The 144179-nt window shown below is 44.2% G+C and overlaps 1 protein-coding gene and 1 non-coding gene across 2 annotated transcripts; both read right to left on the reverse strand.

Annotated features, from left to right (window-relative positions):
• Positions 1-15748: 15748 nt before the first annotated feature.
• PRKAR2A (protein kinase cAMP-dependent type II regulatory subunit alpha) lies at positions 15749-107522 on the reverse strand. Its single transcript, XM_056524813.1, has 11 exons — positions 106922-107522; positions 64208-64243; positions 62161-62213; positions 61983-62066; positions 61092-61198; positions 60553-60706; positions 46791-46892; positions 46635-46709; positions 46473-46538; positions 25715-25853; positions 15749-19466 (listed from the first exon to the last, which is right to left on the reverse strand). Exons 1-11 carry the CDS (start codon positions 107196-107198, stop codon positions 19333-19335), a joined length of 1227 nt encoding a protein of 408 aa, XP_056380788.1. The 5' UTR covers positions 107199-107522; the 3' UTR covers positions 15749-19332.
• Positions 77249-77448, reverse strand: LOC130278182 (U2 spliceosomal RNA). The gene has a single exon (XR_008845843.1). It is a non-coding gene; the product is annotated as a U2 spliceosomal RNA (small nuclear RNA).
• Positions 107523-144179: the final 36657 nt, after the last annotated feature.

The raw sequence follows: 144179 nt of genomic DNA on the forward strand, positions 1-144179 counted from the left end.
CAAATACAAGTAAAATTTTTTTCCTTTTTACCCCTTGCAAAAATTCAAAAATTGGGTCTACAAGAACATGCGAGTGTAAAAAATGAAGATTGTTGAATTTTCTCCTTCACTTTGCTGCTATTCCTGTGAAACACCTAAAGGGTTAAAACGCTGACTGAATGTCATTTTGAATACTTTGGGGGGTGCAGTTTTTATAATGGGGGTAATTTATGGGGTATTTCTAATATGAAGACCCTTCAAATCCACTTCAAACCTGAACTGGTCCCTGAAAAAAAGGAAAATTGCTGCTGAACTTTGAAGCCCTCTGGTGTCTTCCAAAAGTAAAAACACGTCAATTTTATGATGCAAACATAAAGTAGACATATTGTATATGTGAATAAAAAATTTTTTATTTGGAATATCCATTTTCCTTACAATCCTTCAAATTTTTCATCAAATTTTGGGATTTTTCACCAAGAAAGGATGCAAGTTACCACAAAATTTTACCACTATGTTAAAGTAGAATATGTCATGAAAAAGCAATCTCGGAATCAGAATGATAACTAAAAGCATTCCAGAGTTATTAATGTTTAAAGTGACAGTGGTCAGAATTGGAAAAAATGTCCGAGTCCTTAAGGTGAAAAAGGGCTCAGTCCTTAACCCCTTCAGGCCGGAGCCCATTTTGGCCTTAAGGACCGGAGCGTTTTTTGCACATCTGACCACTGTCACTTTAAACATTAATAACTCTGGAATGCTTTTAGTTATCATTCTGATTCCGAGACTGTTTTTTCGTGACATATTCTACTTTAACATAGTGGAAAATTTTTGTCGATACTTGCATCCTTTCTTGGTGAAAAATCCATAAATTTGATGAAAAATTTGAAAATTTTGCATTTTTCTAACTTTGAAGCTTTCTGCTTGTAAGGAAAATGGATATTACGAATTAATTTTTTTTGGTTCACATATACAATATGTCTACTTTATGTTTGCATCATAAAATTGACATGTTTTTACTTTTGGAAGACACCAGAGGGCTTCAACGGTCAGCAGCAATTTTCCGATTTTTCACAAAATTTTCAAACTCAGTATTTTTCAGGGACCAGTTCAGGTTTGAAGTGGATTTGAAGGGTCTTCATATTAGAAATACCCCATAAATGACCCCATTATAAAAACTACACCCCCAAAGTATTCAAAATGACATTCAGTCAGCGTTTTAACCCTTTAGGTGTTTCACACGAATAGCAGCAAAGTGAAGGAGAAAATTCACAATCTTCATTTTTTACACTCGCATGTTCTTGTAGACCCAATTTTTGCATTTTTACAAGGGGTAAAAGGACAACATTTTTACTTGTATTTGTAGCCCAATTTTTCTCGAGTAAGCACATACCTCATATGTCTATGTAAAGTGTTCGGCGGGCGCAGTAGAGGGCTCAGAATAGAAGGAGCGACAAGGGGATTTTGGAGAGTACGTTTTTCTGAAATGGTTTTTGGGGGGCATGTTGCATTTAGGAAGCCCTTATGGTGCCAGAACAGCAAAAAAAAAAAACACATGGCATACCATTTTGGAAACTAGACCCCTCGGGGAATGTAACATGGGATAAAGTGAACCTTAATACCCCACAGGTGTTTCACGACTTTTGCAAATGTAAAAAAAAAAAAAAATTTTTTACCTAAAATGCTTGTTTTCCCAAAAAAATTTTATTTTTAAAAAGGGTAATAGCAGAAAATACCCCTAAAAATTTGAAGCCCAATCTCTCCCGATTCAGAAAACACCCCATATGGGGGGTGAAAAGTGCTCTGCTGGCGCACTACAGGTCTCGGAAGAGAAGGAGTCACATTTGGCTTTTTGAAAGCAAATTTTGCTCTGGGGGCATGCCGCATTTAGGAAGCCCCTATGGTGCCAGGACAGCAAAAAAAAAAAACCACATGGCATACCATTTTGGAAACTAGACCCCTCGGGGAACGTAACAAGGGGTTAAGTGAACCTTTATACCCCACAGGTGTTTCACGACTTTTGCATATGTTAAAAAAAAAATTTTTTTTACCTAAAATGCTTGTTTTCCCAAAAAATTTACATTTTTAAAAAGGGTAAAAGCTGAAAATACCCCCCATAATTTGTAACACAATTTCTCCCGAGTACGGCGATACCCCATATGTGACCCTAAACTGTTGCTTTGAAATACGACAGGGCTCCAAAGTGAGAGCGCCATGCGCATTTGAGGCCTAAATTGGGGACTTGCATAGGGGTGGACATAGGGGTATTCTACGCCAGTGATTCCCAAACAGGGTGCCTCCAGCTGTTGCAAAACTCCCAGCATGCCTGGACAGTCAACGGATGTCCGACAATACTGGGAGTTGTTGTTTTGCAACAGCTGGAGGCTCCGTTTTGGAAACAGTGGCGTACCAGACGCTTTCATTTTTATTGGGGAGGGGAGGGGGGCTGTGTAGGGGTATGTGTATATGTAGTGTTTTTACTTTTTATTTTATTTTGTGTTAGTGTAGTGTAGTGTTTTTAGGGTACAGTCACACGGGCGGGGGGTTCACAGTAGTTTCTCGCTGGCAGTTTGAGCTGCAGCAGAAAGTTTGCGGCAGCTCAAACGTGCAGCCAGATACTTACTCTAATCCTCCGCCCATGTGAGTGTACCCTGTACGTTCACATTGGGGCGGGGGGGACATCCAGCTGTTGCATAACTACAACTCCCAGCATGCCCGTTGGCTGTCGGTGACTGCTGAGAGTTGTAGTTTTGCAACAAATGTAGGCACACTGGTTATGTATCACTGAGTTTGTGACCTAACTCAGTGTTTCACAACCAGTGTGCCTCCAGCTGTTGCAAAACTACAACTCCCAGCATGTACGGTGCATGGTGTACGGTGACTGCTGAGAGTTGTAGTTTGCAACAGCTGGAGGCACACCGGTCGTGAAACACTGAGTTAGGTAAAAAAAAAAAACTCTAAGTTTCACAACCAGTGTGCCTTCAGCTGTTGCAAAACTACAACTCTCAGCAGTCACCGACAGCCAACGGGCATGCTGGGAGTTGTAGTTATGCAACCAGCAGATGCACCACTACAACTCCCAGCATGCACTTTAGCTGTTTGTGCAAGCTGGGAGTTGTAGTTATACAACAGCTGAAGGTACACTTTTCCATAGAAAAAATGTGCCTCCAGCTGTTGCAAAACCATAAGTCCCAGCATGCCCATAAGGGAATGCTGGGAGTTGTGGTGGTCTGCCTCCTGCTGTTGCATAACTACAGCTCCCAGCATGCCCTTTTTGCATGCTGGGAGCTGTTGCTAAGCAACAGCAGGAGGCTGTCACTCACCTCCAACGATCCAGCCGCATGAGGTCAGTCCCGCCGCCGCCGCTGCTCCTGGGGCACCGATCCCAACATTGACGCCGGGGATCGGGGTCCCCAGCACCCGGGGTGCACGTCCCGCACCCGCTCACGTCCTCCGGAAGAGGGGCGGAGAGGGTGCGGGAGTGAGACCCGCAGCAGGCGCCCTGATTGATCGGCCGGTAATCCGGCCGACAAATCAGGGCGATCGTGAGGTGGCACCAGTGCCACCTCACCCCTGCAGGCTCTGGCTGTTCGGGGCCGTCAGAGACGGCCCCAAACAGCCAGTAATTCCGGGTCACCGGGTCACTGGAGACCCGATTGACCCGGAATCGCCACAGATCGCTGGACTGAATTGTCCAGCGATCTGCGGCGATCGCCGACATGGGGGGGCATAATGACCCCCCTGGGCGATATGCCAGGATGCCTGCTGAACGATTTCAGCAGGCATCCGGCTCCGGTCCCCAACCGGCTAGCGGTGGGGACCGGAATTCCCACGGGCGTATGGATACGCCCTCGGTCCTTAAGGACTCGGAATGCAGGGCGTATCCATACGCCCTATGTCCTGAAGAGGTTAAGGGGTTAAAGTGACAGTGGTCAGATGTGCAAAAAAAATGCTCTGGTCCTTAGGGTCAAAATGGGCTCTGTCCCCAAGGGGTTAAGCGCTTCACTTCATTTTTTTGTTGTCTCTTGCAGTGAGATGAAGGTCACACCGGGCTGGGAAGTAAATACATAAAGTAAATACATAACCACATAACCAAACTCATTTTACAGATTGGTGTGGTCCTGAAGAGACCCATCATTGATCTTAAACATACTTTTTTGGTGCTGCACTGTAACCCTGTATGCCACAGTTTCAAACAATAGCTGAGGCTTGGTCTTACTGGTGATTCAGTTTCTATGAATCCTTCATGCTAGCACTAGTTGTCTCTACTGACCTGTTACTGGCAGGAATAAACAAGCAAGCTAGAGGATTAACAGCAATCTGAATTATAACCAACCTACTAGAAAGAAGGGGGATTAAGTTGGTGCTGCCATGGAGTATTCATAGGAGCCATGTTAGGCTGGGTTCACACGGCAGCATGTCCATGGGGAATTCCGCATGAATCTTCCTACAGATTTCGCAAGGAAATGCACTGCCGTCATGTGTTCATAACAGCACCACAGGAGTAATGCCAGATCTGAAAATGTAGGGGGGGGGGGGGGGGGGGGGACTATATAAACTTAAAGGGGTTATCCAGGGAATTTTTTTTTTTTTTTTTTTTTTAATCAACTGGTGGCAGAAAGTTAAACAGATTTGTAGATTTGTAAAAAAAGTCATCAATAAGGCCCGTAGGCCAAATTGATCAAACACCAAGGAGCACATTGCTCACACAGAAAAAAACAAATGACCAACCAAGTAGATGCTGTTTTGCTTTTCAGAATACCCCTTTAAATCATCACATTAGGAAGGCTATCAATAACAACTGGTACATGATCCAAAGGGATGAGGATTTGAAAATGATATCAGAATCTAAACCGCTGATAACTTATAGAAAAAATTCCACCATTTCAGATTTCCTAAAAAAAACATTAAAAAAAACGCACAGACTAAACAGAAGTGATCATGGCACTCTGATAATAGACCAATAGGTAATTATAGATGCGGTTCGTGTTCGTTCTGCACCTATAATTCACAGGCGAAGGAGATAAGATTGGGAGGCTTTCTTGTTAATGTTAAACAATTTATAACTTGTGGTTTATTGTTTAAAGTGTACTTGCGGATATTTTTATATCGGCAAAACCATTAGACCTCTTTTTCGTAGAATAAGAGAACATTGGCGATCACTAAAAACCAAAAAAGGCTCCATGCGTTTTATAGATCATATGCATGACACACACGATGGTGATCCAGGAGCGTTACAGTTTGCTGCCCTGGAACGTGTGGAACATGCAGATGATATGAATAAGACATTATTGATGAAGGAGGCACGTTGGATCTTACGTACAGAAGCTACACGTATTTTAGGTCTTAATGACCATAACGAAAGGAATGTACTACTATAAATACTGATACGGTTACTACGGATCCACATACTAAAGGGATTGCTTTTAACCTAATTATATCCTCATGTTTCTTTGTATGCAATTGTTCGTTACACTTTATGATGGTTTGTGCCCCTAATGTATCTTCCCCACTCACCTGTATGTAGTTCGGACGCTGTTATGGTTGTCATGACCACAGCAAGCCGATTTTAAAAGCACACCCCCGGACGTGCACACCTAGGTCTGAAGAAGCACATGCCCGCTTGTGTACTGCAATGTACTTTTTACGTCGAGCGCTACTTCACCGGGATAGTGTCACTATATAGCTGTGGTGTGAACGCTGTCATAGCGCTGCATTAGCCAGGTTCTGCACAGAAGGTTGCAGGGTTCACTCCTTCTCTTTTGGATTGAGATTTGTAAATTACTTCTAATAAAAAATCTTAATCCTTTCAGTACTTATGAGCTGCTAAAGTTGAGTTGTTCTTTTCTAAGTGCTCTCTGATGACACCTGTCTCGGGAACTGCCCAGAGTAGAAGCAAATCCCCATAGCAAACCTCTTCTACTCTGTGCAGTTCCCGAGACAGGCAGAGATGTCAGCATAGAGCACTGTTGCCAGACAGAAAAGAATAATTCAACTTCAGCAGCTGATAATTATTGGAAGGATTGAGATTTAATAGACGTCATTTACAAATCTGTTTAACTTTCTGGAGCCAGTTGATATATAAAAAGTTTTTCCTGGAATACCCCTTTAAGCACCTTCTGGCTGAAGGATAAATTCTGGTTAGACTAATGATGACGGTAATGTTTAGAAAACATACTGGTACTCAGCAATAATTGCAAGCTCTCTCTGCCCACGTAGTGGAAATTGTCCTAGTGAAATCATCCAAGTTTTAAAAGAGCAGATTCCCTTCAACTTTGTATATTTTAAATATTGCAGAGGGTATTTTAGATACTTTTCTTGCTTTATTCCACTGAAAACAGATTGTCAACAATAAAACAAGAATGAGATTATTCCAACACTGCTCTTTTGGCATCTAAAGTGTGGGATGATTCTGCCCTCTTCATTTTTAAGTTTATCACAAAAGGAGGTCTTGTAACCTGTGAAAACTGGTGACCACGTTGGATAGTAAGGATGGATCGTTCTTTAGGATGATCTGATCTTTCAGTATAGTGAGCTAAGGTTCTCTTATTGTTAAATAGGCACGGTCAGATAGAAAACTGTCAGATACAAAAAGTTTTTGTAAGATAGTTCATAAGAAAATGTTATTTCACTTGTTATAGAAATCATGGCTTATAAAATCATGGCTTTGTCCAAGCTGAAGCACAGGCATAGACAAAGTCCAGTAAATGATAGGACAGGAGACAGCACAGAGGAGTGCTAGTCTACCCTCACTTACTGGACCTCGTCTATGCCTGTGCTTCAGTTCGGACAAAGCCATGATTTTATAAGCCATGATTTCTATAAAAAGAAAATAAAAAAAATATTACAAAGTATATTAGAAAAGTTAATGTTTTGCCAAGCTGTAGAACATATAAAAAGCTTTTGAATCTGACAGTGCCCATTTAAGTACTGACTTTTAAGTCACTTACTCCACAGGTAGACGATACGGCTATTAAAAAGGCTTCAAGTGTGTGTTTGCACGTACTATAGTTGCAGGGGATTTCATGCTGGTAACTCTAATAGATTCATAAAGATTTCATGCTGCAGATTTTATCAGCTGGTTGTTAGCCAACTTACAGACAGGTTGAAATCTGAACCGTCAAAGTGCTGGGTTTCAGATCTATCTTAAATTTATCTTGGAGTAAGCACAGGTGAGAATAAGGCGGAATGCCCAACCAGAAAAATTCCAGGCGGATATTCTGTAGACCGCGGGCTCTGGCAGAACATGCCAGAACTAGGACTGCTCGGAAATGAGCCATCTCTACAGACTGTAATGCATTTCCAAGGAGAATCTGCAATACTGGAATCATGCGGACATTCCGCCGTGTGAACATGGACCTAGAGGGTAGATCTTTCTCTTCTCCCCGGACAATACTATTAAACCATTAAGGATGCAGCATTTTTTTCATTTGGCTGTTTAATTTTTGTCTCTTTTTAATAGCCATATATATATTTTTTAATTTAGCTATTTAACAATTTAGCAGTGCACTTTACAGTACAAAGGACACTATTCTATAGGTCAATTCCATTACAACAACCTAATTTATAAAGGTTTTATTACATTTTTAACCCCTTAAGGACCAGGCCATTTTTCACTGTAGGACCAGAGCGTTTTATTAACATCTGACCACTGTCACTTTAAACATTAATAACTCTGGGATGCTTTTACCTTTCATTCTGATTCCGAGACAGTTTTTTCGTGGCATATTCTACTTTATGTAAGTGGTAAAATTTTGTCGATACTTCCATCATTTCTTGGTGGAAAATTCCAAAATTTGATGAAAAAATTGAAAATTTAGCATTTTTCTAAATTTGAAGCTCTCTGCTTGTAAGGAAATAGACATTCCAAATAAATTATATACTGATTCACATATACAATGGAGGGGGGGGGGGGATTCATCAATCTATATAGAGTCATTTTAGGTGTATTTTCCTGCGCAAAATCTTGCGCAAAGATATTTCCTGCGTTCTTTCTGTGCGTTCTTTTTTGGTGGAACTTTTTCTAAAGGTGTACCGTAGAGCCGTTTTTTCTGGTAGACATGAATTTATTAACTGCGTCTTTTTTCTTTGCGCAAAAAAAGGACGCAAGTGTCATTTTCTTGCGCAAATATACACCAGCTCCGAGCACACGTACAAATCTGCCTTATATTTTTTTTTCAAGAGCTGAGATGGGCTGGATTCTATTACTGCACATGATTCACAGAGACCCGTGCGCAAGTTTAGTAAATTTTGCACAGGTAAATGACAAATACACGCAGCAGAAAGGGGTAAAGAAAGCTCTACCATACACTGATGTTGATGAATCCCCCCCAATATGTCTACTTTATGTTTGCATCATAAAGTTGACATGTTTTTACTTTTGGAAGACATCAGAGGGCTTCAAAGTTCAGCAGCAATTTTCCAATTTTTCACAAAATTTTCTAAATCTGAATTTTTCATGGACCAGTTCAGGTTTGAAGTGGATTTGAAGGGTCTTCTTATTAGAAATACCCCACAAATGACCCCATTATAAAAACTGCACCCTCAAAGTATTCAAAATGACATTCAGTAAGTGTGTTAACCCTTTAGGTTTTTCACAGGAATGAAGGAGAAAATTCAAAATCTTCATTTTATACTCTATCATGTTCTTGTAGACCCAGTTTTTGAATTTTTACAAGAAGTAAAAGGAGACAAATCCTCTCAAAATGTGTAACCCAATTTCTCTCGAGTAAGGAAATACCTCATATGTGTATGTCAAGTGTTCGGCGGGCGCAGTAGAGGGCTCAGAAGGGAAGGAGTGACAGTGGGATTTTGGAGAGTGAGTTTTTCTGAAATGGTTTTTGGGGGGCATGTCACATTTAGGAAGCCCCTATGGTGCCAGAACAGCAGAAAATCCCCCACATGGCATACCATTTTGGAAACTTCATCACTCAAGGGGTAACAGCATGTAACAAGGGGTCCAGTGAGCCTTAATACCTCACAGGTGTTTGTCGACTTTTCGTTAAAGTTGGATGTGTAAATAAAATAAAAAAAATTGTGCAGTTTTTCCCCCAAATTTACCATTTTCATAAAGGGTAATGGGAGAAAATGCCCCCCAAAATTTGTAACCCCATCTCTTCTGAGTATGGAAATACCCCATGTTAGGACGTAAAATGCTCTGCGGGCGAACTACGATGCTCAGAAGATGAGTCACATTTGGCTTTTGGAAAGCAAATTTTGCTGAAATTATTTTTTGGGGGCATGTCACATTTAGGAAGCCCCTATGGTGCCAGGACAGCAAAAATACCCACAAGGCATACTATTTTGGAAGCTAAACCCCTCAAGGAACATAACAAGGGGTACAGTGAGCCTTAACACCTCACAGTTATTTCATGACTTTTTTTTTTAAAACTGGATGTGTAAATGAAAAAAAAATTTTCACTAAAATGCTGATTTTTCCAAAAATTTTACATTTTTACGAGGGGTAATAGGAGAAAATTACCCCCAAAATTTGTAACCCCATTTCTTCTGAGTATGGAAATACCCCATGTATGGACATCAAGTGCTCTGTGGTCGAACTTCAATGCTCAGAAGAGGAGGAGCGCCATTGAGCTTTTGAATAGTGAATTTGTTTGGAATGGAAGTCAGGGGCCATGTGCATTTACAAAGCCCCTCGTGGTGCCAGAACAGTGGACCTCCCCACATGTGACCCCATTTTGGAAACGACACCCCTCACAGAATTTAATAAGGGGTGCAGTGAGCATTTACACCCCACTGGCATTTGACAGATCTTTGGAACAGTGGGCTGAGCAAATGAAAAATAAAATTTTTCATTTTCACAGACCACTGTTCCAAAAATCTGTCAGACACCTGTGGGGCGTAAATGCTCACTGTACCCCTTATTACATTACGTGCGGGGTGTAGTTTATAAAATGGGGTCACATGTTGGGGGGGGTCCATTGTTCTGGCACTATGGGGCTTTGTAAACACATGTGGCCTTCAATTCCGGAAACATTTTCTCTTCAAAATCCCATTGGCGCTCCTTCTCTTCTGAGCACTGTAGTTTGCCCGCAGAGCACTTTACATCCACATATGGGGTATGTTCTTACTCAGAAGACATGGGGTTACAAATTTTGGGGGGCCTTTTTTCCTATTTTCCCTTGTGAAAAAGAAAAATTTAGGGTAACACCAGCATTTTAGTGGAATTTTTTTTTTTTTTCATTTTCCCATCCAACTTAAACAAAAAATTGTCAAACACCTGTGGGGTGTTAAGGTTCACTATACCCCTTGTTACATTCCGTGAGGGGTGTTGTTTCCAAAATAGGGTAACATGTCGGTATTCATTTTTTTGCGTTTATGTCAGAACTGCTGTAAAATTAGCCACCCCTGTGCAAATCACCAATTTAGGCCTCAAATGTACATAGTGCGCTCTCACTCCTGAGCCTTGTTATGCATCCGCAGATCATTTTACACCCACATATGGGGTATTTCCGTACTCAGGAGAAATTGCGTTACAAATTTTGGGGGTCTTTTTTACCTTTTACCTCTTGTGAAAATAAAAAGTTGGGGTCTACACCAGCCTGTTAGTGTAAAAAAAAATATGTTTTACACTAGACCCCAACTTTTCCTTTTCATAAGGGGTAAAATGAGAAAAAGCCCCCAAAATTTGTAGTGTAATTTCTCCCGAGTACGGAAATACCCCATATGTGGCCCTAAACTCCTTCCTTGAAATACGGCAGGGCTCTGAAGTGAAAGAACTCCATGCGCATTTGAGGACTAAATTAGTGATTGCATATGGGGGGGTAGGGGGACACAGTGTAAGGGGTGTATATGTAGTGTTTACCCTTTATTTTGTGTTAGTGTAGTGGTGTTTTTAGGGTACATTCGCACTGGCGGAGGTTTACAGGGAGTTCCCTGCGGCGAAAAATTTGCCGCAGCTCATATTTGAAGCAGAAAACTTACTGTAAACCTGCCCGTGTGAATGTACCCTGTACATTCACATGGGGGGGTGGGGGGAACTACAACTCCCAGCATGTACGGACAGACTGCATGCTGGGAGTTGTACTTTTGCAACAGCTGGAGGCACACTGGTAGGAAAACCTTCAGTTAGGTTCTGTTATCTAACTCAATATTTTCCAACCAGTGTGCCTCCAGCTGTTGCAAAACTACAACTCCGAGCATGTGCTGATCGCCGAAGGGCATGCTGGGAGATGTAGTTATGCAACAGCTGGAGGGATCGCAACTACAATTCCCAGCATGCTGGGATTTGCAGTTTTGCAACATCTGGAGAGCTACAGAATAGAGACCACTGCAAACTGTGACCCTCCAGATGTTGCAAAACGACAAATCCCAGCATGCCCAGACAGCAAACAGTTGTGTGGGCATGCTAGGAGTTGTAGTTTTGCCAGATCAGGTTGGCTACAGTTCGAGACCACTATACAGTGGTCTCTATACTGTAGCCCTCCAGCTGTTGCAAAACTACAAATCCCAGCATGCCCAAACAGCTGTCTGGGCATGCTGGGAGTTGTAGTTTTGCAACATCTGGAGTGCTACAGTATAGAGACCACTGTATAGTGGTCTCGAACTGTAGCCCTCCAGATGTTTCTAGGCAACTTACCGACTTCCGTCGGATCCAGGGAGCCAGCTGCACGTCATCGCCGCCCGCCTATCTCCGTCACAGATCGTCGTCCGCAGGGTAAGTGGACGTCGGCGCCCGGTCACCCCGTTCCGGTCTCCGCCCGGCAGGGACCGAAATTCCCACGGACGTACACGTACGTCCTTGGTCCTTAACTACCAGGCTGCTTAGACATATGCGTACGTCCATGGTCCTTAAGAGGTTAAACAATCTTAACTTTTGTAAGAAAATAAGTATGCCAAAAATTGTCATATTCTAACCCTTATAACCTTTTCCCCATTTATGGGGCTGTATGAGGGGCTCCAGTTTTGAGCTGTGATCTGTAGTTTTTATTGGTACCATTTTTGTTAATATAGGATTAAGATAGCTTTTTATACTTTTTTTCTGGTATATAAAGTGACCAAAATTTGTAAATTCTGGCATTCTGTGTCTTTTTACATTTACTGTGTTTACCGTGTGATCATAAACATATTTTAATAATTGGGAAAATGGGGGAGTGATTTAAATTTTTACTAGGGGGAGGAGCTTATTTATATTTAAAAATAAATTAAACAATTTTATTATTCCCTTTTCATTTTTCAGGTCCCAAAAAGGAACTATTAATGGCAATTTTAGAATTGCTATTACTGTTCTGTGCCATGCCATAGCATAGCACTGATCAGTTATATTGGCGATCTACTTGCACTAACTGCCTAAGGCAAACTGTACAAGAGCTGCCACAGTGAGCAGCATAGAGGTAGATAATAGAACTTCGGGCCACCATCTTCACTCATTGGACTCCTGCAATCGCACTGCAGGGTGTCCAATAAGTACCTTCGGCAACAGTATTTTCCGGTTTTAGATGCCATAATCAGCATTGATCGAAAGGGTTACATGCCAGTAATCAGCGTGATTGCAGATGTCCAGAATTATTAGCGAGTCCTATCTGCTGATAGCAACTGTTACATACCAGTTTGTATGTGAGCTCAGCTCTGAGCCCTGTGTTGTCTAAAGGTTAAGAAGACTGAAGCCCCCTGTTTGGTATAGTGCATCTTTCCCAGCTGCTGATTCTTTCAACTTTTAGGAGGCACAGTGAAGAAAAGTTTCTCTGTATACAAATAGAACGTAGCAGCAGATCAAAACGTGTCCCCCCATCCAACACCCGGAGGTGGCCTAACTTTAGATGGGACCCTAACGCTCACTCTACTCCCCTCTGCTGGGCATATAGCCTCTGACTGTACAGGGATGCGCATATTTAATGAAGGGGCATGGTCTTACACAGATTTGCTACCCACAAGGCCACACCCCTTCATTAAATATACACATCCTCGAATAGTCATTGCACAGAACTTAGCCAATATGAAAAAGTCGAGCCCATCTGAAAGATGGGACAACAGCGCCCTATAACTTAGCAAAGGGGTGGGCCGATCATCATGCTATAAACAGGTATGTGATCAGCCCCCCAAGTTAACTAGGGGTTACCACCACTTATTTTATTCAGTGTGACCACAGGTCCTCTTTAAAAAGAGCCTGTTACTAGTTTCATGACCCTGGTAGGTATTGCTCTGAAAGGCCACGTCTTTTGAAAGTATTCCTACATTGACAGATCTCATCCTAATTGTGTATAGGGGAGATCTGTCATTCAGGGGCAGCGACTGCCCTTATGACTCTAGGCCCTGTTCCTGGCCAAAGATACTCTGAAACAGTGCAGCCAGAGTGAGTCAATTTGTTTTCATAGGGAAGCCTGTCAGTGTTTTAAAGGGGTACTCTGTTGGGAATATCTTATCCCCTATCCAAAGGATTGGGGATAACATGTTAGATCGCAGGGGTCCCGCTTGCAGCGTCTGTGTTTGTGATGTCACACCACGTCCCCTCCATTCATGTCCATCCTCCTCCCATAGAAGTGTACGGAGGGTGTGTGTGGCGGCTGGCATCGTCAGTCATTGGGCATGGAGCGGCGTTCACTCCGTGCACCAAATGACAGGGGTGCTAGCCTGGAGATTGCGGGGGTTCCCAGCGGCGGAACTCCTGCGATCTAACATATTATTCGATATCCTTTGGATAGGAGATAAGTTTCCAACGGCGTACCCCTTAAAGCTACCCATGGTTTGTCTGACATAAAACTAAGGGCATGTTCCCTTTAAAAATATATTTAACGTAAAAACTTGCTTTAAACAACAGGTCATATTCGGATGACACGTTCCTTTTAAGAGGCAGAGGGATAAAGCACAAAACTTTAAATTTTCATCTTGCTTTATTTTAATAATCAAACACTGCATACTCAAAATGTGTGAAAAGGCAGACAGCTGTACATGGAGCTGAGCAATCTCACCATATCCAATATAACCAAAAAAAAAAAAGTGTCATACAGAGCAGTGTATCCAGATTGCAGCTGTGAATAGAAAAAAAATTAGTGGGGACGAATAAGACTATGTACAAGACCTTTAGATAAGAATTTTCGCCATTTATTAATAAAACGTAAATTGCAGAAATCCCATTGAGAGGAGTGGGTCAGATGACGGCACAGAAAGTTCAATACTGATTGTTCTAGATAACGTCTCTCCTTTCGTCTGTAAATACTGTTGGAGTGAAAAAGACAAGGAAATCCCAGAACAGACAGAACCACTTTTTTTCTTCTTTTTAAGTCTGTCACCAGCACGACACAGGCAGCAAATTTGTAGGAGTGAAAAATGTCTGCCGTCTGTTAGAACTTACACCAAGACAGGTTCCATTTAAACTAGGAGAGGTGACTTAAAAGGGGTTATGCAATTGTCATTGAAATTTTAAACTGCCCCACCAAAACCTTGTCAACTAAACAGGCATCATGGGTTCTCACTGCTCCATGCTGTTATATTATGTCTACGATCACCTGATATCGCATTAACATGAAACAAAGTGGTGGGGGCAACTGGTAGAGGATTTTATACAGGAGTATACTGAAAAGTTTCAGACAACTGCTTTTATATTACCCACTTAACAGTAACAAAGAGCAAGTGAAATGGCAAAAAGTAGTCACATGCTCTTACAGTTCTCTAAATGCCAGAAAGTGCATTACAGTATCTCCTGCCTTTATCATAGACTGTATAAAGCAGGGGTCTCCAACCTGTATCTCTTCTACAATGGCCTGACAGGGTGCGTTCACACGGAGTAATTCAAGAGGAATGTACTCGAGTAATTCCTTTTTAATTCTCCGCTTCAAATTAATTCACATCTCCTCTGCCCATTGACTTTAATGTTATTTCCGCTGTCCTGTTCACACTGCGGACATTCTACTAGCAGAATTCAGACGCTGAATTCCGTTCTGCTTGAAGAATGAGCATGTTCATTCTTCAAGCGGAATCTGCTAGCAAAAATCTATTGAAGTCAATGGTAAAAAAAAAAAAAAAATTCCGTCCGACATAGAATTCCGCGCAAAAACTTTCTCCCCCATTTCCCATTGCGAATTTCCCGCGAATTTTGCGCGAAAATAAAAAAAATTCCGCCCGTAAATTACTCTTCATTTACTCCGTGTGAACGCACCCTTATGCTCAGTGTTGTCACTTTGTAACAGTTGGAGAGCACCGCTTTAAAGGGTTGTACAGGATTTCAAAAATAGTGCCAACCATTGTGTTGGTTGCGACTGCTATAGCAGCTTGGCTTCATAGAAGTGAATGTGGCTAAGCTGCAGTACCAGGCACAACCTATGGACATGTAGCACTGTGTTTAAAGGGGTACACCGGAGAAAACCTTTTTTCTTTTAAATCAACTGGTGGCAGAAAGTTTAACATATTTGTAAATTACTTCTATTAAAAAATCTTAATCCTTCCTGTACTTATTAGCTGCTGAATACTACAGAGGAAATTATTTTCTTTTTGGAATGCTCTCTGATGACATCACGAGCACAGTTCTCTCTGCTGGCGTTATTATAATAATAACACTTTATTTATTGTTGTCCTTAGTGGGATTTGAACCCAAGTCCCCAAGGCAGCAGTGCTAACCACGGAGCCACAATGCTGCCATTTGCATACATCTGCTATGCATGGTTGCTAAAATGGACAGATGTAAGCAGAGAGCACTGTGCTCGTGATGTCATCAGTGTTACAAAAAGAAAGGCATTTCCTCTGTAGCATTCAGCAGCTAATAAGTACTGGAAGGATTAAGATTTTTTAATAGAAGTAATTTACAAATATGTTAAACTTTCTGCCACCAGTTGATTTAAAAGAAAAAGATTTTCACTGGAGTACCCCTTTAAGAAAAGAAAAAAAAAAAAGCAAACATGTTTTTCTAGCCATGTAAAACTCCATTAGGGCAGCTGGAGAACAACCACCAACTCAGCTTAGATTAAGCACCAAAAAGGAGCCTGCCTGGTGACCGGACCATTCTAACAACTCATGAGCTGAATAATTGCGCATTAAACAAAAGCGCCACCTCCTTTTGTGCTCTAATGACAGGTAAATTTCAATGCAAGACAAAAACGACCAGTAGGGTGAACACGTGGGGCGCATTCACAGGTGAAAAAAATTTGCAAAGCACTTAACACCTTGAGGTAGCTTCTCTTAGGCAGAAAGTCAGTTGTGTGTTGGTATAAGCAAACGGGGGTAAAAATCGAATAGTGCATTTTTTTTCTTCTTAAAACGCACACTAGATTACGGAATGCGTGAGGCTTGGGCCATCCCAGGCATTCCTCAATATAGCCCTGTAGCATTAACTAAAACTATTACTATAAACCAGAAGGAAGGCCTCAAGGAGAAAGAAACATGAATGTGACAACAAAAGAACATCCTGTGGCAGAAAACAGCAAAACAATGCTGCAGGGCCCCATGGAGCTAAATAAAAAAAAAAATAAAAAAAAAAAGCTATTTTGGCAAAACTAGTTTACATACACATGTCGATAAATCAAAATCACAAGTTCATCTGGAAACAGAAAAAGAATAAACGGTGACATTCAGAGTTGTATTTTTTTTTTTTTTTGTAAGTTTTAACTGTGCAGAACAGTTTGTGTTTCAACAAGAGCAAACTTTATATATTAAATAGTTAAAAAGTGAAATCTGTGCTGTGACATAAAACAGGACTGTCGGCCAGGACACTTGTGACCCTTAAAAAGGAATTGGAGGAAAGAGGGGGGAAAAAAAGCTCCTTTTACCGACAGCATGACTACAAGCAAGAATAGGAACGGCCTAAACTTCCCCCACACACACTTTGCTGCTGAGTTCTCCCTATTGACCCCCTCTGGTGTTTTTGTAGCCATCATGTCCCCTTATTTAATAACACATCTGCAAAGAAGGGGAAAGAGGGAAAAGACAAAGTGATGCAGAATCATCATGGAGGAGTGCTGGCTAAATCCTTCAGGGTTTCTTGTAGGGACACTTTGCTTTTGAAGCATATTTTCAAAAGGGAATGTTTATAATTATTAAAGGAGAACTTCAGCAAAAGTTAACTTATCCCCTATCGCGGGGGTTCAACCATTGTGAGGAGCGCAAGTCGTCTAATGGTAGACTGCATGCGGTCCATTCACTTCTATGGGAGCGCCGATGATGCCCGAGTGCTGGACTTGTCTTTTTAGCACTCCCATAGAAAAGAATGGAGCGCGTGCCGCCTGCAGCACACGCTCCTCACAGAGCTGTGTGCCATCCCAGAGATCGTGGGGGGTCCCAGCGGTTGGACCCCCCATGATCAGCTACTTGTACCCTATTCTGTGGATAAGGGATACGTTTATTTTTGCCAAAGTTCTTCTTTAAGGGAGCTGTCCAGCCAATGGATTTGTGTTATGCCTAATGCACACCTGAGAAAGTGGAGCATGACACTGGGGTAGAAGCAGGAGAGAGGAGGACTGCATTATGCTCCATTCCTCAGACCCTGCTCTACACATAGCACTAGTTTAGCCTGGAGGGTTTCTAAAAACAGAGGTAAGCTGGCTACAGACAGTCACAGCTAGCGAGTTTCACATTTATAGGTATTGGATCAGTGAAAAGCTACACTGCGCGGGAGAGGCCCTCCTCATGAGGTTGCTGGTAAATCCTAGTCTAATGTGTCCACAGATAGATATTCTGTTTTGTTTTATCTATAGATGACAATAAGTGTTACATGGCATTATTCCTGTCTGAATTCACAGTTTTCACTATTAGACAGTGTGTTGTAGCCCAGGAGCCCCATGTAACGTATTGTCATGGGTTCTTACAAACAGTATGCAGGAGTCCTAAGCTCCAGGACTGCATTTTCAGTACTACATGCACTAGGTGGCTGGCTCTTAGTTGCTACCTAGGTTAAATCCTGAAGAAGCCTAACATATGAATGAAAAGGCTCATAAGAGTCTGCATAAGGCACTAGGGGGAAATTGTAAAATGCAGTCAGGCAGCTCAGAAACATGAGGAGGGAGTGATCCTGACAGAGGAGAGTAGGAAAACAGGGAAATGTCTCCCTACTTTTCCCTATTATTGAATCAGCTTTAGAAATATACATGAACCTACCACATGTAGACGGTCATGTAATTCACCCACAATGTCTAATTGTCAAATGAGTGGAACAAAAATCATCTCTAGGAGCCAGTAGAAACCTTTTCCACCTTGATTTTAGTTGTGAATAAAACAGTGACTATTCAGTACCTGTGTTATTCAAGTCTTACTGAAGATCTATAGCAGAACGTAAAAACACAATCCACAAGTAACCAGTGATAATCTCCTTAGGAAAACAAGAACAAGCAGACCCACACTGAGCAACAGGTGTTGAAAGGAGGAAATAAGCTTTTTTAGAAATACTGAACAGTGTGATGGCAATTATTTGTAAGAAAAAACTATAATATTTACCCCAAAGGGAACAAAAAGGAATGCTGTGGAGGCCTAGTAACAAATCCTGCCAGATAAAATGAGTACCGTATGAAAACCGGGAAGAAAACAAAGTGCGAGGAGGGGACTATTAATCTCATTTAAATAAATATTTTCAAGTTAAAAAAGTGTTCTAAAACATGTACAGCAACCTCTGAAAGATGAACAGAGACATCAGTACGCTCTACTGGAATGCAGGAACCCCACCAAGTAACACAAACTCAAATGGCCACCCAAAGTTCACGTCAGTTGTGGCTGTAGGACAATGTCCAAGCAGCTAGTTTACATATACACAGCCGACAAGATCACTATTCACATTTTATTTTAAAAAAAGCCAGTTCTCTTATGTGAACGTTTCTGGCCCTTTGGGAGTTTACTAAAATGCTGACTTAAAATTTCAAAAGAAAAAAAAAGCGCTCAGAGATGATTATTTCAGCATTTATCATAAAGAGCCATTAATACACAGGGCTGGTAGAGAGCCATAGCGAAGTTACCCATTAGAACTGGACATATTCGTATCAAGCTGGCTGGGAAGGGGGACTCATAAAACTTAGAAAACCACAAAGCCAAGCATAAATAAACCTAACAGCCATACAGGGACGCCGAGAAGCAGAGTGGGGGATTTACAGGGTGTTTGCTAGTCTGGGATTCTAATCTGCCAATCTGGAGGGCAGTATTTCTTATAATAAAAGGCACGTTTATAGATGGTCTAATAGTGGGATCTCAGCAGCAAAATGATTGCGCAATTTGGATTTTTAGCCCGGCCTCTGGTGCTGAATTCTTCCATTTGTAATTTTTTTTCCTAAAATTAAAAAAAAAAAAAGGAGAAAAAAAAAAAAAATTGCCCAAGACAACAGCAGCAGTGACTGCTCCATTGTGGCACTCTTCGTCCCTTGTGTGTTGTATAGCTGACAGGAGGCTCGCGTCTGTGTCTTGAACAGAGAAGGCACTAAGGTAACAAGGTGCCTACTTTCCTGGATCTCTAAGGTCCATACTAGAACCAAATAAAGCCACCAGCTGCTCCTCGTAATGTGTGATGTTTCTCTTCATAATGTCCATGCATGGGCCCAGCAATCGCTCAAAGGCTTGCACATCCATAACTGAAAACAGAATTAATCAAAATTAGCATATACAAAAAAAAATAATAATAGTAATTATATATATATATATATATATATATATATATATATATATATATATATATATATATATATATATATATATACTTATGTGTTTTCCGTTTGCTTTATGTGCATTATAGGGGCTGCCATATTGCCTGATCTGTTTTCAACAGCATTTAGTGAGATGCTTTATGGCAGGACCCATGGACAGGAGCTGTTCCATTCACATGAATTGCAGATGTTACTGAGCATTCTCTGAACTTTTCAGAGGTCATTCCACAGAGTGGGAGGGAGGCTGTTCTTTAAGCAACAACTAATGGCCCACGTTTATCATTGTAGGTGTAAGTGAAGCATTTTTTTACACCTTTTTTGTGTGTGTCGGTAATGTGTAGGAGCACCAAATTTATTTAATGGTCAAAGAGCATTTGATAAATTTTGTGCAGGTCACATTTTCTGAAATTTCTGTCTTCACATACACCAAAAGGCTACACCATGTCTGGGCTGCTGTAATTTTAGAGACTTCAGTGGCTTTAGCGCCTTTTTTGCTCATTTTCACAAAAAGGCGCAGTTGATAAAACCCTTCCATATCATGTTTATTGCCAAAATCAGAGGATTGCAACTCAAAATCAGCAGAAATGGGTAAACAAAAAGGCGCAAAAAACCCTGCTTGCTCCTTTTTTTCTACCCTTTTTAGACAAGACAATGATAAATGTGGCCCATTGTGTGTACCTCTGTTTTCTACATACTGGTGTAACCTTTCATTGTAATCCTGCCTGTGCTGAGAAGCATTACTTGTAGCGTTGAGCGAACTTACAGTAAATTGGCTTGACGCATACCTTACTGCTCGGCCGCTGATCACTTTAGTCTGCATAAAATATTTAAGCTTTCCAAGTGCTCCGGTTACCTGGAAAAGGTAAATACAGCCCTAGGAGACCTAACACTGTCATCCTTGAGCCCTTGGAAAACTGAATTTATGCAGACTAAAGTTATCAACACCCAAGCTACAAGGTTTGCTACAAGCCAATTTACTGTACGTTCGCTCAACTCTAATTACTGGGAAATTATCTGAACAGAACAGGAAGTCTCCGCTTAGTTTTAGACTTAGTTACCAGAATGGAAACTGCAAGATTTTAGAAAGATTTCTTTAAATCAGGTTTGTTTGTTAACCATATTTTTAAAGGGGTACTCCTGTGGAAATTTTTTTTTTTAAATCAACTGCTACTAGAAAGTTAAACTGATTTGTAAATTACTTCTATAAAAAAAATCTTAATCCTTCCAATACATTTTATGGGCTGTATACTATAGAGGAAATGGTTTTCTTTTTGGATTTCTATGATGTCACGACCACAGTGCTCTCTACTGACCTCTGCTGTCCATTTTAGGAACTGTCCAGAGCAGCATATGTTTGCTATTGGAATTTTCTCCTGCTCTGGACAGTTCCAAAAATGGACAGCAGAGGTCAGCAGAGAGCACTGTGGTTGTGACATCAGAGAAATACAAAAGGAAAAGCATTTCTTCTGTATTTTATAGCCCCTAAAAAGTACTGGAAGGATTAAGATTTTTTTTTTAAAGAAATAATTTACAAATCTGTAACTTTATGGCACCAGTTGATTTAAAAAGAAACGTTTTCCACTGAAGTACCCCTTTAAAGAGTATCTGTCACTAAATAAAACATTTACTATAGTGTTCCCTGTGTAATTAGCAGACACTTTCCCATTCACTTGATTTTAAAATGATCAACATAAATATGTTTAAAATGTAACAGAAAAATCGGCCACTAGGTGGCTCTGTTTTGTTCCCTGCTGCAATTAATACAGCGAGTTTGGTCTCCTCCCAGCCTGGCAGGAGATAAAACTGAGGAAGTGCTTCTGGATGCACAGAGCCTCACTGAAAGCTGCACAGAGCCTCATTGAAAGCTGCATAGACTGAATGCAAAAGCTGCACAGAGCTTGAGGTCTTCTATTCACCAAAGCACTGCAAAGATGTGAGGGTGCATCGTGTCCAAAGGGCCGTCCAGGTTGGAGGGGCTCTGGAGGGGGATTGGGCCTTGGCGCCCTTAGATGCCGCCAAGACATTTGACTTGGTAGAATGAGGTTATCTTCTGGAGGTCCTCCATAGATTTGGTTTTGGCCCTAACTTCCAGAAGTGGATTTCTATACTCTATAGGCATCCCCGGGCTCAGGTTCTTGTGAAAGGTATTTGTTCTCTCCAGTTTGCCCTAGGCACCAGACAGGGGTGCCCTTGTCCCCGCTCCTGTTCGCGTGGCAGTGGAGCCTCTTGCTCTGCGTTTTCAGCAGGACCCTGAATTCCTTGGCATGTCTATGGGCAGTAGAGAGGAACGTAAAAGATTGTACCCAGATGACATGGTGCTCTTTCTCTCCGACCCAACCAACATGCTGCCTTATGTTATTGACCTCATGGATAGATTTGGTTACTTTTCTGGTCTAGTTAACAATTGGACAAAGTTGTCAGTAATGCCGCTCTTACAACGTGATTGGCACTCTGTTGTGTGGTCTCCCGGTTGTTGCCAGGTTTAAGTATCTGGGGGTATATATCAATAGGGACCCATTGGTTGATCTGACCTTGCCCTTATCAGATATATCAAAACTAAATTTCGGATTTGGGCGACCTTGCCGCTCTCAGTTACTGGCCGTATTAATCTCATTAAACTTATTCTCCCCAAGTGTTTATATGCAGTGGAACATGCCTCGGTCCCGATCCCCAAGTCCTTTTTCAACACGATTCATTCCCTCCTATCCCCATTTATCTGGGGTCCTAATCAGCTTAAATTAAGTCTCGCTACCCTACAGCGCCCTAAATTGGAGGCTGGTCTATCACTACGATTTGTTTCTTATATTATTTGGTGGGTCAATGAAGGTATATTCGGTCATGAGTTAAAGATGAGACAATGCCATGTGTGGAACAATCCCTGGCTAGGTTTGTCCCACACTTGACGCCAAGACTTCTTCTGGAGAGCCCTACCCTGGGAGGCCGTACCCTCTTGCCCCTCCATAAATTGTCCATACGTGTCTGGCGTGCTGCCAAAATGGTTTATGGCTATACAGATATACCCTCAGATACTCCACTGTGGAACATCCAGAGCTTCACACATCTTGGCGGGAAACTTGATCTGATATTTTGGCAAAATGCAGGGGTATATACCTTAGAATTGGTTCATTTGACCAATTGAAATCCAGTCATGCATTACCCAGACACAGTTTCTTTAGATACCTACAACTGCGCCATGCCCTAAATGTTCAATTCCCAGTGGGAGGCCCACCTATATCTACATTCCCGCTTATTAAGTCACAGGGACCTAGTGGTATGGTGTCAATCCTTTACACGCATCTTATTCAGGCCAAGAACTCCCATTCACAATTGCCGGCTATATAATATGGGCAGCCATATATTCCCAACCTTACTGGGGATGACTGGGAGGAGATCCTATCTTCCCATATGCTAGTATCCCCGGCTGCCAATAATAAGCTTATTTAATTGAACATCATTCACTACAGTTATGTCACTTCTATGAGATTATTTAGAATGGGTCGCTCTGACTCAGATGCATGTCACCGTTGTGGTCCTGCTAGAGCTGATTTTTGGCATAATCTTTGGGCGTGCCCTCAAATTGCGGCCTTTTGGACTGAAGTCCTCCGACACTCTTGTACAACCCACTCTTCCAATTGACCCTCTAATATGCCTTTTTGGTGTATTGAATGAGGAAGTGTGGACACATCATGTTCGCACATTTCTGTGAGAAACTCTGTTCTTGGCCAGAAAGGTCGTTGCTCTCAAATGGATGGACCCACGACAACCCACCAATGGCGAGTGCTTGTTAATGCGGTGATTTCCTTTTCTCCTCATGTATACAAAAACAGGAAATGCCCAGGTAAATTCCATTCAGTGTGGGGTACTTGGTGATCCTCTCCTCTCACTCAATGCACTTATTCTATGGCCACTCCTCGTGTTCCCTAATAGAGATATTTATTGGTAATTTTTCATTTGGCTCCTTTTCTCTTCTCATTTTTCATCCCCCCACATGTCAGTGCCTGTCCGTCGTTAGTCTTGTGTGCTTCCTTTTCACTTTGTAACTATCATTCAGGGTGGTGTATGTTAAGATTTTAGAACCTGCTGATGCTTGATAATAGGTGACTTAATTACCCATTGCTGTTGTGTTTATGCTATTTATTTGGTTTGTAAGTTTGACATTGTGTAGGCCCCTGTGGTCAGAAGACTATGAACCAGTTGTCTTTATGCTGTAATATTACCTTTGCTAATACGTGCCTCGGCACCTTTTGCAATGCACTTGTTGTTATGTTCCTTGTGAGGCCACATGGCCAATAGTTGTAAACTTTTCAATAAAACGAATAAAAAATAAAAAAAACATGTGAGGGTGGAAGTGGTCTCCAGCAGGCTTCAGTGATGTCATGCCTGCTGCAAAACGCCCACTTTCTCCTGCATTATGTGAGCAAGAAGAACAGTTAAAAGAATTTTCAGAGATTTAAAAAGCTGTGTATTCTTAACAGCGGGAGTGGTGTTAGGAGTAGATAGGGACATAGCCTGATTTAGTTTAGAAAAGTTTATTTGGAGACAGGTACTCTTTAAACAATAGGTCATTTTCGGATTAAAGATTCCTGTTAAGGACAATCTACTGTTCCCTGATATCAGCCATACCAGCCTGGGGAAAGGCCAAAGTATTACTCTTCAATAAGAATAAAAATCTAAATATAATGAACAGAAATCTCATTGCCCTCCATGATGAAAAATTTTCACATATACCTAGTGCTTAGTGCAGGGCGGTATGACCAAAAATGCATATCACAGTATTTTAGTTATGATGGTTCCACTGTACTTAATGGTATTTCTCTCCCCCCCCCCTTCCTGGGGAACTAATCATGTGTGACTCTAGCTCTGCTCTGAGATTCTAGCCGCATGCGCTATAAATGGTTAAGATGCCGGGCGCATGTGCTATAAATGGTTAAGATGCCGGCCGCATTCGCTTTAACTGAATAAGATGCGGCCGCGGCGCTGGAAACGATTAAAGGAAAACTGTCAGATATTTTCTCCCACACTATCCTGGTGGATAGTGCGGGAGACGCTGATTAAAACTAGTCCTACCTTACCCGGATCCGCCCGGCCGTTCGCCCGCAATTGTAGTTTAATTCTTTGTGTATATCTTGCTGTAACTGGCACGGGCGGGGCTTCTGCAGGTTAACTGGCACTGACGTCAGTGCCGCTTATGAATATTCATCTCCCCTCCCTCCAGTTAGGAGCAGCGAAGAAAGGGAGAACTGGAGGGAGGCGGGATGAATATTCATAAGCGGCGCTGACGTCAGTGCCAGTTATCCTGCAGAAGCCCCGCTCGTGCCAGTTACAGCAAGACCTACACATAGAATAAAACTACAATTGCGGGAGAACGGCCGGGCGGATCCGGGCAAGGTAGGGCTCGTTTTAATCAGCGTATCCTGCACTATCAGTACCTGTGGATAGTGCGGAAGAAAATATCTGACAGTTTTCCTTTAAGTTGTGAACGGAAAGCTGTCAGCTCCCCCTGCAACCACTAAAAGCCAGGCTTTTAGCGCTTGCAGGGGGAGGTGACAGCTTGCCGCGGCTGCATCTTATTTATTTAAAGCGCTGCGGCCGCAACTTTTTCATTGATAGCGCAGGCGGCAAGGCGCAGGCATCATAACCATTTATAGCACTGCAGCTGGCATTTTAACCATTTATAGCGCATGCGGCCGGCATCTCATTAATTTAAAGCGCGGGCTGCTCACAGGATTATGATGATGATGATTATTTCCCCGATGTGGGGACAGCCACTGTGGCTGATAATTCATTCATTTGAAGGGGAGGGGCCCGACCGGTATTGCGGTATGGGAAAAATTCATATCGTGCAGAGAAAAACAATTCGGTATGAACCGGTATACCGCCCATCCCTACTAGTGCTATCCAGAGACATTTCTATCCATGTATGTGACCAAGCACATCACATTTATCAATGGCTTGAAAAACAAGTTATATGTGGGTATTAATGTGATCTGGATCCATAAACTCTATGGCAAGGAAGGAACACAAGCAGGAGGTGTCGTCATAGGAAACATCTGTCTGAAGACATTGGATTCCCCGTTCTTAATACACAAAGGACCTGCATATCATGTGGTTAGTCTGTGTAATTCTAGTAGTAGGATATACCATAATTCTGTGTGGATTTAGCATTTTGTAATTACCTAAACACTTGACGTCGTCTACAGCATACGCAGAGGCAGCTCGGGGCTTATTGGTAACAAGTGCAAGTTCACCAAAATACTGTCCTTTCTTACACCGAGTGATCTCCACCTCTTGGTTGCTTTCTTGGCCAGCCTTTGTCTACAAGAAAAGAATAAAATGTTATTTGTATTGGCACTGCAGTCTTAGCTGATTTTTTATTTATTTTTACCTTTACATTATTCACCTCACGGTTTCAATAGCTTTATATTTTAACCCCTTTCCGACCCATGATGTACTGGGTACATCATGGGTTCGAGTGTGGGAAATATGGTGCAGGCCTTGTCTATGTCATAACCAGCAGGTGCCTGCTGCTATCAACAGCTGACATCTGGCAGTAATGATGGACATTGGAGATTGCTCCAATGTCTATCATTTAAATGGTTTAATGCCGGGTGCTGCACAGAGATCGCGGGGGTCTCAGCTGCAGGACCCCCGCGATCAGACATCTTATCCTTTGGATAGGGGAAAAGATGTCTAGGGGCGGAGTACCCCTCCCTTTAAGGAAGTCAGGTTTTTTCATTTTTGCATTTTCGATTTTTCCACCACTCCTAAAAAATCATAACTCTGGCAAAATCAATTATTTGCGGGGCAATATTGAGAGAGAAAAAAAAAAGCCATTTTGCAACTTTTTGGGGGCTTCTGCGCAGTGCATTTTTCTGTATAAATGAGACAGATTTATCAAGACCTGTGCACAGTAAAAGTTGACCAGCTGCCCAAAGCAACCAATCAGCATGCATCTTTCACCCCTTAAGGACTCATGGTTTTTCCATTTTTTTGCACTATCGTGTTTTCCTTCTCACTTTCTAAAAATCATAACGCTTTCAGTTTTCCACCTACAGACCCATATAAGGGCATGTTTTATGCGCTACCAATTTTACTTTGTAACGACAGTCATTTCACCACAAAATCTACGGTGAAACCTAAAAAAGACACATATTTGTGAAAATGTTTTTTTTTTTAAACGCCATTTTGTAATTTTTAGCAGCTTCTGTTTCTACGCAGTGCACTTTTTGGTAAAAATGACCTTATCTTTATTCTGTAGGATAAATGATACCCAATTTATGTAGGTTTTATTTTACAAAAAAAATAAAAATAAATAATAACTACATGCAACAAAATTTGTATGTTTAAAGTTGTCATCTTCTGACTCCTATAACTTATTTTTCCGTATATGGGGCTATGAGGGATAATTTTTTGCAAAGTGGTCAGTAGTTTTTATCGGTACCATTTTTATTTTGATGGGACTTTTTGATTGCTTTTTACTCTATTTTTTTTAGTGTATACAAAATTACCAAAATTTATGTTATTTTTATGGTTTGGACATTTACGCACGCGCCGATACCACATACGTTTATTTTTATTATGTTTACATTTTTTTATATGGAATTTGGGAAAAGGGGGGGGGGGGGGGGCGATTTAAACTTAGTATGGAAGGGGTTAACCCACATTAGCTTTTTAACAGCTTTTTTTAGTCCCCATAGGGGACTATTAGATGCAATCCTTTGTTTGCATACACTGTTCAATACTATGCCATAGCATAGCATTAATCAGTGTTATCTGTGCTAGATTGCTCAAGCCTGCAGAGTCTGGCTGGAGCATCGAGGAAAAGATCAGACAGCGAGGAGGCAGGCAAGGGCCCTCCTGCTGTCCTCTCGGCTGATCGGGACACCGCTGAGCTGTGGATAATGTTTTGTTTTTTTCAAAATTTTAGATGCCGCTAGCAACTTTGATCACGGCATCTAATGTGTTAATGCCAGGTATCACCACGATCACTGATGTCCGGCATTAGACACTGGTCCTGGCCGTTGATCGCTGCCGGAAGCACCCCGCTATGATGTGGGGTCAGCTCGTTACCCCGCATCATAGCAGGGCGAACATGTACACCCTGAGTCCTTAACCCCTTAAGGACCCAGACCATTTTCACCTTAAAGGGGTACTCCGCCGCTGGCATCTTATCCCCTATCCTTTGTATAAGATGTTAGATCACCGCGGTCCCGCTGCTGGGGACCCCGGGGATCGCCGCTGCGGCACCCCGCCATCATTACTGCACAGAGCGAGTTCGCTCTGTGCGTAATGACGGGCGATACAGGGGCCGGAGCAGCGTGACGTCATGGCTCCGCCCCTCATGACATCACGGCCTGTCCCCTTAATGCAATTCTATGGCAGGGGGCGTGACGACCGCCACGCCCCCTCCCATAGACTTGTATTGACGGGGCGGGCCGTGACGTCACGGGGGCGGGGCCGTGACGTCACAAGGGGCGGCGCCGTGACATAACGATGCTCCGGCCCCTGTATTGCCCGTCATTACGTGCAGAGCGTTCTCGCTCTGCGCAGTAATGATAGCAGGGTGCTGCAGCAGCGATACCCGGGGTCCCCAGCAGCGGGACCCGGCGATCTGACATCTTATCCCCTATCCTTTGGATAGGGGATAAGATGTCTAGGGGCGGAGTACCCCTTTAAGGACCCGGCCATTTTTTGCACATCTGACCACTGTCACTTTTAGCATCAATAACTCTGGGATGCTTTTACTTTTCATTCTGATTCAGAGATTGTTTTTTCGTGACATATTCTACTTTATGTTGGTGGTAAATTTGTCGATACTTCCAATTTGATGAAAAAATTGCTTGTAAGGAAAAAAGACATTCCAAATAAATGATATATTGATTCACAAATACAATATGTCTACTTTATATTTTCATCATAAAGTTGACATGTTTTTACTTTTGGAAGACACCAGAGGGCTTTAAAGTTCAGCAGCAATTTTCAAATTTTTCACAAAATTTTCAAAATCGGAAATTTTTCAGGGACCAGTTCAGTTTTGAAGTGGATTTGAAGGGACTTCATATTAGAAATACCCCACAAATGACCCCATTATAAAAACTGCACCCCTCAAAGTATCCAAAATGACATTCAGTAAGTGTGTAAACCCTTTAGGTGTTTCACAGGAATAGCAGCAAAGTAAAGGGGAAAATTCTAAATCTTCATTTTTTACACTCGCATGTTCTTATAGACCTAGTTTTTGAATTTTTGCAAGGGGTAATAGAAGAAAAAGTCCACCAAAATTTATAACCCAATTTCTCTTGAGTAAGGAAATACCTCATATGTATATGTCAAGTGTTCGGTGGGCGCAGTAGAGGGCTCAGAAGGGAAGGAGCAACAATGGGATTTTGGAGAGTGAATTTTCTGAAATGTTTTTTTGGGGGTCATGTCTCATTTAGGAAGCCCTTATGGTGCCAGAACAGCAAAAAAAAAAAAAAAAAAAAAAACACATAGCATACTATTTTGGAAACTACACCCCTCAAGGCACGTATCAAGGGGTCCAGTGAGCCTTAACGCCCCACAGGTGTTTGACGACTTTTCGTTAAAATCGGATGTGTAAATGAAAAAAAAAAAGTTTTCACTAAAGTTCAGTTTTTTCCCCCAAATTTACAATTTTTACAAAGGATTTAGGAAAAAAAGCAAAAAAAATGCTCACTGCACCCTTTATTACATTACGTGAGGGGTGTAGTTTCCAAAATGGGGTCACATGTGGGGGGGGGGGGGGGGGGGGGTCCATTGTTCTGGCACTATGGGGGCTTTGTAAACACACATGACCTTTAATTCCGGACACATTTTCTCTTCAAAATCCCAATGGCGCTCCTTCTCTTCTGAGCATTGTAGTGCACCCGCAGAGCCCTTTACATCCACATATGCACATATGGGGTATTTTCTTACTCAGAAGAAAAGGGGTTACAAATTTTGGGGGGCTTTTTTCCTCTTTTTCCTTGTGAAAATGAAAAATTTAGGGCAACACCAGCATTTTTGTGAAAAAATTATTTTTTTCATTTTCCCATCCAACTTTAATGAAAATTCGTCAAACACCTATGGGGTATTAAGGCTCACTATACCCCTTGTTACGTTCCGCGAGGGGTGTAGTTTCCAAAATGGGGTCCCATGTGGGTATTTATTTTTTTTGCGTTTATGTCAGAACCGCTGTAAAATCAGCCACCCCTGTGCAAATCACCAATTTAGGCCTCAAATGTACATGGTGCACTCACTCCTGAGCCATGTTGTGCGCCCGCAGAGCATTTTACGCCCACATATGGGGTATTTCCGTACTCAGGAGAAATTGTGTTACAACTTTTGGGGGTCTTTTTTTTACTTTTGCCACTTGTGAAAATAAACAGTATGGGGCAACACCAGCATGTTAGTGTAAAATGTTTAATTTTTTTACACTAACAGGCTTGTGTAGCCCCAAATTTTCCTTTTCATAAGGGGTAAAAGGAGAAAAAGCCCCCCAAAATTTGTAGTGCAATTTCTCACGAGTACAGAAATACCCCATATGTGGCCCTAAACTGTTTCCTTGAAATACGACAGGGCTCCGAAGTGAGAGAGCATCATGCGCATTTGAGGACTACATTAGGGATTGCATAGGGGTGGACATAGGGCTATTCTACGCCAGTGATTCCCGAACAGCGTGCCTCCAGCTGTTGCTAAACTCCCAGCATGCCTGGACAGTCAGTGACTGTCCGGAAATGCTGGGAGTTGTTGTTTTGCAACAGCTGGAGGCTCCGTTTTGTAAACACTACCGTACAATACGTTTTTCATTTTTATTGGGGGGGGGGGGGGGGGGGGGGGGCGGGGTTTACAGTGTAAGGGGTGTATGTGTTGTGTTTTACCCTTTATTTTGTGTTAGTGTAGTGTTTTTAGTGTACATTCGCACTGGCAGGTTACGGTAAGTTTCCCGCTAGGAGTTTGCGCTGCATCGAAAAATTTGCCGAAGCTCAAACTTGAAGCAGAAAACTCACTGTAAACTCGCCTGTGTTAATGTACCCTGTACATTCACATGGGGGGACAACCTCCAGCTGTTTCAAAACTACAACTCCCAGCATGTACTGACAGACCATGCATGCTGGGAGTTGTACTTTTGCAAAAGCTGGAGGCACACTGGTTGGAAAACCTTCAGTTAGGTTCTATTACCTGACTCAGTATTTTCCAACCAGTGTGCCTCCAGCTGTTTGTAACCCCCGAAATTTGTAACGCAATTTCTCCTGACTACAGAAATACCCCATATGTGGGCGTAAAATGCTCTGCGAGCACACAACAAAGCTCAGGAATGAAAGCGCCATGTACATTTGAGGTGATTTGCACAGGGATGGCTGATCGTTACAGTGGCTGACAAAAAAAAAAAAACACCCACATGTGACCCCATTTTGGAAACTACACCCCTCACGGAACGTAAGAAGGGGTATAGCGAGCCTCAACACCCCACAGGTGTTTGAAGAATTTGTTAAAGTTGGACGTGAAAATGAAAAAAAATTATTTTTTTTTTCACTGAAATGCTGGTGTTATCCAAAAATTTTCATTTTCACAAGGGGTAATAGGAAAAAAGCCTCCCCACCCCCCAATTTGTAACACCATTTCTTCTGAGTAAGAACATACCCCACATGTTGATGTAACGTACTCTGCGGGCGCACTACAGGGCTCAGAAGAGAAGGTGCGCCATTGGGCTTTTGGCTGGAATTTGGCTGGAATTGAAGGCCATGTGCGTTTACAAAACCCCCATGGTGCCAGAACAGTGGAACCCCCCCCCCCACATGTGACCCCCTTTTAGAAACTACACCCCTCAGACACTTTAATAAGAGGTGCAGTGAGCCTTTACACCCCACAGGTGTCTGACAGATTTGTGGAACAGTGGTCCATGAAAATGAAAAATGTAATTTTTTATTTGCACAGTTCACTGTTCCAAAGATCTGTCCAACGCCAGTGAGGTGTAAATGCTCACTGCACCCATTGTTTCATTCTGTGAGGGGTGTAGTTTCCGAAATAGGGCCACATGTGGGGGGGTCCACTGTTCTGGCACCATGGGGGCCTTGTAAATGCATGCCCTGACTTGAATTCCAGCCAAATTCTCTCTCCCAACAGCCCAATGGCGCTGCTTCTCTTCTGAGCATTGTAGTGTGCCTGCAGAGCACTTTACATCCACAAATAGGATTTTTCCAAACTCAGAAGAAATGGGGATACAAATTTTGGGGGGCATTTTCTCCCATTACCTCATGTAAAAATGATACATTTGGGGGGAAAACCCAATTTTAGTGAATTTTTTTTTTCATGTACACATGCCCCCCAAAAACCATTTCAGAAAAATTTGCTTTTGAAAAGCCAAATGTGACTCCTTCCCTTCTGAGCATTGTAGTGCGCCCATATAATATATTTCCATATTCAGAAAATGGTGTTAAAAATAGGGTTACAATTTTTTGGGGGCATTTTCTCCTATTACCCCTTGTAAAAATGTAAAATTTGTGGGGAAACCAGCATTTTAGTGAAAAAAAAATAATCATTTACACTTCCGAATTTAATGAAAAGTAATCAAACACCAGGGGTGTGTTAAGGTTCACTGTACCCCTTGTTACATTCCTTGAGGGGTGTAGTTTCCAAAATAGTGTGCCATGTGTTTTTTTTTTTTTTTTTTGCTGTTCTGGCACCATAGGGGCTTTCTAAATGCGACATGCCCCCAAAAACCATTTCAGAAAAACTCACTTTCCAAAACCCCATTGTCGCTCCTTCTCTTCTGAGCCCTCTACTGCGTCCGCTCAACACTTTACATCCATATATGAGGCATTTCCTTACACAAGAGAAATTGGGTTACAAGTTTTGGGGGGGAGGGGGGGATTTCTCTCCTTTTACCCCTTGTAAAAATTCAAAAACTGGATCTACAAGAACATGAGGGTGTAAAAAATAAAGATTTTAAATTTTCTCCTTCACTTTGTTGCTATTCCTGTGAAACACCTAAAGGATTAACACACTTTCTGAATGTCATTTTGAATACTGTGAGGGGTGCAATTTTTAGAATGGGGTCATTTATGGGGTATTTCTAATATCAAGGCCCCTCAAATCCACTTCAAAACTGAACTGGTCCCTGAAAAATTCCAATTTTGAAAATTGTGAAAACTTGGAAAATTGCTGCTGAACTTTGAAGCCCTCTGGTGTCTTCCAAATGTAAAAGCATGTAAACTTTATGATGCAAATATAAAGTGAACATATTGTATATGTGAATAAATATATACTTTATTGTGTATGTATTTTTCTTACAAGCAGAGAGCTTCAAAGTTAGAAAAATGCAAAATTTTCTAATTTTTCATGAAATTTTGGAATTTTTCACCAAGAAATGATGAAGTATAGGCAAAAATTTACCACTATGTTAAAGGAGAATGTCACGAAAAAACAAACTCTGAATCAAATTCATAAGTAAAAGCATCCCAGAGTTATTAATGCTTAACCCCTTAACCCCTTCAGGACGGAGCCCATTTTGGCCTTAAGGACCGGAGCGTTTTTTGCACATCTGACCACTGTCACTTTAAACATTAATAACTCTGGAATGCTTTTAGTTATCATTCTGATTCCGAGATTGTTTTTTCGTGACATATTCTACTTTAACATAGTGGTAAATTTTTGTCGATACTTGCATCCTTTCTTGGTGAAAAATCCGTAAATTTGATGAAAAATTTGAAAATTTTGCATTTTTCTAACTTTGAAGCTCTCTACTATATTACGAATACATTTTTTTTGGTTCACATATACAATATGTCTACTTTATGTTTGCATCATAAAATTGACGTGTTTTTACTTTTGGAAGACCCCAGAGGGCTTCAACGGTCAGCAGCAATTTTCCGATTTTTCACAAAATTTTCAAACTCAGTATTTTCCAGGGACCAGTTCAGGTTTGAAGTGGATTTGAAGGGTCTTCATATTAGAAATACCCCATAAATGACCCCATTATAAAAACTACACCCCCCCCCAAAGTATTCAAAATGACATTCAGTCAGCGTTTTAACCCTTTAGGTGTTTCACACGAATAGCAGCAAAGTGAAGGAGAAAATTCACAATCTTCATTTTTTATACTCACATGTTCTTGTAGACCCAATTTTTGAATTTTTACAAGGGATAAAAGGACAAAATTTTTACTTGTATTTGTAGCCCAATTTCTCTCGAGTAAGCACATACCTCCTATGTCTATGTAAAGTGTTCGGCGGGCGCAGTAGAGGGCTCAGAAGGGAAGGAGCGACAAGGGGATTTTGGAGAGTACGTTTTTCTGAAATGGTTTTTGGGGGGCATGTTACCTTTAGGAAGCCCTTATGGTGCCAGAACAGCAAAAAAAAAACCACATGGCATACCATTTTGGAAACTAGACCCCTCGGGGAATGTAACATGGGATAAAGTGAACCTTAATACCCCACAGGTGTTTCACGACTTTTGCAAATGTAAAAAAAAAAAAAAAATTTTACCTAAAATGCTTGTTTTCCCCCAAAAAATTTATTTTTAAAAAGGGTAATAGCAGAAAATACCCCTAAAAATTTGAAGCCCAATTTCTCCCGATTCAGAAAACACCCCATATGGGGGTGAAAAGTGCTCTGCTGGCGCACTACAGGTCTCGGAAGAGAAGGAGTCACATTTGGCTTTTTGAAAGCAAATTTTGCTCTGGGGGCATGCCGCATTTAGGAAGCCCCTATGGTGCCAGGACCGCAAAAAAAAACCCACATGGCATACCATTTTGGAAACTAGACCCCTCGGGGAACGTAACAAGGGGTTAAGTGAACCTTTATACCCCACAGGTGTTTCACGACTTTTGCATATGTAAAAAAAAAAATTTTTTTTTTTACCTAAAATGCTTGGTTTCCCAAAAATTTTACATTTTTAAAAAGGGTAAAAGCAGAAAATACCCCCCAAAATTTGTAACACAATTTCTCGGCGATACCCCATATGTGACCCTAAACTGTTGCCTTGAAATACGACAGGGCTCCAAAGTGAGAGCGCCATGCGCATTTGAGGCCTAAGTTAGGGACTTGCATAGGGGTGGACATAGGGGTATTCTACGCCAGTGATTCCCAAACAGGGTGCCTCCAGCTGTTGCAAAACTCCCAGCATGCCTGGACAGTCAACGGCTGTCCGACAATACTGGGAGTTGTTTTGCAACAGCTGGAGGCTCCGTTCTGGAAACAGTGGCGTACCAGACGTTTTTCATTTTTATTGGGGAGGGGAGGGGGGCTGTGTAGGGGTATGTGTATACGTAGTGTTTTTTACTTTTTATTTTATTTTTTGTGGTAGTGTAGTGTAGTGTTTTTAGGGTACAGTCGCACGGGCGGGGGTTCACAGTAGTTTCTCGCTGGCAATTTGAGCTGCAGCAGAAAGTTTGCGGCAGCTCAAATTTGCAGCCAGATACTTACTGTAATCCTCCGCCCATGTGAGTGTACCCTGTACGTTCACATTGGGGGGGGGGACATCCAGCTGTTGCATAACTACAACTCCCAGCATGCCCGTTGGCTGTCGGTGACTGCTGAGAGTTGCAGTTTTGCAACAACTGTAGGCACACTGGTTATGTATCACTGAGTTTGTGACCTAACTCAGTGTTTCACAACCAGTGTGCCTTCAGCTGTTGCAAAACTACAACTCTCAGCAGTCACCGACAGCCAACGGGCATGCTGGGAGTTGTAGTTATGCAACCAGCAGATGCACCACTACAACTCCCAGCATGCACTTTAGCTGTTTGTGCAAGCTGGGAGTTGTAGTTAGACAACAGCTGAAGGTACACTTTTCCATAGAAAGAATGTGCCTCCAGCTGTTGCAAAACCATAAGTCCCAGCATGCCCATAAGGGAATGCTGGGAGTTGTGGTGGTCTGCCTCCTGCTGTTGCATAACTACAGCTCCCAGCATGCCCTTTTTGCATGCTGGGAGCTGTTGCTAAGCAACAGCAGGAGGCTGTCACTCACCTCCAACGATCCAGACGCTGCAGGTCAGTCCCGCCGCCGCAGCTGCTCCTGGGGCCCCGATCCCAACAGGGGCGCCGGGGATCGGGGTCCCCAGCACCCGGGGTGCACGTCCCGCACCCGCTCACGTCCTCCAGAAGAGGGGCGGAGCGGGTGCGGGAGTGACACCCGCAGCAGGCGCCCTGATTGGTCAGCCGGTAATCCGGCCGACGAATCACGGCGATCGTGAGGTGGCACCAGTGCCACCTCACCCCTGCAGGCTCTGGCTGTTCGGGGCCGTCAGAGACGGCCCCGAACAGCCAGTAATTCCGGGTCACCGGGTCACTGGAGACCCGATTGACCCGGAATCGCCGCAGATCGCTGGACTGAATTGTCCAGCGATCTGCGGCGATCGCCGACATGGGGGGGCATAATGACCCCCCTGGGCAATATGCCGGGATGCCTGCTGAACGATTTCAGCAGGCATCCGGCTCCGGTCCCCAACCGGCTAGCGGTGGGGGCCGGAATTCCCACGGGCGTATGGATACGCCCTCAGTCCTTAAGGACTCGGGGGATTCAGGGCGTATCCATACGCCCTATGTCCTGAAGAGGTTAAGGACCAATCCCATTTTCACCTTAAATGGGCAGACAGATACAAACACTTTCGATATGTTGTAAAGCATGCAAAACCAATAGGTTTTACCATTGCTTTCATTAGAAAATTTTCAGTATTTCATACTGAAAAAGCCCCCCCCCCCGTCTGCTTGGACACGTACTAGTCGTGCTGTGTCCATGCATTATCACCTATGTCATGGACACACTTCCTTGATTGACAGCTGTGAGTGCAGGGTTCACAGCTGGAGGAAAAATCCTCCTACTGTCAGCTTGTGTCCCGCTACTGTCAGTGAGGACAAGCTGGGAGTTGTAGTTTTGCTAATGCTAGGGGAGATGTGAGCAGACAGCATACTGAGGGAGGGGGCGGAGACCTGCACAGTGAGGCCATGCCCCCTCCCTTTGAGAGGAATTTAGACTAGTGAGCTAAACTAAAAGTGTAATAAAAAAATAAAGGTACTAGACACAAAAATTTGATGTACGTGGTCAGGATTAGGTACTGAGTGATATAAAGAAAATATTTTTTGTTGGATCTGACGGGTATGCTTTAAGCATTAATACCTCTGGGATGCTTTTACTTTTCATTCTGATTCAGAGATTGTTTTTCCGTGACATATTTTACTTTAACATAGTGGTGAATTTTCGGCGTTACTTGCATCCTTTCTTGGTGAAAAATTTGAAACTCTCTGCTTATAAGGAAATTAGACATCAAATAAATTACATATTGATTCACATATACAATGGCCCTTATTTACTAAAAGTGGAGTGTATGTTTCTTTGTGGGTTTTAATTCTCTACAATTTATTTTCCACGGTATTTACTAAGGTTTCCCTACATTTTCCACTTTCCCTACACTTTGCTTTTTTTATTTATTTTTTTTACACATGCCCTGATCTGTCTGGTTTTCCTCAGCTCAAATCCACAACATTTTATGTGGAAACCTTAGTAAATATGTTGGGTTTTTGCGAAAATGTCGGGAACACGCCCCTTTAGGGAGACACGCCCCCTTTTCCCGACAGCCACAACTCTTTTTCGGGTTTTCTTAGCAAAATTGAGAGTTAGTCAGGGTTTTTCAATTCTGGCGCAAAATCTGGCGCAGACAGAATTGCTGGAGCACAACCCAAGAAAACATATAGGGTTTGCAATAGTAAATGAGGGCTAATATGTCTACTTTAAGTTTGCATCATAAAGTTGACTTGTTTTTACTTTTGGAAGACATCAGAGGGCTTCAAAGTTCGGCAGCAATTTTCCACAAAATTTTCTAAATCAGAATTTTTCAGGGACCAGTTCAGTTTTGAAGTGGATTTGAGGGGTCTTCATATTAGAAATACCCCATAAATGATCCCATTATAAAAACTGCACTTCCCAAATTATTAAAAATGACATTCAGAAAGTGTGTTAACCCTTTAGGTGTTTCACAGGAATAGCAGCAAGGTGAAGGAGAAAATTCAAAATCTTCATATTCTATACTCGCATGTTCTTGTAGACCCAGTTTTTGAAATTTTACAGGGGGTAAAAGGAGAAAAAGCCCCCAAAATTTGTAACCCAATTTCCCTCGAGTAAGGAAATACCTCATATGTGGATGTCAAGTGCTCTGCAGGATTTTGGATAGAGAGTTTTTCTGAAATGGTTTTTAGGGGACATGTCACATTTAGGAAGCCCCTATGGTGCTAGAACAGCGAAAAAAAAAAAAAAAAAAACATGGAATACTATTTTGAAAACTACACCCCTCAAGGAACATAAGGGGGTACAGTGAGCCTTAACACCTCACAGGTGTTTCACGACTTTTCGTTAAATTCGGATGTGTAAAGTAATTTTATTTTTCACTAAAATGCTGGTTTTCCCCCAAATTTTACATTTTTACACAATTTTACATTTGTGTTTATGTTTTTTTTTTTCACGCATACAAGGCTGTATGAGGGTCATAATCTGTCTTTGTATTGGTACCATTTTGGAATTGATCTGACTTTAATAGATTTTAACTTTTTTTCTGGGATATTATAAATTGCAATTTTTATTTATTTTTTTTTAATTTTTTTTACATTTACGTCATTTTCCATACGGGATAAATAATGTTATATTTTAATATTTCATACAATTGCACACGCAGCGATACCAAATATATTTTTTGATTACGTTTACATGTTTTTATATAGGAAAAGGTGGTGATTTGAACTTTTAACCCCTTAAGGACATGCGGCGTAAATGTACGGCGCTGCATAGCATCACTTAGCGCACAGCGCCGTACATTTAGGGCGTGGCTGTGACACGAGGAGAGGAGCTGCGCTCGCTTCATTCCCAGCAGATCCTGGAGTCTGTCAGCAGCCGCGGATCTGCCGGTAATGGTAGACATCAGCGATCGTGCTGATGTCTGCCATTAATGCTTCAGGTGCCATGATCAATACAGATCACGGCATCTGCAGCAGTGTGGCACTTATAATGGCGGATCTGATCGCCCGCAGCACTGCTGCGGGGATCAGATCAGCCAAGATGGTGGACGGAGTTCCCCTCACCTGCCTCCATCCGTCTCCCGGGGTCTTCTGCACTGATCTGCCTTCCAGCAGACCAGAAGAACGCCGATAATACTGATCAGTGCTATGCATAGGGCATAAAACTGATCAGTATTACCAATGTAATGATTGCTATAAATAGTCCCCTATGGGGACTAAGAAAGTGTAAAGTAAATGTAAAAAAAAAAAAAAAAAGTTGAAAAAAATATGAACGTGAAAAAGCCCCTCCTCCAATAGTTTTAAATCACCCCTTTTCCCCATATTAATATAAAAAAGCGTAAAAAAAAACAAACATATTTGGTATCTTTGCGTGCATAAGTGTCCGAACTATAAAAATATAATGTTAATGATCCCCTACGGCGAACGGCAAACGTTAAAAAAAATTATAAAAAAAAGTTAAAAAATTTCTGCCTTTTGTCACATCGAACTGCAAATTTTTTTAAATACAAAGCAATCAAAAAGTCACATACGCAAACGTGGTACCAGTACAAACTGCAGATCATGGTGCAAAAAATTAGCCATCACACATCCCTCAATACGGAAAAATAAGAACATTAGAGGTGGTCAAAATAGGGCAATTTTAAACATACTGATTTTGTGGGGGAAAAAAGTGAGATTTTTTTTTTTTTTTAAAGCAGTACAGTAATAGAAATGTATGTAATAATCATGGGTATCATTTTAATCGTATTGACCCACAGAAGAAAAGAGGTCATTTTTCCCGTAAGGTGTACAGTACAGTGCGAAAACGAAACCCCCCAAATGTCCTTACACAAAAAGATTTTTATGCTTACCGTAAAATCTTTCCATTGGGGGACACAGACCATGGGTATATGCTGCTTTCTCTAGGAGGCTTGACACTATGGCAAAAGAAAAAAAAGTCAGCTCCTCCCAGCAAGGTATACCCGCCCACAGGCATCTGAGCTAATCAGTTTTAGTCCCAGAGCAATAGGAGACCGACCGGTCAAGAGAAAAACTACGAACTGTCCGAGAAACCAGAAGAAAAAGTAAATTAACACACCCTCGGACAGATTACTGAAAAAGAAACACCAGAAAAAGGGTGGGAGCTGTGTCCCCCAATGGATCGTTAGAGAAAGATTTTACGGTAACCATAAAAATCTCCTTCTCTATCGGCTCAATTGGGGGACACAGACCATGGGACATACCAAAGCCGTCCCTTGGGTGGGCAAGGAAATAAGTTAGGTGGACGGCTGGACCACCACTGCCTGCAACACCTTACGGCTCAGACTAGCATCAGCTGATGCAAAGGTATGAATCTGGTAGGATCTAGCAAAAGTGTGCAAAGACGACCATGTGGCCGCTTTACAGATCTGCGAGGCCGAAGCCTTGTTGCCCAGGATGCCCCGACAGGACGGGTGGAATGAACCAAAACCCTGAAGGGTGGGATCCTCCTCTTGCAGTAGTAAGCTTCTGAAATAGCAGATCGGATCCACCAAGAAATGGTGGCCTTAGAAGCAGGTTGTCCTTGACTACAACCGTTCGTAAGAACAAAAAAGGAGTCACACTGCTGAAAGGAAGAAGTAACAGAGATAGGTCAGATCAGCCCTCACCACATCAAGTTTGTGGAGCAAACGTTCCCTGGGATGAGAAGGAGCCGGACAAAAGGACGGCAGGACAATGTCCTCATTGAGGTGAAAGGCCGAAACCACCTTAGATAAGAAGGACGGACCTGGACGAAAAACCACTTTGTCCTGGTGTACAACCAGGAAGGGAGAACGGCAGGAGAGAGCTGCCAGCACTGATACTATCCTTATAGAGGTAATACCAATAAGGAACGCCACCTTCCAGGAAAGGAGGCAAAGAGGAATGTCCCTGAGAGGTTCAAAAGGAGCACCTTACTTTTGAATATAAAAAAAAAAAAGGAGCACCTTGCAGGGGACCTAAGACCAAATTTAGGTCCCAAGGGGGAGAAGGGGACCGATAAGGAGGGGCAGCATGTGCCACTCCCTGAAGAAAGGTCCGGACATGAGAATTGGATGCCAGAGAACGTCGAAAAAGAATGGAAAGGGCCGAAACTTAACCCTTAAGGGAGCTGAGAGCCAACCCTTGTTCCAGCCCCGACCGTAAAAAGGAAAGGAGCCGGAGAAAGGAAAACACGACTGGAGAAAAAGACTGCGCTTCACACCAACTAAAATAAGACAGCCAGGTACGGTGGTAAATCTACGCAGAGGAGGGCTTGCGAGCCTTGAGCATGGTGCAAATTACTTGGGAAGAGAAACTGCGGGCCCTTAGAACCGTGGTCTTAACTGCCACGCCGTCAAATGCAGCAACTAAATTGGGGTGGCACAGGGGATCTTGAGATAGGCGGTCCGGACGAGGTGGGAGGCGCAGTGGTATGTCGTCCAGGAGCCTGACCATGTCGGCATACCACGCCCTCCGGGGCCAGTCTGGAGCCACGAGAATGGCGGGAACGCCCTCTGCTTTGAGTTTCCTTAGGACCCTGGGAAGGAGAGGGAACAGATAGGGTAGGGCAAAGCCCGACCAAGGGATCACCAGGGCATCCACGGCTAGTGCCAAGGGGTCCTGGGACTTTGACACAAAGAGAGGAACTTTTTGGTTGTGGCGGGACAGGGAGAGGTCCACGTCTGGAGTGCCCCAGAGGTTGCAGCGCTGCAAACACCTCCGGATGCAGGGACCACTCGCCGGGGTTGGCTAAGAAAATCCGCTTCCCAGTTGTGCACTCCTGGAATGTAAATTGCTGAGATGGCCGGAACCCTGAGTTCCACCGAGAGGAGAATTTTGGATACCTTGGCCATCGCCGCTGAGCTGCGAGTGCCGCCCTGGCGATTGATGTACGCCATAGCAGTGGAGTTGTCCGACTGGACACGAACAGGGTGGTCCTGAAGAAGGAGCTCCCAATGAAGCAGGCAAAGATAGATTGCCCTCAGTTCCAATATGTTGATGGGGAGAAGGGCTTCTCGGAGGGACCAAAGACCCTGAACCGTCCGGTCCCTGAAAACACCTGCCCATACCGACATGCATGACCTGGTCTGGGGGAGAACCCAGACCAGCGTCTACCTCCTTAAGACACTAAGCTAAAACTGATTAGCTCAGATGTCTGTGGGCGGGTATACCCTGCTGGGAGGAGCCAACTTTTCTGTTGCCATAGTGTCAAGCCTCCTAGAGACAGCAGCATATACCCATGGTCTGTGTCCCCCAATGGATTTGATAGAGAAATAGGGAAATAAAATACATTTTTGGGGGTTTTCTATACATTTTAGGGTAAAATGAGTTATGTAATTGCTAAGTACAACTGGTCACGCAAAAAAACAAGCCCTCATATGGGTCTGGGAATGGAAATATAAAAGAGAGTTATGAATTTTAGAAAGCGAGCAGGAAAAACCAAAAACGCTAAAATAAAATTGGCTATGTCCTTAAGGTGAAAATGGGCTGTGTGTCTCTTAAAACTTTTATTAAAACATTATTTATTTTTACATTGATAGAGCCTGGCTGGACTAGGCTCTATCAATGACAGAGCAACAGACAGCAGGGAATCAGAGGTAAGCCCTCTGGCTACCTCTATAGTGGATCGCTCCATACACCCCTCTAAGCGCCGCCATGCTTGTTTGGAGCTTTCATGTCAGGCCCTGCTTGCCCGAAGTAGGGCAAAGGGCCTGAAAAATTAGGATAATTTGAAAGAAAGACTGTGCTGCAGACAACAACACAGCATGCACACAGGTAGTGAAAGAAATTGGCTGGCAGCCATTAAACCAGGGCTGTGGAGTCAAGGAGTCTGAGACGGCCAAAATTTGAGCACCACCCCCCCCCCCCCCCCATATCGGTGATCGCAGAAAATCGCATGTCAATTCAGACATGCGATTTTCTGCTATTCCGGGCTGATCGGGTCTCTGGTGACCCGATCACCCGGAAAATAGGGATGATCGGAGCTGTCAGTGACAGCCCCGATCATCCTGAGGGATAGGAGCGAGGTCGCAGTGCTGCGATCTCCTCCTATCCCCTGCCAACCCCCCCGTTCTACCCACCCCTGGATGTCGGGCAGAACGGGGGGGGAGAAGATGGAGGCCGGTACCTGACCAGAACAGTTTGGAGACCACTGTTACAGTGGTGCCCAAACGGTAGCCCTCCAGACGTTGCCAAACTACAACTCTCAGCATGCCTAGACTGTCCAGGCATGCTGGGAGTCGTAGTTCTGTAACATCTGTCCCTTCAGATTTTGCAATTTTCATGAAATTTTTGAAAATTGCTGCTCTACTTTGAAGCCCTCTAATTTTTTCTAAAAAGTAAAAATATGTCCATTTTATGATGCCAACTAGAGATGAGCGAACTTACAGTAAATTATCGTCACATACTTCTCGGCTGGGCAGTTGATGACTTATCCTGCATAAATTAGTTCAGCTTTCAGGTGCTCCGGTGGCCTGGAAAAGGTGGATACAGTCCTAGGAAAGTCTCCTAGGACTGTATCCACCTTTTTCAGCCCACCGGTGCACCTGAAAGCTGAACTAACTTATGCAGGATAAGTCATCAACTGCCGAGCCGAGAAGTTCGTGACGAGTCAAATTTACTGTAAGTTCGCTCTTCTCTAATGCCAACATAAAGTAGACATATTGTATTTGTGAATAAAAATAAAATGTATTTGGAATATCCATTTTCCTTACAAGAAGAGAGCTTCAAAGTTCGAAAAATGCAAAATTTTCTAAATTTTCATGCAATTTTGGGATTTTTCACCAAAAAAGGAGTACCGACGAAAATTTACCACCAAAATAAAGTAGAATATGTCACGAAAAAACTTTCTCAGAATCAGAATATTCGGTAAAAGCGTTTTAGAGTTATTAATGCGTAAAGTGACGTGGTCAGAATTGTGAAAAAGGGCTCAGTCCTTAACCTCTTAAGGACTCAGCGTTTTTCCGTTTTTGCATTTTCATTTTTTCCTCATCACCTTCTAAAAATCATAACGCTTTAAATTTTGCACCTAAAAATCCATATGATGGCTTATTTTTTGCGCCCCCAATTCTACTTTGCAGTGACAGTCATTTTACCAAAAAATCCACGGCGAAACGGAAACAAAAAAATAATTGTGCAACAAAATTGAAGAAAAAAAATTTCATTTTGTAAATTTTGGGGGCTTCCGTTTCTACGCAGTGCATTTTTTGGTCAAAATTACACCTTATCTTTATTCTGTAGGTCCATACGGTTAAAATGATACCCTATTTATATAGGTTGGATTTTGTCGCACTTCTGAAAAAAATCATAACTACATGCAGGAAAATGTATACGTTTAAAATTGTCATTTTCTGACCCCTGTATCTTTTATTTTTCCGCGTACGGGCCGATATGAGGGCTCTATTTTTGCGCCGTGTTCTGAAGTTTTTATTGGTACCATTTTTGTGTTGATCGGACTTTTTATATCCTAACAAAATTTATAAAAAGCGACCAAAAAGTGACCAAAAATACGCAATTTCGGACTTTGGAATTTTTTTGCGCGTACGCCATTGAACGTGCGGTTTAATTAATTATATAATTTTATAGTTCGGACATTTCCGCACGCCGCAATAGCACATATGTTTATATTTATTTACAGTTTTTTTTTATGGGTGATTCAAACTTTTATTAGGGAAGGGGTTAAATGACTTTTGTTAACTTTTTTTTTCATAGGGAGCTATAGTACTGCACACACTGATCTATGCTGATCCCTGCAAAGCCATAGATTTGCACGGATCAGTCAGAGGGGCTTGATTGCTCCAAGCCTGTAGCTCAGGCTTGGAGCAATCAATCGACGATCGGACGCCGCGGACGCCTGCGTCCCAGCTGATCGGAACATCGCAATTTTATCGCCATGTCCCGATCAACCCGACTGAAATGCCGGGAAGCATTTACTTTTGTTTTCAGACGCGTCGGTCAACTTTGATCGCTGCGTCTGAAGGGTTAACAGCGCGCGGCACAACGGCACAACGACGAAAATAAAACAAGCAGCAGCAAATACGCCGTGTGGGAATGTACCCTTATAAGTGAAGGGAATGGAGGGTCAATAGTTCAAGACTGAAGCTGTAAACCATTGGAAAAACTGCTGCCATTCAGCTAAGGCTATAAAAACTTGTAAACTCAATTGTTAGCTTAAAGGGGTACTCCGCCCCTAGACATCTTATCCACTATCCAAATAATAGGAGATAAGATGTCAGATCACCGGGGTCCCGCTGCTGGGGACCCCCAGGATCGCTGCTGCGGCACCGCACTATCATTACTGCACAGAGCGAGTTAGCTCTGTGCGTAATGACGGGCAATACATGGGCCGGAGCATAGTTACATCATGACCCCACCCCTCATGATGTCACGGCCCGCCCCCTCAATACAAGTCTGGGAGGGGTGTGGCGGTCGTCACGCCCCCTGCCATAGACTTGCATTAAGGGGGCGGGCCGTGATATCACGAGGGGCGGAGCCATGACCTCACGCTGCTCCGTCCCTTGTATTACCCGTCATTACGCACAGAGCGAACTCGCTCTGTGTAGTAATGAAAGCGCGTGCCGCAGCGGTGATCCCGGGGGTCCCCAGCAGCGGGACCCCGGTGATCTGACATCTTATCCCCTATTATTTGGATAGGGGATAAGATGTCTAGGGGCGGAGTACCCCTTTAAACGTTAAACATGGCTATGGGATTCTACTAGGGAAATCATGTTTTATAATAAATGCCCCTTCCTGGATCCTCCCACTGCCCTATCTTCAGCAGCAGATCAGCACACAAACTGTTCAATACAGTAGACTGTTGGCTTCCCAGCCAGTAGCCCTGTGGTAATGACATGTATGTTGCCTTTCTTTCCTTCAAGAAATGCATAAAATATATTTGCATATTAATACAGAGGAGTCGGGGAGTCTGAAGTACAAAAAACTGAAGTCGGAGCCGGAACATTTATCTACCGACTCCACAGCCCTCCATTAAACAGAGCTGCACTGACTTCTGGGAGATGAAGTCTGGGCTGTAAGCAAGGAAAAAGAATATTAAAGAGACTACAGGGGCCACAAGAGCTGACAAAATCACATGGATAACTACAGGGGACACAGAACAGGTATTGTGGTGGCTTTGGGGCATTTTTTTTTATTTTTTTTTTAACTTCCCCGGAGCACCCCTTTAAGCCTTCTAGTACTTTATCACCTGCTGCATGCCCAAGATAAACTTGTGTAGTTCTTTCATGTCTGACCACAGTGCTCTCTGCTCACACCTGTCAGGAACTGTCAAGAGCATAATCAAATTCACATAGCAAACCTCTCCTGCTCCAAACAATTCCAGATATAGACAGGGATGTGCAGTTGATTTGCATTGTGCTTTTTTTTTTTTTTGTTTCATTGAATTATAATTGAGCCACTATCCTGCTACCAGTTAGTTATGAAGGCAGCACTCCTATGCTGGCTGCCCAATCTGAGATATGGTGCAACTGAGTTCTAACCAGGTGAGGTATGCGGCTGTGCACTTCACTACCTGACCAGAAGCCTGATCTGATTGAAAGCAGGAGAGTCTTCATCTCCAAATTTTTTGGAAATATATAATTTTATCTGGATTTGGACTAAAAGTGAAAGATTATGAAAACAAATTCTGCTTGTGCTAGTTTTTTGGTGTATCATACTTATAACGGAGCCTGATTTCCGCTCTCACACAGAGAACCAGTGCAATCTAAACTTTTACCATGACTGGACAACTTGACAAAAGTTTTAACATGACAGTAAAGCTTAAAAATGAATGTGCTAAATTTTAATGCAGATTCATCATGTGGAATTTACATGAGATGTGTGAACATGCGCTTTATAAAATGTCTGCAAAGAGTTATTCTATTTTTTTTATTACTTCTAAGTAAATGTTCTAACAATGTAATTATGACAGAAGATATGAAACACAACCTCAGCTTACCTTGCTTTTCATCATTATTTTTACTTCGCCTGATCCAACAATATAGAAGCAGTCTGCTTTGTCGCCCTAAAAATATAAAGCAAATTTGTAAAAAAATAAAAAATAAAAAACACACACAGTCTGTCATCCATCCATAAACATATCAAGATGGGCAGGGCTCACCTGTGCAATAATGCGGTCTCCATCCTTATAAATCTTTTCACCTATTACATCAACAATTTTCATTCGCTCAGAAGGCTAAAAATAAATATAAATATTATTGTAGACCATGCCAAAAAGGATTCATGGTAATGTACACAGGAGACAGCCAGGCCTTACCTCTAATGACTTTAGAATAGGTACAGATTCTACAAAGATCTCAAACATCTTCCTTTTTTTGGCATTGTTTTTCAGAATTATTCTTCTGAAAGTGACTCGGTCCTGGTTACAAGAAAAATAAAGATGAAGAAAGATGCAGAATTTTTGCCTTAAAAGTAAAGTTAAATTACTATACCTAGCTCTCCACTAAAGTCTATGTGAACACTAACACATGGACATAAATAAACACAACCTTTTAAATCAATCTGTTACTTTCCCACTAGGTGTCACTATTTAATCACAGAAGGTAGTAATAATGTACATACATATATCAACAAAAATAGAGCAAGTGACAGTTTGAAGATATTACATTTTAAGTGTACATGTGTATTAAAATGTCATTAACATACTCCCCAGATGTGGAACAGACAGGACAGTTATCTGATCAATTTAATTGCGTTTGTATTTGTGATTCACCACTGTAAGGGGCTGACATACTGCATGACAGAGAAATTAACATTTTTCCACATTTTATTTTATTGCCTTCAAGTGAAGCTCTACTTCTGACAGACTGTTTACATGTAAACCAACTAACTAAAGGAAGGGATATTCCAAGACTTAATGTCCTGCAGCCCTGCTCAGTAGTCTAAGTGGGGAGCCCTTCCATGAAGACCATGCTCCCTAATAAAACACAACCCTACTTACCCTATTATACTACAAAAGTATACACAACCCAACATACTACAAAAGTAAACCTAACCCTGTTTATCTTGTATATCACAGAAGTTAACATAACCCTGTTTAGCCTTACGTGGTGTACTGACAGTAATTTTATGATTCTGGTTATTGTTCTTTGGGCGCATATGTTGTATATAATTACTAATTTGTTTATGTTATACTACTGGTACATTGTATATATTATTGGTTGGTGTCTCCACTATATTATTTTATTTGTAAAGCTAACAATTTTACCTAAGTCTGATGGTCACATAAGTCACTAGTCACTTGATCTACGGAATGTATTTAATGTGGCACCTAAAACAGGTGCTCAGAGACTATAATTATAGAAGCACTGTCATTATGAAAAACTTTTTATATTTAGAAGTACTACTGATAAGAGGACTTTTAAATATACATAAAAAAAATTTGAAAAAAAATGTACTAAAAAATAAAAAAAAGTGATAATAGCCACCACTATAGACAGACTACTCTGTGTTTTGCAACATACTGAAAACTGGCCATAAAGTGTGTTAGTATCCAGTATATGACATCACCATTACACCACTATAGCCTTCAGCTGTTCCTAAACTACAACTCCCATGATAGGAGTTGTAGCTTTGCAACAGCTGGGGGTACAATCTTTGTAAAACTCTGCCTGTAGTTTTGCAAGAGCTAGAGGCACACAGCTGGAGAATACACTTCTCTAAAACAAATGGATGTGGGGGGCATGCTGGGAGTTTTAGTTTTGCAACAGCTAAAGGCAACACTGCTATAAAAGTGTTTTACAAACATTGCAGCGCCAGCTGTTGCAAAACTACAACTCTCAGCATGCTTGAACAGCCAAAGCTTTCTCTGACAGCTGATCAGACATTCAGGAGTCTGTGAAAGCTGAATGACATACATAGTGACATCTATGTTGATAAGTATCCAGCTTTACTAGGAACAGATAGAAAATGTATGCATAAAAACTACTGTGCAGTGATTTGCATACTGCCAGGCTGCTCCCAGACTCCGAGCAGATGAGTCATCACAGTGAGGAAGAGAGACGGACTCACTCCACAAGGCAAGAAAACAAAGCAAGTGAGCAAGATCTAAATGCTATTTGTTAGGGATATATAGGTCCATCAGACCTGTCACACACATCTCCACATAATGTTGATTATGTTTTAAGCTGTTTAACCCCTTAAGGACTGAGCCCTTTTTCACCTTAAGGACGCAGCTTACCACTATCACTTTATGCATTAACAACTTTGGGATGCTTTTACAAATTATTCTGATTCAGAGATTTTTTCGTGACATTCTACTTTAACATAGTGGTAAATTTTCGTTGTTACTTGTATCCTTTCTTGGTGAAAAATCCCAAAATGTCATGAAAATTTAGAAAATTTAGTATTTTTCTAACTTTGAAACACTCTGCTTGTAAGGAAAATGGATATTCCAAATAAATTATATATTGATTCACAAATACAATGTCTACTTTATATTTGCATCATAAAGTTGACATGTTTTTACTTTTGAAAGACATCAGAGGGCTTCAAAGTATAGCAGCAATTTTCCAATTTTTCACAAAAGTTTCCAAATCTGAATTTTTCAGGAATCAATTCAGTTTTGAAGTGAATTTGAGGGGTCTTCATATTAGAAATACCCCATAAATGACCCCATTATAAAAACTGCACCCCCCAAAGTATTCAAAATTACATTCAGAAAGTGTGTTAACCCTTTAGGCGTTTCATAGGAATAGCAGCAAAATGAAGGAGAGAATTCAAAATCTTAATTTTTTTACACTCATGTTCTTGTAGACCCAGTTTTTGAAATTTTACAAGGGGTAAAAGGAGAATTGTAGCCCAATTTCTCTCGAGTAAGGAAATGCCTCATAGGTGGAGGTCATGTGCTCTGTGGGTGCACTACAAGGCTCAGAAGGGAAGGAGCGACAATCGGATTTTGGAGAGTAAGTATTTCTGAAATGTTTTTTGGGGGGCATGTCCCATTTAGGAAGCCCCTATGGTGCCAGAACAGCGAGAAGAAAAACACTTGGCATACTATTTTGGAAACTACACCCCTCAAGGAACGCAACAAGAGGTACAAGGAGCCTTAACACCCCACAGGTGTTTGACAAATTTCCGCTAAAGTTGGAAAGGAAAATTAAAAATGTTATTTTTCTCACTAAAATGCTGATGTTACCCCAAATTTTTCATTTTCACAAAGGGTAATTGAAGAAAAAGCCTCCCAAAATGTGTAACCCCATTTCCTCTGAGTATGGAAATACCCCATATGTGCATGTAAAATGCTCTGCGGGTGAACTACAATGCTCAGAAGAGAAGGAGCGCCATTGAGCGTTTGGTGAGAGAATTGGTTGGAATAGAAGTCGGGGGCCATGATAGTTTACAAAGCCCCCCGTGGTGCCAGCACAGTGGACCCCCCCCCCCACATGTGACCTCATTTTGGAAACTACACCCCTCACAGAATTTAATAAGGGGTGCAGTGAACATTTACACCCCACTGGCGTTTAACAGATCTTTGGAACAGTGGGCTGTGCAAATGAAATATTAAATTTTTCATTTTCACGCACCACTGTTCCAAAAATCTGTCAGACACCTGTGGGGTGTAAATGCTCACTGTACCCCTAATTACATTACGTGAGGGGTGTAGTTTCCAAAATGGTGTCACATGTGGCGGGGGGGGTCCACTGTTCTGGCACTATAGTGGCTTTGTAAACACACATGGCCTTCAATTTCGGACACATTCTTTCTCCAAAATCCCAATGGTGCTCCTTCTCTTCTGAGCATTGTAGTGCACCTGCAGGGCACTAAACATCCACATATGGGGTATGTTCTTACTCAGAAGAAATGGGGTTACAAATTTTGGGGGGCTTTTTCCTATTCTCCCTAGTGAAAATGAAAAATGTAGGGTAACACCAGCATTTTAGTGAAAACTTTTTTTTCTCATTTTCACATCCAAATTTAACGTAAATTTGTCAAACACCTGTGGGGTGTTAAGGCTCACTATACCCGTTGTTACATTCCGTGAGGGGTGTAGTTTCCTAAATGGGGTCACACGTGGGTATTTTTTTTACGTTTAGGTCAGAACCGCTGTAAAATCAGCCACCCCTGTGCAAATCAATTTAGGACTCAAATGTACATAGTGCACTCACTCCTGAGCCTTGTTGTGCGTCCACAGAGCATTTTATGCCCACATATGGGGTATTTCCGTATTCAGGAGAAATTGCGTTACAAATTTTGGGGGTCTTTTTTTTCCCTTTTACCAATTGTGAAAATTAAAATGGGGCAACACCAGCATGTTAGTGTAAAAATTTATTTTATTTTTTTCACACTAACATGCTGGTACAGACCCCAACTTTACCTTTTCATAAGGGGTAAAAGGAGAAAAATCCCCCCAAAATTTGTAACGCAATTTCTCTCGAGTACGGAGATACCCCATATGTGGCCCTAAACGATTTCCTTGAAATACGCTAGGGCTCCGAAGTGAGAGCGCCATGCGCATTTGAGGTCTAAATTGGGGATTTGAATCCGCCACAAAAATACCCCACGGCAGTGTTTCCCAAACAGGGTGTCTCCAGCTGTTGCAAAACTCCCAGCATGCCTGGACAGTTAGTGGCTGTCCGGCAATACTGGGAGTTGTTGTTTTTCAACAGCTGGAGGCTCTTTTGGAAACAGTACCGTACAAGACGTATTTTATTTTTATTTGGGGGTGGGGGGGGGACTTTGTATGGGTATGTGTATATGTAGTGTTTTACTTTTTATTTTGTGTAGTGTAGTGTTTTTAGGATACATTCACACGGTTGGGTTTACAGTGAGTTTGAGCTGTGGCGGAAAATTTGCCGCATCTCAAACTTGCAGCAGAAAACTTGCTGTAAACCCACCCGTGTGAATGTACCCTGTTCATTCACATTGGGGGGGGACGACAACCCCCAGCATGATGCACAGACTACCAGAGGGCATGCTGGGAGATGTAGTTGGAACTCCAGCTGTTGCAAAACTACAACTGAACAAGCCTCACCTCCTACTGTATCCTGCTGCCGGGACGGCGCACTGTATCCTGTCGCCACCAACGCACACGAGGGGACCCCCGCCGGACCAGTGCAAGGTAGGAGACCCCCGCCGGCGCCGATCTCCGCTCCAAACGCCGTCCCGATCAGCACCCAGCAGGTCCGTGATTGTTCGGTCGTTCCGAACGATAAATCACGTGATCGTGAGGCGGCACCCGTGCCACCTCACTCCTGATGGGTATGGGTGAATGGGGCTGTCTCAGACACCCGATCAGCCCGGAATAGCGACAAATCGCACATCTGAATTGATCTGCGATTTGCCGCGATCACCGACATGGGGCAATATGCCGGGATGGCTGCTGATAGATATCAGCAGTCATCCTGTTCCGATCACTGTGTCCGGAGACGCAGTGATCAAGGAAAGCGGAGTCGTAAATGTACGGCACTGTGCGCTAAGTACTTCTTAGCAGCGCCGTACATTTGCGGCGCATGTCCTTAAGGGGTTAAGGTGGACCCGGTTTGCTGAATTCTCTGTTCTTGCTATATTGATTGTTTAGCCTCTCTCTTACAGAAGTGAACATAACCCTAGACACCGCTCTAAGAACTCCTCTGAAACAAAGTAAGAAATCATTTTCAATCACATCTGTCCTATAGAAATTGTTCCCATTATAATTCTTCCCTTCGATAAAGGCTTTTACTATTGGAGGCAAGAGGAGATTCAGACTGCCGTTTTAAGCAATTGTAGAGAATGATAATACAGTCAGAGAACTACACAGTAGATTTAGTGTGGTTCAGCACAGGGTGGTAAAGAAACAAGACAATGGCTCAACTGTTTAGGCATAAAACACAAACCGTTCCACTTGTCAAAAAGCAGTGAGGGAAGGTCTAAATTTAAACAAATAAAGGAAGATGGTAGCTTGGGACACACGAACACGCATTAAGAATGATGTTGGGGAACTGTATCATTCCACGTAGACTAAATTTGTTGGTTACTTTTTTGCGACTTTTAAAAGTAGACAGTTTTCTTATGATTGTGTAGGTATGTCAAAAATAAAAGGTTGATAAATTCATGACCAGAAGGGGACAATTTTAAGCATGCAAATTTTCGTACAAAAAGTTATAAATCCTTTTTAAAAGAAGTAAAACAAAATAAAACCTATTAAATCTGGCTATCCTTGTAACCGTATGGACATACTGTAGATAATGGCTTTGATTTATTATTGTAAACCTGACCTGTTTGGTTGGGGTGTGAGCCAGAATTTGGCGCATTGCGGCAACACAAATTTTGGTGCAAATTCTGGCTCAGACACAAAATGTAAAAACCCAGGGTTGTGATGTCCAGGAAAATGTGGTGGATTTGAGCTCTGGAACACCCCACAGATCAGAGCAATTGTAAAAAAAGTAAAATGTAGGAAAAAGTGCAAAGCTTAGGAAAACATTAGAAAATACAGCGGTAATACTCTTGTAGGGAATTGTGTAGGTATGTAAAAAAAAAATTAAAAAAAATTTAAATAAAAAAACAAGTCCTTAAGAGATTAAAAGTTGTAAAAAAAAAACTAAACCTATACCAATTGAGTATCATGTTCACCGTATGGAGCTACAGAATTAAGATAATGTGTCATTTTTACCAAAAAACGTACTGCATAGAAACAAAACCCCCTAAAAATGGCAAAATTATATTTTATTTTTCAATTTTGTAGATTGTAATGACATCACTAATTGTACCTCAAATAACAATTGGTGGCATAAAAACAAACCCTCCTATGGGTCTGTAGGTGGAATGTTTGGCCCGAAACCAGAAATTTAGGTTGTGCTTGGCCGAAAAAAGGCAAAAACTGCCCCGCCCACTTATTTTTTCTTTTCTTTACCATTACCGCTATAGGACGTATGCATACGTCCCAGCACCCGACATGTTTGCGCGCTGTGACGTATGCCTATGTCCTGCTGATATCCTGCTCTTCCGTGCACAGCTCAGGAGATTGGCGGCGGGACCCGGCTGTAAATCACAGCCGGGGTCCTGCCGCAGCTGCCGGAGCAGTGATCGCGCTGCTCCCGGCAGCATTAACTCCATAGATGCTGTGATCAATCCTGATCATGGCATCTATGGTGTCCAAAGGGGGAGGGTGCAACCCCTGTTCACCAACGGCGGCGCTGCGATACAAGCAGCGTTGCTATGGCAGCAGGAGACCAGCTGATGGCCTCCTGTCTGCCAGCTACGATAGCCTATGATATACTGTGGTGCAGTACAAATGTATTGCAGCTATGGCTGCACGATATGGGGAAAATGTGCGATTGTGATTTTGGGCATAAATACTGCGATTACGATATGCGATATAATAAAAAAAAAAATGTTGAAATCCCACCAATTCATGTCCAATCACCTCCATTTCACATCTAGCCACCCATTTTATGCCCACCGCCTATTTCACATCTCCCCCTTGTCACATTCACCCCCCCGCTGTCACATTCCAACCCCCCCCCCCCCCCCCCCGCTGTCACATTCATCCCCCCGTCACATTCAACCCCCGTATCACATCCCTTCTGTCACATCCCCCTCCTATCACTTTCTTTTATTCTTGTACTGCAGCAATACACTGGGTTTCCCGGGCGGATATCAAATCTTCCGCGGGACCCGGGAAACCTAGTGTATTGCTGTAGTACAAGACCTTTCCCCATCAGCCAATCACTGGCTTGACACGTGACACCACTGCGGCCAGTGATTGGCTGAAAAGGGAAAGGTCCTACTGTACTAAGAAGAGAGGAAACTTCGGAGCGCACGGAGACGAATCTGCAGGGACCGGGACTTGGTGAGCAGAAGGTTTTTTTTATTTTTTTCCCTGCGCCCTTAGCTCAGTGTTTTTCTAGCAGGGTGCCTCCAGCTGTTGTGAAACTACATACTCCCAGCATGCCCGGACAGCCTTTGCCGGTCCAGGCCTGCTAAGAGTTGTAGTTTTGCAACAACTGGAGGCCCCCTGGTTGGGAAACACTGACTTTAGTATTTAAATTAGTTTTTACCTGCTCTGAACGGCCCCCGCCATGGGAGCCAGCCCGAGCAGATAATCGCATGTTGTCTCGGGGGGAGTGTATCGCCATATCGCAAAAAAGCAAAAATCGTGATTCAATTGCTTTTGCGATATATCGTGCAGTCCTAATTGCAGCATTGTATAATCTGTAAAAAATAAAAAAAGTGAAAAATAAAATAAAAAGGGTTTTCAATAAGTTAAAAAAAAAATTGGTAAATTTTATATATATTATATATATATATATATATATATATATATATATATATATAAATATGTATATGTATATATAAACAAATCATATACATACTAGGAATTGCCATGTCCGTAATGACGTGTAATAAAAAGCTATTATGTAATTTATTATGTATCCTGCAAAGTGAACGCCGTGTAAAAAATAAAAAAAAGCCCAAAATTCACCAGTTTTGGTACAAATAGAGGAATAAAAAAAAGATCAAAAAGGTAGCATGTATTGTAAAAATTATACCAATAAAGTACAGTTTGTTACGCAAAAAAATATAAGACAGAAAAGGGAAAAAAAGAATTTTTGCTCAGAAAAGGTTAAAACACTATATAAAATTTTTAATTTTGGAGGCGTTCTTCACCAAAAATGCTGCATATGTCAGCAAAAATGCACCACTTATTTATAAAGTACAATATGTCACCCAAAAATCTCAGAATTGCTCCGCTCAGAAAAAGCGTTCTAAAGTTATTACCGTTTAAATAGACATGTCAAATTATATTCAAAAAAAAAAAAAAAAGCCTGGTCATTAAAGTAAAAAATAGGTCCGTCCTTAAGGGGTTAATATAGTTTTTGTTAAATTGTATTATAAGAATTTTTTTTTCCGTTAAATAAATTTGTGAAGTAATTTAAAAACTCCATACTACCGTATATACTCGAGTATAAGCCGACCCGAGTATAAGCCGAGACCCCTAATTTCAACCCAAAATCCCAGGAAAAGTTATTGACTCGAGTATAAGCCTAGGGTGGGAAATACCTCATCCCCCCCTGTCATCATCCAGACCCGTCATTAACATCCTCATCATCCCCTTGTCATCATCCCACACATCCCCCCTTCATCATCCCCTTGTCATCATCCCACACATCCCCTTATCATCCCACACATCCCCCCTTCATCATCCCCTTGTCATCATCCCACACATCCCCCCTTCATCATCCCCTTGTCATCATCCCACACATCCCCTTATCCCACACATCCCCCCCTTCATCATCCCCTTGTCATCATCCCACACATCCCCTTGTCATCATCCCACACATCCCCTTATCATCCCACACATCCCCCCTTCATCATCCCCTTGTAATCATCCCACACCCCCCCCCCTTCATCATCCCCACCCCCCTTCATCATCCCCACACCCCCCCCCCCCTTCATCATCCTCTTCTCATCATTCGCCCTCAGTGGTCTTCAACCTGCGGACCTCCAGAGGTTTCAAAACTACAACTCCCAGCAAGCCCGGGCAGCCATCGGCTGTCCGGGCTTGCTGGGAGTTGTAGTTTTGAAACCTCCGGAGGTCCGCAGGTTGAAGACCACTGCGGCCTTCAACATCATCCAGCCCCCTCTCACCCCCTTTAGTTCTGAGTACTCACCTCCGCTCGGCGCTGGTCCGGTCCTGCAGGGCTGTCCGGTAAGGAGGTGGTCCGGTGAGGAGGTGGTCCGGGCTGCTATCTTCACCGGGGGCGCCTCTTCTCTGCGCTTCCGGCCCAGAATAGAGCCGTTGCCTAGACAACGACGCATCTGCGTCGTTGTCAAGGCAACGTGACTATTCTGAGGCCGGGCCCGAAGCGCTTAGAAGAGGCCTCCCCGGTGAAGATAGCAGCCCGGACCACCTCCTCACCGGACCACCTCCTTACCGGACAGCCCTGCAGGACCGGACCAGCGCCGAGCGGAGGTGAGTACTCAGAACTAAAGGGGGTGAGAGGGGCTGGATGATGTTGAAGGCCGCAGTGGTCTTCAACCTGCGGACCTCCGGAGGTTTCAAAACTACAACTCCCAGCAAGCCCGGACAGCCGATGGCTGCCCTGGCTTGCTGGGAGTTGTAGTTTTGAAACCTCTGGAGGTCCGCATGTTGAAGACCACTGCGGGTGGGGGAGTTCACTCGAGTATAAGCCGAGGGGGGTGTTTTCAGCACGAAAAATCGTGCTGAAAAACTCGGCTTATACTCGAGTATATACGGTAATAATAAAATAAACATGACGCCCTGTACACTAAACCGGCCCCCTTATAAACTGTGGGCCAATGTGGGAAAAATGCAGCAAGCATTACATACTGGCCCTGCTTCAGATGTGCCGATCCTTCTGGGACTTTGCTTCTTCTGCCAGACTTGCCTAAGTTTCAAGCCATGCCCCTACTTTAACCCCTTAAAGCTGTCATTGATATTATGCCCCCCAGACTAATACCATGATAGCATAGATGACACTTAAAGAGCAGCCAAAGGTATAGCTGCATTACATCACACTTTATCAGCAGGAAAATAGTTTTACTGTGCGGTCAACAACAGTCGAATCGGCGTGGCTGGGGATCATAATGCCCCACCTCGGCCACGGCTATCCCCTGTAAGTGAGCACAGGGATCACTGTGTGATTTACACACAGGTCCCCCCCAGCCCCCAATGTTCATGATGTGCGGTCCGGCGTGACTCCACTGAGCCTATACATATTATGCGCACCCTTATGATATACAGTGCCCGTTCTCCTCTTCTCCTGGTGCCGGAGACGCGCTGCTTCTGCTTTTACTAGAGTCACAGAGTTCGCTCCCTGCCTCTAGCACTGCACAGGCGCACTGAGCTGGTGGCAGGCAACGGGAGTGAGCACTTTCTCTCTGCCTCTAGTGAATGCAGAAGCAGCGCATCTCCGGCACCAGGAGAAGAAAGAAGAGGAGTACGGACACTGTATATCATCTATCATAAAAGGTGCACATACTATGAATAGGCTCAATGGAGTAACGCCGGCCCGCACATCATGGGTGGGGACTTGTGTGTCAATCACACAGTGGTCCCAGCGCTCACTTACAGGGGATAGGGGTGGCGGAGGTGGGGCATTACGATCCCCGGCCATGCCTATCTGACTGTTGCTGACCGCACAATAAAACTATTTTCCTGCTGATGAAGTGTGATAAAGAGCAGCCAAAAGTATATTTGCATTAAAAGTGTCATCATCTATATCATGTTAATAGTCTGGGGGTACAATATCCATGACAGTTGCGCTTTAAGGACACAGCCCATTTTGGCCTTTAGGACAAAGGAAAATTCCAATTTAGCATTTTCACTTTTTCCTCCTCACTTTCAAAGAGCTATAACTTTTTTACAGACCCATGAGGGCTTATTTTATGCATGACCAATTGTACATTGTAATGGCACCTTTAATTTCACCATAAAATGTACAGCATAACAAAAATAATTATTTGTGGGGGAAAGTTGGAGAAAACTGCAATTTTGCAACTTTTGGGGGGTTTTGTTTTAACATACTGCACTTTATGGTTAAAATGATAGGTTCTCTATATTCTGTAGGTCAATGCAATGAAAATGATACCCAATGTATGTAGTTTTTCTAATTTTGCTCAAACTTTACTGAATAAAATTAGCATATTTAAAAGCGCAACTGTCACAAATTTGTACCCCCATAAACTAATCGCAGGGTAAGAAAGTTCTTAAGAATTACTCTCCAGGTATACTTTTTTTCTGCTTTCTAGCAGCTTTTCTCTTTATCAGGCTAAAAAATGCTTTATAAAGACAGCCAGCAACAGTCGCATAGGCGTGGCTATGACCCGCAGCCGCCACGCCTAATCTCCTGTATGTCACTGCTAGGACTGCTGTGTGATTGGTCCCAGCACATAGGTCCCTTTTATTTTCCTCATCTGTGGTGGCGAACATACAAATGTATAAGTAAAACAAGTGCCCGTTCTCCTATTAGGTTACAGTGCCATCACAGGGGGGTTAGTTTGCAGAGCAAGCGGAAGAGCATTACGCTACGCACTGGGGCCGGGAGCGAGCACTTGCTATGAAAACTAGCCACCCGCAGCACCAACGATGTAATTACAGCATACTGGGGCCATCAGGAGAGAGTGCTTGCGGGATGCAGCACCAGGAGACAGTTTTCTTCACATCACCAGCGCTGCGGGTGGCTAGTTTTGATAGCAAGCGCTCGCTCCCGGCCGCAGTGCGCAGCGTAATGCTCTGTCACTTGCTGTGCAAACTAACCCCCTGTGACGGCACTGTAACCTAATAGGAGAATGGGCACTTGTTTTACTTATACATTTGTATGTTCGCCGCCACAGATAAGGAAAATAAAAGGGACCTATGTGCTAGGACCAATCACACAGCAGTCCTAGCGATGACATACAGAAGATATTCCCACCAACAAAGGGAGTGATATTCACACCAAGGAGACAGAGGAACGTCCCTGAGAGGGAGGACCCTGAAGGGCACCAAGAACCTGGTTCAGATCCCAAGGGAGAATAGGAGATCTGGAAAGCAGAGCAGCATGAGCCACACCTTGTAGAAAAGTCTGGATATGGGGATCGGACGCCAGGGGACGTTGAAAGAGGATGGAAAAGGCAGAAACTTGTCCCTTAAAAGGGGTACTCCACCCCTAGACATCTTATCCCCTATGCAAAGGATAGGGGATAAGATGTCAGATCGTCGCGGTCCCACTGCTCGGGACCCCCGGGATCGCCGCTGTGGCACCGCGCTCTCATCACTGCACAGAGAGAGTTTGCTCTGCACGTAATGACGGGAAATACAGAGGCCGGAGCTTCGTTAAGTGACGTCTCCGCCCCTCGTGACGTCACGGCCCGCCCCCTCAATACAAGTCTATGGGTGGGGGCGTACCGCCACGCCCCCTGCCTTAGACTTGCATTAAGGGGGCGGGCCGTGATGTCACGAGGGGCGAAGCCATGACGTCACGCTGCTCCGTCCCCTGTATCGCCCGTCATTATGGACAGAGTGAACGCGGGACCGCGGCAATCTGAAATCTTATCCCCTATCCTTTGGATAGGGGATAGGATGTCTAGGGGCGGAGTACCCCTTTAAGGGAACTGAGAGCCAAACGTTGTTCCAGCCCCGACTGTAAAAAGGTAAAAAGTTGAGGGAGAGAAAAAGGTAACTGGAGAAAGGGAGTGATATTCACACCAACAAAAATAAGACTGCCAAGTACAGTGGTAAATCTTTGCAGAAGAGGGCTTATGCGCCCTGATCATAGTGCAAACTACTTGGGGAGAGGATCCCCTGGCTCTCAGAACCGCAGTCTCAACCGCCACGACATCACATGCGGCGGCTGTAAATTGGGGTGGCAAAGAGGACCTTGAGAGAGAAGGTCTGGACGAAGTGGAGCAGCGTGAAGCAGATCTCCTGCGAAACAATTCGTCACTCCTGTTCAGCTCTACGGAGCTGATGTCCGCTCCCTCCTCCCTTCCGTTCTACCTGTATGTAACAGCACGCTTGAATAAACCCTCCACTTAAAACGTGGTGAGTGCAACGATTTCTTTCCACTTTATTTTTGCATGGACCTATCTCTCATTTCCCTCGTGGGCACCGCTGCGTATTCCAGCAACTTGATTCAGCTGGATTTAAAAGACTTTCCTTCCCCTTTTTTTTCTAACAATTGTTCTACATTTTTTCATTACCACAAAACTTTTTATGCATTGGCATCCATTAATTCTTTTTAGCTATTCAGTGCTGGTTTGCTTTTTTCTATACACTTGTCAGAATATACCCATGGTCTGTGTCCCCCAATGGAGCCGATAGAGAAATATAAAATAAAAAAGCATATGACAAACTACATGGGCCCTATTGTGCTTTTGTTTGTGTCAAAAAAAAATGTCTCTTTTAAAACATCTGTATAGCAATTTCCTCTGTGAAGACCAAGTAGCTGTCATTGTTTTTAGGATAACATCAGTTGCTCCAGAATACAGTCATAAAGACAAGACATGTGGTCAGTACATAAGATAAGACTACCAGATTTATATATAATCACAAGCCAGTGGGTGCAGCTTGGCAGCCACAATCATCCTTTACTTACCAGTCCCCACAGTGCTCCATCAGATGTGGCTGCAATAGTTGCAGCCCTAGGAGTGTTGTACATCAAGGCCAGCTCACCGAAACTGCCATGATTATCATAGCTGCCCACACAGCGGGACTGTCCATCTCTAGAAACGAAAATGTCATACTGCCCCCTAACAATAAAAGCAAAACAATTATTCATAAAATTTTACAGACAAATTATATCCGGAAACCAACTACATGGAAAATGAGAAAAATGTGGCAATTAACTATTATAAAGGATCGTCTATCAAACTGCTAAAACATTTACCTACTACTGCCAGTAGATAAGTGCCTGGGAAATTTAGATTATAGCTAAATATGGCTGCTACTTCAACTTTCCTAGATTGATGAACTATAAAGTTTCAATGTAAGGCACAGATCTACAAAACTGTATCAAAATATCTTGCAGTAATGATGCTGCATGAAAAGGCTCAGCAATCTGGGATATCACCCCTTGTGCATGGCCAGCACAAATGTTCCAGAAAGTGCATTACATTGGGTTATAGAAATACTTACCGTTCAATGACATAGAAGTTATCTCCATCATCCCCCTGGTCGATAACATGTTCCTGAGGTTCTACTCTCCGTTCAAACATTGCATCAAGAACCTGAGAGAGCTGTTCCTAAAGAGAGACATCAAACTCTGTAAGGCACAGGCTTGTTACATGTGACCCATCTGCGGGGCCCTAAACAAGACACAAGGATTGAATTTATTAAGACCTGCGACTCAAGTGACAGTCTTAATTTAATGTCAAATTTATAAAGAGGCTTCTTAATACATTTGGCACTTTTCCCACTGCCTTTGTACCAAACTTAGAAATCATCTGTTACAGGCTGGAGTAGATTTCTAACATAAAACTTCTGCCAAAATACTAGAATTAGTTATAATAAACCTGTTGTGCTACAGGCAGGATGCCATGATATTCCCCCAGTACTGCCCACTCAGTGACACTAAGTGACATTGGCGAAAAATCACACATTTTTGACAAAGTAAATAAGTCCCCCCCATTCATGGAGGTGGAGACTGTCCTGCTTCTTTCATACATATTCTCAAGTATAGACATTGTATATGTACATGATGTGCTGACAAAGCACAATCCAATTTAACAATCATGTTATGTCGTTAATCCCTTTAATTTGACTAGTGATACAAAATACACACCATGTGCCAATATTACCCCAGTTATTTTATCAAACTTTAACCACTTGAACCTAATAGCAGGTACCATCATTCCCATCCTGCTTATTTGAGTAATATACAAGATTGTGAATAAGAAACTTTTTGCCAAAGTCCACATTTAGCAATATTCAATAAACAAGGAACAAGCACATCAAAGAGAATTGTTGAATCACAGATTTATCTATGTTTATTATTTCTTTGTCTTTCATTTTATTTTAAGATCTTACCTGGTCAAGATTTTTAAAGAGAAGAATATCCTTACAAGCTTCCTGTAATCTACATCTCTGCTCATCCGTTTTCGGATGAACTACCTAAAAATGAAAATATATGAATTGTTAAATGCAAGAAGAAAGACATTATTAATCTACAAAGTCTAGTTTACAGGACATGCAAAATGAGATTTACCCGGGGTTCTGTGTCCTCCTCGTCTTCATCTGGGTTAAAGGCTTCAGCACAAACTAGTAAGAGAAGAAAAAATAATAATTCCTAGGTCTCATGCACACCTTTTGCTGGAGATTGTACATATAAATATAGTATGTTGGTGCTTTTCTCACTCAGCAGTAGATGCACACTGGCTACCTGCAGCTTTCATTTGTATCAGCCAATATTCCAATACAGGAGTGGGGGCTGCCAAATACCATCTCACATTTGCTTACAGTGGGCATGTGGATTGCCAATGTTAGATTGTAAAATAATTTTGAATGTTAATGGACGACTTGTTGCATATATACCCTCTGTGTCCATCTACCACATGGAAGATACTGGTCCACTTGACAGCAAAATATAACAAAAACAAAACTGTACTGAGAAATATTCCATAAGCTTTGGAGCGCCAGATGTTAGGATGCCAGTGCCTGCTATTTAATCACGTTGGGTCTGGCTGCACAAAATAAACTCTGTCATCCACTATTTATTAGTATAACTTCATTAGAAAACTTCAGCTGTGCATGTAATTGTAAGTGTGCCAGGATGGGATGGTAAAGCAAATGCTCAATGAAACGCATTGGGTCACACTAACAAGGCACTGCTAGAAGCCTCTCTATTTTAATGAACACTGAAAGCTCCTCCATCTTTGTAACAGACTTTTGATGCATTTTTCTTTATCAGAGGCCTTGCAGGAATGGAAGGTCACCCCTGCTGTTATCACAACCTCAGGATTCTGCAGCTACAGAACAAATTGATATTTTTCTTTTGTATCAGCCTTGAGAGCCAAGAAACTTTCTTTAGCAAGGTCAAAATAGAGCTACAAGTTGCCAAGTTTCATTTTATAGACATTTTTTTTTATAAAATAGACGCATATTAGGAAAAGGCAAGAAAATAAGGGACTATACTATATTACTATACATAATACTCACTTTTAAAACAGATCAAGTTATAAAATTATCCATTTCTTTAGCTCTGTTTACACCTTTGTGCTTTAGAATTTGCATATACAACCAGAAAGTGCTTACATCATTCAAGTCTAATCTGTTTAAGAGTTTTACTGGACAAACAAAGTGTCCTTTTGGACTTTATATGTCAAAAGACCTTTTACTGAACAGTAAAAATGCATTATCCTGTGTGGATAGGGGAAAACTAACATTGCTGGCGCCTAACCCCTGAGATCATCACAATGCAAGATCATGTACGGCAGCCACCAATGAATGGAGTCACGGTTTGCAATTCATACACTTAGGGGAAGATTTATCAAACTTTTTGTAAATAGCAATCAGATTCCACATTTTCCTTTTTAACCCCTTAAGGTTTTTTACACTTTCACTTTTTCACCTACAGACCCATATGAGGGCTTGTTTTTTTGCGGCACCAATTTTACTTTGTAATGACATCAATCATGTTACACCAAAATCTAAAGAAACCAAAATAAAATTATTTGTGGGACAAAATTGGAAAAAATATATTAAACATCAAAGTTGATTACAGCGTCAAAAGGGTTAATGCCGGGCATCATCGTGATTGGTGAGGTCCGGCATTAGCCACATGTCCTGGCGACCATCCCGCTATGACACGCGGTCAGCTCCTCAGCAAGTGACATAATGGGTTAAAAAGGCCTGACCGTTAAACACTGGAACCTGATTGGTTGATATGGGTGATTACTCAGCTGTTCCTTTACACAAAGTTTGATAAAAAAAAATATCTCTAATAGTCCCTATTTTCTTTATTTTTACTACAATGGATGGTAATGACTAAATGGACACTGTGGGGGGGAAGATTTATCAAAACCTGTCTAAAGGAAAAGTTGCTGAGTTGCCAGATCGCTTATTTCATTTTTGAAGTCCTCTTGAAAATGAAAGAAGTGATCTGATTGGTTGCTATGGTCAACTCAGCAACTTTTCCTCCGGATGGTTCAGGGACCCAGATCCAATTCTATTGCATCAAATAAGTAAAAACATAACACTAAATGAAGTGCCCACTATTACATAGTAATAGATGGGTTAACACAGCAGTTGCTCACCTGATACTCTTCTGCTGTATCGATTGATGACTGGAGCTGCAAAACAAGAACAAAGAAAATAAGAGACGAGAAAAGTAAACTACATAGCAAAACAACGAATAAAAAAGCACAAAAGGTCCCTCTAATTAGATTACAGGTAAAACTTGCTGCGCAATTGTTTGCAGCCAAATCACATGAAAAACTATTCTACACATATTTCACAGGCTGTGACTGGTACTGGAATGTAATTCACTTCTGCACAAACACTTCTGAATCTTGGTATTCCATCTTCAGAGAGAACAGTTCAGTTTCAGAAGTTCAAGTTGACAGCCAGACATCCTCGTATGGCTGACACGTGAGGTATGAGGGGTTTCCCCTTGTACAGAATAAGCACACAGCTACAAGGGATGAATGTATCTGCCCTCCAAGTGAAGGGGAACAGACCATCTAAGGCCAGCATAACTGCAGCCATGAACCTTCCCATATATACTGATCAAGGGGCCATGCACTAGTTTTACAGTGCAGATCACTGTGGATGGCTTACTGCGGGGCTTGACAAATGTGTTCCGAATCTAGGAGCCAGCATGCCACACGCCCTGTCATATGATGTTATTAATGTCCCCTCATCTCCCCGTGTCACTGTCATTCTTGTCCCCTCATCTCCTGCAAGTTAGTAATGTCCACTCATCTCTCCCATGTGTCCGTTATTACTGTCCCCTCATTTCCCATGTCAGTCTTTAGTGTCCCCTCATCTCCTCCCTTTGTGTCAGTACCAACAGGTGGTGCAGGTGACACTGATGACAACTGTACGTACCTTGTCCCGTTCCGTGCAGGGGCTCTCCGGTATTCTAGTCCGGTCCAGCTTGGGGCATGTGTAGAGCTTAGAGATGTCATCGCTGCTGTTCTCTAACAATGGGACCCAGCAACGGTGACACTCAGCTCCGCCCATGCCCCAAGCAGCTGCTAATCTCTGCTGGGTCCAGCTGCTAGAGAACAGCAGCGGTGATGTCACTAAGCTCCGCCCATGCCCCAAGTCGGGCCGGAGCTAAAAGCTAACGTAAATTACCGGAGATCCCCTGCACGGAACGGGACAAGGTAAGTACCGTTGTCATCATTGTCACCTGCACTACCTGTCGTTAACAACAGGTTAGTGCAGGTGACAGATTTCCTTTAATAAGTCCCCCTAATATCTCCAGTGTGTCAGTTATAAGTGTCCTCATTCCTTAAAAACTGTTTTACCTACCTTCATTTCTATTCTGTTCTCACACTGATCGCTCAATCTGCCTCCGGTAATCCGTATCAGATGTCATTGGTCTGCTCTGATCCCTCTTTCTGCCTGCGGTCGGGGTCCCAGTACTACAGGAGTCACAGCCAAAGTTGCTTATTGGCTCCAGTAGTAACCTGATGTCTGCTGCTACCGTAAGAGTGGAACCCCGACCGCAGGAAGAACAGGGGATCAGTGCAGAAACATAAGCAGAGGTAGGGAAAACAGTTTGTTTCGATTTTTATTTTTTTAAATGGACACTCATTGAAAGGGCTGACAAAAACAAGGGATGGAATTCTTTGTCAAGCCTTGGCTTACTGTACATTAACAATGGTGATGTTGTTGTAAGATACTTCTGACAACTACGCAAACTTGCTGTTGCAGCAGGAACACACTTCTTTACTTTCTGGGGTGATTCTGCACCTTTTTGGTTTCTCAGCCTGTGGATCTAGAGCTAAATTGTACACCAATGACATCAAACATCGCCCATCACCTGATCACTCATTTTAAGTTTAGGGTTGCAACGATTAATTGATGTAATCGATTAAAATCGATAACGGGATTCGTTGGCGACGAATCCCGTTATCGAATAATCGCCCGATTTGTTGTCTGCCGTCAGTGGCAGAAGTGAATGTCCCGCATATAGGCTACATTCATTCGTTTATTCACCGCCGCCCTGCTCCTAGTGCAATCAGTGCAGCGCCGGGACGTGCTGCTCATCTCCGTCAGGTACAGAGATGAGCAGCAGAAAATAGGCATGGCAGGGCGCTAGAAGCAAGGCAGCGGCGGGGACATGTGGGGCGGCAGCAGGGCCCCTTTAGACCGCAGCCCCCACCCTTATAGACAGCAGGGCCCCCCTTAGAGAGCAGGGCCTTCCTTTAGACCGCAGCCCCCACCCTTGTAGACAGCTTACTTACAGCTGTCCTCTGTCGGGGCTGCCGTTCTGCTGCACAGTTCTAGCGTCCGCATTATGTAGTCCTATGGACGAGCATGTGACATACGCGTTACTCCACTCCTCCTCCCCTATGCCCGGCGTAACGTTACGGAGGAAGCAGAGTGACGTGTATGTCACATGCTCCTCCATAGGACTACACGATGCGGACGCTAGAACTGTGCAGCGGAACGGCAGCCCCGACAGAGGACAGCTGTAAGTGAGCTGTCTACAAGGGGTGTGGGCTGCGGTCTAAAGGAAGGCCATGCTCTCTAAAGGGGGGCCCTGCTGTCTATAAGGGTGGGGGCTGCGGTCTAAAGGGGGGGCCCTGCTGTCTAAAAGGGGTCTGTAAAAGCAATGGTCTGCAGTCTGCACATACACGTGTATAGGAGTGCTATATTTAAAGTAAAAAAAATGTAAATTTACTGCTCCCCAATAAAAATCCCCCCCCCTTTTTTTCCTATTGCTATACAAAAAAAGTAAAATAATTTTTTCTTTTACATATTTGATACTGCCGCATGGTTAACTGTCTGAACTATTAAAATATTAGTGAATCATTAACTTTTTTTTTTATAGTTCAGACAGTTACCCATGCGGCAGTATCAAATTTACACTGGTTTCTGTACAGGATCATTAATAATGACTGCAACCGGCGTAAACGTAAAAAAATAAATAAAAAAAAATTGCTGTTTGGTCACATCACATGCTAGAAACTTAATATTGCCATTGTACATAGTTTTTCAAGTAGAATCAGCTGAACCCCTTTTTTGGGCATTTTGACATTTTTTTCAGATTAATCGATAAAATAATCGACAACTAATCGATTATTAAAATAATCGTTAGTTGCAGCCCTAATTAAGTTCACACCTATCTGAAGAGTTCCCTGAATTGTCAGATAAACTGTTTTGGGAATGGAAGCGCATATCAAGAAACTAAAAAAAAAAAAAAAAAAAAAGGCATTTGATTAAGCTATTTAATGACCATAAAATCAAATTATTTTTTATTTGGCCGGAGGTCCTCTTTAATATTTAACAGCAAAGTATAAGAAAAATTCCTTTTGATTTAGTGATTCTTTCATATATACCAATTAAAGAGAAATACAACATAAACTGAAGGAATATAATCCACACTTATATGCTTTTGTAATATTTGGCAATATCCTTATCTATAACAAAAGAGTTACCAGGGCAACATGAGAAAAAGAACTTCAAGAACAAGGAATGTAAAAAACATTGTAATAAAGGGGGAAGGATCTGCCATTATCAAGCAATCAATCTCTGTAGTTGTCAAACTTGCCATTTCCATAACAATCAGAAGAACAGCGAATGTAGCTCTGGACTATAATCCGAAAATACTCTGGCTCAGCAAGATAAGTAATGTATGCACAAAATTATGCAGGCCGATTAGATTTATATGTCAACATAAAGTGTCACTTTATTTGGGATCTCAAGCTCGATAATTCACCAGATGTTAAGACAAAGGTAGCACACTAGGTGGCACTGTTACTGAGACAATCATACAACACCCATAAAGTATCACACCCAATGTGCTGCCTGTATAATTCCACACATCATATCTGATTTACATAAGTTTGACCATTACATCAGCGTCACTATGCTTAAGGGCCTCTTACACATGGAGATTATCCACCAAACATGAAAGTGGGCACCGCAACTAACTACCACATAAATTTTTGCTGCAAATGGTTGAAAAATGTATTTATTTTTTTACATGATAATGCTAAGGATTCATTATCTGCAGTACCAAAACATGGGAAAACAGCCTAAGAGACCCAGCAATTTTACTGCCACGGATTTTACGAAAACCTGCATTGGGAAACTCGTGGGTAACCTGCCCATGTAAACGTATCATCCTTCTGTAAGTCACAATCCGCCCAGCTTTAGAAACTTTTCCATTTTTAGTTAGTTATTAATTCATTTTTTTAATAGGAAGTAAATGCATGTCACCAGCATATGCCATTACTTTTGGGTAGGGGGTAGGGATCGACTGATTATAGGTTTGGCCGATATTCCCGATTTTGGATGTTATTGGTATCGCCAATTACGTTGCCGATAATCTGATAATGCCCCGCCCCCCCCCACCTCACCGCCCCTGCCAGAGACCGCTGCCGCTGCCCCATTGCCTCCCCCATCCCCAGTTTCATAATTACCTGTTCCCGGGGCCCGTGCTACTTCTGGCTCCTGCGGCATCCTGTGTTACGCTGTGCAGCGCAATGACGAGTGACGCGACATCACAGTCAGTGCGCACAGTGACAGCTCAGGAGGACGCCACCAGAAGTAGAGCGGACCCTGGGCCCCTGGAACAGGTAATTATAAAACCGGGGATGGGGGAGGCAATGGTGCAGCGGCGGTTTCTGGCCGGGGCGGTGGGGGGGGTTTAGTTGGCGGTGGTAGGACTCAGGAGAACCCCAGGACAGGCACTGGCACCGCAAAGCCGCTGCAGTTCATTGACTTAAAGTGCCCACTTTAAATCAATGATCTACAGCGGTGTCACCCTAGGGGATAAATAGCCGAAAACCTATACCGGAATATAGGTATAAATTATCGGCTATCGGCCCTAACCTCCATAGATTATCGGTATCTGCCCTAAAAAAATCGATATCGGTCGATCCCTAGTAGGGGGGCCCTCACCTGATCCACACAATAAAAGGGTTGCAGCACAAGTTAGGGCGCCACAGTTGTCAAACACAGTGAAAGGAGGATGAGAGGATCTATGTAGCACTTTCATGCAAAACTGGATGCCAGGAAGCAAGGAATAAGTGTTACATACAGCAATGACAGTGTAATAGCACAATCTAGCAATTGGAATTACTATTACCTCTTGAAAGGGAACCGGACATCAGATTTTACCACACAACGCGTGGCAATACATTCTATATTGTAAAATCATCTTCCTCACTATCCCTGAAAGACATTCCTGCCTGCAGGGATGGTAAAGATATGTTTGAACATCTCCCTGCCCTGTAAGTAATCACCAGGGCTGGGAGGTTATATCGACCTAGTCCCATCAGCTCCGGCTGTAATCACACCCTCTCAGCGTGAGACAGCCCAGGGATGGCCAGCGTCACCACTGTCTGCTCAGGAAGCAGAGGGGTGATGCAGGGTGTCAATCATGCTCAGGGGGCATGATTATTGCAGGAGCAGTCTGGACTAGGAGAATATTGGTCCCCACCCAGGAGACTACTTACGAGCCCGTCGGGGGAGCCGGGGAGAATAACGGGAGAAAAATTACTGCATGTGCAGTCTTTCTCCTGCTACAAAATAACAGCGCCCAATTGACCCCATTATAGTAAATTGGATCCATCGGGACCCGTTATTGCTCGTTGTGCCCAGTCCTGATAACGGCCGTTAAAGGAAATTTGTCACCAGTGTCACCTGCACTAACCTGTCGGTACCGACAGGTAGTGCAAGCGACACTGATGACAATGGTACTTACCTTGTCCCGTTCCATGCAGTCATTCTTCAGTTATCCTCTCCCCGGCATCTTCAGCTCCGGGCACCAGCTTTGTGCATGGGCAGAGCTTAGTGATGTCACCGCTGCTGTTCTCTAAAAGCGGGACCCAGCAGAGAACAGTAGCAGTGACGTCACTAATCTCCGCTAATGCTTCAAGCCAGGCCCGGAGCTGAAGATACCAGAAAAGATTATAGAACATTACAAGGTAAGTACCGTTGTCATCAGTGTCACCTGCCCTACCTGTCTGTACCTGTAATTGTGACATATTTCCACCATTTAAAAAAAAAAAAAAAGAGCCTAATGGCCGACGGCAGTGTGAGAGCAGCCTAAGGAACACCACCACATGTTCTAACTATTTTATTACTGTGTGGTCCGGTAACGAGTAAAGCTTATAGAGATACAAAAACAAGGTAGAGTTCGTAAAGAAGAGAGGTGTGCCCATCCTTCTCATTATAAGGTCAATATTTGTCTTTATAGATTCCAACTTCCGTCCTGGGCTGAACAAATACCTATCATTTGGTTGTCATGGAGAGAGGCAGAAACGCTACTCCAATGGACCACTCCTCAATTGTGCAGATTCTCTCTTGTAACTTAAGCTGCAACTGTGCAGAGATCTTACAGAATAGTGCTCACACACTGAAGTGAAATATAAAACCAACCAGTCAGTCAAAACAAAACCGCTCGCGTTGTATACATTTTATCAATGGAGCACAGCCAAAGTGCACAAGGTGAACAAGGCAAAACTGCTGTGCATTTCTACTTTTTTAGGATTAGTTAAATCGCAATAATATTTTCCTACATTACAAAAACCCAACTGGAGTAGTGGTATCTAACCTGCAGTTCAAGACCGGTTTTAAAACAAGACATGTTTGAGGGTGGGTGGAGCAGTCATTTGGCCCCCCCGGGACCTATCTTTGCACAGATATGAACAGTAAGGTTTATTGCTGAAGTTTAGGTCATTTCACACAGTCAGAGAGGAGGTGTATGCAAACCACTAGTGTATTATTATTGCTGCTGGGGCCAAGAAAATACGCACACAATGCCTGTTACTTCATCACTTCACACCGCACAGACCTTAGAAGGCTCCAGGTGGATGACACAAACAGATTTCATAAGAAAATGGACCTGAAGCCACCCACAAATGATCAAAACTACAGGGTAAAAGGCTGAACTAGATGGACTTCTCTCCTTTCTTAGCCTTACAAACTGTTAGTCTATGTTCACACAGCAGAATTCAGTGCAGAACATCTGCTGTGTGAACATAGCCTAATACATCAGGGATGTGGCATTCTTCTCGCCCGATGCCCGGGACATGCAGTTCCGGGCACCGGGCAGGTGCATTTTTCCGGCCCTTAGCTCGGCTTCGGGCAAGCAGGGCCGGACCTGACAAGCACGGAGGCGCTCAGCAGTCTGTATGGAGCGGGCTCCCGACTTGTGCCCGCACCATACTCTGCAGCCTCCAGCTGTTCTCAGTAGCCAGGGGCCACCGCTAATAGCCAGCATGCGGAAATCGCCGCGGCTGGCTATTAACCCTTTAGATCGCAGCTGTCAAAGCTGACAGGTGCGTCTAAAGGGATATGTGAAAGCTCCCTGGTGGGCTGTCGACATTTAAATGATATTAAACGCTATGGCAGGAGACCCAGGAGGACCCCACTGCTGACACAGCCATAAAAATGCAAGACTACATTTTGCCAAAACGAACTTGAGTGAGCCAAAATCCTTCTGGGAAAATGTCTTGTGGACAGATGAGACCAAGATAGAGCTATTTGGTAAAGCTCATCATTCTACTGTTTACCGAAAACGGAATGAGGCCTAAAAAGAAAAGAACACAGTGGCCCTCATTTACTATTCTAAACCCGACTTCTTTTGTCGGGTTTTTTTGGCGCATCTTTGTCTGCGCCATGTCGCAGACATTGTGCGCCAGTCTGCGACACTATGCAACATTTTTTCCTGACGGACCCAATGTTGATTCTCCCAAACCCGAAAAAGGGGCGTAACCCGACATTTCTGAGCTTTCCCACGTATTTATAAAGGTTTCCAACCCGAATTTGTTGAATTGTTGTGGATTTTTTCCCCGACAGCTCAGAGGAGTTGGAAACCAAAACCAACAAAACCCAGTGCGACAAACAGGATGCGACATAAATACCAGGGGAAAAAGCAGTCGGGTAAGAAAGCAACATAGACTTACAACCCAATTTTCTAAGTAAATGAGGGCCAGTATCTACAGTGAAATATGGTGGAGGTTCAATGATGTTTTGGGGTTGTTTTGCTGCTTCTGGCACTGGGTGCCTTGAATGTGTGAAAGCATGTGTGCATCATGAAATCTGAGGATTATCAATGGATTTTGGGTCGCCCTGTACAGCCCAGTGTCAGGACAATGACCCCAAACATACATGTGGTGTAAGAAGCTTATTGATAGTTATAGGAAGCCACTGATTTCAGTTTTTTTTTTTTCCCCAAAGGGTGTGCAACCAAATATTAAGTTAAGGCTGACAATTTTGTCCAGCCCATTTTTGGAGTTTGGTGTGACATTATGTCCAATTTGCTTTTTTCCTCCTTTTTTGGTTTAGTTCCAATACATACAAAGGGAATAAACATGTGTATAGCAAAACATGTGTTACTGCAATCCTTTTCTGTGAGAAATTCTTCATTTTCTAGAAAAATTTCATAGGTGCCAACATTTACAGCCATGACTGTATGAGGGACAGTATCAAAATCTAAAAACACTATATCCACAGCCATTCCTCTGTCAAGGCTTCTACTCACATCTTCATAAAAGCAAAATTAGACAAATTTGACAACTTCTATCCTTAGTAAACCCATGCTGGCTATCACTTATAATACAATTATCCCCATGTATTCCAGTATGTAGTACCTTATAAGTCCTTCAAACTATTTTCCCACGATGCACGTTAAAGGGGTACTCCGGTGAAAAACTTTTTTTTTTTTTTTTTTTTTTATCAACTGGTGCCAGAAAGTTAAACAGATTTGTAAATCACTTCTATTAATAAATCTTAATCCTTCCTGTACTTATTAGCTGCTGAATACTACAGTGGAAATTATTTTCAGTTTGAAACACAGAACTGTCTGCTGACATCACGAGCACAGTGCTCTCTGCTGACATCTCTGTCCATTTTAGGAACTGTCCAGAGTAGGAGAAAATCCCCATAGCAAACATATGCTGTTCTGGACAGTTCCTAAAATGGACAGCGATGTCAGCAGAGAGCACTGTGCTCATGATGTCAGCAAAGAGCTCTGTGTTTCAAAAAGAAAAGAATTTCCGCTGTAGTATTCAGCAGCTAATAAGTACAGGAAGGATTAAGATTTTTTAATAGTAGTAATTTACAAATCTGTTTAACTTTCTGGCACCAGTTGATTTAAAAAAAAAAAAAAAAAAGTTTCACCTGAGTACCCCTTTATGCTTACCAGTCTAATTACCTGGGAAAGACCTAGAGCCTTTTTGAAGATTGATACCACATTCGCCTTGCGCCATCCTCTCTGCACAATGCCAGATACCAGAGAATCTCTAAATATCATGAACAAGGGTACAGAAATGACTGAATTCTGTTCTCTAAGAACTCTTGGGTGCAATACATCTGTTCCTGGAGATTTGCTTACATTTGCTTTACTTAATTTACCTTGGACCATATCTACATTAAGCCAGTTTCAGTACATTACTTGGTGTTACCAGTACTGGCCCAGCCTACATCAGCTCCTCCCTCTTCCTTGGTATATACAGAACCATAGTAACCCATTTAGTAGCTTCTCTTGATCGCCAGTGACCAACCTCCCCATTATTATTAATGGGTCCTAAATGCTGTCTTTTTTTAGCATTTATATAAAAAAAAAATATTTAGGATTTGTTTTGCATTCTTTGGCTACATGTCTAATTTTGAATTTTTGCTGTTTTAATTACATTTTTACAGATTTTATTAAGCTCCTTGTACTGTTTAAATGCTATAGCTGACCCATCAGATTTGTATTTTTTTAAGGCAATTTTTTTGTTGTTTATTGCTCTTTTGACATAATTTGTCAGCCATGTAGGATTTAGTTTTAATAGTTTATATTTGTTCCCCTTAGGAATAACTTTAGCTGTATAGTTATTCAGAGTTTATTTGAAAATTTCCCATTCACCGCCTGTATCAGTATTTGAGAACACCTCCCCCCAGTCTACATCCTGTAGTGCAGCCCTCAGCCCACGGAAGTTTGCCTTTTTTAAGTTTCTGCCCTCCCAGCCTGTCTGTTTTCTACACTTTAAGTCAAAAGTAACTATATTGTGGTCGCTATTACCAAGGTTTTTACTAGGGATCGACCGATATCGGTTTTTTAGGGCAGATACCGATAATCGGTGCAGGTTAGGGCTGATAGTAGATAACTTATACCGATATTTCGCTATAAGTTATCGGCTATTTATCCCCCCGCGACAGCGCTGCAGATCATTGATTTAAAGCGGGCGCTTTAAATCAATGAACTGCAGCGGCTTTTGCGGAGCCATAGACCGCCGCTTCACTCCCCTGCCTGTCCGGGGGTCCTGAGTCCTATCACCGCGACCGCCAACCGATAATCGGTCGATCCCTAGTTTTTACACACAGTTACATTCCCAACTGGTTCTGCATTGTTGGAAATGACCAGATCCAACAGAGCATCACTTCTTATTGGGGCTTCCACAAACTGGCCCATAAAATAATCCTGCAATAAATTTAGAAATGGTTTCTCCTTCGTAGTTTTAGCTAACCCCCCGACCCCAATAAATATCTGGATAGTTAAAATCTCCCATTGCTACCACTGTACCTGCCCGGGCAGCCCTCTATTTGTGTATGCAGCCGACCTCTCTCCTCAGTGGTGTTAGGGGGACTATAGATTACACCAAAAATTATTTTTTCAGTGTTTCCTAACTTTTGTAATTCTACCCACAGTGATTCCACACCCTCAGAATCATCACACACTATGGCATCATTCACACTGACTTTCATACCACTTCTAACATACAGAAACCATCCCAGCAGCGTGGAAGGCAAAGTTAACACCAGGAGAGCAACAGCTGCAACTAAGCCAATCCAGCAGCACCCCGCAGGAGGTGGGAGGATGATGGCAGGGTTAGGAAGAATAGGAGAAGAGCAGAGCTGCCAAGGCCGCAAGGCGAACCCAGACCTCCCACATGGCAGGAAAGAAATGTACTACTGATGTACCAATGCTCCGCCACCAACAAAATAAACCATCCAATACAAGGAGGCTGGAAGACGACGACTGAAAGAACAAAAACAGGAAAAGTGCCATGCCTGCAAAACTCCCTGTAGGAAGGAGAAGCGGAACAGCTGAATTCTGGATAGCCGGCAGCCACCCTGAGGCTGGTGACTGAAGGGGTCAACGAGATGGCTGGACATGCCATAGGAGGGATATAGAAGATCGCCCAGAAGAGAAGAAATGCAACGACCACAGGAGAAAAAGTAGGCCACCTATGAAACCTGCCCATAAGCAAGGGTGCGAACAATGACTGCATGATGAATAGCAGGCATCGTATAGTACCATGTTTCTCCGAAAATAAGACCGGGTCTTATATTAATTTTAGTCACACAAAACACACTAGGGCTAGGGTAGGGCTTATTTATTTACGGTATGTACATTGAACAACATTTAAACAACATTTCTTCAAATACCGGTACAGTCATCTTCATTTTCCTTTGAACCATTGGTCCTAATCTCTCATTTACAGAAATATACGGTATGGTACAGTATGATGATTACCGTACCGGTAGAAGAAGGAGGTCAGCCCGCTCCGTGCACTAAAGAGTGAGGGGGCGCAGATGTCCGTGGGAGGAGAGGAGGAAAAAGAAGAGCCAGTGTGCTGAAGACATCTGGTGGGCAGAGAGAAGAGGACATCCGGCGTGGGAAGCGGTGGGAGCAAGCACGTTTTTCTTACATATACGGTAGCAAAAGGGAAACAATAGCAATCATTTAAAAAGTTTTTTCACATAGATTGCCTAGATCTTATTTTCGGGGTAGGGCTTATATTGCAGCCCACCCCGATAATCCAGCTAGGGCTTATTTTCGGGGTAGGGTGTATTTTCAAGAAAACACAGTAGGCAATAGAATTAGTAAGCAAGACCACTAATGCCATGGAGATGATGGATGAACCAGCCAGAGTAGTAGAGTAGCCAATCTCACCATGATGCCTTTTCTGGGAAGGGAAATGTGAACCCTGAACTAGCCAGAGTCTGAATCCACTAAGCCCCGACCTGGATACACTGTCACGCCACTAATGACTGCGAACGACTCCCCCGTGGAAGAGAAAAGGCTGCAGTGACCCATGCAGGTACTCTACAAACCTGCCCTTTCTATAAAAAGGGGGAGTATGCTGGTTGTGAGAGTCACAGCAGATAGTTTACAAAATACTGCCCCTAGAAAACCACTGATACTTCATAAAAGGAAGGGGGGGAAAGGACGCCATGACTGTCCAGAGCCCGGAGAATACGCAGGAACACTCTACAGAACCACTCAAACCAGTAGCAGGATACTAGAACCGCCGCGGAAGAGGCAATCACGGCATAGGCTTACGGCCAGGACAAGAGCAGCCACCACTGTACACCCATGGGAAATCACACATGGCAGCAATAAAGTGGTTGCTGCTGCTGCTGGCAAAGGTGGTACATTGCACCAGGAGGGACAGTTAATGGACACCTCCCACAGGTAGTGGGGGACCGGAATCTCAGCTGCAGTGTGGCAGACCGCACGCTCCCCCGGACGTGATTGAGAGTGCTCAGCACACGCAGGACCATCCCCATCAGCAACTCCCACGTGGAGTGGGGAACCAGAACTGCCAGTGCGGATGTGACAGACCTCGCGCTGTCCATGGGCATCGCAGAGGGTCCATCTGCATCAGTCCACTCAATCGTATAGTGGGGAACCGGAACCGCGGCAGGCATCAAGTATTCCCTAGGAGCCGTAGAGGGTCCATTGTACGTCGCAACTCACATTCACAGTGGAGTGCCGTAACTGTGAACGCGGATGTGGTAAACATCACGCCGTCCATGGGCTTCGCAGAGTGTCCATCCTACATTGGCCACTCACACATATAGTGTGGCACCGGAACTGCAGCCTCTAGAAGTCGTAGAGGTTCTATTGCACATCGGTCAACTCTTACAGTAGAGTGCCAGAACTGCAACATGGATGTGGTATACAACATGATGTTCATGGGCTTCGTAGAAGGTCCATTTTACATTGGTCCACTCACACATAGTGGGGTACCGGGAATGGAGCCACGGATGCGGCAGGCGTCACGTACTCCCTAGGAGTTGTAGAGTGTCCATTGCACATCAGTCAAGTTACTCACAGTGGAGTGCCGGATATGGTATACATCGCGCTGTCCATGGGCTTCGTAGAGGGTCCCATTCTACATCGGTCCACTCATACATAGTGGGGTACCGAATCTCATACCCCAGGAAAATAAATCAGGTCACCATGGAAAACAGGCCAGGGACCGAAAACAACCGAATACACTCGTAAAAACAGGGGCTAGGAAAGCAGACGTATCAGATATTAAACTGATTAGAACAGATACGACACCTGATCTTAGCCGAAAAGCTGAGAAGTGATCAAAATGCCCTCAAGGCAGGGGGGGATGCGAGTCCTAGGTAATCCCAGGCCACAGAACTGAACAGGGGGTCTGAGGGAGATACTCCAAACAGCTAAAGCGATAGGAGTAGGAGAAGGGCCATGAAAAAAAAAATGCAACTGTAATAACCATGTGTGGCCACTAGAGGAGGGGGGGTGGGGGCCTCACAGTAGACAAAACAGTGTGTACAATGTTCAGCCACTGGAGGGCGCAGAGCACCCATGAGACCACGCAGCCATCAGATAAAGGGCGCACTGGTGAAGACACGCCACCAGGTGATGCCAAAGAAGGCCTACAGTAAGGAAGAAGCCGGGGGCTAAATTTTGGGAGCACCCTCGGGCCGCCAGCAGCCATGCCAGAAACCAGGCCAGGAACCGAACGGGGTCTCAGCGCATGATCTGGGCGCCGCCAAGAGAAGGAGCACTGCAAAAACACATCTCCCCAACAGCCATCCAACAGACCAGGCCGGAGACTGAATGCCTGGTGTCGGCAGCCCCGTCCTCACTGCTGCAATGCTTAGCCCCAGACCAGAGACCCGCTCCAATCACTGCTGCACTGCCATGAAACGCTGCCAGGCACTAAGCCTGGCCGCAATACAGGTACCAAGGTGGGGGAGGAGACCGGAGTGTTAAGACACCTGGCAGCCAGCTAGCTGAAATGGATCGCGGCAGCCCCGTGGGGGGAGAGGAGGGGAATGGAGCTGAGGGAAAAATGTCCATAGCTGAGAGGAGCAGGGGTAAAAAAATAAAAAATAAAAAAAATAAATTCCATAGCTGAGTTGAGGGAGAGACAGGCCACTGGACTGACCCCTACAGGTATGGTGCTGGGGCCATGAGGGGTCTTGCACAGACCAGCCACCAGGAGCTGGGCACAGTGTATAGGACCCCAAGAAGGTAGAGGAGGAAGGGAGGGGGGAATGTAGTACATACTCACCAGCAGACCTCATCTTCCTATACTTACCCTGAAGTGGGGGACCTAGACCCAGGGTACTACCGCCAGGCACTGGCCGATGGCGAGGAGGGGTTATCGGCCCATACTCTATGACCGTGCCCCTTCAACGCATGTGCAGGGAGTATGTGAAAAAAAGAGGGAACAGAGACGTCGCCCTGATTGTGCCGTTCCCTTTTTACAATTGCATGTATATCTCGAAAAATAAGAGAAAATGCTCACCTTTTAGAGTTGTGCGAATTCAGGCACCACTTTGAGATGCGCTTTGGGTGCCTTGAGACAAGGTTCCAGGAGCTGCTGTTTGTTGGTACCGCTGGCAGCGGTCAGATATGCAAGCTGGAGGCAGGTTGTGGGTGTCCCTGGCAAGGGATGAAACCCCAAAATCCGACTTCTTCTTTAGCACTTCACCGGGGTGACAGACAAGTTTCACAGATGTGCTGTAATAACTTATTTTCCAATGTACAAGGTATACATGGACAATAATCAGTTATTCAGTTTTTTGGTGTTTCCAGAGGGGATTCCCCTCTTCATCAGGTCCATTATATTGCTGAATGGTGTGTGTATTTATACAGTGGAGGGGCTTCAGATTTTCAAAGATGGTGGGTAACTGAGGTCAGGCTGGGTTCACATCACATTTTTGCCATACTGTTTTCAATCAGTTTTTCAAAAGAAAACCGTATGGCAAAGACAACGGATGGAACAGTATGGGAAAAAGTAAACAGTATGCGTTTTTAAACCGTATACTGCTTTTAAACATGCATATGGTTCCGTTCATTTTTATAAAAACCGTATACTTTTTCCCGTATGGAACCATATACATGTGCATTTCCCATTGACGTCCATGTTAAAAAAAACAAAACGTATACGGTTGCAGTACTGTTTTTAACCCCTTAAGGACCAGACCATTTTACACCTTAGGACCGGAACTCTGGGATGCTTTTACTTATCATTCTGATTCCGAGATAGTTTTTTCGTGACATATTCTACTTTAACATAGTGGTAACATTTTGTGGTAACTTGCATCCTTTCTTGGTGAAAAATCCCAAAATTTGATGAAAAATGTAAAAATTTTGCATTTTTCTAACTTTGAAGCTCTCTGCTTGTAAGGAAAATAGACATTCCAAAATATATTTTTTTTATTCACCTATACAATATGTCTACTTTATGATTACATCATAAAATTGACGAGTTTTTACTTTTGGAAGACACCAGAGGGCTTCAAAGTTCAGCAGCAATTTTCCACAAAATTTGGAAATTCAGTCAGTGTTTTAACCCTTTAGGTGTTTCACAGGAATAGCAGCAAAGTGAAGCAGAAAATTCACAATCTTCATTTTTTACACTCGCATGTTCTTGTAGACACAATTTTTGAATTTTTACAAGGGGTAAAAGGAGAAAATGTATACTTATATTTGTAGCCCAAATGATTTTTGGTTGGCATGTTGCATTTAGGAAGCCCCTATGGTGCCAGAACAGCAGAAAAAATAAATAAATAAATAAATAAATGGCATACCATTTTGGAAACTAGACCCCTTGAGGAACGTAACAAGGAATTAAGTGAGCCTTAATACCCCACGGGTGTTTCACGACTTTTGCATATGTAAAAAAAAAAAAAATTCCACTAAAATGTGTATTTCCACCCAAATTTCACATTTTTACAAGGGTTAATAGCAGAAAAGACCCCACAAAAGTTGTAACGCCATCTCTTCTGAGTATGGAGGTACCCCATAAGTTGACCTGAAGTGCACTGGGTGCGAACTACAATGCTCAGAAGAGAAGGAGTAATATTTGGCTTGAGAGCAAATTTTGCTAGGGGGGCATGTCGCATTTAGGAAGCCCCTATGGTGCCAGGACAGCAAAAAAAAAAAAAAAAAACACATGGCATACCATTTTGGAAACTAGACCCCTTGAGGAACGTAACAAGGAATTAAGCGAGCCATAATACCCCACAGGGGTTTCACGACTTTTGCATATGTAAAAAAATGCAAAATGTGTATTTCCCCCCAAATTTCACATTTTGCAAGGGTTAATAGAAGAAAAGACCAAAATTTGTAACCCCATCTCTTCTGAGTACGGCGATACCCCATATGTGGCCCTAAACTGTTGCCTTGAAATACGACAGGGCTCCGAAGTGAGAGCGCCATGTGCATTTGAGGCCTAAATTAGGGATTTGCATAGGGGTGGACATTGGGAATCACTGGCGTAGAATACCCATAACGGGGTGCCTCCAGCTGTTGCAAAACTCCCAGCATGCCTGGACAGTCAACGGCTGTCTGACAATACTGGGAGTTGTTGTTTTGCAACAGCTGGAGGCTCCGTTTTGGAAATAGTGGCGTACCAGATGTTTTTCATTTTTATTGGGGAGGGGGGCTGTGTAGGGGTATGTGTATATGTAGTGTTTTTTACTTTTTATTTTATTTTGTGTTAGTGTAGTGTAGTGTTTTTAGGGTACAATCACACGGGCGGGAGATCACAGCGAGTTTCCCACTGGAGTTTGAGCTGCCGCGCAAAATTTGCTGCAACTAAAAAACTTACAGCAGGATACTGTAACTAACCCCTGCCCATGTGAATGTACCCTGTACAACTTCCAGCATGCCCTTTGGCTGTCCGTGCATGCTGGGGGTTGTAGTGATGCAAAGCTGGAGCCCCACTGGTTGCAAAACACTGAGCGTTTGTTACTTAACTCAGTGATATGCAACCAGTGTGCCTCCAGCTGTTGCAAAACTACAACTCCCAGCAAGCCAAGAATGTCCAGACAAGCTGGGAGTTGTAGTACTGCAACATCTGAAGGGCCAGATGTTACAGAACTACAACTCGCAGCATGCCTGGACAGTCTTGGCAAGATGGGAGTTGTAGTTTTGCAACATCTGGAAGGGCACAGTGGTCCCAAAACTGTGGACCTCCAGATGTTGCAAAACTGCAATTCCCAGCATGCTCAAACACCAAGGCCTGTCTGGGCATGCTGGGAGTTGTAGTATACAGGGTCCCAATACAGCAATGCATGTCGCTTTAAGGCGACGTGCATTGCTGTAAAGGGCCCGACCACGGCTGAAGAGGAACTCACCTGTCGCCGTCTTCATCGCCGGGATCCGGGTCTTCAGGGATGAGGTAAGTACCGGGGCCGGTCCCCAGCACTCCCCCGTCTCCTGCCGCGTCCTCCGGTCTTCTTCCCGTCCTCTCCGGACTTCCAGGGGCCGGGCAGGGCGGGAGGAAGTAACGCCCCCCCCCCCCCCTGCGATTGGTCGGTTAGCTAACCGACGGATCACAGGGGATAGGAGGAGGTGGCAGGCTTGCCACCTTGCTCCTAGCCACCAGCATGGTCCTGGCTGTCAGTGACAACCGGGATCATGCAAAATTACCGGGCGGTCGGGTCCCAGAGACCCGATCAGCCCAGTATCGCCGCAAATCGATAGCGCGACATGGCCCCCCTCGGCGTTTGCCCTGGATCCCTGCTGAAGGATTTCAGCAGGGATCCGCTTCTGATCTCTGCTCGGCAGGGACCGGAAAAGTCCATGACGTCCTGGGACGTAATGTGTCCTTAAAGCCCAGGGTGCCATGACAGTATACGCCAAACAGTATACGGTTTACTTTTTTCACATACTGTTCCATCCATTTTTTTTTCCCATACGGTTTTCTTTAGAAAAACTGATTAAAAACAGTATGGCAAAAACGTGATGTGAACCCAGCCTCACTAGGGGCTGGTCTAGGATGTCAGTTCCTGTGACCTCGGGTAGGGATTTGCTGGAGGCTTAAATAGAGTTTACCTATAACAGAGGAATTTTCCCCGTAGAAATGAATAGACCCGTTTGGGTCTATGGAAAGTTGCACTGAGCTTTACTTTAAGCTAAATAGCTCTGGGTATGGCAGAGAGCTGGATGGGAGACAGGAGGTGTGCAGCAATTGAAACAAGCTGCAAGTGTAACCTTTAATTCTTGCTTGAAATGGCCAGTAGCGTACTGGAGATTGGGTTTTCACAACCTATAATTCCTACCACAACTCAATCCGATCCGTCATCCAGAAACACTGGCACATACTCCAATCTGATCCAATCCTAATAAACGCACTCCCAAACAAATCAGGCATCACATTCAGGTGAGCACCCACACTAAAAAAAATTAAATTAAATTAAAAAACATACTAAGAAGCTAAGAAGCCACACAACCAGTCACACCACCACCAAAAAAAATCAAAAAACAAAAGTATCATACAGATGTGAAACAAAGATGCCTATGCTGCACCACAATAAATCACAAACAGAAAACATTCTCCAACAAATCAACAAATGAAATGTTCAACATCAAATTCCCCCTCAACTGTAAATCCAGCTATGTTATCTACCTAATCACATGCATCTGCAACCAACAGTACATTGGTAGAACAACCCAAGAACTACACCTCCGTCAATCAACACAGAAACAACAAACGCAAACTCGCCCTCCACAGCCTCTCCAAACATTGATCAAAAAAACACCCCGACACAATCAACCCCATCACCATATGTCCCATTGACCACATTACAGTACACAGAAGCGACAGATTTTTCAGCACTAAAAAATAGGGATCGACCGATATCGTTTTTTAGGGCCGATACCGATAATCGGTGGAGGGTAGGGATGATAGCCAATAACTTATACCGATATTTCGGTATAAGTTATCGGCTATTTATCCCCCCTCGACACCGCTGCAGTGCATGGATTTAAAACGGGCGCTATAAATCTATGCACTGCAGTGGCTTTTGCGGTGCCATAGGCCGCCGCCGCCACCCGCTTCTCTGCCCCTACCTGTCCCCCTATCCTTCCTGTAGTGTCCGGGGGCGTTCCGGGTGAAGGGTGAACCGGTCCGGGCTGTCCTTCTCCGGCGGTCATCTTCTCCACTCCGGGCAGGTTCCGGCCTAGTACGCTGCATAGACGCCACTGCGCAGTGACGAACGTGCGCAGCGACGCACCTGACGTCACGGCGTAGCGGCGTCTATGCAGCGGTGCGGGGCATTATCGGCTTATCAGCAAGGTAATTGCCGATACCGATAATGCCCAAAATCGTGATTATCGGCCGATAATATCGGCCATACCGATAATCTGTCGATCCCTACTAAAAACCAAGAGATGTACTGGATCTACCGTCTGGGAACACTCCAACCTCATGGGTTATAGGGGTACTCTGCTGGAATTTTCTTTTATTATTTTATCAATTGGTGCCAGAAAATTAAACAGATTTGTAAATTACTTCTATTTAAAAATCTTAATCCTTCCAGTACTTATCAGCTGGAATTTGCTCCACAGGAAGTGATTTTGTTTTTAAATTACCTGTCTGACGACAGTGCTCTGGAGTTCTTTTCAGTCTGAGCACAGTGCTCTTTGCTGACACCTTTGTCCATATCAGGAACTGTCCAGAGCAGGAGAGGTTTGCTATGGGGATTTGCTTGTACTCTGGACAGTTCCTTATATGGACAGAGGTGTCAGCAGAGAGCACTGTGGTCAGACATAAAGGAAATTCAAAGAGAAGAAAACTTCCTGTGGAGCAAATAGCAGCTGATAAATACTGGAAGGATTAAGATTTTTTAATAGAAGTAATTTACAAATTTGTTTAACTTTCTGGCACCAGTTGATTTAAAGAAAAATTGATTTCCAGCAGAGTACCCCTTTAAATGATGCCACAGAATCACATAATGCAGCTTCGAAGCATTTTCTTTTATCAATATACCAATACTCTTTCTTACCTACCAATGTGATAATGCAATGTGACCTTTATGAACATGTAGAGGCACCAGCTCCCCTACCTCTCCCCCCCCCCCCAACCTTAAACACCCCCACCAGCTTTAACACCCCCACAATAAAAAATAAAAAAAACATTCACCAAAGTATCCTCAACTCAGCCGCCAATCTCCAGTACGCTACTGGCAGTTTCAAGCAACTAGAGTTAAAGGTGCCACTCGCAGCTTTTTTCAATCGCTGCTCACCTTCTGTCTCCCATCCAGCTCTCTGCCATACCCAGAGCTGCTTAGCTTAAAGTAAAGCTCAGTGCAACTTTTCATAGACCCAAATGGCCCTATTGATTTCTACGGGAAAAATTCCTCTATGTTATAGGTAAACCCCATTTAAGCCTCCAGCAAATCGCTTCCCGAGGTCACAAGAACTGACATCATAGACCAGCCCCCAGTGACCTCAGTTACCCACCATCTTTGAAAATTTGAAGCCCCTCCACTGTATAAATACACACACCCACCATACAGCAATATAATGGACCTGATTAAGAGAGGCATCCCCTCTGGAAACACGTTGTCTTGTGTACCAAAAAACTGTATAACCGATATTGTCCATGTATACTTTGTACTTGGGCTGGGCAGTATGACCAAATATGTGTATCACAGTATTTTTGTAACTTATGGCGGTTCCACGGTATATAACGGTATTTCTCCTCCCCCCCTTAAATCATGTGACCCGCAAGCGCTGTTCACATACGATTAGTTCCGATGTGGGAACAACGCAGCGCTGGGCTGATAATTCATTCCCGAGGGGGAGGAGCCAAACCGGTATTGCGTTATGAGGAAAAATTCATATTTCGGTATTCGGTATAAACCGGTATACCACCCAGCCCTACCTTGCACATTGGAAAATAAGTTATTACAGCACATCTGCGAAACTTGTCTGTCACCCCGGTGAAGCGCTAAAGAAGAAGTCGGATTTTGGGGTTTCATCCCTTGCCAGGGACACCTGCAACCTGCCTCCAGCCTTCATCGCAGGTGGAAGATCAGGTAATGCCATGCGCCTGTTAGCCAATTTAGAAAAGTAACAAAGGGAAAAACCTTAACTCAACATCCCTAGCTAGAAAATAATCAAAAAAAGGAATGACAAGGTAAGAAGAGAGCTCCAGACTGGTTTCTGACTCCTACTGACACTAAGCTAAAATGGATTAGCTCAGTGCCTGTAGGCAGGTATATCCTGCTGGGAGGAGTAGACTTCTTTATTTGCCTAGTGTCAGCCTCATGGTCTCTGTTTCCCAATAAGGTGACCGAGAAATAGATTTTTTCCCCCTGTATCTGGCAATCAAGGCTGTGTTTTTGCAACCATTGGCTACAAGTTCAGTTATCTGATGAACATCAATAAGAAAAAAGGCAAATGCTCAGCTCACCATCCACTCGTAGTAAATTGCAGAGACTCGGGCTAGGTAGGAGCACCTGGAGCTCTTATGAAGCCGGGCCGCTTCCCGTGATAGAGAACCATATCAAGAACAGGGATCCAGCTCACAAGGTAGAGAAAGAATAAAACATAGCTTTTACTGGCTCATCTTAAAATGATCAAAATCAGGTACAAACCAAAATACAAAAGGGGGGGCCCCAAGCCCCTAAAAACAGTACACCAACGCTTTTCGAGCTGCAGATGAGCTCTTAATCATGGCTGTATCATGGCCATGATTAAGAGCTCGCCTGCAGCTCGAAACGCGTTGGTGTACTGTTTTTAGGGGCTTGGTAACTTGCGAGCTGGATAACTGCTCTTCATATGGTTTTTTTATGCATCTGATGGCTGAATGTAGAACCCAACTGAAATCCACTAACTGAGAACACCACTTTATAAAAAAATACTAGTGATTTTAAAAGGCTAAAGGGGCTATAAGCACATTACCATGAATCTACACAGCTGAGCATGCAAAACAAGATTTTGATCATCCAGAAAGCTGAAGATCACTTGTGTGATTGTTCATACAAACATTTCCACCTGCAACACTGCCAGACTAGGGCTCTGTTCACACCTGGGCTGTGGAGGCTGTAGATAAATGTTCCGACTGCAGTTTTTTGTACTTCCGACTCCTCTATTAATATGCAAATGTATTTTATACATTCCTTGAAGGAAAGAAAGGCAACATACATGTCATTATCACAGGGCTACTGGCTGGGAAGCCAACAGTATACTGTATTGAACAGTTTGTGTGCTGATCTGCTGCTGAAGATAGGGCAGTGGGAGGATCCAGGAAGGGGCATTATAAAACATGATTTCCCTAGTAGAATCCCACAGTCATGTTTAAAGTTTAAAGGGGTACTCCGCCCCTAGACATCTTATCCCCTATCCAAAAGGATAGGGGATAAGATGTCAGATCGCTGGGGTCCCGCTGCATAGCTTTTATCACAATGGAAACCATGACCGCAGTTACAATTGTGCCCAAAAGATTGCCTCTAATTATAATCGGTTCCATTGTGGTGGGTTTTGATAGGAGGCGCTCCTCCATGCTCCAAACAGAGCCTATGTTTGGCTGATCATTGCTCAAAAAGTATTTTTTGTTTAAAAAAATAACAGCTTTCATCACAGAAAAAAATAATGCTTATACTGTATATGTTACTAGGTCATGCAGATTCTTTAGATGTATTTTTATGAGCCTGTTCTGCTGCTCACACATTCTGACATCCACTGCTCAAGGGGTGTGTCTGAGGCAAACACTAAAGCCTGCCCTCACCCACCATGCATTCACTTCCTCCCTGAGCCTGCTGTGCTGTCTCTTCATCCAATCACTGCAGGCTGCTCTGTAACCCCTGCTCTTTGTTTTCAGACAGTAGTCTCAGATGGGACAGGAGTGAGCAGAGAAGTGCTTCTCCTGCCTCACTTACTGGACCTTGTTCCAGCGTGTGATTAAGCTGGAACAAAGAGGATGCAGCAGCCAGACAGGACCATCTCCTGGATGGTAAAAGATAATTTTCCATGAAGTATATTAGACAGGTTAAAGTGTCTATTTTAACTGATCTGTTAAAACATCCAAATATGTAATTTTTGCCAACTTCTAAAAAGTATGGGAGGCTTAAAAGGAGTACTCCCACGCCTTCCTTAAGACTTGCATTGAGGGGGCAGGGTGTGATGTCACGAGGGGGCGGACTGTGACGTCACAAGCCCCCGGCGCCGGCTCTAAGTGTTCCGAACATTTTGTTCCAAATGCTGAAAAGCGGAGTACCCCTTTAATTCCCCAAAAAATGTGTATGTATAGAGCCGTACATGAATTAAAAAAGTTGACAAATTTATCATTTTCTCTCCCAACCTAAAAAAATAAATGTTTCTATATATTGCCAGATTTACTTGCCCTTCTGTCCCCCTTGTGTCTTGTGCTGTGATATAATGAGTTTCCTTGAAATGCAATGATCAGGTCTGTGGCCTCTGTTATTCCACAAACAAAGCAATTACATTTTAGGACTACCCAGCTGATTTGCACTGAACATCTAGGACAAGTTCACACGAATATTTTCTGTCTAGATTTTGCAGGAAAATCCATTGCTTATTATGGACCAGCATAGTGGATAAGATTAACATATCACATCCACACAGGAAAAAAACGGTTCTGTAAGGTTCCCATTGACTCCCAATTTACGTACAGAACCGTATGTGCGTACGGTTCCATCCAGTTTTCACCATACGTTTTTGACTTTGCACAGTTTTTTTTCTTGGAATTTCAATCAAACAAGTGAAACTTTATTCAAAATGGAGTGAAAAGTTAAAAACGTATACGTTTTTTCTTAAAAAGCGGATGCAACCGGACATTTTTCAAACCGTATAAATTTTTTAACTGTATAAGGGTTGAAATTCGTACACACGTTTTGATACAGTTTAGGAAGGTTTTGAGGAATCCGTTTTTCATCAAAAAAAACTGATACGGGAACTGTATTGCAAAAACGTGGTGTGAATGCACCCTTAGCTGGTCTCAGTTTCCTTCCAGCCTTATATGTATAGTATTTATCTTATGTTAAAGCTTATGGTACTTTTTCTACATGCCATATCCTGTGGTGATCATCCAGAGAGATATTTTCATTGTATCTGCCTTTGTCCCGTATTCCATGTATTGCTGTATTCCTTACTAGCTCCATTTTTCTGTTTTTGTCACCTATGTGCCCATATTTTAATGTTCTCTATTTTTTTTAAAGTATGTCTTTTTTATATCGGTTCAATAAATACTGTGATTTTACACAACTGGTTCTTTTTGGTCGTGAGCATTGGTTAAGTGGACCAATTTTGGTTACTTGATTGTGGCCATTATTTTGTTGGTGGTATAATATATTAAAGTAAATAACGTTTATTAATAAAATAAAAAAGGGGGCTACCAAAAAACTGCATGTGAATGTGGCACATAGATGGCTAAACAGCAGTATTTTGTATCCAATCCAGACCACAATCCTGGCCTAACCATCCACAGCAGAAAATCTACTAAATCGAACATATACTGAGCCATAGAGTCAAAAGATCCTAAACAAAGATACAGTTTAACAACTAAAAGACTCAAATACAAGGCTGGAGACAAGTCTTTCAGCACAATTCGATCCCTTTTCCTTATGTTAAATAATCTATACTAATATAACCCATTAAATCAATAGACTCCATTTCTATCCCACAACAGGAGCACTTCAGGTGTCTCCCTTGTACAAGGCTTGCCCTGCTGTTTCTCCTACACATTCTCCCTATAGCTGCTGAATGAATTCTGAAACATGCAAAAACACTCGCTGTAATCTCCAATCCAATTTTTAGCTCCTATGATTTTACTGCACCAGGGAGCCCAGCAGCCAGTGGGCCACGAAATCCACTTCCCTTGCCTAACTTTTGGGAAGTTTACTATTAAAGTCCATAAAAAGCTTATGTCTGGACACTAGTAAAACTCAAAATCCTTAAAGGGGAACTCCGGTGGAAACAAGTGGAAAACAAATGTTTTCAAATCAACTGGTGCCAGAAAGCTAAACAGATTTGTAAATGACTTCTATTTCCAAATCTGAAGCCTTCCAGTACTTATCAGCCGCTGTATACTACTGAGAAATTTGTGAAGTTGTTTCCACTCTCACCACAGTGCTCTCTGCTGGCACCTGTTTGTCAGGAACTGTCCAGATTAGAAGCAAATCCCCACAAAAAACCTTTCCTGCTCTGGACAGTTCCTGACACGTACAGAGGTGTCAGTAGAGAGCACTGTGGTCAGACTGGAAATAGCTTAACAAATTTCTCAAGTATATTTGTAGTATACAGCAGCTGATAAGTACTAGAAGGGTTAAGATTTTTTTGAATAGAAGTAATTTACAAATCTGTTAGCAAAGGAGAAAGTGGAGCCAGCACTATGTAAAACCATTCCTTTATTGAAATCCAGGTTAAAAGACCATAGACAAGCAGAGGAAAAAATGAGCACTAGGACAAAAGTGCATATGTGCAAGGTTGGAGCACCATGACTCCACCATGCCATGACTAAGGGCCAAATGGCCTGAAAAGTGTCGGCATCCAGAGGTGCTCCAACCTTGCACATATGCACTTTTGTCCTAGTGCTCATTTTTTCCTCTGCTTGTCTATGGTCTTTTAACCTGGATTTCAATAAAGGAATGGTTTTACATAGTGCTGGCTCCACCTTCTCCTTTGCCAACTCCTTCGAACTTTGAGGCTGTCCGTGAACGTGTGGAACAGGTGAGCTGAATCCCCTTTTATCTCCATTTAATTTACAAATCTGTTTAACTTTATGGCACCAGTTCATATGAAAATTGTTTTTCCCCTTTAACCCCTTAACGATCACGGACATAAATGTACGTGCTGGTTTGGCGGTACTTTGCGCAGCAGGACGTACATTTACGTCCAGTATATGACCATGAGCATCGGAGCGGTGCTACCGTCATACACGGCAGGTTCCGGGGACCCGACGGTGATGGCAGACATCCACAATCGCGCGGATGTCCGCCATTAACCCCTCAGATGCCGTGATCAGTACAGATCACAGCATCTGCGGCAATGCGCATGTGAAAATAGATGACGATCGCCCACAGCGCTGCCGCGGCGATCCGATCATCTGTAATGGCGGACAGAGGTCCCCTCACCTGCCTCCGTCCATCTCCTGCTCTGCTCTGAGATCAACCAGACCAGAGGAGTAGATAGCCGATAATAGTGATCAGTGCTATGTCCTATGCATAGCACTGAACAGTATTAGCAATCAAATGATTGCTATAGATAGTCCCCTATGAGGACATAAAGTGTTAAAAAAAAAAAAAGTTAAAAATCCCCTCCCCCAATAACAAATGAAAATTGTCAGTTTTTCCCTTTTACCCCCAAAAAGCGTAATTTTTTTTAATAAACATATTTGGTATCGCCGTGTGCGTAAATGTCCGAACTCTAAAAATATAATGTTAATGATCCCGTATGGTGAACGTAGTAAACGTAAAAAATAAAAAAGTCCAAAAATGCAGCTTGTCACATTTTATTCCCAAAAAATTTATTTAAAAAAAATAGATATAAAAGTTTTATATAACCAAATGTGGTATCGATAAAAAGTACAGATGACGGCGCAAAAATGAGCCCTCATACCGCCCTATATACGAAAAAATTTTAAAGTTATAGCTGGTCAAAATAGGGCGATTTTAGACTACAGATTACTTTTTTAAGCAGTACAAAAATATAAAAGTATCTAGCCATGGGTATCATTTTAAATTGTACTAACCCACAGAATAAAGAACACGTCATTTTTACCGTAAATTGTACAGCGTGAAAACGAAACCCTCCAAAATGTGCAAAATTGTGGTTTTCATTAAAATTTCCTCCCTAAAAAAATATTTGAGTTCACCGTACATTTAATGGTAAAATGAGGGGTTTCATTACAAAGTACAATTGGTCACGCAAAAAACAAGCTCTTATATGGGTCAGTAGATGAAAATATAAGTTATGGATTTTAGGAGAGGAGGAAAAAACGAAAAAACGCATAAATAAAATTGGCCTGGTCCTTAAGGTGAAAATGGGCTTGGTCCTTAAAGGGGTTCTCCGGTGCTTACACATCTTATCCCCTATCCAAAGGATAGGGGATAAGATGCCTGATCGCGGGAGTCCCGTCGCTGGGGTCCCCCGGGATCATGCACGCGGCACCCCGTTCGTAATCAGTCCCCGGAGAGTGTTCGCTCCGGGACTGATTGCAGACGACCACCAGGCCGGCGGCGTGTGACGTCACGCCTCCGCCCCCGTGTGACATCACGCTCCGCCCCTCAATGCAAGCCTACGGGAGGGGGCGTGATAGCTGTCACGCCCCCTCCCGTAGGCTTGCATTGAGGGGCGGGGCGTGACGTCACACGCCGCCTGCCTGGTGGTCGCCTGTAATCAGTCCCGGAGCGAACACGCTCCGGGGACTGATTACAAACGGACAACCCATTTAAAGGTGATCGGCCACCTTTATTACAGTTTTTCATAAGTCACAGCTGATTATGAAGATGTTACTTACACACAGACTGTAAGGCTTCCCTGCAGCCTCATTCTTTTACATTACCCAGCTCTGCTCCTGCTCGATATTCGGATCCTGCATGCAGCCGGACAGCTTATCCACACATGGCTGCCTATAGAAGAGCTCGTGACGATACACGTCATTATGCCGCACTGCTATGGAGGAGGCAGTGTGACATGTATTGTAACATGCTCCTTTATGCATGCATGCAGGGAACCGAAGACCAAGCAGGAGTAGCCAGGTGATGCAAGAAAATAGGCTGCAGGGAAGCTTCTGTGTGTAAGCAACATCTATATTATCCCTGCAGCGGTAAAAAAAAAAAAGAAAAAAAAAAGTGGCCAATAACTTTAAGGCTTATGGAGCTGTAGGCAAATAGCCTCCCCAGCAGGATACAGTTCCTAAAGCTTCATACTGCTGAGTTGTACATCCTTCATATGTCACAATATTACATTTCCCCTTAAAACAAATACGGTACATCTTGGTAATACAGCATTCAATGAATCATATCGCAGATATGAATCCAGCAGAGCAAAAATGTCAGTGGAGGCACAACATGGTACAGCTTAACCCCACTGACTGCTAAGGATGCTGTGTGAAGAGCATGTGTTGAGCCGTAATACATACAGTCATGGCCATAAATGTTGGATCCCCTGAAATTTTTCATGAAAATTAAGTGTTTCTCACAGGATTGCAGTAACACATCTTTTGCTATACACATGTTTATTCCCCTTGTGTGTATTGGAACTAAATCAAAAAAGGGAGGGGGAAAAAAAAAAAAGCTAAATTTGCCATAAAGTCACACCAACAACCAAAAATAGACTGGACAAAATTATTGGCACCCTTTCAAAATTGTGGAAAAATAAGATTGTTTCAAGCATGTGATGCTCCTTTAAACTCACCTGGGGCCCATGTGAACGCAGGATAGTCCGGATGGTGGATAAGCAGCCCCAAACAAGTTCCAAAGATATACAAGCTGTCCTGCAGGCTCAGGGAGCATCAGTGTCAACACAAACTATCCGTCCACATTTAAATTAAATTAAATTAAATTAAACGCTATGGCAGGAGACCCATTAGGACCCCACTGCTGACAGCAAGACTACATTTTGCCAAAATGAACTTGAGTAAGCCAAAATCCTTCTGGGAAAATGTCTTGTGGACAGATGAGACCAAGATAGAGCTTTTTGGTAAAGCACATCATTCTACTGTTTAGCGAAAACGGAATGAGGCCTACAAAAGAAAAGAACACCGTACCTACAGTGAAATATGGTGGAGGTTCAATGACATTTTGGGGTTATTTTGCTGCCTCTGGGTGCCTTGAATGTGTGCAAAGCATCATGAAATCTGAGGATTACCAATGGTTTTTGGGTCGCGCTGTACAGCCCAGTATCAGAAAGCTGGATTTGCATCCGAGATCTTGGATCTTCCAGCAAGACAATGACCCCAAACATACGTCAAAAAGCACCCAGAAATGGATAGCAACAAAGCGCTGGAGAGTTCTGAAGTGGCCAGCAATGAGTCCAGACCTAAATCCCATTGAACATCTATGGAGAGATCTTAAAATTGCTGTTGGGAAAAGAGAGACCTGGAGCAGTTTGGAAAGGAAGAGTGGTCCAACATTCCGGCTGAGAGGTGTAAGAAGCTTATTGATGGTTATAGGAAGCCACAGATTTCAGTAATTTTTTTCAAAGGTAAGGGTGCCAATAATTTTGTCCAGCCCATTTTTGGAGTTTGGTGTCACATTATGTCCAATTTGCTTTCTTACCTCCCTTTTTTGGTTTAGTTCCAATACACACAAAGGGAATAAACATGTGTATAGCAAAACATGTGTTAATCCTTTTCTGTGAGACATACTTCCTTTTCTTGAAGTACATGATGTCTTAGTAAGATATCACAACAAAGTAACATAAGGGTTTAACCCCTAGAGGACCGGGGGGTTTTCCGTTTTTGCATTTTCGTTTTTTGCTCCTTGCCTTTAAAAAATCATAACCCTTTCAAATTTGTACCTAAAAATCCATATGATGGCTTATTTTTTGCGCCACCAATTCTACTTTGTAATGACGACAGTCATTTTGCCCAAAAATCTACGGTGAAGTGGGAAAAAAAATCATTGTGCGACAAAATTGAAAAAAAAACGCTGTTTTGTAACTTTTGGGGGCTTCCGTTTCTACGTAGTACATTTTTCGGTAAAAATGACACCTGATATTTATTCTGTAGGTCCATACGATTAAATTGATACCCTGCATAACTACATGCAGGAAAATTAATACGTTTAAAATTGTCATCTTCTGACCCCTATAACTTTTTTATTTTTCCGTGTATGGGGCGGTATGAGGGCTCATTTTTTGCGCCGTGATCTGAAGTTTTTAACGGTACCATTTTTGCATTGATAGGACTTATTGATCTTTTTATTCATTTTTAAATGATATAAAAAGTGACCAAAAATGCACTATTTTGGACTTTGGAATTTATTTGCGCGCACGCCATTGACCGAGCGGTTTAATTAATGATATATTTTTATAATTTGGACATTTCCGCACGCGGTGATACCATATATGTTTATTTTTATTTTTATTTACACTGGTTTTTTTTTTATTGGAAAAGGGGGGTGATTACAAACTTTTAATAGGGGAGGAGTTAAATGATCTTTATTCATTTTTTTTTTCTCCACTTTTTTTTGCAGTGTTATAGGTCCCATAGGGACCTATAACACTGCACACACGGATCTTCTATGTTGATCACTGGTTTCTCATAAGAAACCAGTGATCAACGATTCTGCCGCATGACTGCTCATGCCTGGATCTCAGGCACTGAGCAGTCATTCGGCGATCGGACAGCGAGGAGGCAGGAAGGGGCCCACCCGCTGTCCTGTCAGCTGTTCGGGATGCCGCGATTAGCAGCGGCTATCCTGAACAGCCCGACTGAGCTAGCCGGGAACTTTCACTTTCACTTTTAGCCGCGCGGCTCAGCTCTGAGCGCGCGGCTAAAGGGTTAATAGCGTGCGGCGTTGCGCGCTATTAGAGGCGGGTCCCGGCTTCACTATGACGTCGGGCCCGCCGTGATATGACGCGGGGTTACTGTGTAACCCCGCGTTATATCAGAAGAGCAGGACCAAGGACGTACCGGTACGTCCTTGGTCCTTAAGGGGTTAAATGGGCACTGTCTGATTCATCAACATTTTATATGTTGTACATCTTGGCAAAACATTAACCTAAGAAAAAAACAAAACTTCATAATGAAAATGTTATTTCTTTTTATAGAAATCATGGCTTTGTCCAAGCTGAAGCACAGGCATGAACAAAGTCCAGTAAGTGAGGGTAGGCTAGCACTCCTCTGTGCTTTCTCCTATGCGATACTACTCCTCTGTTCTCTCTCCTGTCCTATCAGACAGGAGAGAGCACAGAGGAGTGCTAAAATTCCCTCACTTACTGGATTTTGTCCATGCCTGTGTTTCAGCTTGGACAAAGCCATGATTTCTATAAAAAAATTTAAATTTTCTTATGAAGTATATTAGAAAGGTTAAATGTTTTGCCAAGAGTCACAACTAGAAATGAACGAACTTACAGTAAATTCGATTCGTCACGAACTTCTCGGCTCGGCAGTTGATGTCTTTTCCTGCATAAATTAGTTCAGCTTTCAGGTGCTCCGGTGGGCTGGAAAAGGTGGATACAGTCCTAGGAGACTCTTTACTAGGACTGTATCCACCTTTTCCAGCCCACCGGGGGAGCACCTGAAGGCTGAACTAATTTACGCAGGATAAGTCATCAACTGCCGAGCCGAGACGTTCGTGACGAATCGAATGTACTGTAAGTTCGCTCATCTCTAGTCACAACATATAAAAAGTTTATGTATCTGATAGTGCCAATTTAAGGATCTAGACCAACAGATGTGCCCATACATTTTATATATTTTGGTGGTTCCTGCCAACAGTGGGCTGATCCACTTTCTTTGTAGTGACTTGCCTGCCACGTGCAGTAACAAAGTTACAAGGAGGGTTATTGATTCTTTAGATGTAGATGCCCAGTGGTATATGGAAACTTTTTGTAGGCAATGCCTCATGGGAAGAGGCACGCAGTGCAGTGTACTGGTTGTCTAGAGAGATGCCTTAGATTTAGCTCAGGGGGTCAAACCTCTCTAACCAACAGTACCCTGCTCTGTAAGGACAATGGACTCTAGTTTGGCTAGTTTAACAGCGTTTTCGTTCTTCTGGATGAGTACTGGTTTGCTAGAATTTATAAACAATGAAATTTCCAAACTCCCAGGGTTCCCAGAGAAATGGGATACAAGTTAATGCATGTGAGGTTTATAGTTTCGTACACCAAACTCTGGTTTGTTTACATTGGCCTGATTGATAAAGTGTCAATATGCCTACAATGCACAAGTTCAACAACATAAGACCTATACTGGACTACTGACGTCAAACTACACCCAAAAGGAATGCGTTAAGAGTTTCACCAGTCACTTACAGGGAAGGGAAAGAATAAGAACAGCTGTGCAAATGACCCATACCATAAACAAGCACCCAACATCAAGGACCACAATTTACTCCTCTCCTTCATAACTACTCAAGCTGTGTATACAGTCCAAAAAAAAGTGGGTCCTAATTAGCCCTATTTATTCAGGGGATAAAAGTTTGAATTGAACACAAATGTTTGCTTCTGGACACCAAGCTACAGAGATGGGGTGCAGCACTGAGACTAAAGGACATCTAGTCTCAAGTCAGTAATTTTTCCCAAACACTATTCTTTACATTGTAGATTGTACACAGGAGTCAAGGCAGAAAGAACAGAACAGGAATCTTGCTTACAAGCCAGACACAAAGCATCGTAGCTTCATAAGGGTGCGTTCACACGGAGTAAATGAAGAGTAATTCACGCTGAAAAATTTACGGGCGGAAAAAAGATTATTTTTTTCGGGCCGTAAATTTTTCAGCGTGAATTACTCTTCATTTACTCCGTGTGAACGCACCCTTATAAAGCTCTGATGCCTTGTAAGCAAGATTCCTGTTCTGTTCTGTCATGGGGGAGAAAGAAGTGAAGGGTTTTTCAGCCATTTCCTGCGCGAAAACGATGTCAGGCGGAATTTTTTTTTACCATTGACTTCAATTTATTTCTGCTAGCGGATTAAGCTTGAAGAATGAACATTTTCTTTCTTCAAGCGGAACGGAATTCAGCGTCGGAATTCTGCTAGCAGAATTTCCGCAGTGTGAGCAGCAGAAATAACATTAAAGTCAATGGGCAGAGGAGATGTGCATTAATTTGTAGCGGAGAATTCAAGAGGAATTACTCGAGTAAATTTCTCTTGAATTACTCCGTGTGAACGCACCCTAAAACATGAACCCATCTGAGGCTGGGTTCACACCACATTTTTGCAATACAGTTCCCGTATCAGGTTTTTGATTTAAAAAAAATAAAAAAAAATGTATTCCTCAAAACCTGACTCAACTGTATCAAAACGTGTGTACAAATGTTACACTGTGTACGGTTAAATGATGTACGGTTGCATCCATTTAAGAAAAAAATGTATACGTTTTTAACTTTTCATTCCATTATGAATAAAGTTTCACTTGTTTCATTGAAGTTACAAGAAAAAAAAACTGTGCAAAGTTAAAAACCGTATGGAACCGTACGCACATACGGTTCTGTATGGTTCCCATTGACTCCCATGTTAAATACGGTTTTTCACTCGGACCAAAAATCGTGGCAGGCTGTGGTTTTGGGTATGGTAAAAAAAAAAAAAAAAAAAACTGACAAAACCGTACAAGATGCAAAACGGACACCACCAGATGCATCTTTTGGCATATGGTTTTCAATGGAGAGTCAATGCATACGGTTTTCAGTACGGTTCCATTCGGTTTACAAATTGCAATACAGTTCCCTTATACTTTTTCAAAAACGTGGTGTGAACCCAGCCTGATTCTAAGTCTTCCAGTGTTTACACAATGTACAGAAGAGACCTAAATATTTATAAGTAAAGCCTGTCCTTCCCCCAACAGAAATACACAAGGTAATTGTTGATACCGATAACGTCCAAAATCATGATTATCGGCCGATAATATCGGCCAAACCGATAATCGGTCAATCCCTAATTAGCGCCCATGATTACCGTATATACTCGAGTATAAGCCGACCCAAATATAAGCCGAGGCCCCTAATTTCACCCCAAAATCCCAGGAAATGTTATTGACTCGAGTATAAGCCTAGGGTGGGAAATACATCATCCCCCCTGTCATCATCATCATCACCGCCTGTCATCATCGTCATCCCCTCGTCGTCATCACACACCCCCCCTTCATCATCCCTGTCATTATCCCAACCCCCCCTTCATCATCCCCTTGTCATAATCCCCCCCCCTTCATCATCCCCTTGTCATAATCCCCCCCCCTTCATCATCCCCTTGTCATAATCCCCCCCCCCTTCATCATCCCCTTGTCATAATCCCCCCCCCCTTCATCATCCCCTTGTCATAATCCCCCCCCCCTTCATCATCCCCTTGTCATAATCCCCCCCCCTTCATCATCCCCTTGTCATAATCCCCCCCCCCTTCATCATCCCCTTGTCATAATCCCCCCCCCCTTCATCATCCCCTTGTCATAATCCCCCCCCCCTTCATCATCCCCTTGTCATAATCCCCCCCCCCCTTCATCATCCCCTTGTCATAATCCCCCCCCCCCCCTTCATCATCCCCTTGTCATAATCCCCCCCCTCCATCATCCCCTTGTCATAATCCCCCCCCCTTCATCATCCCCTTGTCATAATCCCCCCCCCTTCATCATCCCCTTGTCATAATCCCCCCCCCTTCATCATCCCCTTGTCATAATCCCCCCCCCCCTTCATCATCCCCTTGTCATAATCCCCCCCCCCCTTCATCATCCCCTTGTCATAATCCCCCCCCCCCCTTCATCATCCCCTTGTCATAATCCCCCCCTCCTTCATCATCCCCTTGTCATAATCCCCCCCTCCTTCATCATCCCCTTGTCATAATCCCCCCCCCTTCATCATCCCCTTGTCATAATCCCCCCCCCCCCCCCATCATCACATGTCATCATCATCACCGCTTGTCAATGTCTGATACAGTGGTCTTCAACCTGCGGACCTCCAGATGTTTCAAAACTACAACTCCCAACATGCCCGGACAGCCATCGGCTGTCCGAGCTTGCTGGGAGTTGTAGTTTTGAAACCTCTGGAGGTCCGCAGGTTGAAGACCACTGCGGCCTTCGACATCATCCAGCCCCCTCACACCCCCTTTAGTTCTGTACTCACCTCCGCTCGGCGCTGGTCCGGTGCTGCAGGACTGTCCGGTGGGGAGGTCGTCCGGTGGGATAGTGGTTCCGGGCTGCCATCTTCACCGGGGGGCCTCTTCTCCGCGCAGGAATAGAGGCGTTGCCTTGACGATGACGCAGAGGGACGTTGGTAATGAACGTACCTCTGCGTCTTCGTCAAGGCAACGTGACTAATCTGGGGCGCGAAGAGGCCCCCCCAGTGAATATGGCAGCCCGGAACCACTATCCCACCAGATGACCTCCCCACCGGACAGTCCTGCAGCACCGGACCAGCGCCGAGCGGAGGTAAGTACAGAACTAAAGGGGGTAAGAGGGGGCTGGATGATGTCGAAGGCCGCAGTGGTCTTCAACCTGTGGACCTCCAGAGATTTCAAAACTACAACTCCCAGCAAGCCCGGACAGCCGATGGCTGCCCGGGCTTGCTGGGAGTTGTAGTTTTGAAACCTCTGGAGGTCCGCAGGTTGAAGACCAATGAGGGCGGAGAGTTCACTGCTATTGAGAGATGTCCCCTATTGGGAAAAAAGGCTCAAAAATCTTTCTAAATGACCAAATACTGTTCTGTACTCACTCCAGAGGGGATTACCTATAAAAAAAGATAAAAAGCAATATTACAGTAGAATCTCCCAGTGCTATTTAACCCCTTAAGGACCGAGGGTTTTTCCATTTTTGCATTTTCGTTTTTTCCTCCTTGCCTTTAAAAAATCATAACTCTTTCAATTTTGCACCTAAAAATCCATATAATGGCTAATTTTTTTGCGCCACCAATTCTACTTTGTATTGACGTCAGTCATTTTGCCCAAAAATCTACGGCGAAATGGAAAAAAAAAATCATTGTGAGACAATTGAAAAAAAAAACGCTGTTTTGAAACTTTTGGGGGCTTCAGTTTCTACGCAATATAAATTTTTTGGTAAAAAATTACACCTTATCTTTATTCTGTAGGTCCATACGATTAAAATGATACCCTACTTATATAGGTTTGATTTTGTCGTACTTCTGGAAAAAATCATGCAGGAAAATTAATACGTTTAAAATTGTCATCTTCTGACCCCTATAACTTTTTTATTTTTCCACGTATGGGGCAGCATGAGGGCTCATTTTTTGCGCCGTGATCTGAAGTTTTTAGTGGTAACATTATTGCATTGATAGGACTTATTGATTGCTTTTTATTAATTTTTTCATGATATAAAAAAAGTGACCAAAAATGCACTATTTTGGACTTTGGAATTTTTTTGCGCGTACGCCATTGACCGTGCGGTTTAATTAATGATATAATTCTATAATTCGGACATTTCCGCACGCCGCGATACACTATGTTTATTTTTATTTACACTTTTTTTAATGGGAAAAGGGGGGTTGATTCAAACTTTTAATAGGGAAGGGGTTAAATGATCTTTATTCACTTTTTTTTCCCCTTTTTTTTTTGCAGTGTTATAGCCCCCATAGGGACCTATAACCCTGCACACACTGATCTTTTACATTGATCACTGGTTTCTCATAGGAAACCAGTGATTGATGATTCTGCCGCTTGACTGCTCATGCCTGGATCTCTGGCACTGAGTAGTCATTCGGCGATCGGACAGCGAGGAGGCAGGTAGGGATCCTCCAGCTGTCCTGTAAACTGTTCGGGATGCCGCGATTTCGCCGCGGCTATCCCGAACAGATCCCTGAGCTAATCGGCATGCTTTAGCTTTCACTTTAGACGCGGCGTTCAACTTTGAACGCCGCGTCTAAAGGGTTAATAGCACGCGGCACCGCGATCAATGCCACGCGCTATAGATCGGAAGCGGACACATGACGTACCGGTACGTCATGTGTCCTTAAGGAGTTAATCTCCCCTTATACCTCCCCCGTAACATTTTATCCCCCCTTCTTACCCTGTGCCACCTTATTCCCCTGTGCATTGTGCCAAATTATCCCCCTGTGCCACATCTTCCCTTTTATTACCCTGAAATGGCACAGGAAGATAAAGGGGGAATGAAATGGCACATTGGGTGTTAAAGAGGGGTTAAGAATTTGCACAGAGGGTAATACAGGGGGAATACAATAGCAAAGGGGGGGGGGAGGAATCATCATGCCCCCTCCCATAGACTTGCATTGAGGGGGCGGGACATCACGATACTCTGTCCCCTGCACCGCCCGTCATCAGCCACAGCGATCCTCACTCGTTGCAGCTGAAAAACGGGGGTGCAGCAGGAGAGATCATGGGGGGGGGGGGGTCGCCAATGGTGCGATCCCCGCGATTTAACATCTTGTCCCCTATCCTTTTGACGGGGGATAAGATGTTTAGCGCCGGAGTACCCCTTTAAGGCCCTGTAAGGGCTTAAGAGTCACATTCTGCTTCATCTACAGGAATTACGAAGAAGGAAAATAATATAATTACCGATTACCATATGCCACTACGCTGCCAAGCCCTTCAATTATTAACATGCCAGAAGAGTCACATCAGGCTGGGAGACTGAGGTTACATATCACAATGAGCGATGAGCAAAGGGCAGGAGGACCACAAAGAATATCACCCCCTCATAGTGACCTTTCACGATATAAAAAAAGGGACTGCCTGAATAGCAATATAAGGGAATATTAGTGAACTGCTATTATCCAATCTTTCTCTGGGAAAAAAACAATACTGCTACATAGCGCTGACTAGGAGATTAGAATGGCAAAATCCGAAGCCTGCTCCTACAGTCTTAGAGATGTTTTCAATAAGTGATAGAGTATCGCTAGGTTAAGCCATCACTTTATAAATCAGCAGGAATCCAACAAGGTCCGAATCAGAGAACGAAAAGGGTCACAGCACTGATTCTTTGCTGTAGCCCGCTCACTATTTTCCCCTGCACTGCAGGGTTTCCAAAGCTGCGTGCCTCAACATATACTCTTGTTTAGCTATACTATGGCAATATCAAGAAACAGAAAAAAAATTTTTAATAATAATTAAACTTATGTTATTTTTACTGGATGCCTCAGGAAGCCAAAATGACACTTTTTTGACTCTGCCCTGGTGAATGAGGGCCTATGGATACTCTGAACATAGGTACTGGAAGCTTTGCGCGCACATAGCAAACAGTAAACTTAAACAGTAAATTGAGCCTAACTGACAGCACCCAGCAAAAACGTAAAGTTTATGGGCACAGTTGACTGCTGTGGGTCTAGATCCTAAAACCCTCATAGATCAACTAGTAATACCAAGGAAAGTTGGGGCTTGCCACATGTTTCCTGTTTGAGCATTGTAGTATTACACATGACTGTGCCAAGCCGCATGCTATTCTGGCTGGTAGTGAGGTCTTCTCATCGCCAGTCATGAGACAACCACTTTGGGTAATCTCTTGTTCCTTTGGGAAACAAGCAGTTCTAGAGATGTAATCCAGCTTCACCCCAAGGCCGCACAACTGCTACATGACTCCAGAGAAAAGGGCATATAAAAGAAGATTAGGACGTTGTAAAAATGCAGTAAATGCAAAACCTTCCCTAATAGATTGAATACACAGCTAACTCAGCAGACAAAATAATAACATGGTCACTTCTCAGATGTCACTATGCATTCAGCATTTCATCTGTATGGCAAAAACTATAACAGCAAAAAGCTTTCCTATGCCCAGTTTTTATTTAGTGCAAAAGCAGTAATGTCAAGCAATTGATTCCCAACAATGCTGATTTCATTTTGACAGTGCCATAGGAAGCCCCTGTAATTGGATGGAAGTAGTCCAGTGATTTTATCATGACTTAAATGTCACTGAAAGTTGCCCTACAAGTATCAAGCGCCAGCATATCAACTACAGGAATGATGCAAATGCAAACAACCTATCTCCAGATCCCCCAGCTTCATGAATTACAATGTAAAACACGTACAGTATTCTTTATGTAGAACCAGTACAGTTTATATTATATGATATACATTGTGGGACAGCAACATTCCATGAGTCCATTCTTGATATAGAATCTGCTGATACAAAATGATCACGAGTTAAAGCAGTGTCAATGTTATAATCCATTCACACACAACACATTACATTTGTATCTACAGCCAAATACTTCAGATAGTTGATGGCTTGTTTGGTGGACAACTCTTTCTTTTGACTTGCCTCATACACATGCATGGTCAGCATGACAGATCATGCATGTCTTATCAATGAAGAGAGGAAGCTTCTGCCAAATACTTATGTTAAAATGTGTCTGTCCAATCCCTCTCAACATCTACTGTCAAGAAGGCTCCCATACACAGATCATGTACTGAAGAGACAAAAAGAACAGAGGAGCGCGATCCTAGTGTATTATCAAAAACATTAAAAGCAGAGTTTTCAACACATATGTGCTCACCAGAGTTGGTTATGCTCAGAGCATAACATCTACAACAGCGCATCAATAGTGGGTCAGCAGCCCTGGAGAACCTGATCATCCAAGGAGGTCGGCAGGCAGTAGTAAAATAGACAATTAAAAAGGAAGAAATTTTCTCCAAAACCAGGCGCTTCTCCCAATAAAAAGTTATCTTTATTCCGTCAGGAAAGACATAAAAAGGTGGTATAAAAAGCACTTTCAACGCATTTCTAGCTCGGACTGAGCTCTTTATCGAGACATGCATGCACATCTTGATAAAGAGCTCAGTCCGAGCTAGAAACGCGTTGAAAGTACTTTTTATACCAACTTTTTATTTCTTTCCTGACAGAATAAAGATAACTTTTTATTGGGAGAAGCGCCTGGCTTTGGAGAAAATTTCTTCCTTTTTAATTGTCTATTTTATTCCCATACACAGATAATCAGCATTAGCAGCTGACAGAGGTTATTCAGGGAGAGAAAAACAGAGCTAAATAAAAAACACATCACCACCTCTGTCCTCAGGCTGTGTGTGGTATTGCAGATAGGTAGTATCCAAGTTGTAGTATCACACACAACCTGAGGAACTTCGCTCTGTTTTTCTACTTTTCATAACCCATTTAACATATACAGACATTCTATGGTTTTCACATCGTCGCTTATTGAAAACTATCACTGACAGGATGACAGTCATTGATGACATACAGAAGAGGATTATTATATCATACAGTATGGGAACCTGCAGCCTATAATGGTGTCAGACTTCAACTACCTGGCACAGTCCCAGTCTGATGTCAACAATACACGCAATAATTTCACCAAAACCAGATGAGCATTTACCAATGAAACAGGTAATGCAGCACAAGTACTCCACAATGTACAGAACAGACGGTCATTGGTCAGACATAGGGGGGAGATTTATTAGTGTGTGTGCAGCCACTTCATGGCTTTTTTTCTTAGCTGTGTTTTTGGCTTATGTGTACCAAAGTTACCAATTTATAACACTGCATACTTTGATAAATTTAGCACAAATGAAAAATCACCTCAGAACTTGCTGTAGGCGGTCATTTTTCTAAGGCAAGGCATAGGTGGTACGAATTTGCATTTTTTGTTCTTTATGTTTGCATCTTTTCAAAAAGACACAGTTAATAAATGTTATCCACTGCATTTGTCAAGAACGAAGCACTGCCTTTCACTGTCACTTTTGCCAAAGTTGTCTATTTTGAAATTGCACAAATTTCAGCCAATAAAATATCAGGAAGGCAACAATTAATCTCATTGTGTTGACTGATAACCTGAGTGGTGCAAGCACCAAAACAATGGTGTATTCCATTGTACAGGCACTAAGCAAATTCTCTGTGGGAAAAATAGTCACAGCTGAAATTACAAAAAAAAACTGACCGTTTTTGAAAAATAAAAAAAAGCACCAATACAAATAAACCCACCAATGACACACCATACTCACTGCATGGCAATTTTGGGGGCCCAAAAAAAAAAAAATAATAATAATAATAATAAAACCATCCAGATGTTAGCTATCAGTAAATGGAAAATTACATAACACTATTTCCAATTTTTTTTTTTTTTTTTACCTTTAGGGGTGTTTTTAGACTCTTTAAAAATCACAGCATGCTCTAGGTATGGCGTTTTGGTTTTTTTTCTTGTTCAAGAAATTTTTTTCCTCCCATAGACTTCTATTAGGCCGCATGGAATTCTTCATGAAAATTCTGCATGAATTTATAACCAATAGACATTAATGGGATTCTGCTGTCCCATTCACACAGCAGAATTTCCATAGCAGGAATTCTATTGAAGTAAATTGGCAATAAATTCATGCAGAATTCAGTGCAGAAATTATGCTGTGTGAACCCGGCCTATACAGTGACCCCTCGACCTACGATGGCCCTGACATACAATAATTTCAACATGCGACTGCCTCTCAGAGGCCATCGCATGTTGAAGGCAGCATCAACATACGATGCTTTTGTATGTTGGGGCCATCGCATAAACGGCTATCCGGCAGCGCAGACTGCTTCAACTGCCACCAGATAGCCCTTTACGGTGCCCCGTGTGGTCCGCTGACGATCACTTACCTGTCCTCGGGGCTCCGGCGCATCCTCTTTGGGATCCCCTGCATCGTCGGCGCTCTCCTTCGACGTCATCACGTCGCTGCGCACGCCGTCCCGTCATCCAATAGGAGCGGCGTGCGTAGCAACATGATGGTGGCGACGGAGAGCGAGGATGCTGGGGAAGCAGAGGTCTTGCTGGAGCGGCGGGGACGCGGCGACAGCGATGGAAGGCGACATCCCGGGCAGCGGTGACGGTCCGGAGCGGCGGGGACAGATGAGTACAATTTCCTCTAACAGTGGTCTACAACCTGCAGACCTCCAGATGTTGCAAAACTACAACACCCAGCATGCCCGGACAGCCAACGGCTGTCCGGGCATGCTGGGTGTTGTAGTTTTGCAACATCTGGAGGTCCGCAGTTTGTAGACAACTGTCCTATACTTTACATTGCACAGATCCCTCAACATGCGATGGTTTCAACAAACGATGGTCCGTTTGGAACGGATTACCATCGTATGTTGAGGGACCACTGTATGTGGTTAAAAAATAAAAGAAAAAATGCCATAAGTGCATGTATGGTGTTTTTTTCCCCCCCAATTCTTCAATAGAAACCCTTAATCACATGACAAAAGAATCACATGACTGGTAATGTGAAAAACCTAGAGGCTAAAATGCTGGGGGGTGGAAACTTCTAATACACACTATTTTATAAAATAAATCCCACAAAAACTGCATGACGAAAAGAAAATTGGATGGAGCTGGGGGCCCTAATTCTTGAGAGCGATGTGGGTACTGATCAACCAGACATATGACACCTCCTGTAGATGCCACAAATGTCAGATGAGAACAACATCTTCTATACATCTGCTAACAAAACAGACAATAGAGTCACCCCCCCCCCCCTTATACAATGAGCATATTTGACAATGCTTTTTTGCTTAAAAAGGTCCCCCATGATACACATCATAAGGGCCCTATTACTGTCATCATCAATGCTTAGTGGTAATTTGTGGGATAAATCAGGAAGGAAGCGACCAGTTACCCTGCAGCGCCACCACAGAAAAAGACTGAGCATTACACTGTTCCTATTAAAAGCAATAAGGATTTTATGTAGAATGCTGCCAGAATAGGTCCTCCAGAGAAAGAAGCCCCCCTTGTAACTTCTCTCCAAGAACACCCTGAATAGGAAACATTCCTTTGTAAAGCAGACAATCCCTTTAAGGTTGACAGTCGTATGTAAGCAAATACTAATAGATGTTGGGGTTCCCAGTAACACATTAGGATCAGTACAGCCCCCCCAATGCTGTGACAACCTGGCATGAGGTAGATCAGATTGTGATCCTGGTCAAAAGTCTTAAAGGGGAATGCAAGCTCTTTCAGTTTCTGACATGGTGCAGATTAAAGGGGGTGGTACAATGAAGGGGGCAGAGGATGTTAGGGCTGGTGCCCCTTTAAAGGGTATACATATCTTCAATCCTGACCTGTCATAACCTATGAGAGCTGCATTTCCCTTTAAGAATATAGTAATAAGAGGCATGCTGGGAAGCTACAGGTTAAGATATGACAGCTCTGAGTGACAGCTGTGAGGTTCTGCAGCAGCTTAGGGGCCTAGGTTCCTCTATCTAGGGGTTGAGAGGTGTTCCAGACCGTGGCCTCTTACGTTCAAAGTCAGAGTCATCGTCCTCCTCGTCGTCCTCCTCCTCCTCCTCTTCGTCCCCGTTGGACTCGGTCTGCATGGGCTCCCCGTCAAAGTTGACCCCGCGGCAACGAGGCCGTTGATCTGCGGCAGCCCCGGCGCCATCCTGCAGCCGCTTCTCCTGGAGCCGGGTGAAGTAGTGTACGGCGAAATCGACCAGATCGTGCGGTCTCTGGCGTAGAACCTCCACCGTATAACCCTGCAGCAACTCCGTCAGGCCGGGCGGGATCTCGATGCTCATCGTCCCCCGGGGGGCTGCTCCGTCGCCGGCACACCGTATAGACACACACCGTCACCTCACCGAACCAGAGGAGCCGTCACCTCACCGGACCAGAGGAGCCGTCCCCTCCCTTCAGTACAGAACCCCCCTCCCTCCCCCCTGTCACACACGCACAGCGGCCGCTGGGGGGGGCTGAGGCGGCAGCGGCTGTTAGCTTCACCTCACACACACACACAACCTAATAGGACCGGCAAGCGCAACGCGCACTGATCCTGCCAAACAGAAGGAGGGGAGGTGGAAAGAGTCCGGGTGTGCGCACAACGGGAGGGCGGGAAAAAGGGGCTGGCCTATTGGCGGAGAGGGCGGGACGCATCACTGACGTCACAAACATTTCTTCCGCTTGGACTTTTTTTTTTATTTTTATTTATTTTTTTTACTTAGAGCTTCGAGAAGAGGCGTGTCGCTAAGGGGCGTGGCGGTATTATATATTTGCATGAAAATACCCGCCTACTCACGCAAACCCAATCCAATGAGACCTTTGCGGTGTAACCACGCCCCTTTGACGTCAGAACGAGCTTGTGGCCTTGAAGGATGTGTGTGTGGTCAGTGGTGGTTTATGTTTGAAGGCTCGCGGAGGTTGGCAGAGCCAGGCAGTGAGCTGGCAGGGGGAGGATGGGTGACTGAGGACTACAACTCGCAGCATGCCTTGCTGTACATTTGAACCCTCATTTTCACAAAGGAGAGTAATGGGTTACTGCACGTGACAACATGCTCCAATATGGTATTATTGCTAGAAAACTAAATATGAAAGTATGGTTACCTCCCAACCATAGAACAGTGGTCTTCAAACAGGCCCTAAAGCTGTCCGGGCATGCTGGGAGTTGTAATTTTGCAACAGCTGGAGGACCGCAGTTTGGAGACCACTGCTCTAGAACATAGGGCAGTGTTTCCCAACCAGTGTGCCTCCAGCTGTTGCAAAACTATAACTCCCAGCATACCCGGACAGCCAAAGGCTGTCCGGGTATGCTGGGAGTTATAGTTTTGCAACAGCTGGAGGCACACTGGTTGGGAAACACTAACATAGGGCAAGGGCATTGTAATGCGCTGGTATCGGCAATACAGTGGTCCCTCAACTTACAATGGCCTCAACATACTATAGTTTCAACATACAATGTTTTTTTCTGGACCATTGTAACTTGAAACCAGACTCAACATACAATCCTACGGACAGTCCAGATCTGTGAAACGTGTCAATGGCTGGAGGAACTGACCAATCAGAATGGGTATTCACTGGTAAAACCCCTGTAGTACTGAAGTGCATGCACTTACTGGTGTCTGGTAGCGCCTCCTACAGTACAGGGAGGTATTACATGTTCTGTACTCTTTACCTGTACCAGGGGTAGCTGCTGCTTTGGACAGCAGGTCAGGCCGGCTTCATTACTTTTTTAGGACCCTGAAGAAGCTCCTGTCCTCTACATAGACAGTGATTACAGATCCCAGCAGCTTTTTCTTTCATATGTAAGGATTTGCTTTATCTATATTAGTTAGCTACTTATTTTTCTTTAATCCTCACTTTTTCCTATTTTTGGATGACATTTTAGTGGCTTCAGAACCAATTATCAGGTTTCCATAGAGTTATGGTCTCAACATACAATGGTTTCAACATACAATGGTCGTCCTGGAACCAATTAATATTGTAACTTGAGGGACCACTGTACCGGTCAGTGGTGCCCTATATAGATGATTCTAGAGCCGTATTTCCGAAACTCTTGCCCTCCAACTCAACATTGTAGTGTGATAAGAGCCGCACTGTTCTAGAGCCTAACTATTAAATGGTACCTATCACCATTAATAAATGTTAATATATCATAGAAAAGCCTATTTTAATTACTTTTCTAATATACTTCTTAGGCTAGGTTCACATTGCCGTTTGCATCCGACCCGTTTAGGGTCTGATCAGGTTTTTTTTTTGCCTTTTTTTTATTTTTTTGCCTTTTTTTTGCCTTTATTTTTTATTTTTTTTATAGACGAATGGACTCTGAAATGAGTCGGATGCAAACGGCTAATGCTGGGTGCTGACGGACCCTATTCACTTGCATGGGATCCATCAGTGATCTGGTAATTTTACAGGAGTTTAGTGGAGAAAAAAATAGTGCAAGCACTATTTTTTTTCTCCGCCAAACTTGATAGAACTGCCAACAGGAGATATCAGATGTCTTGCAGCAGCTGGAGGCACCCTGGTTGGGAAACACTGCTGTAGAGTCATGATGTCTTCAGTTCATAGTGCTCAATAGTGTGCTGAATATTTCAGCTCCTTTTGCCGCTGCTGGGCAGAGCTGACACACTGTAAAGTTCAGTGCACAGAGGTGATAGGTAGCAATTGCTTGGGGCCCTGAGCTGGCCCAGGGCCCCCGAGCAGAGCTGGTGTTTGCCTGTCCTCTTGCGCTATCCCATTCGGCAGGCAGCTCGGCCTGCTGGGCCAGCAGTACGAGAGCCTGCCTGGAGAGGGAGGCAGAGACTGAAGCCGCTGCCTCCGACTCCTTTTTGTGCCCCGCTTCGGCTCACCATCCGTCGGCCCCGGCCTCCTATGTGCCCGCGGCTCACCATGTCACATGACGTCACTCTGAGTCCTAGAATTCAGGGGCCGGCGTCCTGACGCCAGCCCTAGAGCGTGACGAGACAGTGGCCAGTGCGCGAACTGCCGACATTTCCGCGCGCCGTTAGTTGTGCAAGCAAGTGCAACTTCTCTGACAGTGAGTGAATGTGAAGGTTCTGCACTCAATTCCTAGGGGTACTAGTACTACTATCTACCTGCCTACTGGGTCTGGGGGGAGGGGGTTAATCTGAGGGTACTACCTTCCTACTGGGGGGGAGAGGGGGTTAATCTGGGCCCCCCCCCCAGTAGGCAGGTAGTACCCCCAGATTAACCCCCTCTTCCCCCAGTAGGAAGGTAGTACCCCCAGATTAACCCCCTCTTCTTGGGGTACTGCCTACTGGGGGGGAGGGGGTTAATCTGGGCCCCCCCCCCCCCCAGTAGGCAGGTAGTACCCCCAGATTAACCCCCTCTTCCCCCAGTAGGAAGGTAGTACCCCCAGATTAACCCCCTCTTCTTGGGGTACTGCCTACTGGGGGGGAGGGGGTTAATCTGGGGGTACTACATGCCTACTGGGGGAGGGGGTTAATCTGGGGGTACTACCTGCCTACTGGGGGAGGGGGTTAATCTGCCCCCCCCAGTAGGCAGGTAGTACCCCCAGATTAACTTCCTCTTCCCCCCAGTAGGAAGGTAGTACCCCCAGATTAACCCCCTCTTCTTGGGGTACTGCCTACAGGGGGGAGGGTGTTAATCTGGGGGTACTACCTGCCTACTGGGCGGAGGGGGTTAATCTGGGGTACTACCTGCCTACTGGGGGAAGCGGGTTCATCTGGGGGTGCTTCATGCCTACTGGGGGAGAGGGGTTAATCTGGGGGCACTACCTGCCTACCAGGGGGGTGGGGTAGGGCTGAGCGGTATACAGGTTCATACCGAATACCGACATTTTTGTGCTGCACGATATGAGTTTTAACCCATACCACAATACCGGTTGGGCCCCTCCCCTTCGGGAATGAATGAATGAGCCCAGCGCTTCGCTGTCCCCACATCGGGGAACTAATCACAAGTCACCTGCGAGCGCTGTTCTGCCCCCCAATTAATTATCAGCCCAGCGCTGTCCCCATCGGGGTAAATACTGATATGTCACCCGCATGCGCTGCCCTCCTCATCCTCATGTTTGTTGCGGCCGCCGGCGCTGACACTCTATACCAGTGGTCTTCAACCTGCCGACCTCCAGATGTTGCAAAACTACAACTCTCAGCATGCTGGGAGTTGTAGTTTTGCAACATCTGGAGGTTGGCAGGTTGAAGACCACTGCTCTATATTGTGTGGTATCCCTATGCCCGGGCTGCAAAAAAATAAACAAAATAAACTTTAACTCACCTCCCGTTGGTCCGGTACCGGCCTCATCTGCTTCCTAGTGAATGGAACGTCCGACAGCCGTCAGCCTATCACTGGCCACAGCGATGTTCCACCTTGGCTGCTGATTAGCTGAGCCGCCCACTGTCATGTAAGAAGCCGCCCAGAGCTTTTTACATGACAGTGGACTATCAGCGGCCGAGGCGGAACATCGCTGCGGCCGGTGATAGGCTGATGGTTGTCCGACGTTCCCGTTCCTAGCGTAAGGCCGACGTCGGAACATGCGTGAGTTTATTTTGTTTACCTTGTGTCTGCGCCGGCAACAAACAGCACGAGGAGGGCAGCGGGTGACATGTGAGTATTTACCCCAAAGGGGGCAGCGCTGGGCTGATAATTAATTTTTGTTGGGGGGGGGGGGGCAGAATAGCGCAGCGCCGGGCTGATAATTAATTTTTGTTGGGGGGGGGGGGGGGGGAAGAAATACCGTTATATACCGTTATATACGTGGAACCGCCGAAAGTTACAAAAATACCGTGATACGCAGATTTGGTCATACCGCCCAGCCCTAGGGTGGGGTCTAATATGGGGCTACTACCTGCCTACTGGGGGTTAATCTGGGGGTACTAACTGCCTACTGGGGGGAGGGGGTCAAACTGGGGGTACTACCTACCTACTGGGGATCTAATTTGGGGGTACTACCTGTCTACTGGGACGGGGGGGTGTTAACATGGGGGAGAATGTCGCATGGGGGAAGATGAGACAGGGTAGGGATGGGAAGGGGAGAATGTGACATGGGGGGGATAGAAATGAAATGGGGAGAATGTGATTGGGGGGGATAGAAATGAAACGAAGGAGAAGCCGCAAATGAGCGCCAGACACTTCCGACGTTTCGGAGGCCACACCTCCTTTCTCAAGTCCTCTGATGTCCATAGCCTTGGGTCTGGTACAGGCGCTTGCTGGCTAATGGGGATCCAGGACACTTGTTCTGGATCTCCAGGCGAGCGAGTGCCGCTTTCTCCCGTATGGGCACACCCGCTGCCTGTCAGTGTGAGCCGCACATGTGTGAGATCTTTGCATGTACAGACTACCTGAGTATGTACAGCTTTTGGAGGGAGATAGTGTGGTTGCAACAATCTTACTCCTATCACTGTCAGACATTAGCCCTGATTTACTAAGAATGGAGTGTTGGTTTCTTTCCCTACAAATTTTTTTCCACAGTATTTACTAAGGTTTCCCTACATTTTGCACTTTTCTCTACACTTTGCTTCTTTTTACACATGCTCTGATCTGTAGGGTTTTTCTCAGCTCAAATCCACCACATTTTCTGTGGAAACCTTAGTAAATATGTAGGGTTTTTGTGAAAATGTCGGGAACACGCCCCTTTTCACTGCGGACGTGCCCCTTTTTTGGGGTTTTCTAAGTAAAATTGAGAGTTAGTCAGTTTTTTTTTCCAAATATGGTGCAAATTCAGGTGCACATTCTGGCGCAGACAGAATTTCTGGCCGAATGCGCTAGAATCTGGCGCACAACCCGACAAAACATGTCAGGTTTGCAATAGTAAATGAGGGCCATTGTGTACATGCTAAGATCTGAGGGTGATAGGAGTGATTGCTGAAAGACTGTGTGTGTTTGGGTGTGAATGAAGGGGGTGGTTAGGGTTGTGGCTTTTCTTTGAGACCTTTCAATGCCCCTGGATGCAGGTCAAATTTCTTGGACCCCCTCCAGCTTGCATGTGGCCACCAGTACAGGTTAAAAAGCCAAAAACAACTGAGCTGGCTGTTTCACACAGTTTGCATATTTCCTGTTGACTTCAGTGGGAGTTGCGTATTTAGTGTAAGCTGTTAGCATGAGGTGCTGCTTAGTAATGTCAATTGGAATTGCACAGACTTCATACATCCTAGGGTCATGTGGGGAGATTTATCAAAACCTGTGTAGAGGAAGAGTGGTGCAGTTGCCCATAGCAACCAAAGACCAATATTATTAATAATACCAGTATACAGTGACCAATATTACCAATAATACCCCTATACAAGGGACACATAAAACTGCCACACGATGACCACTAAAATTGCGCCACATAGTGACTGAATAATACTGCTATACTGTTATTAAATAAAATCCACTTCATGCAGACCAGTAATCCCCACATACAGTGACCATATAGAGGTAGGTTCATGCACTCCACAGGCGCTGCAGACTACATAAGTGATTACAGTGCAGTTAAATCAAGTGACTTTCAGGTGACATCTTCCCTGATCAGAGTTTTTCGCTTTTACTTTTCTTCTCCTTCTGGCCTGGGCATCATGAAGACTTTTCCTAGCCATGGCTTGTCTCCACAGAATCTTCCAGACAAATATTTTAGGCTCTTCGCTCCAACACAATCCTCATTTCTATACAATCCCCCCATCTCTATTACACTGCCCCCATATAGTAGTTGTGTTCCACACACAGTCTGCATATAGTTGTAAGGCCCTACACAGTGTCCCCATATAGTAGTAAGGCTCCGCACACTGTCCCTTTATAGTATTAGGCCAACACACTGCCCTCCTATAGTAGTTAGGTGCCCCACAAAGTCTCCATTTAGTAGTAAGGCCCCCCACATTGCCCCTATATAGTAGGTATGTCTCCCATTCTATCCCCATATAGTATTAGGCCCCTCACCCCCTCCCCCCCAGGCCCCTTTATAGTAGTTTGGCTCCCCTCTTTGTTCCTCATTTAGTAGTTAGGCTCCCCCTCTCTGCCCCTATAAAGTAGTTAGGCTCCCCCTTTATGGCCCCATATAGTAGTAAGGTCCCCCCCCCCTTTGCCCCATATAGTCTTATGGCTACACTTCTGTTCCCCTATATAGTAGGCCCCCCTCTGTGCTCCAATATGGTAATTAGCCTACCCTACCCCCATACAGTAGTAAGGCCACCCTCTGTACCCTCAAATAGTAGTTAGGCCACCCGTTTGTACTCCCCATATAGTAGTTAGGCCCCCCTCTGTGCTCCCAAATAGTAATTATCCTCCCCCCACTCCATATAGTAGTTAGTCTCCAATATGGTAATTAGCCTCCCCCACATTTAGCAGTTAGGCCCCCCCTCTCTGCCCCCATATAGTAGTAAGGCTCCCCCCTCTGTGCCCCTATATAGTAATTGAGTCCCCCTCTGTACCCTTATATAGTAGTTAGCCTTCTTTCTCCCTTATAGCAGTTAGACCCCCCCCCTCTGAGTCTCCATAAAGTGGTTAGGCTTCCTCTCAGTACCCCCATGTAATAGTTACCTTCTCCCCCGTTCTGTCAACAAAAGTGGTAACTGTGTATATCACAATGATAAGAATGAATCAGTGTAGGGACAGGGTCCTAAGGCAGGGTCCTTATTAGGATGAGTGCCCCAGTTACATGCCACCAGGGCTCAAGTCCTGCAGGAACGCATAGGAACGGAGTTTGTGCACTTTTTCCATAGCAGGAACACTGTTTCCATTAGAAGGTGTCCTGCAGGACCTGTCTTTGAGGGGAATGCTTGGGTGAGTTCCCACACTTTTTTCACAGGACTTGACCCCTGCATGCCACACAGTGAGGGGAAGGTGTGAATAGGGGTTCAATTGCACTACACTATAGGGACTAATAGGGAGTGCAGGGATAGCATACATCAGTCTTCCCCAATGTTAAAGTGTTCTCTCCTATGATCCTGTGTAATAAATGAGCCCTGAATATGTGCAATAATATGAGCCACCTTAAATGACTAAGAGGTGGTAATTGATTATATTTGTGCAATAGGAAACTACTGAAGTGACAAATTCATGTGCAATAATTTAAGGTGGTGGATTTAATGTAGGTCATCTATTCTCTGTGATTATATTCTTCCCTTTGTGGTCACAGAATTATTTGTATTGTCATAGGGGTTATATGTGTGTTTTATTAGTACATACCCAAGAAATTTCAATTTTAATTTGTAAGTCATACCCCAGATTTTTTCATAATTTAAAAGTGGTAACATGCAGGATAAAAAAAGAAAACCACAATACTCAATTGTCACACTGCTCCCATGTAGCTTCCTTGTGTCTTCCTGATGGTTCATGTCCTCCACCGTTCCTCTACTCTCTATCATTATCCTGTGCAGACAGCGCGGGATACAGACGCTCCCTGACGGGAAGTCCCAGCAGTCCCAAAATGTGGCAAAGTTTAACCCTGTGTGTGTCTTAAAGGCACACACAGAGTTAAATGCTGCTCTTGCTCGGAGTGTGCCAGATCCTGGAAGAAGGAGCACCCCTTCTTTTTCCACTCCCCTGGCACCTGTGGATCTCAAAATAGGTAAGGGTCCAAGAAATTAAACCTGCATTTATCTTACATGGCATATCTTGTGGATAAGAGTACACCTTTAATTTGTAAGTTCTGGGACAGCATTCCCCATTGCTGTGCAGCTGGCTGTTAATACACAATGGAAGTTGTAGTTTTGTCACAGCGGGACAGCCACAGCTTGGGGAATGCTGCTCTAGAATCATCCATATTGGGTACTGTTGACAGGCATTGCTGATACCAATCATGTAAATGGGACAGCTCCTGTCTATTGTCTCCTATGCTCATGGGTCCTGCTGTAAAACATATCTCTAAGGCTAAGTTTCCACTTGTTTTTTTTTTCTGGCAGTTTTTGGAATATTGCCACAGCAGTTTTTGAGCCAAAGCCAGAAATGTAGTCAAAAGGAATAGGACATATAAGGGAAGGACTTATACTTCTCCTCCCTTATGGATCCACTTCTGACTTTGGCTCAAAAACTGCAGTGGCAGATATCCAAAAACTGACAGAAAAAAACCAAGTGGAAACTTAGCCTTTATGCTGTTAAATAACAGCTCAGGCGAGATGGCTTTTTCCATAATAATTTATCAAAACTTAAATAAAAAATAAAAATACAGTCAGATAATAGAGGCAGATAAGAAAAAAGACTATGTTGAAGTATCTGGGTCTAATCAGAAAAAAAAATCTAATTTTATATCAAGACAGGAGGCATTCGCATTATGCATTAATCTCTCTTTTACTTGCTCCAGCAGCAAAATGGTTAAAATAATACAGAAAAAACTTTAATAAGGTATACAGGTATAAATAGGTGCACTCAAACATGCTATGTGTCCCTTAACAGACAATCACAAAGCAGGACAGGTAATACAAGGTGCTGTAACTGGAAATTCCTCTTCTTTCTTGCTGCTCCACAGTTGAGATAAGTTCATCTAGTTTTAATTCATTTAATCTTATATTATATGTATTTTATACATAATATTATAATAAATATATATATATATATATATATTATTTCTTATGTGCTATCTCTCATATTATTCATTGATTTAATTCAAATTTTTTTTTAAATTTCATCTTCATGATTTTTTCATAATTTGTATTCTTTATTACTATCTTATTTTTCTTTCATCTCTTACATCTCATTACTATTCTAAATCAATATTTCATCTATTTCCACAATAATATATTTTTCAATTCACCGCGCTGTACCACTTATTACCGTATCCATTTCAATAATATTTATTCCTTCATCTTGTTTTTACTTTACGGTCACATTCTTACCTATAATCGCTGTTCTCCTCTCCTCTTTTCTCTGGTCCTTCTACCTTCATCCCCTGTAGTGCACACGTCCAACCCCATTACTCGTTCATGACGCAGTTCTTTTCTCTGTATTCTCGCGAGACCGCCGACTGGTGATCAGTCCCGGCTTCCTGCTTCTTCCCTCATAGGCAGCGCAGCTCACCCCAGCGATACTCTATATTTATTCTCCTCAGAATCTTCATAACAAAAGTTTTGAAATTTTATCATTATTATTAATAATAATTATTTGAATTTATATAAATGTACTTAATTTATATATTTTAGCTCCCATTACCTGCTATTGTATTGCCTATTATATATCTTACCTCATAAATATTTCCATACCCTCTTTTTATTAAAATGTCTTAGAAACAATCTCAAATTTAGACTCCAGAATACATTTCTGGGGATCAAATTCAACTTATTGTTGACCAATCCGTTTCTAAAACGGTGCAGACCGCAGTTCACACTGCAATGGCTTCTATCCAGGAGAACATTAATAAATATATCACCTTAGCAATATCTGAAGTTGGTACCCAAAAAGCCACCCAACCCCCTCCTACTACCCCTTCGGACACTATTTTGTCCACTGTAGACTCCGTAACCCAACTTTCCAAAGGTCTGTTATTCATAAAAGCGGCTTTTAAGAGACATTTTGATAGAATTGATGACCTTTTCTCTGCCAAACAAAAGAAATTGGCCTCTAAAGAAATAGGTCAGGATCCCTCATCAGGTCTGCAACCATCTAGCAGCCATCATACTGGTGATCAATTTTTACACCACAAACCCTCATCCTGTGAGGAAGTATCTAATAATCGGGCTAAGAAATCCTCCTCTTGGGCTAAACCTGATTCATTTCAAGAAATATCAGACAATTCTACGGATTATTCAGACATTGATGACCCCTCTTATTCTCATGAGATTTCTGAGGGAAGTGATGATAATCCTACTGAAGATGTCCACAAGGATAATGTGGTCTTAGACTCATCTGGTACTCCATTTTTTGATCCTATCCATATTAGACACCCCTGCTCTGGAGAATGGATACCCCAACCCCAGGTGGTGCAATATATTGGTCATTGGCTTAAAAAACCTTTAGACTGTTCAGACAGAAATAAACTACGAACTGAATGCCCACGACCATCTATTCCCTCTAACATGACCCAGACCCCCGAGATTGACCCAAATTCTAACAAAATATTTACTTTAATTGGGAAAGAATCCCAAAAAAGGACTGGATAGATCCATCAAAGCTGTTCAGGATAAGTTTCTGGACATACTTGGTCCTCTAACAAAAATCCTTGATCTATCCGAACAGGCTATTATTACTGGTGAACCTATAGATGTTCAAGTTTTGAGGGGCTGGGCTCAAAGAGCCATGTGTTTTTATGGCAACACGAATGCTGCATCTTCGCTGAACACAGAAGGTCCATCCTCCTAAAAATGGACCCACAACTTACACATTTAGCAACATCAGAACCATCAGTTCCAACAGATGGCTTACTATTTGGGGAACCTTTTATTAAGGAAATCAGTAAATTTGTGGGACTTTTTTTGTCCCTGGACAAAGCCCAGACTTCCTTAAAGAAAGTCTTCTTGGGCAAGGTTTTCTCCAGGGCTGGGAAAGGCCGGGGTCGGTTTCCCAGCCGCTCATTCCAACACAGACCCCAACCAAGATCTCAGTATCAACCTGATAGACCACAATATACCCCTACAGTCACCCATAATACTCCCTTCTTCCCCTACTGCGAATGCCCCTGGCGGACCAGGGAACAATGTAAAGCTCCTTGTTCCAGACCCGCTCCAGGTAAGTCTCTTCAATCTTCCTTCTTTCCCTCTTCCAGTGGGCGGAAGACTCATTAATTTTTTCCAAAATGAACATGATATCTTCCGACCAATGGATTCTCAACACAGTGATGGGTTATCACATAGAATTCTTTTCAATTCCTATCCAAACTCACTTACCTAACTCCATACATTTTTCAAGGGAAGACCATTTTTTAATAGATTCAGAGATTCAAGAATTATATTCAAAAAAACGCCATCACCTCGGTTCCTCTCCATTCACCAGGTTTTACCAGCAACCTCTTTTTAGTCAAAAAGCAGGATGGAGCTACCCGACCTGTAATGAACCTAAAAATACTCAACAACTTTGCTATTTATCAACATTTCAAGATGGAAGGCATCCATCTCTTTAGAGATCTTCTATGTCAAGGAGACTGGTTGGTAAAAATCGATCTAAAAGATGTTTATCTTACGTTTCCCATCCATCCAGATTCTCAACCTTTTCTCCAATTCATATGGAAAAATCAAAAGTGGCAGTTTACTTGCCTCCCATTTGGCCTATCTTCAGCACCATGGTGCTTTACCAAACTAATGAAGCCAATCATAGCGAATCTTCGCTCTTGAGGAAGCCGTCTCATCATATATCTGGACGACATTCTCATTATGGCCAACTCTATTCATCTTATCCATCTCCATATGGAATGGACTCTCTCCATTCTCAATTTTCTTGGTTTTATCATCAACTACGACAAATATGTCCTCACTATCTCACGAGAAATAGAATTCTTGGGCTTTCTAGTCAACGTACACACTGCTCTCTTGAGTCTTCCTTCCAAGATACTCAAGGTAATTCGGAGGGAGATTTGTTCAAATCTCCCTTTGTGCTATAGCCTGAATAGTAGGTTTACTCTCAGCATCCATTCAAGCCATCTTCCCTGCTCCTTTACATTACAGGGCTCTTCAGCGCTTAAAGATCCAACATTTAAGAGAAGGATTGGGTTACTCAGACATAATCCCTCTCTATTCAGAGGCCAGAGAAGAGCTTCTTTGGTGGCTCATCATACCCAAGAATGGAATGGCGAAACAATTTTCAATACCAAACCAGATCTGATTTTAGAATCAGATGCCAGTATGATCGGTTGGGGTGCTCGATGTGGATCTCTGTCCACAGGAGGAAAATGGTCCCTTTCGGAATCCCTTCACATCAATTGGCTGGAAATGATGGCGGATTTCTTCGCTTTGAAGAGTTTCATCAAAGACATACATCATTCTTGCATACTTCTTAGTATGGACAACATATCTGTTGTCCATTATATCAACCGTCTAGGTGGCACGAAAACCAAAATGTTAGCCAATATCACCAAGGAAATATGGCATTTTTGTCTAGACAGACATATTATTTTAAAGGAGGAATACCTTCCGGATCTTTCCAATCATGTTGCAGATTGGAACTCTCATTACCTTTCCAATTTCAGCGATTGGAGATTGGACCCCTCCATTTTTCACAACATCAATCTTCTTTGGGGTCCCCTTTATTTAGACCTATGTGCATCTTGTCTAAATCATCAGCTTCCTCTTTTCTTCAGCTGGCGTCCGGACCCAGAAGCTCTGGGCTCAGATGCTCTACTTCAAACCTGGCCTCAAAGGGTTCTTTATGCCTTTCCTCCCTTTTCTTTGATTCCCAGACTTCTTCAGGCTAAGATTCGAGAGGCAACTATGGTGCTGATTACCCCTGGTGGCCAGCCCAATCTAGGTTCCCCCAACTACTAGAGATGTTAATAGATTTCCCAAGATTGATTCCTTCTTTTCCGACACTGCTTCTGGACCAAATCGGGAACCCTCATCCCTTAATCCTATCGAATCAGCTTCCACTAGTCACATGGTTGATTTCGGGTCAACCGTCCCTCACTCAGAATTTTCTCAATCGACTTATGACATACTCTCTGAAGCCTGGGCTCCAGGTACCAGATCTGCTTACAGATCAGCCTGGAAACTTTGGGTTCAATGGTGCTCTGAACGGAATTTGGATCCCGTTCTTACATCTATCCCACATATCCTAAATTACCTTTCTGCTTCCTTTGATCAAGGTAAAGCTTATCCAACCATAAACTTATATAGGTCAGCTATATCTTTCTATCATGCCCCTGTAGATTTTCTCCCTATAGAAAAAAATCATTTGGTTTGCAAACTTCTTAAAGGAATACGTTTTTAACGTCCTCCTTTACCCAAATATCAATCAACTTGGGATGTTAATCTTCTCTTATCTTTGTTTTCATCTTTTGATGATAACCACTCTTTGGGGGACATTTACTAATCTAGTCTATTCTGGGTATGCTTATAGACCAGCGTATGTGGTAGTCTCCTGTCTATTGTGCTCCTAATTTATCAAAGGTCTCACAGCCCTTGATAAATTCTGTGCTCAGACTTCAGGGTCTACAGCTTAAACTGCATTTAGACTTGCTCCAACATGGTCTGACATTTCAGCATATTTTGGGCAGATGCGACTTGTCGCACAAAAGTTGCACTTGATAAATTCCGCACCAATGCATTTTCCAATGCATTTCTGTCTAAAATAGACTTGCATGCATCATGTTCTAAAAATCCTCTACAGCAAAAGTCGCAGAAAAGTCGCACATATTTAGACTGCAACTTTCTGTGCGACAAATTTAGACAGGAAAAACCAGTCGAAATCCTTTGATAAATCTCCCCCTTTGTCTTTGAAACTTTCATCTTTCAAGTTAACTTCTCTCTTATGCCTAATTTCTATCAAAAGAGTCTCCGATGTCCGAGCTCTAGACATCTCTCGCAGGCAATTTACCCCTCAAGGTGTTTTATTGTCAATTTCTGTTACGCCGAGCGCTCCGGGTCCCCGCTCCTCCCCGGAGCGCTCGCTACACTTCCCTCACTGCAGCGCCCCGGTCGGTTCCACGGACCCGGGGCGCTGCGTTACCACCTCCGGCCGGGATGCGATTCGCGATGCGGGTAGCGCCCGCTCGCGATGCGCACCCCGGCTCCCGTACCTGACTCGCTCCCCGTCAGTTCTGTCCCGGCGCGCGCGGCCCCGCTCCCTAGGGCGCGCGCGCGCCGGGTCTTTGCGATTTAAAGGGCCACTGCACCGCTGATTGGTGCAGTGGTTCCAATTAGTGTTTACACCTGTGCACTTCCCTATATCACCTCACTTCCCCTTCACTCCCTCGCCGGATCTTGTTGCCCTAGTGCCAGTGAAAGCGTTCCTTGTGTGTTCCTTGCCTGTGATTCCAGACCTTCTGCCGTTGCCCCTGACTACGATCCTTGCTGCCTGCCCCGACCTTCTGCTACGTCCGACCTTGCTTCTGTCTACTCCCTTGTACCGCGCCTATCTTCAGCAGCCAGAGAGGTTGAGCCGTTGCTAGGGGATACGACCTGGTCACTACCGCCGCAGCAAGACCATCCCGCTTTGCGGCGGGCTCTGGTGAAAACCAGTAGTGACTTAGAACCGATCCTCTAGCACGGTCCACGCCAATCCCTCTCTGGCACAGAGGATCCACCACCTGCCAGCCGGCATCGTGACAGTAGATCCGGCCATGGATCCCGCTGAAGTTCCTCTGCCAGTTGTCGCTGACCTCACCACGGTGGTCGCCCAGCAGTCACAACAGATTGCGCAACAAGGCCAACAGCTGTCTCAACTGACTGTTATGCTACAACAGTTACTACCACAGCTCCAGCAATCATCTCCTCCGCCAGCTCCTGTACCTCCTCCGCAGCGAGTGGCCGCTTCTGGAATACGACTATCCTTGCCGGATAAATTTGATGGGGACTCTAAGTTTTGCCGTGGCTTTCTTTCCCAATGTTCATTACACTTGGAGATGATGTCGGACCAGTTCCCCACTGAAAGGTCTAAGGTGGCTTTCGTAGTCAGCCTGCTGTCTGGAAAAGCCCTGGCTTGGGCCACACCGCTCTGGGACCGCAATGACCCCGTCACTGCCTCTGTACACTCCTTCTTCTCGGAAATTCGAAGTGTCTTTGAGGAACCTGCCCGAGCCTCTTCTGCTGAGACTGCCCTGTTGAACCTGGTCCAGGGTAATTCTACCGTTGGCGAGTATGCCGTACAGTTCCGTACCCTTGCTTCAGAATTATCCTGGAATAATGAGGCACTCTGCGCGACCTTTAAAAAAGGCCTATCCAGCAACATTAAAGATGTTCTGGCCGCACGAGAAATCCCTGCTAACCTACATGAACTCATCCATCTTGCCACTCGCATTGACATGCGTTTTTCCGAACGGCGTCAGGAGCTCCGCCAGGATATGGACTCTGTTCGCACGAGGCGTTTCTTCTCCCCGGCTCCTCTCTCCTCTGGTCCCCTGCAACCTGTTCCTGTGCCTCCCGCCGTGGAGGCTATGCAGGTCGACCGGTCTCGCCTGACACCCCAAGAGAGGACACGACGCCGCATGGAGAATCTCTGCCTGTACTGTGCTAGTACCGAACACTTCCTGAAGGATTGTCCTATCCGTCCTCCCCGCCTGGAAAGACGTCCGCTGACTCCGCACAAAGGTGAGACAGTCCTTGATGTCTACTCTGCTTCTCCACGTCTTACTGTGCCTGTGCGGATGTCTGCCTCTGCCTTCTCCTTCTCTGCTGTGGCCTTCTTGGACTCTGGATCTGCAGGAAATTTTATCTTGGCCTCTCTCGTCAACAGGTTCAACATCCCGGTGACCAGTCTCGCCAGACCCCTCTACATCAATTGTGTAAACAATGAAAGATTGGACTGTACTATACGTTTCCGCACGGAGCCCCTTCTAATGCGCATCGGATCTCATCACGAGAGGATTGAACTGTTGGTCCTCCCCAATTGCACTTCTGAAATCCTTCTTGGACTTCCCTGGCTTCAACTCCATTCCCCAATCCTGGATTGGTCCACTGGGGAGATCAAGAGTTGGGGGCCCTCTTGTTCCAAGGACTGCTTAAAACCGGTTCCCAGTAAACCTTGCCGTGTCCCTGTGCTTCCTCATGTAACCGGTCTCCCTAAGGCCTATATGGACTTTGCGGACGTTTTTTGCAAAAAACAAGCTGAGACTCTACCTCCTCACAGGCCTTATGATTGTCCCATTGACCTCCTCCCGGGCACTACTCCACCCCGGGGCAGAATCTATCCTCTGTCCGTCCCAGAGACTCTTGCCATGTCTGAATACGTCCAAGAAAATTTAAAAAAGGGCTTTATCCGTAAATCCTCCTCTCCTGCCGGAGCCGGATTTTTCTTTGTGTCCAAAAAAGATGGCTCTCTACGTCCTTGCATTGACTACCGCGGTCTTAATAAAATCACGGTTAAGAACCGCTACCCCCTACCCCTCATCTCTGAACTCTTTGATCGTCTCCAAGGTGCCCATATTTTTACCAAACTGGACTTAAGAGGTGCTTATAATCTCATCCGCATCAGAGAGGGGGATGAATGGAAAACGGCATTTAACACCAGAGATGGTCACTTTGAGTATCTGGTCATGCCCTTTGGTCTATGCAACGCCCCTGCCGTCTTCCAAGACTTTGTTAATGAAATTTTTCGTGATCTCCTATACTCCTGTGTTGTTGTATATCTGGACGATATCCTGATTTTTTCTGCCAATCTTGAAGAACACCGCCAGCATGTCCGTATGGTTCTTCAGAGACTTCGTGATAATCAACTCTATGCCAAAATAGAGAAATGTCTGTTTGAATGCCAATCTCTTCCTTTTCTAGGATACTTGGTCTCTGGCCAGGGACTACAAATGGACCCAGATAAACTCTCTGCCGTCTTAGATTGGCCACGCCCCTCCGGACTCCGTGCCATCCAACGTTTTTTGGGGTTCGCCAATTATTACAGGCAATTTATTCCACATTTTTCTACCATTGTGGCTCCTATTGTGGCTTTAACAAAAAAAAATGCCGATCCCAAGTCTTGGCCTCCTCAAGCGGAAGACGCCTTTAAACGACTCAAGTCTGCCTTTTCTTCGGCTCCCGTGCTCTCCAGACCTGACCCATCTAAACCCTTCCTATTGGAGGTTGATGCCTCCTCAGTGGGAGCTGGAGCTGTCCTTCTACAAAAAAACTCTTCCGGGCATGCTGTTACTTGTGGTTTTTTTTCCAGGACCTTCTCTCCGGCGGAGAGGAACTACTCCATCGGGGATCGAGAGCTTCTAGCCATTAAATTAGCACTTGAGGAATGGAGGCATCTGCTGGAGGGATCAAGATTTCCAGTTATTATTTACACCGATCACAAGAACCTCTCCTACCTCCAGTCTGCCCAACGGCTGAATCCTCGTCAGGCCAGGTGGTCTCTGTTCTTTGCCCGATTTAATTTTGAAATTCACTTTCGGCCTGCTGATAAGAACATTAGGGCCGATGCTCTCTCTCGTTCCTCAGATGCCTCTGAAATTGAACTCTCTCCTCAACACATCATTCCTCCTGACTGCCTGATTTCCACTTCTCCAGCCTCCATCAGACAAACTCCTCCAGGAAAGACCTTTGTTTCTCCACGCCAACGCCTTGGGATCCTCAAATGGGGTCACTCCTCCCATCTCGCAGGTCATGCGGGCATTAAGAAATCTGTGCAACTCATCTCTCGCTTCTATTGGTGGCCGACTCTAGAGACTGATGTGGTGGACTTTGTGCGAGCCTGCACTATCTGTGCCCGGGATAAGACTCCTCGCCAGAAGCCCGCTGGTTTTCTTCATCCTCTACCTGTCCCCGAACAACCTTGGTCTCTGATTGGTATGGATTTTATTACTGACTTACCCCCATCCCATGGCAACACTGTTATTTGGGTGGTCGTTGATCGATTCTCCAAAATGGCACATTTCATCCCTCTTCCTGGTCTTCCTTCAGCGCCTCAGTTGGCTAAACAATTTTTTGTACACATTTTTCGTCTTCACGGGTTGCCTACACAGATCGTCTCGGATAGAGGCGTCCAATTTGTGTCTAAATTCTGGAGGGCTCTCTGTAAACAACTCAAGATTAAATTAAATTTTTCTTCTGCATACCATCCTCAATCCAATGGACAAGTAGAGAGAATTAACCAGATCTTGGGTGACTATTTACGACATTTTGTTTCCTCCCGCCAGGATGACTGGGCAGATCTTCTACCTTGGGCCGAATTCTCGTATAATTTCAGAATCTCTGAATCTTCCTCCAAATCTCCGTTTTTCGTGGTGTACGGCCGTCACCCTCTTCCCCCCCTCCCTACCCCCTTGCCCTCTGGTCTGCCCGCTGTGGATGAAATTTCTCGTGATCTTTCCACCATATGGAAAGAGACCCAAAATTCTCTCTTACAGGCTTCTTCTCGCATGAAGAGATTCGCAGATAAGAAAAGAAGAGCTCCTCCCATTTTTTCCCCTGGAGACAAGGTATGGCTCTCCGCTAAATATGTCCGTTTCCGTGTCCCGAGCTATAAGTTGGGACCACGCTATCTTGGTCCTTTTAAAGTTTTGTCTCAAATTAATCCTGTCTCTTACAAACTTCTTCTTCCTCCTTCTCTTCGTATCCCTAATGCCTTTCACGTCTCTCTTCTTAAACCTCTCATCCTCAACAGTTTTTCTCCTAAATCTGTTCCTCCCACTCCTGTTTCCGGCTCCTCGGACATCTTCTCTGTCCAAGAAATCTTGGCCTCTAAAAAAGTCAGAGGAAAAACTTTTTTTTTAGTGGATTGGGAGGGTTGTGGTCCAGAAGAGAGGTCCTGGGAACCTGAGGACAATATCCTGGACAAAAGTCTGATCCTCAGGTTCTCAGGCCCCAAGAAGAGGGGGAGACCCAAGGGGGGGGGTACTGTTACGCCGAGCGCTCCGGGTCCCCGCTCCTCCCCGGAGCGCTCGCTACACTTCCCTCACTGCAGCGCCCCGGTCGGTTCCACGGACCCGGGGCGCTGCGTTACCACCTCCGGCCGGGATGCGATTCGCGATGCGGGTAGCGCCCGCTCGCGATGCGCACCCCGGCTCCCGTACCTGACTCGCTCCCCGTCAGTTCTGTCCCGGCGCGCGCGGCCCCGCTCCCTAGGGCGCGCGCGCGCCGGGTCTTTGCGATTTAAAGGGCCACTGCACCGCTGATTGGTGCAGTGGTTCCAATTAGTGTTTACACCTGTGCACTTCCCTATATCACCTCACTTCCCCTTCACTCCCTCGCCGGATCTTGTTGCCCTAGTGCCAGTGAAAGCGTTCCTTGTGTGTTCCTTGCCTGTGATTCCAGACCTTCTGCCGTTGCCCCTGACTACGATCCTTGCTGCCTGCCCCGACCTTCTGCTACGTCCGACCTTGCTTCTGTCTACTCCCTTGTACCGCGCCTATCTTCAGCAGCCAGAGAGGTTGAGCCGTTGCTAGGGGATACGACCTGGTCACTACCGCCGCAGCAAGACCATCCCGCTTTGCGGCGGGCTCTGGTGAAAACCAGTAGTGACTTAGAACCGATCCTCTAGCACGGTCCACGCCAATCCCTCTCTGGCACAGAGGATCCACCACCTGCCAGCCGGCATCGTGACAATTTCTAGACATACTAAAACGAATTTACACCCTGTATTCTATCCTTCTTTTCCTTCTCAACATAAATTGTGTGTAGTCAGATGTCTTCAAGTTTATGAAGCAAAAACTGCTTCTCTCCGGTGTCCTTCCAACCCCCAATTGTTAATTTCTTATTGCAAACCCCATTTACAAGTTTCTTCAACAACTTTAGCCAGATGGATTAGACAATCCATGGCTTTTGGCGGCATCAATATTTCTACCTTTGGTGCCCATTCTACCAGAGGTGCAGTTTCTACTAAACTTGTCCAATCAGGAGGTTCTCTTTCGGATATTCCTAAGGCGGCCCATTGGTCCTCAAACTCTACTTTCAAAACCTTCTATTTCAGACCTGACTCTCATGTCTCTATGTCTCTTTTTAATTCTTAAAGTTTTTTTTATATTACATAAGTTTATTAATACTGTTAAGCTTTAAAATTGCATAATGCGAATGCCTCCTGTCTTGATATAAAATTGAAGATTTTCCTAACCTTGGTGATGGAAAATATAGATTTTATGAAAGACAGGAGGCGAGCATTATCCCTCCCATTCATATACCCAACTCTTTTACATATATTTATGCTTCTATTTTCAGCTTACTGATCGCATGATCTTCCTTCTGAATTTCGAAGTTCTAATTTCCAATTCCAGTTCATATTTGAATCTACCAGCTTCCTGTTGATGACTACATTCATGTTTTATCCTACGACTACTTCACATCAAGAAAGAGGATGAATTTCCAGTTACAGCACCTTGTATTACCTGTCCTGCTTTGTGATTGGCTGTTAAGGGACACGTACCATGTTTGAGTGCACCTATTTATACCTGTATACCGTGTTAAAGTTTTTTCTTTCTGTATTATTTTAACCATTTTGCTGCTGGAGCAAGTAAAAGAGAGATTAATGCATAATGCTCGGATGCAGGATTTTTTCACTTAACTGATGGTTCAATGTCTTTTTTTGATGTGCGTGCCGCTCACTGACCCCATGTGAACTCAGCCAAATGCATTTTTTCTTACAGGCAATCACACTAGAGCAGTAGATACTGATCTCATAAAACACATAGTATGCTGCATAATGTCGCTGACCAGCAGGCCGTGGGTAACAAATTTTCCCATCTATTCCAATATTGTGCAGCAAGATGGAATTAAGTGTGAAAGATGAGCAGCAATGAGCAGCTGGTTACCATAAGCAATTATCAGGTTGAGAGTGAATTCAAATTGCCTATTACACTAAGTGTTATCCATGCTGTGACATCATGCAGAAAAAAAATGATGCTTTAGTGAAAATCTATCACCAAGAGCTAAGTGATATACAGAGCTGAGGAGGCCTTGCATGTCAAGCAGCTGTTTATTTCATAAAATCATCGGATTTAGTCTACATCCTAAATATCAGTCTCAGAGCCCTGAATATAATGAAGCACAATGTCAAGATAAAGTCACATTATTAAGAAAAACAATGCACTGATCATTATAGCTATTGATGTTATGCAGATGTTTACCATCTAGATTCGAAAGATCTACAAGACCTCTTAAGAAATAAAGGATGTTTAGGAGGCTTCTGTGCCCTGTGATTGACAGCTTGGCTGTAAAAAGTCCTGCAACGTCACAGTCCCGTGTTGGGCGATCAGCCATCAACATCGTAAGGCCAAATTTACACAAGTCTAGTTACGGTCACAAGAGTTATGGCAAAAAGTTCCATCCTAATAGGGGTCTAATGACCTGAAAACTGACTGCATCAGGGACAGATTGGAAATTTAAAGTGGCTGTGGGAAAAAAAATCTATCAGTGACCTAATATTGTAAGGGGGGGGGGGGGGGGGCTGAGGGTGTCAAAATGGGAGCAGACAGGCCAACAGAGTGTTAGCAAACCATTAGGTGTTATTTTGCATAACTTTCATCACAGGGACATCATCTCACTGATGGTTGCTGTCACTCACTGTTCATCCTCCACAGTCTGTACATGCTCTCTACTTATGCTACCTATGCATAACCAGTAGGAAGGTAGTACCCCCAGATAACCCCCTCCCCACCAGTAGGCAGGTAGTACCCCCAGACTAACCCCTTCTGGAGTACTGGGGGGTACTACCTGCCTACTGGTGGAGGGGTTAATCTGGGGGTACTACCTGCCTACTGGGGGGGAGGGGGTTAATATGGGGATACTTCCTGCTTACTGGAGGGGTTAATCTGAGGGTAATACCTGCCTACTGGGGGGAGGGGGTTAATCTGGGGGTACTACCTGCCTACTGGGGGAGGAGTTTATTCTGGGGGTACTACATGCCTACTTGAGGGGAAGGGGGTTAATCTGGGGGTACTACCTGCCTACTGGGGGGAGTGGGTTAATCTGGGGGTACTACCGGTCTTCTGGGGGGGGGGGGGATCTAATCTGGGGATACTACCTGCCTACTGGGGGGAGGGGGTATATAACTCTATATGGTCCTGTATAGGTAAGGTGTGGAGGGGGGGGCCTCCATGTCTATTTTGCTTGGGACCCCCAAATTCCTTCAAACGGCCCTGCATTTGTTTCCCTGCCAATCCAATCCTCCTACACTATGCGAGCGATATTTCCACACAGTGTAGGATGGACATGTTCCTCCTCCAGATCTCGCGTGTAGCATGCGCAGCGCGTTCCGTCATGTCATGCAGAGGCGGAGTCAAGGCAACGCAAGGGTGAGGCACGGCCATGTGGTTACTGCGCAATACCAGCGGCATTACTCTCGGTATCCCACTCTCCCAGAACGGCTTACGGCAGCCAATATCTGCTGGAGGTGATTTTTTCATTTTTAAATCATCAATTTGTAATAAATTGTGCAATTTATTGGTTATATAATTATTATTATTATGATAGTGTACGCTAGCACTACCATCTTTCTATGGATTCTTTAGTTAGTTAGTCACCCTAATGTTTTAGTTTAACAGCTTTAATGATATTAGCTATTGTTTATTTATTTTATATATATTTTTCAGACTTTATTTGTTTTTCCTCAGCCATGTACACTAAGAGGGACATGTATCAAAGATTTTACCCCTGTTTTGTGTGTATTTTTTAGCGCAAAATTTTGCGCAAGCCCTTTTTTTGCGCATGTTTTGGTAGAGCATGTCCTCCAGATGTGGCCGAATCGGGGTACCTTGGAGTGACATCTATAGTACGCATGGATTTATTAACTGCATACTTTTCCTTTACACCAAAAATTTTGCCGCAAGAGCTGTTTTTTTGGCGCAAATATAAGCCATCTTGGACTTAACGTAGCAAGATTCTCTAAATCATTGATTCTATTTTCCAAAGAGTGGATTGAGGAGATTACTATATTTGCCCGCAATTTATGAAGCTCATTGCGCGTGATTGATAAATTTAGCGCTTCTGCGCATAATTTAGAATTCGGGAAAAGGGGTAAACTGCTTCTACCATACACAAATAATGATACATGTCCCCCTAAGAGTTTATTTCTTCTTCCTTCATGCTGCATTTTTATTTCATTTACTCATTCGTTCAGCCTCAGTCAGACCCATCTGTGTCACATATTAAAGGGGCAAATGGCTGATTTATTGTTTAAAACTTGATACTATGATACTACATATTGTTCACACAGAGCACCTGACCTGGGCTGCTTTACTGAGTGCAATTCACATAGAGATCATGAGCAAAATGTGCAGGTCTGTTTATGTATGTGTGCATGCAAGCAAGAGTGTATTTGTGTGTGTGTGTGTGTGTGTGTGTGTGTATATATATATTTTTTTTCTTCAATCTGTATATATATATATACAGTACAGTACAGTTCAAAGAGTTTTCTTTATTTTCATGACTATGAAAATTGTAGATTCACACTGAAGGCATCAAAACTATGAATTAACACATGTGGAATTATAGACATAACAAAAAAGTGTGAAACAATTGAAAATATGTCATATTCTAGGTTCTTCAAAGTAGCCACCCTTTGCTTTGATTCCTGCTTTGCACACTCTTGGTATTCTCGTGATGAGCTTCAATAGGTAGTCACCTGAAATGATCTTCCAACAGTCTTGAAGGAGTTCCCAGAGATGCTTAGCACTTGTTGGCACTTTTGCCTTCATTGGGTTCAGGTCTGGTGACTGTGGAGGCCAGGTCATCTGGCGCAGCACCCCATCACTCTCCTTCTTGGTCAAATAGCCCTTACACAGCCTGGAGGTGTGTTTGGGGTCATTGTCCTGTTGAAAAATAAATTATGGTCCAATTAAATGCACCGGATGGAAAAGCATGCCGCTGCAAGATGCTGTGGTAGCCATGCTGGTTCAGTATGCCTTCAATTTTGAATAAATTCCCAACAGTGTCACCAGCAAAGCACCTCCACACCATCACACCTCCTCCTCCATGCTTCACGGTGGGAACCAGGCATGTTGAGTCCATCTGTTCACCTTTTCTGCGTCGCACAAATACACACACGGTGGTTGGAACCAAAGATCTCACATTTGGACTCATCAGACCAAAGCACAGATTTCCACTGGTCTAATGTCCATTCCTTGTGTCCTTTAGCCCAAACAAGTCTCTTCTGCTTGTTGCCTGTCCTTAGCAGTGGTTTCCTAGCAGATATTCTACCATGAAGGCCTGATTCACACAGTCTCCTCTTAACAGTTGTGGCATTGACCTGGTCTCTAATCTGAGCTGCTGTTAACCTGCGATTTCTGAGGCTGGTGACTCGGATGAACTTATCCTCCGCAGAGGTGACTCTTGGTCTTCCTTTCCTGGGGCGGTCCGCATGTCAGCCAGTTTCTTTGTAGCTCTTCATGGTTTTTGTGACTTGGGACACTTTCAACCTAGAATACAACATATTTTCAGTTGTTTCACACTTTTTTGTTATGTCAATAATTCCACATGTGTTAATATATAATTTTGATGCCTTCAGTGTGAATCTACAATTTTCATAGTCATGAAAATAAAGAAAACTCTTTGAATGAGAAGGTGTGTCCAAACTTTTGGTCTGTACTGTATATATACGATTGCACGCGCGCGGCGTGAGTTTGTGCTTTAGGGTGCACACTCTAATGCAAAAGGCTGTAAACTCTAATGCAATAGGCTGCACACTCCTATGTACTGATGCCTATATTACTAAACTCTCAGCCCTATACAGACTAGTGAAGGAATAAAAGGCTGCCGAAACAGGCATGACTTCACGTATGGTAGTATAAATGTCCGATTGTGCCAACCACTAGAAGCTGCACAAATAGACTACCCTTCTTGGAGGCAGCCCAACAGAAACCAGCGAAATAATCAACAATAATTCAGAAGCCATAGGAATGGAGGAGTGTGTAATGGCACACTCCATCCCTGCTACTTATCTACTGCCAACAATGGGTACCCAGGCTATGATGATGGTGGGTGTGTAATTATCATATGACAGATGACCCCATGGTCCATAGTACGAGCGACATTTAATTCACCCTCCGGAGTCTGTTAAATATGCCGCTGTAGCTGATGAGACTTCTGGTACGCTGCGCACGCTGGATGCGGCGTGCGTGTCGTCATCGGTGCACTTCACCGAAGGTGCGCTTCACAGTGTGTTCCAAACATAGGAACCAAACAGATTGGCATTTTTGAAAATTGAAAAATCAATCTGTTCCATACTTCTGCTTCCTCGCTTCTTCTACTAAATGCATGTTACTAAGAATGAGGGGACCAATACGAAAGTAGCAGGATTCATTATTGTATCATAAGTAAAGGACCTTTAAAAGGGTGTGGACAGCAGATTTTTACTTGTAAGCAAGGGATGTGCTTCTGACAGTAATGGGCATGGATGGCAGCATAAAGTATCCAGCCATCATTCGTGTTGCCGTTCACTTGTAATAATTGGTCTGTCTTTTCAATGAGATCAGCACCCATATCAGACAGTTATCTGACCGCATAAAAAGACCCTAAGAAAACTATTCCCACAGATAAGGATCACCTGCACTGGATTTAAGAGCTACAGTATGTGAAGCTTAGTTCCCTGGTAAGAATCGGCACCATCTCCTAGAATGAGAAATCCTTTCACTGTTGCTTTGAAATAACCTTTATCCAGTTGCATACGACCTGAGGGGCTGTCACTTTAAACTACCCACAGTTTTTTAGATTGATGTGTTGTTCAATTTCTTATGGCGCATTGGCATTCAACTCAGGGGCTTAAAGGGGTTATCCACCATAAGGTGATCCTAAACATGTCCATTACTACGTACCTGCCAGACAGTAATGGACATGTTTAGGAAGGATCCTTGCTTGTCTCAGAACTAAACGGCTGTGTTCTGAATCAACCATAATGCTGTGGCTATCTTTTTGTGAAATGTATATTTCCTGTTGGAGCCCCCCTCCAACTACAAGCCCGATGATCCCTTGTTTGTAAGTGTGAGGTCACTTTTCTCCCTCCCACACATCAGCCACCCCAACCATGGAAACACACCTGTGCTCCCTTCCATGCAATAGATCAGTGTTACCTAATACAGTTGCCTCCAGCAGTTGCAAAACTACAATTCCTTGTAGAATGATCTCTTTCCCACCCAGTGGTCGCTTCACCCATTGAAACAAAGACAGGCTCCCTCTGAACACCTGGCTAGTTATGTAATGTCCAGGGCCTCACTGCAACCTGGAAAAACCTGAGACAATAGTCATTTTGTATGTTGTTAAAAATAAACATCAAGGCAAAGATCACACAGGTACAGACACTATGGCCGGCATTTATCATTGTAGGTGTAAGTGAAGCATTTTTCTACACCTTTTTTTGTGTGCTGGTAATGTGTAGGAGCACCAAATTTATTAAATGGTTGCAGAGCATTTGATAAATTTTGTGCAAGTCACATTTTCTGAAATTTCTCTCTTCACATACAGCAAAAAGCTAAGCTAAGTCTGGGCTGTTGTAATTTTAGAGACTTTTCAGTGGCTTTGAGCCTTTTTTGCGCCTTTGCACAAAAAAAGGCACAGTTCATAAACCCTTCCATATTATGTGTACTGACAAAATCAGTGGATTGCAACTCAAAATCAGCAGAAATGTGTAAACCCAAAGGCACAAAAAAGGAGCACATTAACCCTGCTTGCGCCTTTTTTGCGCCTTCTATAGACACAAAAAACAGGCTAAAGACAATGATAATTGTCGGCCTATATTATGAACTACACTAACTTTACAGCCCCTGTAGCATAGTCAAATAAAAATAAATCCTGGAATACCCCTTTTATTTTAACAAATGCATACATTCCCTACATAATAACAATTCTGGAGCATCTGTTATTCTTCCTGGAAATGTATGAATGAATTGACAACTGGGTGGTACCATTACTCTTGTCAATAGGATGTATCCTTTCACTGTCCAATACTGTAACTACTAATTGGTCAGTTTCACATTGTAAATTAACACGCTCCTGTAACAAAATTAATTATTAAAAAGGGGTTGTCCAGGCAGGAGATCAACAGTAATCCAGGGCCGGACTGGCCTACCAGGAAAATTCCCTGTAGGCCGACCGCACAGTGGGCCGGCAGGGGTCGGCCCGTGTGCGGCCACCCAGTGGCTGCTCATTCACACAAGGTGCTGACACTAAGTCAGGACCTTGTGTGAATCGGCCACAGAGAGGCGGAGCTATGAGCTGTAGGCTCCCAGCCCCGCCACTCAACCCAGTCCCTGCGCATCCAGAGGCAGCATGTAGCGCAGTGATTCCCAACAGTGATTCTCCCTCCCCGGCGCCACAGGCTGTAACAGGACCTGCGATGATGTCACCATCATGTGATCAGTCACATGAAGGAGGAGTCACATGATCAGGGGCATCTGTTCTAGGCCTCAGCGTACCGCTACGCTCCCCAGCGTCCCTTAGCTTCCCCCTCGCCCCTGCGGCCCAGAGAGGGGAAGTATGCGGAAGCTGCATCGGGCCGGTGTAGTGCCCCGTGCCCCAGTGTCACCTCCCCCCTGCGGGGCAGTGAATGATTGCCCTGCCGGAGCCCTGAGTCGGTGCCCTGCCGGAGAGGGGAAGAAAAATGGCTTGCTTAAGGTACTGTACCATATCCATCCCCCCCTCACCCATGTCCACCCCCCTCACCCATGTCCTTCCCCCCCCTCGCCCATGTCCTTCCCCCCCTCGCCCATGTCCACCCCCCCTCGCCCATGTCCATCCCCCCCTCGCCCATGTCCACCCCCCCTCGCCCATGTCCATCCCCCCCTCACCCATGTCCATCCCCCCCTCGCCCATGTCCATCCCCCCTCCCCTCCCCCATGTGCATTCCCCCCTCCCCTCCCCCATGTCCATTCCCCCCTCCCTCACCAATGTCCATCCCCCCTCATCCATGTCCATCCCCCCCCTCACCCATGTCCATCCCCCCCTCCCTCACTCATGTCCATCTCCCCCTCCCTCACCCATGTCCATCCCCTCTCCCTCACCCATGTCCATCCCCCCCTCGCTCACCCATGTCCATCCCCCCTGTAACGCCGAGCGCTCCGGGTCCCTGTCCCTCCTTGTTCTTCGGTGTGCAGCGCCCCGGTCAGACCCACTGACCGGGAGCGCTGCTCTATTGTCCCCGGCGGGGATGCGATCCGGCTGCCGTGACACGCCCGCCCACGGGTCGCATCCCGATCTTCTCACCTGCCCCGTCCTCCTTCAGCTTCGTCCCGGCGCGCGCGCGCGCCGGATCTCTAAAATTTAAAGGGCCAGTGCACCACTAATTGGTGCCTGGCCCAATCAGTGTAATTACTCCCAAAACACTTATAAACCCACTTCCCCTTCCTGTCCTCGCCGGATCTTGTTGCCTTGTGCCAGTGAAAGTGTTATTTGTGAGCCCATTGCCTGTGTATCCAGACCCTTGCTGTTGCCCCTGACTACGAACCGTTGCCACCTGTCTGACCTTCTGCTACGTCCAACCTTGCTTTTGCCTTGTCCTTGTGTTCGCGAGCCTGTCTCAGCTGGCAGAGAGGTCGAGTCGCTACTGGGTGGAACGACCTGGGGGTTACCTGCCGCAGCAAGTCCATCCCGCTTTGCGGCGGGTTCTGGTGAAAACCAGTAACCTCTTAGATTCCGTTCCCCTGGTACGGCCCGCGCCATCGCCTCTCTGGCACAGGGGATCCACCTCCCGTGACCTCCCCGCATACAGTCCGGATCCTGAAACCCCCCTCCCTCACCCATGTCCATCCCCCCTCCCTCACCCATGTCAATGCCCCCCTTACCCATGTCCATCCCCCCCTCACCCATGTCCATCCCCCCCTCATCCATGTCCATCCCCCCCTCACCCATGTCCATCCCCCCTCACCCATGTCCATCCCCACCCTGTCCCCCATGTCCATCCTCCCCTCTCACCCGTATTTATCCTCCTGTCATCCATGTCCACCTTGTCCACCCCCCAGTCTACACCTGTCACCTATTTCCACCCCCCCATTCACCCCTCTGTCACCCCAGTCCACCCTTCTTTGTCACTCCTGTCCACCCCTCTTTTAACCGCTTGTCACCCTTGTCCACCCCTCTGTCATCCCTGTCACCCATGTTCACCCCCCCCCAGTCTACCCCCTGTCACCCATGTCCACCCCCCTATTCACCCTTCTGTCCCCCCTCTTTTGTCCCCCTTGTCATCCGTGTCCACCCTTCTGTCATCCCTGTTTACCCCATATCGCCCGTGTCCACCCTCCTGTCATCCATGTCCACCTTGGCCACCCCTCTGTCACCCCTGTCCATCCCCCTGTCACCCATGTTCACCCCCCCTGACCACCCCCCAGTCTACACCTGTCACCTATTTCCACCCCCCCATTCACCCCTCTGTCACTCCTGTCCACCCCTCTTTTAACCGCTTGTCACCCTTGTCCACCCCTCTGTCATCCCTGTCCATCCCTGTGTCACCCATGTTCACCCCCCATTGTCCACCCCTCTGACCACATACTTGTTACCCATGTACACCCCTCTGTCCATTTGTCACCCCTGTTACCACTTTGTCACTCCTGTCCACCCCCGACACCCCCTTGTCACCCATGTACAGTCTTCTACACCCCTCTGTCACCCATGTACACCCCTTTTCACCCCTCTGTCACCCATGTACACCCCTTTACACCCCTCTGTCACCATGTACACCAATTTACACCCCTCTGTCACCCATGTACACCCCTTTACACCCCTCTGCCACCCATGTACACCCCTCTGCCACCCATGTACACTCCTCTACACCCCTCTGCCACCCATGTACACTCTTCTACAGCCCTTTGTCAAACATGTCCACTCCTCTACACCCCTGTCACCCATGTACACTCCTCTACACCCCTCTGCCAGCCATGTACACTCCTCTACACCCCTCTGCCACCCATGTACACTCCTCTGTCACCCATGTACACCCCTTTACACCCCTCTGCCACCCATGTACAGTCTTCTACACCCCTCTGCCACCCATGTACACCCCTTTACACCCCTCTGCCACCCATGTACACCCCTCTGCCACCCATGTACACTCCTCTACACCCCTCTGCCACCCATGTACACTCTTCTACAGCCCTTTGTCAAACATGTCCACTCCTCTACACCCCTGTCACCCATGTACACTCCTCTACACCCCTCTGCCAGCCATGTACACTCCTCTACACCCCTCTGCCACCCATGTACACTCCTCTGTCACCCATGTACACCCCTTTACACCCCTCTGCCACCCATGTACAGTCTTCTACACCCCTCTGCCACCCATGTACACCCCTTTACACCCCTCTGCCACCCATGTACACCCCTGTTACCACCTTGTCCCTCCTGTCCACCCCTGTTACCCCTGATGCCCCCGTCACCCATGTACAGTCTTTTACACCCCTCTGCCACCCATGTACACCCCATTACACCCCTCTGCCAACCATGTACACCCCTATGCCACCCATGTACACCCCTCTGCAACCCATGTACACTGCTCTACACCCCTCTGCCACCCATGTACACCCCTTTGCAACCCATGTACATCCCTTTGTACCCCCTCTGCCACCGATGTACACTCCTCTAAATCCCTCTGCCACTCCTCTACACCCCTCTGTCACTCCTCTACACCCCTCTGTCACCCATGTACACTCCTCTGTTACCCATGTACACCCCTTTACACCCCTCTGTCACCCATGTACACTCCTCTACACCCCTCTGCCACCCATGTACACTCCTCTACACCCCTCTGCCACCTGTGTACACTCCTCTACACCCCTCTGCCACCACTGTAAAACCCTCTATCACCCCCTACACCCCTCTGTCACCCCGTATACTCCTCTACACACCTGTCTACACTCTATCTCCCATGTACACCCCTCTGTTACCCCTTTACACCTATATGCCCCTGTATTCCTCTTCACTTGTAAAAGGGGAATCTGGAGGCTAATGCTGGTAAAGTACGGAGCCTAATAGATTTGTTTTGCAGGTTTAACGGTGAGGCTGTGGCTGGAAGAAATTGTCAGGATGGTCCAGACCAGACGAACGCCGCTGATCAGAGAAGATGTCACATGTGAGTTGCTGTATAAAGCAGCACTTTAAACTACATAACCACTGATAAATAGATATTGGAATTTGTGTGCATTGCAGCTTTTATTTTTTAATTATTTTTTGCTCGTCAACTTCGGTCTGGGTGGCCCGTGAAATTTTTTTTCCGGAGGGGTGCCCCCCCTCCGAAGCACTGGTATACAGTTGGGAAGCACTGGTATACAGGATTTGGTCAGTAACAGTATGATGGTAATATGTATGGTGATAATAGTCCTCCTTGTTTACTGGTATTATTGGTAGTATTGGTCAGTATACAGGATTTGGCCAGTAACCGTATGATGGTACTATGTATGGTGATAATATTCCTCCTTTTATAGTGCCATTATTGTTAATATCAGTTTAAGTATAGAGGACTTGGTCAGTTACAGTGTGATAGTAATATTTCCTTTCCTCCCATTCTATTGTTACTTGGTAAATGTATGACTTATAAAGACATATACAGTATTGTAATGCATGGAAAATTGACACATATATAAATTGCTCCAGCATAGTGAAATACAGTAGCAATTTATTTCTTTTAAATATATATTGAGGAAAAAACTAAATATATATATATATATATGAATTCGGGTAGAAAAACAGACATGGTGCACATCTACAATCTTGTATAATGATCTGATTGCTTCTCAGCATAATATCAAAAACTAACAGGTTGTTAGTATACATTTTTGATCAAAAAGTACAAGCCCACTCGCCACGTCAAGGCCACCTATCCAGAGTGGGTCCCTAACGTCCCTAGCATAAAATGGCGCAGCATCGGGCGGCGACCACCACCGCCGCGACGCCAATGCCCACAGGGGGGGAACGACCCACTGGCAGAGCAGCCCCAATGCCACTCAAACCAGTCTATGGGCCGCACCCTCCCGCAGACACGGCAGCGAACGGACACCGCACAGCACCACACCAGTGTGAACAGGGATGTAATAGCTCACTTACCATACTCTCCCAGTCAGACTGGGAGGCAGCTAGGAAAGGAATGGCCCATGTGCAGCTAACTACTGCTTATATAGGGTTGGACTGAGGGGGTGGGGAAGAGTGCAGCACATGTTAAAACAAAGAAAAAGGAGGGGATAGAAATCACAGTGTGAATTCGGGTAGAAAAACAGACATGGTGCACATCTACAATCTTGTATAATGATCTGATTGCTTCTCAGCATAATATCAAAAACTATGCGGCCCATAGACTGGTTTGAGTGGCATTGGGGCTGCTCTGCCGGTAGGTCGTTCCCCCCTGTGGGCATTGGTGTCGCGGCGGTGGTGGTCGCCGCCCGGTTCTGCGCCATTTTATGCTAGGGACGTTAGGGACCCACTCTAAATAGGTGGCCTTGACGTGGCGAGTGGGCTTGTACTTTGTGATCAAAAATGCATACTAACAACCTGTTAGTTTTTGATAATATACTGAGAAGCAATCAGATCATTATACAAGATTGTAGATGTGCACCATGTCTGTTTTTCTACCAGAATTCACACTGTGATTTCTATCCCCTCTTTTTTTTTTTTTAACATGTTGTCTGAACTCTTCCCCACCCCCTCAGCCCAACCCTATATAAGCAGTAGTTAGCTACACATGGGTCATTTCTTTCCTAGCAGCCTCCCAGTCTGACTGGGAGAGCATGGTAAGTGAGCCATTACACCTTGTTCACACTGGTGTGGTGCTGTGCGGTGTCCGTTGCTGCCGTGGCGCCGTGTCTGCGGGGGGGTGCGGCCCATAGACTGGTTTGAGTGGCATTGGGGCTGCTCTGCCGGTGGGTCGTTCCCCCCTGTGGGCATTGGTGTCGCGGCGGTGGTGGTCGCCGCCCGGTGCTGCGCCATTTTATGCTAGGGACGTTAGGGACCCACTCTAAATAGGTGGCCTTGACGTGGCGAGTGGGCTTGTACTTTTTGATCAAAAATGTATACTAAAAACCTGTTAGTTTTTGATAATATGCTGAGAAGCAATCAGATCATTATACAAGATTGTAGATGTGCACCATGTCTGTTTTTCTACCAGAATTCATATATATATATATATATATATATATATATATATATATATATATATATAGACAAAGAATAAGTCAGCCAGCACTTTAGTTGATACCAAACTATTATATGGACCTGGCCTACAGGTGCACGCTACTAGGCTAGATATACAGCAAAAGAAGAATGCAGCAGCACACTGCCAGCACAAAGATATAGGTGAACCATGAAAATGCAGTTAAAACATGGAGAGTTATACAGCTATGGTGTAATAGATGCAAATGTGAAACTATGAAATAGTGAGGCACTTAGCTCGCAAATTTGTCTTCGCCGGCGGTCAAATAGCTTGGACCGTCCCACCGCGATAAGGTGGCCTCATTGGGACGGACCCTACACTGTGAATATGCCTCTGTGTGAACAGTTCAGTAAGCATGGCAGGGTCTGGAACATCCAAGACACCTTATATACACACCTGATAGAGGTGGGTGGGGTGCAAGGCCAACATGGAGGTAGCCACTCCCCCGTATGTGCAATACAGACAAAGAATAAGTCAGCCAGCACTTTAGTTGATACCAAACTATTATATGGACCTGGCCTACAGGTGCACGCTACTAGGCTAGATATACAGCAACAGAAGAATGCAGCAGCACGCTGCCAGCACAAAGATATAGGTGAAACATGAAAATGCAGTTAAAACATGGAGAGCTATACAGCTATGGTGTAATAGATGCAAATGTGAAACTATGAAATAGTGAGGCACTTAGCTCGCAAACTATTTCATAGTTTCACATTTGCATCTATTACACCATAGCTGTATAGCTCTCCATGTTTTAACTGCATTTTCATGTTTCACCTATATCTTTGTGCTGGCAGTGTGCTGCTGCATTCTTCTTTTGCTGTATATCTAGCCTAGTAGCGTGCACCTGTAGGCTAGGTCCATATAATAGTTTGGTATCAACTTAAGTGCTGATATATATATATATTTAGAAAAGTGTACTGTAAAGTGATAATATATACTGTAAAGTGATAAATCTAGGCGTGGCTACCAATGGCTGACGCAATGCTGTGGGGCTGGTCTGCAATTATTTCCAGGGCTTGTTTTCATCCCCAGTCTGGACCTGTAGTAATCTCAGCATTTAAACTGTTTTTGAGTGCATCCCTGGTGTCTAGTGGCCCAACCGGTACCCCTGCCGATTGGTTGTCAGGGCAGCTGAGGCCTATGCTAGGCTTTGGTGCCTGCCGTGACTCAGCTATTGATACAGCCTGCCTATAGTGCATATACATTACCATATTTATCGGGGTATACCACGCATCGGCCTATAACACGCACCCTCATTTTACCAAGGATATTTGGGTGAAAAAAGTTTTTTACCCAAATATCCTTGGTAAAATGAGGGTGCGTGTGTACCTGTTGCCGGGGTCGGGTCCGCGCTGCTTCAGGCCTCCGGTGTGCGTCCCCTGCGTCGTTGCTATGCACTGCACAGCGCGGCACAATGACGAGTGACGTCATTACGTCTCGCAGCGCATAGCAACGACGCAGGGGACGCACACCCGAGGCCTGAAGCAGCGCGGACCCGACCCCGGCAACAGGTAATTATACAACCGGGGATGGGGGAAGCAACGGGGCAGCGGCGCCGGCAATGGGTGCCGCTGCCCCTTCTCTCCACCTGTCTGTCGGTGCCGCTGCCCCATTGCCGGCGCCGCTTCTCTCCCCCTGCCTATCGGTGCCGGCAATGGGGCAGCGGCACCGATAGACAGGGGGAGAGAACGGGCAGCGGCACCGATAGCCAGGGGGAGAGAACGGGCAGCGGCACCGATAGCCAGGGGGAGAGAAGGACCGGCAGCAGGGCTCTAGACCCCAGGACAGGCAGGGACAGAGACGGCAGGTCTCTGCACCTGCAAAGCCGCTGCAGTTCATTGATTTAAAGCGCCCGTTTTAAATCATTGAACTGCAGCGGCTTATCGGCGTATAACACGCAGATAGACTTTAGGCTAAACATTTTAGCCTAAAAAGTGCGTGTTATACGCTGATAAATACGGTACATTGATCTATATAAGCAATCAAATGATTGCTTCTGAAAGGCCTATGGGGTGGGGACTAAAAAATGAATTGTGAAAAAAAAGTAAAAAGCGTTTCTGCCATTAAAAATAACTTTTGACATATTGATCAGACATGTCAAAAGTTGTTGATCGCATCGGCTGCGATTGTGAGTTATTAGCCAGGGAAGCGGGCGGCATTGTACTGCTCTCCCCTGTTGGCCAAGATATCCACCCATTTCTCTGTATAGACTCAGACTAAAGATGAGGGAAGAGAAGGAAACTAATATTTTTCTATTTAATCAGATTTTATGTGGAGATAGCCTTTAATCTTAAGTGCAGTGCAGAGTATCTTCCCTCACACATTTTGTAATTCTCTGAAGACTGTGCTAGGACATAACAGGATCTAGCTGTATTTGATAAAAGGCATGCAAGCTATCCACACAGGAAATGGCCATTCACTATCAGTGTGCCAGTTTAGCAAGCCACTGGGAATAGACTCTCCGGGCTAAATTACATTTTCTTTGCTCAACCGGAAGCCTGTGTTTTTATCACCCGCTCTTCATGTTCAGCTCCCATGTCTGCCATTTCATCATACAATAATAATTACTTATAGCAAAATTACAGTTTGAGCCTCGGCTGAGTAATAAGAATTTCAACATGGAAACTTTTAAACCAAAATAACATGGAGAGTAAAGGGGAGGATGAGTTTCTGGATTATTTTATATCCTGGATTATCGGGCCATCATAGAAAAGTTTATTAAATTACCTCCCTACCTAAGTGATTGCACAATGCTAGCATATGCAGCCAAATACCTAACAATTGCTGTAATATTTACATGTTAATGAGCTGGGCTGCTGGGGCATTGGGGTGGATTCACACATCATGTACTTGTGTTGCCCACGAGAAGGATGGGTGGAGTAGTTCAGGGAAGTTGAGGGTAGTAGCCTCTAATGTAGCCATGGATGGCTTTGTGGCTGACATACCCAGCATATCCCCCTGTGAGCCCATGCAACTTTTTTAACTGGGGGTCTGCACAAGTATAGCTAATCCTTGACCCTGGGGTACACTTGGTTGACAGGTATACCTGCAGTGGCGTAGCTATAGAGGTCGCAACGGTCGCCATTGCAACCAGGCCCCTTAGCCAGGGGGGCCCCTCTTGCCACATTCACATGATGGCCGGCACCACCATCATGTTAATAAATCAGTATGACAGCCGCTGCTACCAGACCGGCAACAGCGGAGTCTGCATCAGGACCTGGGATAGGCGGTGACAGCACGGCGGCATCATAACGCCATGACTGTCCCACCCCTGCCTTGCCACCGCATTGAGTGGAGAAGGAGGGGCAGGGCAATACGGCGCCAAGTCCAGGAAGCCCTGCCCTTCTTCTTCCGCAGTTTAGCAGGTCTGCCCGCCAGACTGACCCCCCACTTATCCACCTGATCGGCTGCCCGCCCATCTGCTCAGCCCGCCCGCCCATCTGCCTCCCCGCCCACCCATCCGCCTATCTGCCCGCTGACCCTGCTATCTCGCCCGGTAAGATTTAAAAAATGCACATAATATGAAGTGAGCGCAGGAGCTCCTGAGCTTACTTCATAGTAGTTTTGCAAAGTGACATCCTCTGATATCAGGAGTCAGTGTTTTCTAACCATGGTACCTTCAGCTGTTGTAAAACTACAATTCCCAGCATGCCCGGACAGCCAAAGGTTATTTGGGCATGCTGGGAGTTGTAGTTTTGCAACAGCAG

This window comes from Hyla sarda, chromosome 6 (genome assembly GCF_029499605.1).
Source record: "Hyla sarda isolate aHylSar1 chromosome 6, aHylSar1.hap1, whole genome shotgun sequence".
Taxonomy (NCBI): domain Eukaryota; kingdom Metazoa; phylum Chordata; class Amphibia; order Anura; family Hylidae; genus Hyla; species Hyla sarda.

Bases quoted from the DNA above. Each gene is read 5' to 3' on its own strand.
- PRKAR2A (XM_056524813.1), bottom strand. From the start codon at position 107,198: ATGAGCATCGAGATCCCGCCCGGCCTGACGGAGTTGCTGCAGGGTTAT. The intron at 60,707-61,091 runs GTAAGTATTTCT...TTTTATTGTTAG, and splicing joins AACTTCTATGTCATTGAACG to GGGGCAGTATGACATTTTCG. The intron at 19,467-25,714 runs GTAATTACAAAA...TTCTGTTTTCAG, and splicing joins AGACGACGTCAAGTGTTTAG to TTATGGATGTGCAAGCCTTT.